This window comes from Microtus oregoni, unplaced genomic scaffold, assembly GCF_018167655.1.
Source record: "Microtus oregoni isolate MIOR12 unplaced genomic scaffold, Mior012 000004F_ref0000308, whole genome shotgun sequence".
NCBI lineage: Eukaryota > Metazoa > Chordata > Mammalia > Rodentia > Cricetidae > Microtus > Microtus oregoni.
This window is the reverse complement of record NW_024543063.1, coordinates 36,937,602-37,081,237: the sequence shown is the minus strand read 5'-3', so window position 1 is coordinate 37,081,237 and position 143,636 is coordinate 36,937,602. Positions and strand designations below refer to the sequence as shown.

The window sequence follows — 143,636 nt, the reverse complement described above, 5'->3', positions numbered from 1 at the left end:
GGCAATTTATAGATCCAATGCAATCCCCATCAAGATCCCATCAAAATTCTTCACAGATCTGGAGAAGACAATAATCAACTTTATATGGAAAAACAAAAAACCCAGGATAGCCAAAACAATCCTATACAATAAAGGATCTTCTGGAGGCATTACCATCCCTGACTTCAAACTCTATTACAGAGCTACAGTAATGAAAACAGTGTGGTACTGGCATAAAAACAGAGAAGTCGACCAATGGAATCATATAGAAGACCCGGATTTTATCCCACAAACCTATGAACACCTCATTTTCGATAAAGGAGCTAAAAGTATGCAATGGAAGAAAGAAAGCATCTTCAACAAATGGTGCTGGCACAACTGGATGTCAACCTGTAGAAGAATGAAAATAGACCCATATCTCTCACCGTGCACAAAACTCAAGTCCAAATGGATTAAAGACCTCAATATCAGTCCGAACACACTGAACCTGATAGAAGAGAAAGTGGGAAATACCCTACAACAGATGGGCACAGGAGATCGCTTCCTATGTATAACCCCAGAAGCACAGACATTAAGGGCAACATTGAATAAATGGGACCTACTTAAACTGAGAAGCTTCTGTAAAGCAAAGGACACTGTCACTAAGACACAAAGGCAACCTACTGACTGGGAGAAGATCTTCACCAACCCCGTAACAGACAAAGGTCTGATCTCCAAAATATATAGAGAACTCAAGAAACTAGACTTTAAAATGCTAATTAACCCAATTAAAAAATGGGGCACTGAACTGAACAGAGAATTCTCAACAGAAGAAGTTCAAATGGCCAAAAGACACTTAAGGTCGTGCTCAACTTCCTTAGCAATCAGGGAAATGCAAATCAAAACAACTTTGAGATATCATCTTACACCTGTCAGAATGGCTAAACTCAAAAACACCAAGGATAACCTTTGCTGGAGAGGCTGTGGAAGAACGGGTACCCTCATCCATTGCTGGTGGGAATGCAATCTTGTGCAACCACTGTGGAAGTCAGTGTTTCGGTTTCTCAGGAAATTCGGGATCAACTTACCCCTGGACCCAGCAATACCACTCTTGGGAATATACCCAAGAGATGCTCTATCAAATGACAAAAGCATTTGTTCAACTATGTTCATAGCAGTATTATTTGTAATAGCCAGAACCTGGAAACAACCTAGATGCCCTTCAATGGAAGAATGGATGAAGAAAGTATGGAATATATACACGCTAGAGTACTACGCTGCGGTAAAAAACAATGACTTCTCGAATTTTGCATGCAAATGGATGGAAATAGAAAACACTATCCTGAGTGAGGTGTCCCAGACCCAAAAAGATGAATATGGGATGTACTCACTCATAATTGGTTTCTAGCCATAAATAAGGACCACGGAGTCTACAATAGGTGAACCTAAAGAAGCTAAGGAAGAAGGTGAACCGAAGGAAAAACATATAGTTGTCCTCTTGGCTAAGGGAAGTAGACCAAATTTCCGGGGAGAAAATGGGTTCTTGGGGGGGGGATGGGGGTAAGGGGAGATGGGGAGAGAAAAGGTAGAAGGGAAGGAGGGGGGACCTGGGAAACGGGAGAATTGGGATAAAGGAAAGGTGGATAGGGGAGCACGGAACCACAATTCTTAGTTAAGGGAGCCACTTTAGGGTGGGCAAGCGACTTGACCCTAGAGGGGCTCCCTAGTGCCCAAGATGAGGTTCCCAGTTAGTTCCTTGGGCAGCTGAGGATTGGGAACCTGAAATGACCCTATCCTAGAGCAATACTGACGAATATCTTGCATATCATCATAGAATCTTCATCTGGTGATGGATAGAGATCGAGACAGAGACCCACACAGGAGCACTGGACTGAGCTCCCAAGGTCCCAAGGAGGAGCAGAAGGAGGGAGAACATGAGCAAAGAATTCGGGACCACGAGGTGTGCATCCACCCACTGAGACAGAGGAGCTGATCTACGGGGAGCTCACCAAGGCCAGCTGGACTGTGACCGAAAAAGCATGGGATAAAACCGGACTCTCTGAACATGGCGAACAATGAGGGCTGATGAGACACCAAGGACAATGGCAGGGGGTTTTGATCCTACTTAATGTGCTGGCTTTGTGGGAGCCTAGCCAGTTTGGATGTTCACCTTCCTAGATATGGACGGAGGGGGGAGGATCTAGGACTTACCACAGGGCAGGGAACCCGGACTGCTCTGTGAACTGGAGAGGGAGGGGGAGAGGAGTGGGGGGAGGGGGAGAAGGGTGGGAGGAGGGGGAGAAGGGTGGGAGGAGGGGGAGAAGGGTGGGAGGAGGGGAAGGGAAATGGGAGGCTGGGAGGAGGTGGAAACTTGTTTTTTGTTTATGTTTTTTTTTTCTTCTTTTCGCAATAAAAAAAAAAATAATCAAGACAATCACCCTTCCCCACACATACCCACAGCCAATCTAATCTAGGCCATTCCTCAACCAAGGGTTTCCTCTCAGACGGCATCTAGGCTGGGCCACGTTGACAAACGGGCACTAACCAGAACACGTATGTGTGCACGCTTCCTAGAGTCAGGGGCTGAACGTTTATCAGCACTTCACTGCCGAAAACATTTCTTGGGGTTACGGAAATAAGCATGATTTGCAAATGAGGTCACAGCTGAAGAAACCAAGCAGCTCCTGGGAAGGGGTCACTAGAGCGAAAACGCGAAGGTAGACAGAAAAAGTCCCTCTTTCTAACACAGCCAAGAGGAAGTAGGCATGTCTGTGTCTGGGCCAGGTGTGGAGGGAGCCTGTGTGGGGCTCCTTCCTCATCTGTCAGGTTTCACCACACAGAGAAGAAGAAAGCCGGGGATCTGAGGGGAGAGAGTTCAAAAGACCATCTCTGTAATTAGCTTAATGGGAGATTTAAATTGCCTGGACTCCCAGAGGCCGCACAGAAAGCGATGAGGTCCTTCGATGCCCACCTGTCTGAACCTCCTGCGGGTCACCTGAGGCATCATGCTTCCTCCCCTAATTACGTTATGATTAAAAGTGGTGAGCCCGATTGCCTGCGAATGGAAACACCGCTTCATCATTTTCAAATACAATTATATTGATCGCCTCACTCGATCCTCAACAACAGTTTTAGAAAGAAGTAGCTATGTCTTAAAGCGGGGGAATGTCTGGGGAAAATGAGGAATTTTGAGTGCTTCATTTAGTCCTGATTTTAAAACCAAGCTTAAGAAAAATATAAGTGGTGTGTGTGTGTGTGTGTGTGTGTGTGTGTGTGTGTGTGTGTACACACATCCCTATGAAGGATGGAGAGGGTAGCCTCGGTTCAGGCATCATCTACCTTGGCTCAGGGGGTCAGGTCAGGAACATCTCCACCTCTTCGGGGCAGGGTCTCTCACTGGCCTGGAGCTCACGGATTAGGCCAGGCTGGCTGGCCAGCATGCCCTGGAAATCCTATCTTTGACTCCCCAGAGCTGGAATTACTAACTCATGCCAACATGCATGACACTTAGACTGAGTCATCCCCCTCCATTCCCCAAATACTTTTTATAAGCTGCTTGTGTTTATTTTGAGTGCACTTGGGTCTGGTTCCTTCAACACATTGCCACGGCCTTACTTCTACACTGTGAGTCCTTTATCATTCTTCCTGGGGAAGAGGACAGCATCGCCTGGTTATTCATGGAAAGGCAGCCTGGTTTTCTGGTTGACCCTGATCTCCGCCTTTATTCTGAAAACCTCAGAGAGGTAGATGGTCTTTTGACCTTCATTTCCTTCCTTACTATAGAAACTTACACTTGGTACCTCACCAAATACACTACCTAGAAACGGTTTCCTTGGGCTCCAAACGCAAGTTGTCAGGAATATTTTCCTGTTGCTGAGAAAAGATTTTTTTTTTCTGGCTCACGGTTTAAGGGGACACATGTTGTGGAATATTAGTTTAAGATGTGTGACATTTGTTTATGCTGTGAAATATTTGTTTAATGGTGCAAAGTTGTGTTGCATTCTTTGATGTTGCATTTGTTTAACTCTGTGAAGCTGTGTTACTTTGCCTGCCTAAAGCATCTGGTTGGTCTAAAAAAGAGCTGAGCAGCCAATAGCTAGGCAGGAGAGAGAGAAATAGGCAGGGCTAGTAGGCCGAGAGAATAAATAAAAGGAGAAATCTAGAGAAGAGAGAGGAGTGAGAAAAGGAGAAGGAGAGGAAGATGCTAGGGACAGCCATCCAGCCACACAGTCAGTCATGGAGTGAGAATAAATAAAGATATATAAAGAATATATATATACATACATATATATACATATATATGTATGTGTGTGTGTGTGTATATATATATATATATATATATATATATATATATGAAGAAAAAATCCCAGAGGAAAAACATAGTTAAAGAGAAACAGGATAATTTAAGTTAGAAAAGCTGGCTAGAAACAAGCCAAGCTAAGGTCAGGCCCTCATAAATAAGAATAAGTCTCTATATATTTATTTGGAAGCTGGGTGGTGGGCCCTAAAAAGAGGGGAAAAACAACTACAGACACAGGCCCTCATAATGAAAAAGGAGGAGAGTGAGTATCTCCGTGGTGGCAGCAGTGTGCAGGACTGGGCAGGGCAGGAGGCAGAGAGCCAAGCCAAGCTACTGCATCCGAGGTGGGCTTTCCCTACTCAGTTAATCTTCTCTGGAAACGCCTTTATAGATATATATTAATGACCTAGGCATATCATAATCTAATTAAGTTAACACTCAAAATTAACCATCTTAGGACTGAAAGAGATGGCTCAGCAGTTATAAAGCACCGACTAATCTTGCAGAAAACCAAGGTTTGATTCCCAGCACTCACATGGTGGTTCATAACCATTCATAACTCCAATTTTAGGGGACTTGACACCCTCTTCTGGCCTCTTGGGCAATAGACACAAATCTAATGCACACACACGAGGGCAAAACACTTATACACATCAGGTAAAAATAAATGGGTTTTTAATCAACCACAACAGAAGGAGGATATCAAGTTTGCACACTGCCATAAAATGCCCCAGCCTCACAAGGAAAGCAGTTCTCTGTCAATGCAAAGACAGTGTCTACAGTTCTTCTCGGAGAGATGGGGTGTGGAGGGAACAGGAATGCTCCAGAACGTTCAGAGACTGTATCTATTGCTCTTCCAATAATTAGACCAGATTGACGTTAAGTCTGAGTTTACAGGTGACTTTTCAAAATTGTGCTTCATAAAGGTTAACTTCTGGACTGACAGCAATCCCATGATGGTGGCTTAAATGAGTAATATCTCCCACAGGCTTGTGTATTTAAACAGTTGGTCCTTTGTTGGTGAGGCTGTCTGTGGAGGTTGTAGAACCCTTTGAAGATGGAGCCTTGCTGGAGAAAGTAGGTCAGTGGGGCAGGGTGTGAGAGTTTATAGCCTCACCCAGCTTCCTGGTCCCTCTCTCTGCTTCATGTCTGAGGTTGCAATCTCTCAACTTCCTGCTCCAGAAAATCAGTAAGCAGCACCCCTGTGTGGCCTCTGCATCAGCTCCTGCCTCTAGAGTCCTGCCCTGTTTGAGTTCCTGTCCTAACTTCCTTCGAGGATGAAGAGTGATGTGGAAGAGTAAGTCGAATAAAACCTTTCCTTCCTGAGTTGTTTTTGGTTGTGGTGCTTATCACAGCAATAGAAATCCAGTAACACGTTTACTAAAGATGTACCTATTACCTCAAACACCATGAAATATGGTACCGTGTAGCCAAGATCCTGGTCTCCAGCTCATTATGGAGTCAAAGAAATAACCCTGAACCCCTGATCATCCTGCTTCTAGTTCCCAAGTGCTGGGATTACAGTCGGGAGCCGCCATTCCCCATTTCTGAAGTGTGTGTGCATACATGTGAGTGCAAGTGCCCTTAAAGGCCAGAAGAGGGTGTTGGATGCTCTAGAGCTGGAGGTTGTGAGCTGCCCACTGCCCTCTTCTGGATGCCATTGGCACTGCACTTATATACACAAGCGCACACAAAGACATGTACATCTACACATATTTTTTTAAATATTAAAAATAAATATTTAAGAATGACATGTGTAAGTGAGACACTCCAAATTCCCGCTTCCGTAAAAAATAATGCCACTTTTTGGAGTTAAAAGTGCTTTGGAAAATAATATCAGTGCTTCAGTGAGTACCAGCTAGATTGAAACACCAGGAGACAAACTGCATGACCTAAAATAACTGCTGTATGCAAGAACACCATTACCATTGGCCTCTTCTCCTTCCCCTATGGGCTGCATGGTGGAGGAAAAGTGTCTTATTCCCTCTAACAAATTATTCCTGTCACAAATTTGACTGTGTGAACTATACCCCTAAGCACAGTATATATAATAAATAATTCCTTTAAGCCCCTTCAAGAATAGCTTGTTTTCCTAATTCTACACACCCCATCTTCAAGTACAAGAAACTCCTCAGATATTATGGTCAATTTCAGAGGAAATTTTAAATATGCATTTTATCTTTATTAACGTGCATGTACGTCTATTTGTGTATATATGTGCAAAGTACGTGCAGTGCCCTCAGAAGCCAGAAGGGGGTATCATATCCCCTTGTGTTAGAATCACTCGTGCCCATACTGAAAGTGCTAAGAAGACTCTGTAAGTTTACAAGAAAATATATTAGAAAGCATATGAAATTTGGAGGTAATAGTAGTGATGAAGATAGGGAGGAGTTGGGGAGAGAGAAAATAAAGGGTAGAGTTGATCGAAACATATATATATATATATATATATATATATATATATAATGTATGAAATTCTTAGTCAAAAATAATTTTTAAAAAGCTAAAATGATTCCTCTTTTACAGTCATTCTAAAGATAACTTGGCTCTGGAAATACACCATTCCAACTCTCCACAATCAGGAGGTTCCCATCAGTCAGCCTTGGAGAAGTCACACCTTGAATATACACGTGGCTTTTTTGCTGAGAACCTCAGTTTATAGAAGACAGAGCCAGACAGCCCAACAATTAGATTCCACCCATCATCAGGCCACCAGGATGCTGCGCACTTCTCTCTCCTGAGAACTAACCACAGTTCATTGCAATCATGTCTACTTATAATTCAACAGCATCTCGACCCTCTGTGGATTCTCCCAGAACACAATCAGATATTTCATTCCCAGGTCTTCCTTATATAGTGCCTGGATTTCTTAAATGACTTCATGCCATCGATTAAGCTATGAGTAGGACCTCCTCAGAAGGTGCACTAGAACATAGCATATAACTGTAACTGTGCATGTCCCCACAAGGCATGACTCTACCCAAATGTTGCCTTGTGGCTCAGTCTCACTTGCCCTGCAGGAATCACAAAGAAAAAAGGCCATGTGCTTGCAATGATTAATAATGATTGTCCACGTGACTGCATCTGGAATTAACCAAAGGGCAAGCCTAGGCACTCCTGTGGGGAATTTCCTCAGTCAGATTATTAGAAAGGAACACCCGCCCTAATATGGGTGGCACCTTCCTGTGGTTAGAAACTTTGCTTTTTGCCTATTTACCTTTATTATCATTATTATTATCATCATCATCACCATCATTTTATATGCATGGGTGTTTTGCCTGTCTGTGTATCTGTGTAACACATGTGTGTCTGGTGCCCTTGTGTCCTTGGAGTCCAGAAGAACATCCTGGATCCCCTTGGAACTGGAGTAATAGACCATTATGAGCCTCCATACAGGTGATAAGAATTGAACCTGGGTCCCTTGCAAGGGCAGTAAGTGCTCTTAACCACTGAGCCATCTCTCCAGCCCCTTATGTTCACTGTAGTGATGAGTTCATTTATCCTATTGCAACTGCATCCCTTCACTGATATCAGAAGCAGTTTCTTCTGGCTTCTCACACAGCCTGAATCCCAACCCCTCTGCAGGAATCCCCCGGGCCATCAGTGCCAGATGGGGACTGAGGAGACATCCAGACTCAGAGACTGAGCCAGAAGCATATTCTTGGCCTCTGCAGCGTGAGACAGCACTGTTAACCTACCCACCCTGCACTGTGTCAGCCAATCTAATAAACTTCCACTTAATATATATCATTCTATCAATTCTGTTCCTCCAGAGATCTCGTGACTGATACTGCACCCCAACACAGACTGGGGGTGCTATGTAAACCACTGCAGAGGCTGGGGATACAAATCAATGGTAGAGTGTTTGCAGAGCAATACGCATGAGGTCCAGGGGACCAGCCCACAGAACCCTAAAAACAATCAAACCAATCAATAAAAGTAAATAAATAAAGCCAATATAGGACACTCCCTAGAATGTTGAGAGAGACACCATCTTGCCCTGGTACATGCCGTCTCTGGAAAGTACCCCAGCAAAGGGAAGCAGATGGTGAAAATCAAGACTCCTAAAGCAACTCCCCCAAGCCAATGGATGAATTTCCTAGTGAGACTTTCTTAACTTCCCTGAAGGATCCCTTCCCTCAGCGCCTTCTCCCACATGCCCTCTGCAAAGACACAGTCCATACTGAAGGACCCAGAGACAGAAGTCGTTCCTATCCTTCGAGAATCAAAGCCACAGGGTCACCTCACAGCTGGCACACCTCCTTATCCCCAGCCGTGACAGGACAGCAATGCTGCTTCCAAAGCAACTAGGACATTGTGTTTTACTGAGACTTCCAAGAACCCAGGTGCATGTGCATGCATTGCTAAGGCTGCAGAGAACCCAGGGTGTGCACACAGGCAAATGCACAGGTATATGCCACTGAGGCACACGCAGATAGGGACACGAACTCAAGACACCAGCCCCTGCATTGGGAGACTATGGCATTAGAAAGGAAAGTCGATGTATTTCTTATTATGGTCTAATGAGGCAGTTTCCAAAGCTGCACCAAGCAGGTCTATGTCATGCCATTTCCTGTCTCTTACAGGAGCTTGAGAACACCACCCAGCATTTTGTGCATGAGCATCAAGTCCGCTGGCTCCACCCATCTGATATTGCCATGCTGGCTGCAAGAACAAGAGAGGCATGAATTCCATCTGGCATGGGGTGTGTGCCCTCCTTTCCCTTAGCTTTGGTTAGAGACTTGGAATGTACTCTCCCTAGCCAGGCTGCTTCCTCCCATCTCCCCTTTCCTTTCCCTCCTGTCTCCCTGGTCCCTGGTATTCCCTGGACCTGTTTTCCAGAAAACTCCGAATCTTCAAAATCATTCCTGAAAGGACTGGCTGGGCAGCCTTTCCCCAGATAAGGCTGCTGTGGAGTCCCAGTGCCCACGGCCCTCCCTCCCTAGTCTCTTGTGTTCTGAGTCCTCAGCCCTGTCCTCCTCTCTCCCTGAGGAATCAAGCCAGGGCTTCAGAGTAGCTCAGGTTCATGTATCAGAAGACACTGACCACCAAGGGCTTCAGGAGGACTGAGACAAGGTTAGGAGCCCAGGGTCAAGGAGAGGCATCATTGGCCTTGCCCCTCTCATTCATCTTCAGACACTAGATGAGTTCTTTAATCTAATATTTCCTATGCTGACGTGAGGCTTATGAGGTCATACAGTAAGTGCTTAGCATCTGCCATGCAACAGGAAGACATTGCCTACATAATTCACCTGGAATAACACAAGTGTAATTAAGTTTTCCAAGTCTCTGGCTGCTCTGTTTGCGTGGACATAAAACAGGAGGTGATGTTTTCCCGGTCTGCCTGCCCTTGGCACATGATTTTAAGATTTTTTTTAAGGTGTTTATTTGTGAGTGTGTTTGTTCATGCCATGTGAATCAAGATGCCCAAGGAGGTCAGAAGAGGGCATCAGATCACCTGAAGATAGAGTTACAGGTGGTCATTAGCTGTCCAGCGTGGGTACCAGGAACTGAACTAGGGTCTAGAGCAGCGAACACTCTCTTTTGTTTTGTTTTGTTTCTTTTTTGGTTTTGGTTTATTGAAACAGGATTTCTCTGTAGCTTTGGAGCCTGTCCTGGAACTAGCTCTTGTAGACCATGCTGGCCTTGAACTCACAGAGATCTGCTTGCCTCTGAGTCCAGAATGCTGGGATTAAAGGCGTGTGCAGCCACCCATCCGGCAAGCAGCGAACAGTCTTAACCACAGAGCCAACTCTCTGGCCATTGATGCAGGCATTTGACCTGCAAGAAGTTAATTTTAGTGCCTGGAAATTGCAGTTTATCAACAAGGCTGACCTCGGAGGGTTACATTTGGAGCTTTGCCTTGGGAGTAATAAGCCTGTCCACCAGGACACTGAATATGTCTTGACTCTACAGAATCAAAAGCCTAGCTTCTACAAAACATGGACTCTTCCACAGGACATAGCAACATGTATGTAACTAACTGGAGTGCATCCATCCCCCACTAGAGTCTCATGTATTCCAGGCTAGCATCAAACTCCCCGCATAGTTAAGATTCTTGAGCATAGCTGAAATTCTAATCCCCTGCCTCCTCCTCACAAATTCTGAGGCTACCAGGCATTATTCCCTTTGCTGCTTTTATGGGGTGCTAGGGATCGAACCCGGGGCTTTATGCATGCTAGACAAATGCTTTACCAACTGAGCTACAGCCCATGCCTGGAATACCATTCTGAGAGTCTGCTGATAAAGAGTTAAATACCAAAAGGAAGGAAAGGCGAGTAGGTCAATGTCTTTCTTTCTTTCCTTGGATCTGGTGTCATCTACACAATGGGTCAAGATTAGGTCAGGGTTCTGACCTATGCCTAGATGACAGACACACAGAGTGGCCCAAGGTGACTATCAGTGCCAGCATCCCCTGGCCCTCCTTGCCTGTGTCCGCATTTTGCAGCCTCAGGGTAGAAGCATGTCTTCTGAAATTTCCCCGAGACTACACGGGGAGAACTTGTCTATTGTGTTGTTTCTCTATCAGAGTACAAAGAACATTATTCACTTCTGACCCTGGGAGACCCCAAGGATAACAGGGCCAGATGCATTATTCCCTTAACATCCATTGGGGTCCCTAGCACATAGCAGGTCTGCATACTTTTGTAACAAATGAAAGACAGCATTGAAGAGGATGAACCAAAATTTTAAGAGGCTTTCAGAAGCATGTGGTCACTGCAGTGTGTACCTAAGAGAAAGCTCTTGGCCCAACTCACACCCCAGTCTGGGCAATCAAACAAGCAGTCATTTTCATTCAAACAAGAAAAGGAGGGGCGGGGGCTCTGGGGTTTCTTAAACAGGGTACACAGGATGATAGATCAGACAAACCTATGTGCAAAAGGAAACCTGAATTGTGGTCTTCACTCAACATTCCCACCGTCCATGTCTACGGGGCTGAGTATTGAGCACGCAAATCCCAGCTGTCTGTGCACAACACTGACCACAAAATCCTTACACACTCGCCTTGGCCAGAGCAGAGAGAGAAGTCGGAACAGCAAAGCCAGGTTAGGCCCGCTGCAGGTGGCGGGAGGGAGCCCAGTGTGGATTTAAGCCCCATGCCAACATTCATAGCTACGATTGGCTGGCCTCCAGCTCAGGCCTGTATCGGATAGGCTGAGGTTCTGCCCAGAGCCCTGCAGGAGCCTGGTGCAGGAAGGGCTACTGGGAAGAAGCAGGCTCTCAGCACTGATGGGAGGAAGTGGGAGGCCAGTAAACAGGAGGAAGTTTAGACAGCCTCCTTCCCTGGGGCACTGGCCACTTCTAGGTCACGAGGAGTAAGCTGCTAGCAGATCAGAAACTTGGCTGGGCGAAGAATAAAAATGCTTTGGTAGTTGCAGAGTCAACCTTATGATTTTAAGTGCATCCAGTTCCTGTATGAGGGTCTCCAAGAGGCACGGGGGGGGGGGGGGGGGTCCTGCACTACCTTCAAAGCCCCAGACTCAAGGCCAGGCTACTCGACCCAAGTGGAAACTGAGTCATTTGGGATCTTCCTGAAAGGTTTGGAGACCATCAGTCGACCGAGAAACATTTGTGAGCACCCCAGTATGCTTCTGGGGTGCAGCTACTGGGTAAGGGGCTTCACAGCCACTTGGCAGCTAAGGAACATCCCCAGGAAATCCATTTGCACACTGAGACACCTCGTGAGGTTCTGTCACTTGGTGGGGGTGTTCACATACTCAAAATACACAGTTCCCTTCCCTTCCTTGATTTCTCTTTTAAAAGTCAATACCACGAGCTGGAGAAAGCCCTAAGTTTGATCCCCAAAACCCACATAAGAAAGCCTGGCTTGATGGCATGCCTGGTAATCTGGCGTACTCAAGACTGTAATCCCAGGCTTTAAGAAGGTCCCAAGGAGCTAAACGGTCTTTTAGATTTCCTGCCTCATGGAAAGGTCTGCCAGATATTATGGGCCTATAGCTCGAAGATGGATGCTCCAATGTTACAGAAGAACTTTGGGTGACTGTCCAGGTAGTAATATATCTTTGTCAATTCTAGAGTTTTGGAAGTTGCTTACAATGCACTTGCTGTTTACTTAGCTAATATACCCTTCTGTAGTCTTTGATGGATTTGAAGACTAGATAATTATAGTTTCCCTTAGTTATGATAAAAGATAAATTAGATATGAAACCTTAATCTCATAAAGATCTCCAGAATTAGGGCTGTATTGGCTTGCTGGGGCTTCCATAACAAAGTACCATAGACAGAGGCTTCAACAACAGAAGATTATAGCCTCAGAGTTCTAGAGTCAAATGTTAAGGTCAAGGTATTGCTGTATTTGGTTTCCTCCGAGGCCTGTCTCTTGCAGATGACAATTTTTCCTGTATCTAACTCACCACACACACCCCCATCCATGTTATGTGTTCCATGTATTTGAGTCTGCTCTTATCGATACAACAGTCCTTAATTTAGTCCCTTTTAACTTTAACCCCATCTCCAAATACAGTCACATCCTGAGGTCCTGAAAATAAAGACTTCCACTCAGGAATTTGGGAGACATAACTCAGCCTATAGCAAGGTCCTCTGGTCAGAAGCAAGGTGTCCGCTTCAGGGACAGCCTAGTAATAAATTTCTGAGTGAGGAAGTCTGGGCTCTTAGATGCCGCCTCTAGCCTTAGGCCAACCACAGTCTGAGGCCCTTCTCTGTGGTACTTTTATTTCCTTATTGACTGACCTCTGAGATGGGGTTGGTTAAGGGCCTTGACGCACCATCAATCAATTTGGTCACTCCAACCTGAACTCTATTCACATGGGAAGAATGAAAATGCTCCAAGGTCGCTTCAAAAGCAGGAGTCCTGATTGCTTTTACAACTGTAGTGTATTATCTGATGGGGCAAGTTTGTTTTTCTGTCACAAAACACATTTGGACAAATATATTCCTGCATACGAAATGGGAAAGAAGAAGGCAACTTCTTGAAGACCTTAACCAAGCCCGGGAGGCACACAACAAATGAAGAGTTGCCATTCTTTGCTTCATTTTGGTGGCACCAAGTGATGGCTTTCTCAGAAAGGGTCTGTCTTTCATCCCTTCGTACTGGTCATGGGCAGCAGTGAGCCCAGAGCACATCTGTGATGGTGTCTGTATACAGCACAGATCTCCATGGCAACCAAATGCCAGCATCCTTCTCAGTCCCATCAGCATCAACATCGGCACAAATTGTGCTGTCATCCCATCATCATTGGGCCAATGCTATTAGCCTGTTTCTCAGCGTTTGGACCCTTTGTTCCCCTTCTGACTCCTTTGGATGGTCCTCATCCATCTATAATCCATCGCTATACATTCTTGGCACATCAAATAACTTACTACAGCTGTAAAAGCAACCTGGACTCCTGATTTTTAAAATCCTGGTACCCCAATACATGCCTCTGCTTGACTCCATCTCAGCCAGGCCTATTCTCAGGGTCTCTGGCAGGGAGCACATCTGCCAGTTTTCTCTCCTGGTATCTGGCATGTTCTATGTCATAAGTCCTGAGACTGGTGGATGAGAATTCCCTCTTTCTTAGGCCAGCAAGATGGCTCATCAGGTAGAGGTGCTTGTTACCAAGCCTGAGAACCTGAGTTTGACCCCTGCAACCCAAATAAAGATGGAAGGAGAGAACTGCCACTTTCAAGTTTCCCTCTGACCTCCACATGTGAGCCTCTCAATTTAATAAATAAATCTAATATTGTATGGGCAAAGGAAATCATTTTGGCTTATAGTTCCTGAAGGAATACAGTGCACGATGGTAGAAAGGCATGGTGAGAATGCAGGGCGGCAGGAGCATGAGGCCAGCATGGCAGGCTGGAATTAGACTCAAGAAGTGTGATATTTTTCATTTACAAAAAAAAGAATTTCTTTCTTCCAGAACATTCTCTATCCATCGATAGCTTATCTCTGTTTTTCATTGGAGAAGACCCCTAGTTCCAATCCTAGACACCTGTGACACTGACACAACATTGAGATGACGTCATGCTGCACACTGAGTCACTGACTACAGATCTAGAACATCAGGAAAGTCTGCCCCATGTGACCAGAGAACAGGAAGACTGCTGGTGTCACTCCCAATGTCAGACCAGGATCTCATGTCCCCTCTGCTCTCTGCCTCCAATGCCATCCACCTTGAAGACACAAATGGAAGGACACAGATACAGAGATGAGACCTACAAGTATGCCTCGGGGTGGCCCCAGTTATAGGCTCCTCCTGTTTTGTTTTTCTGAATAAAGGGTGTCATTGTCCCTGCGTTAGTCAAGATTCCCGCTAACAAATGACACACATCCAGTGAAAACCAGCTTTGGAATAAGAGGATTTTGTTGCCCATTATTGAGAACTGTGGAGGAAGCAAGCTTTATGGTAGGCTACTTAAACACTTTACCCAGAAAATTCACAGCTACTTGTAATGTGTGAATGTGACCTTATTCAGAAATAAGTTATTTGAATATATAGCTAAATTAACATGGGGGTGGTATTAGATTTCTATGCGCTTTGGGAAGAGGGACATGTGTTTAAAATCATGTACAGGTCTAGAGAGATGGCTCGGTGCTTAAGAGAACTTGCTTCTTTTGCAAAGGACGAGAGTCCAGTTCCCAGCATCATATCAGGCAGCTCACAACTGCATAGAACTCCAGCTGCAAAGAATCTAATGGCCTCTTCTGCCTCTGCAGGCACCTGCACACAGATACACACACACACACACACACACACACACACAGTCATTTTGAAAACATGTCTAGGAAAGAAAGCCATCTGGCATGTGCAATAGAGATTGAAAGGTGACTTGGATGATGACTAGCCATAAAGGAGCTAGCAGAGATTTCTGGAACAGATTCTTCCATCCAACCTCTGCTGATGCCTTGATTCAGGAAGTCTAGTCTTTAGAACTGTGGGAGAACTAAGGCCTGTTATTTTTTTTTAGTCATCTAATTATAGTTATTTGTCATAACCTCAGGCTCCAACGCCAAAGATGAGAAAACTTAGACACCAATGCATGCAGTTGTTTGCATGAGGTCATACTGCTATAAAAGGGGAGCTAGAACTGCTTGAAAGGGATTGTTGAGGGGTAGTTCACATACACGTAATACACCCCGTAAGTAATTACTCAGTGACTTGGGTACAATCATAGCATTGTGTCTCTGTGCACGTTACAGTTAGGACTTGAACCATGCAGTTTGACTCCCAGGCTATACTGTCAGCTCATGTGTTATGCTGCTAGAAGTAAAGACATGCTAGGCAGGTAGTAAATCATAACTGGAGGCCAGCAAGATAGATCAATGGTTAAAGACACTTGCTGCCACATCTGATGATCTGAGTTCAATCCCTGGAAGTCACATGGTGGAAAGAGAAATCCAACTTGTGCAGGTTGTCCTCTGACAACCATGTGCACACCATAGCATGAGTGTTGTCTTGGTCATGGTTTCTACTGCTGTAATAAAACATCATGACCAAAAGCAACCTGGGGAGGAAATGTTTTATAACTCAAACAGGGCAGGAGCTGGAGGCAGGAGATGATGCAGAGAGGCCCTGGAGGAATGCTGCCTACTGGCTTGCTCTCTGTGATCACCTGATGCCTTCAATACCACCTTTGAAAAGAATTGCCAAGTTTGACTGCCAGCATGAGGTATAGCTTTAGCCTCCTCTGAACCACAGTTTCTATGTGTCAACCAGAAGAAACATTTACTAAAAGATTTTGTTGCAATTATTTTGATCTCTTTTTTATCATTTCCCCTAGGGGAAAGAGCCTTATTTTAATAGTTTGTAATTCAAATTATCACTTGAACTAAACTGATAGAATTTTTGCTTCCCTTTGAAACTTCACAAGGCAGATCTCCATTGTCTGTATGTCTCTCAGAATTCTTATCTTCCAGTCTCCCACAGAACAGCCCACTGAGCTCTGAGAACTCAACAACTTTTCCAGACAAAAGTTCAAACACTACAATTCTCCCAAAAACATATGGTCAGAATCTGTCACCTCACTCCTGGTACAAATTTCTGTGTTAGAGTTCCTATTGTTGTGATAAAATGTCATGGATATAAACAGCTTTGGGGAGGAAAAAGTTTATCTTGCTTATACTTCCACATTATAGTCTATTGCCAAAGGAAGTCAAGGCAGTAACTCAAACATGGCAGGAACCTGAAGGCAGAACTGATGCAGAGTACAGAGCTGGGTGCTGCTCACTGGCTTACTCCCTAATAGTTTGCTTTTACATTGCACCCCAAGACCTGATATCAGCCCAGGGGTAACAACACTCACAGTGAGCTGAGCCCTTCCATATCAATCATCAATCAAGAAAATTCAACAAAAATTTGCCCACAGGACAATCTGGTGGGGGTATTTTCTCAAGAAATGTTCACACTTCTCAAAAGAAATTAGTTTGTAAAACTAATCCACACATGTGTGTATATTTGCACATACATAGGTAAATAAAAATCTAATTTTTAAAGACAAATTATAATAAATGTCTCAGTGGATTGTCTTAGTGGTGTCTTGTGATGAACCCAGGACTCAGTTCTTTACTGCAGGAATTCTAGATTCCTTGGTCGGGGGGCAAGCATAGATTGAGACTAGATGCTTTTCTTTGTCTCCACTTCCTCAGCAGTATCGGGGCACCTTCTCTGTGTGTTTAGCACATGAGAAAAGGTACCTGGAACTATAGGAAGAACCCAAGTGACAAGATAAAGAGAAATCTCAAGAGGTGCGGGACAAGAGATACTGCTGCTCTGACAGGGAACTTGAGTCTGTTCCTAGCACCTAAGTTAGACAGCTCACAAACATCCAGGTGATCTGGTGCCCTCTTATGGACTCCTAGGATACTGTGAGCTTATACACACACCACACCACACACACACCACACCACACACACACACACACACACACACACACACACACACACATTTTAAGATAAAAATGAATCTTTAAAAAACAGAATGGTTCACAAATAAGAAGTGACTGGGGCCTATGGAGACTTTTGGTAAGACCTGTCCTAAAAACTGTGGCATCCAAACCAAGATTGAATTTCAGCCACAGGAGCTGGAGAGACAGCTCAGCCAATGAGAGTGCTAGCTGCTCTTGCTGGACCTAAGTTTAGTTCCCAGTACCTACATCAAGTGGTTCACAACCACGAGTAACTCCCAATTCAGAGGATCGACACCCTCTTCTGGTCTCTGCTGGTACCTGAGTACATATGCACATGCTAACATATAGACCCAAACACATACACATAGGTAAAAATAAAGTAATACTTTTAAAAAAAGAAAATAATGCAGCCATAATCCCTTTTACAACTCTGGCATCCAGCAGAATTCAAGGTCTCCATGAAACTGTGCCTTTTGATGCCTGCAAACTGCAGTGAGAACATTCACAGAGCCCCAGTTTTCCTTGGAGTCTTTCACACTGAGTTTCTGGGAAATGTGTCCCAGAGGATCGTCCCCAGCACGGAGCAGACCTGGTGCCTAGGAGCTAACATCTGGACGTGCGGAGGAAAACAGGCAGAAGATGGGCGCAGGGAGTGACTATGCAAAGCAGCCAGCAACACTTGGAAGTCACAGCTCTGACCTGCCTCCAGGAGCACAGAAAGCATCCAGGCTATGGTACCGCATTACCCTGCCAGTCACAGGGAAGCAATTCTTCAGGTTATCAGTCACAAGCCTCCTTGGAGATGAGAAACGAGCCTGAACACCAGGCTGTTTAAGAAGAATTTATTGTGAAACGTGGGTCCAGACACTCGGCATAAATCACATCAGATAGGGTTGGAGAGGTAGCAGCCAACACACCTGTGTATAAATGAGATGTGACCTCCAACACAGCCCATGAGGAAAGAGCCTCCAGGAGAGGGTGAGGACCATGCGGAGGAGGCGTGTGATCCCGCAGCCCAGAACACATACGGCATTGAAAAGAGTGGGTGAGGAAAAAAATGAAGTTGCATGGCCATGTCAACCGAGGGTGACAGATGACAAGATTTGGTGCCTGGATGTTTTTCAGAATATTCCAGTAACAGAAACATCGAGGGTGAGTGCACATGCTGAGACTGCCAAGATTCTAATCACCGTGAAGCTGAGAGGCGGATAGTTCAGGCTGCATCGTGGTGTCTTTTCCACTTCTGTGTATTCTCGAAAATCCACAGTTCAAACACTTTGAAAGAAAACAGGTCTTTGTCCGCTTTTGTGGATCGTATCTCTGCACATATGTACGGTGGCACATAGCCAGCCACATTTTGAGGGTTGAATGATAATTTGAAAACTGCAAAATTCGTAGCCATAAAGATGGTTCAACAGGCAAAGGAGATTACCTCAAAGACTAACTACCTGAGTTCAATGCCCAGTGACCCACACTGTGAAGGGAGAAAGCAGATTCCCACAATTTCCTCTTAAAGCCACATTATGGTACTGGTGAACATGCGCGTGCGCATACACACACACAAATAAATAAATAAATACATTTGCGGGGAGGTCAGGAAATGGTGATGTTCACATGGCATATAGAGATGACACCACCATGGTGATCCCTGGTGTGCCAACCTCTCTCTCTCTCTCTCTCTCTCTATCTCTCCCTCTCCCTCTCCCTCTCCCTCTCCCTCTCCCTCTCCTTACCAATAGCATATCACACCAGTTCTTCACTTTGGCTTTCCAAGTTAACCAAATATGGCCCTTGGAATGGTGATATGGTTCAATGAGTAAAATCACTTGCGTGAGCTTGGTGACCTGTTCCCCCCGGTGGAAAGAGCAAAACCACACTCAAAAGCGGTCTTCCGACCTCTACAAATACACTATAGCAATCTACACACATACACTTAACAACGAAAAAAGAAAATGTTTTCAAAAATGTTAGTTCCCGACTGTCGGATGCTATGCATGACTCCCACTCTACTGTAAATACACAGCTGTGTTATTTATGTCAATATGTCCTTAATAACAACAGTTCTGTAGACTGTGGCCTTCATGGTCACCACTGCATGACCACAGCTGGCACACAGCCTGCTACTGGAGAAACACCAATACATTTTTATGGGGATGGATGAATTAGTGCTTAGCAAATGTCTCAGCATCTGAATCTTTGACTACAATGTTTTCCTTACGGAGGATTTTCTAGACATAGAATTATCAGGTCATTTGGCCAAGAATTTAAACACTCTCTTTAGAGAAGCATCAAATATGCTTGCCTTTTTTATTGTTTTATTTCACTTGTTTGTTTATTTTTTTTTGGACGCAGAGCATACAAACCTGCCAGGGGACATATGTAGAGGTCAGAGGACAACTTGTGGAGGCCAGTTCTCTCCTTCTGCGATGTAGGTTCTGGCGATTCAACCCTGGTCATCAGGTTTGGTGGCAGGTGCCTTTACCCACTCAGCCATGTCATTGGCTCTATTTTTTTGTTTTCATTGTTTGGTCAATTGGCATCTTGTTGTGGTGATGGTGGTTGAGTTGGGGTCTTACTACACAACCCAGGCTAGCCTTAAACTGAGATTCTCCCTAACTCAGTTTCTCAAGAACTGAGAATTCCAAAGTAGGCCAACATCAAAATATTTTTTAAACCCTTAAAGTCCCTGAAAATGAGCTCCCTATTTTGTGTTGTTACCAAAAAAAAAAAGTTATTTGTAACTGATTATAGTATTGTATAAGGGTTGAGAAGAACAACGCATTCCCCTTATTGTGAAGGCCCATGGAGGAAATTACCCTGCTTACAGCCACAGCACAGAAAGAACAAAAGACTTTCAAAACCTTTGACATAAAGCTAAGCAATTAATAGCATTCCATTTGGTTTGCCCAGAAGAAAAGTCAATATCAAATATGAAGTTGAGGGGCTGGAGCGATGGCTCAGCAGCTAAAGCATTTGCTACTCTTCCGGAGGACCTAGTTCCTTTCCCAGCACCCACATCGAATGGCTCACGGTCACCTGTAACTCCAAGAGATCTGCTGACTTCTGATGGCCTCGGAGGGCACCGGAATTGCCTCTGTAGACACTAACACACATAATCACAAGTAAAATAAGCCCTTTTTGAACACTGAAGTTGACTGCCCATTCTATATATATAAAAAAATCCCTCTGAGTCTGGTTTTCTTTAATTCATATGCATATTTTCCCATGTTCTCATATGTGAGTTTTAGTTTAGATGCTTTATTTTTGTTTGTTTGTTTTATAAGACAATTAAAAGTGTTTTATAGAGCAAGACAGATTGTAAATTAAATTGAACTAATAATTTCCCATTCTGCTAGTCAAGAGAATTCCCACTGGGTTTTACAGTGTCCAGCAGAGCCTGGCTGTGTTCCCCACCAATATGCCTTGGTCTCTCAGCTCTTGAGAGAGGATACACAGATTAATAAAAATATTACTGCAACAGACTTTTCAACAGGCTAGGCCCTTTCTCAACCCTGTGACAAGCCATTGCTTAACCTGACCTCAAGGCCCCTGCTTCCTTCAGTAGACAGCACAGCCTCCCCGTGGGACTTCACAGAGACTCTCCAGTTACATAGGCATCTTCTTAGGTTGCCTTCACAGAGCCATGGCCAATAGGCCTCTCCTACAGCCCAAATAACTCCTGAGCAAGCTACGAGTATCCAACCAACAACCCACAAACACTCCTCTCCAGTCCAACAGTGTGGTGAGCCCACTACCATAATGGCCAATGCCAGGCTTACCAAAGAGTGACCTGCTCAGCTCTAAGTCACTCCACGGTGACTCAGCACAGTGACAGTCATCCTAAAGAGATAAAATAGATTCCAGTAGCACACAGTGAGGCTTGGCTTTAATCTCAGCACTCAGGAGGCAGAGGCAGGCAGTGTGAATCTCTGTGAGTCCGAGGCTAGCCTGGACTACATAGAAAACAGAGAGAGAGAGAGAGAGAGAGAGAGAGAGAGAGAGAGAGAGAGAGAGAATATCCCAGCCTCGTCTCCAGGCCCTTTCAGGACAGCTGCACCAGTGTAGCCCCTAGCCACAAACACCCCAGGCAATCTTATAACCAAACAAAGCTAAGGAACATAACCCAGCAGAACTGTGGGCTGTAAGCATGGAGACAGCTAAGCCCCCAACAGCTGCATACAATATTCAGTTCCTATCTGGTCTAGATCAATACATCTGCCAGTTTAATCGCACAGTTCACCCGGCTGCCATTCCTCTCAACTCAGGCAGGGTTTCTCACTCTCTGACAGTTTTGGGGGCTGGAGCTGCCCTGAACACTAGAGGCTACTGCTGGGGTTTGGATGTGAACTGTCCAACAGGCACGTGTCTTTGAATACTTGGTGCTCAGCTAGCAGCGATGTTTTGGAGGGTTGTGGATCCCCGGGGAGACTCATTGGAAGGAGGGGGTCAAGAGTTGACAGTTGGCAGTTGGTTTTAGAGACCAGCCCTACTTCCTGCTTCTTAACTTTAGACACTGGTCCAATCATCTAGTATTCCACCCACTGTGTCCTCCTTATCACAGTGGGATATAAGCCATTGAACTGTAAGTTAAAAATAAATCCTTCCTCGGGCCAACGAGAGAACTCCACAGTTAAGAGCATATGCTGTTCTTGTACAGGTTCAGGTTCAGTTCCCAGCACTCAAACTGGGTGGCTCGCAACTGCCTATTGCTCCAGCTCCAGAGAATCCAACACCTGCCCTCTTCTGGATTCCTTCAGTACCTGCACACATGTGCTTATACATGCACACAGACATGCACATAAATAGATACTTTAATTTGAGGGTTTTGGTTTTTTTTGTTTTGTTTTGTTTTGTTTTTTGTGGCAGGGTTTCTCTGCATAGCCCTGGCTGACCTGGAACTCAGTTACTCACTTTGTAGACCAAGCTGGCCTCAGACTCGGATATCTGCCTACTCTGCCTCCCAAGGGCTGGGATTCAGGGCGTGCACCACCACTGACTGACTGATAATTTAATTTTTTAAATAAACCCTTCCTCCTTAGATTGCTTCTTGCCAGCTATCTGGCCACAGCAATGAGAAAAGTAATTAATTATGGATGGGGACGTATGGAACTCAGTGGGTAGATGCTCACTTGGCATGCAAGAGGCCTTGGGTTCAACACCCAGGACTGCTAAAAAGGGCATGCTAGCACATGCCTGTGATCCCAGCATTCAGGAGGTGGAGGTGAAGGCAGGATGATCAGAACTTCAAGGTCATCTTCAGCTACATAGCGTTTGGGTATGTGAAGTCTGGGGTATGTGAAGCTCTACCTCAGAAGAGAAGAGGAAAGGGCAGAGAGGAGAGACAATATCTAGCAGCATTCTTGGCCTCCGCACCAGGGGTCAGAAGCAGCCCTTCCACTCCTCTTGTGTCAATCAAACACATCTACAGACATGGTCATTGTTCCCTGGGGAGTGGACATGTGCAAAAACAGCCCCCTGTTGCGAACCACTGAACTGTGGAGACCAACCATTCTAACTGGTTCTTGAACTCAAAGCTTCCAACTTCAGAGGCCCCTCAGTCCCTGACCCTGGAAATACATGCTCACCAAAATCACTCCTTCCCTATGGAGGAGTCCGAGTAGTTCATACACCACTGCAAAGTCCCAAATCCCCTTGGGTTCTCAGGTCTACATGGAGGCTAAGAAGAGGACCCCGAAGGGAAACTATAGCTAAGTTATTGAGACATCCCACCCAGGAAGGTATGAACACCCACCCTAGCACAGCCTGAGCACCCTAAGGGCAGACTGCTAATGCCCAAGTACCCAGCCTACAGCCTATGGCATGTGACCAGTAAACAATTGCCAGGTGTGTGGTGGAGGTGGCCAGATAGGTGAACAGATGGACAAATGAACAAGCAGAGGCAATACCCAAGGGACCACATTTGGGTCACCCAACCTTGCAAAGCTCCAGCAAAGCCACGCTCGTAGATGGTAGAGAATAAGTCCTTCTGCACAGGGTTGCTGAGAAGATTAAATGGGAACATTTTCCAGCACGAAAATGCTTAATGAAAAGCCTGGCACATGGTAAGCACCGGCTCCCTTCTGCCTTTCCCAGGGTCCAGAGAACAAATTAAATTTAATTAAATGGCTCTAAGATATGGAGGAAGATAAGAGAGGTTCTCGCAATGCTACCAACGCAGACAAGCAGGAGCAAGGAAGTGTAAACACTCACGTGTTTCTGTCGGTCTCACAACCATAACTTCACATCGTCCCTATCTCAGATAACGGATGCAATAAATTGAGATGCCAGAGAGCCTTGCCAAGCACTTTCTGTCTGTGTTCCCTGGCACCTGTGAACGTTTAGTCAACAGCCCTCTATATGTTAGGCTCTTCTGCCTCTGAGCCATTCAGACTGCTGACAAGTGGCTCTCAGGAACTACAGCGGGAGACATCACCTCAGGTTTTCCTTAGCTCTTTAAACCTGGAGAGGCTTCACTTGACTCACCCTGGATGTCCCTGACCTTGGACAACATTAGTAGATATGAGTGCTGGGAACTGAACTCGGGTCCTCTGCAAGAGCAGCAAATGCTCTTAACCACAGAGCCATCTCTCTAGCCTGGCATATGGCATTAACTCAAATGGTCTACTCTTCCCAAGTCTGGCAGCCCACACCTGTAGTCTCAGTCCCTAAAAGGAGGCAGGACTAAGGCAGAAAGATCATGAATTAGAAGCCAGCCTGGACTACAGAGCACTTCTTTAAAACAAAAGGTCTATTTTCTACTTCAAGTGCACAATAAAGTATTATTAATCCTTAATTCATGACAAGAATTTGCCATGATGTCATTAGAGCTCCCAAGCTGACCCTTTCCTCGTGTCTGAAACTTCATAGCCTTTGACCAGCACCCCAGCCCAGAGTCCCCTTCCTCAGAGCAGAGAGGGAGGAGGAGGCAACCTTGGAAAGATTTGTATGAAGTTGTCAAACATGAATTTAGAAAGAACTGTAATGAGCCTCAAATCTTAGGACGTAAGGAGATAGAACAAGGCCATGTCCAGATGAATTATATCATCCATGAGAGGTTGGGAAAAGATGAATACAAGCTTCTCTTTCTATGCGTGCAATATCATAACCAGTACTTGCTGGATCAATGAGTGGATGAGTGAATGAATGAATGAATGAATGAGCGAACGAACGCTCATCATACATTGATCCAACTCTCACACTCCTGGTTATTGCATATTCTGCCCACCTTCTACATCAAGGGGAACTACAGAAATGTCTTGCGTACTCCTATTTGGGGGATCAGGTAGCCTTTGACAATTTGCACCACTTTAATGAAAGAAAAAAGAAAACACAAGCCCTATGGCCTGCTCAAAAGCCATCTGGTGAGGTTTCCAAATTTAGACAGAGAAAGACACCTTGCCTTGGGTACCTGTCGCTGAAGCGGGTACTCCGTATGTCTGCTCCATACGAATGCCTCCTAAAATGGGCGGATTCTCTCAGAATTCTTACCCTCTCCCACTGCTTATTTCTTAAGCGTGGGGGCACACGTGGCTGGGGACGGCTGGCAGCTGCATACATGGGCTCGTCCTTGCGGAGACCAGGCTAAATCTGACGTTCTTCGGGAGCCACCTACCTTGTTTCTGAAGCTGGTCTTCTGCGGCCTAGCAGCTCCCTGAGTAGGCCGCCTGGTGAAAAAGGAATCTTCCTGTCTCTGCGTCATCCGCACTGAGGTAAGTTTTTGTACGGGTCCTACTTGTAAGCACTTTGTGAGTTAAACCATCTCTATAACCCCAGCACCCGTTCTTTCCGCACTTTATAAAAACACGTTTCCTTATGCAGGCTGGGGGAAGGACCATTCAAGGACTGAGAATTCGGGGCCACAGCCTGGCTCTGCTCAGTTCGGTGTGAAAACAATATTTGGAGGTCAGTGAGCCCGCGCCCACTCCTCTCTGGCGCCTCCCCCTAGTGGTTGAGCACAGGCATTGCAGAGAGCCAGCAGCCCCTTCCCAGAGGCCTCCGCTCCTGAGTGACTGGTTTGGTATGCTGACTCCTCGCACAGCAACGGTGCACCCTGAGGTTTTGCATTGCACCAACTCTCCGTTTCCCATTCTCCTTCGACAGGCATCAGACTGTCTCTAAGGAGGAGTCCTGTTCCTTCTCTTTCTTCTTTGTCCACTCCCTCCGCCCCTCAACCGGTGCCTGGTTTCCGAGGTCAAGTCTCCTAACATATTATTTGCATATCTGGTCCTATCTGGGTGCCTGTTTCCTGGAGTCCTGACACACAGCCCCGCTGTTTAATAAACCAGAAAGGCTGTTGAGGCTGAGTCTCCTCTGTGTGCTGCGAGTGTGTATGTTGTGATTTTTACTTTTGTTGTTGTTGAAAAAGAGAGTGGTGGGATTTAGAGTTTGGAGAGCAGAGACAACAGGCAGATGGAGGGTTGCCATGGTAACTGTCTCCTTGTCCAGCAGTAGGAGACAGTGTGCAAAGTTATAGGGGGAGATGGAATAAGGACCAAAAGTTGAAAGAGCCGAATTCAAGAGAGTTAGTGCGGGAAGTGTGAGAAGTTCTACACGACCGGATGTGACAGGAAAGAAGGGAGGCAGCCTCATCATCGGCCACAGAAGCAGCTCTACCCTGTGGGCATCATTTTTATTGAGAATTGTGTCAGTTAGCTACTGCTGTGTAACAAATCACCTCAAACTCCCTTGCTTAGAACATTATCATCCGTTATTGTTACATGTCTACACATCAGCCTGGGTTTGGCTGATCCAGACTGAGCTCTTCTGAGACAACTTTGCTCCATACATCTCCCATCCTTCCCTGTGGACCACCTGACTCTCCTAGAAATGTTCCTGCCCTGGTGTCAGCAGAACAGAGACAACGTAGAAATGCGTGAGAACCAACATATATCACTGCCCAAAAGAAATCATGCTCTCAGGGTTAGATTAAAAGTCCTCCACCCGGAATCAGGCCTTGCAAAGATCATGGGGATGGGAGAAGATGAAGGTTTTCTTACTGGGGTCCTAGCACTGAAAACAAGTATCTATGAATTAAAATCAACAAAAAGAAAGAGCAAGAGCAATTCAATCCTCCACTGATGGGAAACTGTGCCTCTCTCTGCCCCTGAAGACCTGAGTCAGGACATTAACGTGAACATAACCTCGTAAAGTGGTAAGACTTCCTCTTCTTTGGCTTCACCACAGTGCTCACTGTGACACAGTCTTATGAACATCAACTCTGCCCTCTTGCTATCTTCATGTGGATAGATGGCGGCAGGCAGGTCAGAAGACACCCCATCAACCATCCAATAAAGGCTTAGCATCGCCTTCTGGAAAGACCAACAGAGGGGCTGGAAAGACAGCCCCGCAAGTAAGAGCATTGGCTGCTCTTCTGGAGGAACCAGGTTCAATTCTCAGCACCCACGTGGAAACTCACAACCTTCTATAACTCTGGTTTCAGGATATCTGCCACCCACTTCTGGCCTTCAAGGTCACTGCACTCACGGTACACAGACATACATGCAGGCAAACAGTCATACACAAAAAATAAAAATTTTAAAAATTAAATCTAAAAATAAAAAAGACCAACCAAGAACAGCCAGTTAAACAGCACTACAACTGCTGTGTGATTATTTTATTCTTTTAGTTTTAGTTGGGCCACCACCCAACTCCCAAATAAATCATTCATGGAGGTTTAGTCTTACTTATTAAACCCATTTAACTTGGATTGTTTCTAGCCTGCTTTTCTTATCTTAAATCATCCTATCTACCTTTTGCCTCTGGACTTTTTGCTTTCTTACTTTTGGGTATCTTACTTTCACTCTTAGTGGCTGGCTGGGTTGCTGGGTGACGGGCCCCTGATGTCCTCTCTCCTTATTCTCTTGCTCCTTTTCTTCCTCAGTTCACCTATTTAAGCTCTCTGCCTGCCAGCCCCACCTATCCTTGCTCCTGCCTTACTATTGGCCATTCAGCTCACTATTAGGTCCATCGGGTGTTTTAGACAGGCAAAGAACCACAGCTTCGCAGAGTTAAACAAAGGCAACATAAACAAAAACAGCACAGCTTAAAATAATATTCCCCAATGCACGACCACACTACACTGTATTCCACAGCATGCCAGCCGCTATAGCAAGGACAAGATGAGAATGCAGTACCTCTGTGACCACCTGTTGGCTACCCAACAGGGTAGAATTGACCTCACAAAGGAAAGCCTGGCTGCTCTTAGGAAGGAAGTGGCGGCGGGGGGGGGGGGGGGGGAGTGGAAAGAATGGTAATCAGGTAACCAGCATCCACTAGAAGCAGCCAATACATGCATCTTCACTCTCACGGAGGAGGGAGAGGCAGGTCCAAGACTGCAGAAGCATATCACTGTAAGCTACTATGTCCCACACGGGGAAGGAATAACAGCGGCACTGACACAGATCACTGGGGAGCTCCTGGCACCTACAGAACCATGATTTGAAAACGTAGGTATGGCCAATTAGGTGGAAAGGGGGTGGAGGTTGGGGACAGATGACAGGTATGGCTAACACATCCCAGGCAGGGGAATGGGCTCTGGAACCAAGGGGATAGCAACAGAGGAAGTGTTGAAAAGGGACCGAGGCAGTCAGAAATCCAAGTTCTTGACTACCTGAGGAGAGAGCAGAGAAGCGAGCTATGCACGACACCCAAAGCTTTGCAAGGTATTTGCTCTTTATTCCTAAAGAGGATGGGATGAAGTTTCTAAGTGAGAATGGGAGTGTGGCTCAATGGTAGAACATTTGCCCAACAGAAACAGACCCTAGGTTTGATACATATTATAGCATTGCCAAAAAGGAAGAGGGAGGTGGGAGACAGAAATAAGGAAGGAGAAAGAGCAGACAGGAAAAGGAGGAAGCAGGGTGTTAGATAAAGGACAGGATCCAGTTTGTGTTCACTTTGCTCCCCCACACGGTGAAGAATGTGTTGAAGGAACTGAGGGTGTGGACCAGTAGCTAGAGCGCCTCCCTGATGTGCACAAATCCCGGGTTCTAGCCTCGGCATTCCAGGAACCTTCGGTAGCTTACAGCTATAACCCCCAGCACTCACAGTAGGAGGCAGAAGGATCAGATTTTCATCCTTGGCTCCTCAGCAAGTTCAAGGTCACCATGAGCCACAAGACCGGTTCCCATCTCCCTGAATAAATAATGAAAGACTGGATTGCAGTTGTCAAGAGGGACAGCAGAGAGACCTGAGCGGAGATGCCGTTTATGGTCCATGAAAACAAGAATGGGGCTAGGAGAAGAACCACCAGCATGTGCAGACCTGGAGGGAAAGATGAAGAATTAACAAGGGTCGATGAGCCATGAGGGAGAGAAAGTGGTAGCCTCTAACAGTTGGCACCACCCTGCTTGAGGAGGACTCTGATTGGACTATGGATCTTATTCAGGGGCCCACGGATGTCACAGGGAGAACCTTGGTAGTGTATAGATTGGACTCTGAGTCAGAGTCCACCTAACGTTACTACAAACATCCTCACTCTGCCAGCATGGAGTCACCACGCTTCGGGGGTTTTCAGTCACAGAAACCCACCAGCTAGGACATGATCCATCTCCGTTACATAGCCGTCTCCAGCCCCATATAACAAGAGTGACACACACCTCCGTGGCGGACCTTACCTGGGCTAATTCAATCAGATGATCTGTAGGAAAAGCTAATGTCTCTTCTCCAAGCTTGGGACCTGTTTGGCTAGAGCCCCATCTCTCTCCCTCCACTCCCAGGCCTTGAGATCCAAACCAGAGACATCATTATGTCTTTTAGGCTAAATGATCACTTGGAAAATAAATATGTAGGGCTGGGGTGATAGCTCAGTTGGGGTGATGTGCTTGCTTGAGTTTGATTCCTAGAATCCACATAGAAAAAAAAAAAACCAATAACCAGTTATGTCCATTTCATTTCTGTTTCTGTGAAAAAAGATTACCCTGGCACAAGCAGCTTGAGAGAGTGTCTTTTGGCTCCCAGTTGGGGAGAGATTCAGTCTGTCCTGGTTTAAAGGGGGGGTGGGGGTCCATAATGCCAGCTAGTCTCATTGTACCAGCAATCAGGAAAAGAAACAGAGAGAACAGGAGGTGGGGCTAGACTATAAAGCCTCAAACCCCACCCATTTTGCAAAGGGTAAGGGATTCTGAAATGCTGATTAGTTTAGTATAATCCTAAATGAACTCACTATCTCACAAGCATGCTTATCCAGCACGTGGAATTCTGGAAATGGCTGGTTTATAATTGCTCATTTCACCGTCCTTCCCCCCCCCCCCCCCAGCAAGAAAAAGAAATGGAAACTTGTTTCAAGGGCCTTTGTTTCAATGCCATGCCCTTACAAAAAATCAGGGGCCAAAGCCTCTCACTGCGGCTTGACAATGAAGGATTTCAAATGGAAAAACACAAATGCAGCTATTTGGGGCCCAGCTCAGCAAACCTGTTGTCAGTGTTCTGTCACCTGTGTCTAAAGTCCTCTTTGATGAATTACACAGGTGTTAAAGCCACAGGCAAGCAAATGTTCAAGGCACCACGGTGTCAAAGAGATCAAGCAAGGGGTTGGGTTGGTCTTCAGCAAAGACCTTACTTAAATCGTTCTTGCGAAAAGGAAAAGGAACTCTTTAATATGAAACAGTGAAGCTTCAGGTCTGCAGCAGACTGAGAGACAATGAATTCTGGGACTTAGCAAAGCCATCAGCTGCTCTCCACCTCCCAGTCCCCTCCTGTCCCCTAGCCTTTTATTTTCCCCTTCAAAATGCCCCCAGATTCAAGTCAAACACCAAAAGAGAAACTTCCTTTTTGGTAGCTCTTGAGTAAGTCCTGGGTTTCATTCTTGGGGAGGGGAAGGTGTGCAGCTGGATATATGGGTGTGAGAGCCTATGTGTGCACACGTGTGTACATGGAAGCCAAGGTACCATTCCTCAAGTACCATCCACCTTACCTTGTTCCTTGGGACAAAGTCTGTCCCTGGCCTGGAACTTACCAGGGAGGCTAGGCTGGCTGGCCAGCAAAGTTCCAGGGATCCACCTGCCTCTACATCACCATCGCTGAAACTGTTTGCCTCCTTGTACTCCACATTGGGGGTTGAATGTAAAATGTGTCCCCACAGACTCACGTCTGAGCAGTTGGTCCCCAGATAGTGGTGACATTTGGGGAGATTATGGAACCTTTAGGAGGTGGAGGCCTGCTGGAGGAAGTCTGTCACTAAAGTGGCTTTTGAGGTTTTGTAGCCTGCAGGAGCTAATGTGATGTGGCCAAGCTGGCTTCATGCTCCTGCCGCCAAGCCTTTCCCACCACCACAGTGGGCTCTTTCCCTGGCACTGTGTCAAAGTAAACTCTTTATCCCTCGAGTACTTTGGTCGGTATATTTTATCACTATGACAGAGATAATATTAACACACCTGCATGTCTGTAACACGGGTTCTGGGGTATCAGACTCAAGCCAGCATATAGCCCTGGCCCCACAGTCACTTGGCCAGAAGGAGAGAAAAATGCTGATGGGTTTGGCTCTCAGGGCCTGAGGGGAGGGCATGAGAGATGAGGCTCCAGCCGAAACCTGAGCATAAGAGACAAGGATGCGGCTGTAACCAAAACCAGAGACTACTACAAAGGGGTGACGTGGAGACTCCCATCTGAGACGGGCATGGGGCCCCTCACACAGCCTCACCTCAGTGGAGACTCCCATCTTAGAGAGGCGTAGGGCCCCTCACACGGCCTCACCTCGGTGGAGACTCCCATCTTAGAGAGGTGTGGGGCCCCTCACACAGCCTCACCTCGGTGGAGACTCCCATCTGTGACAGACATGGCGCCCCTCACACAGTCTCACCTTGGCTCTCCTTTCAACTTCACTCAAGCTCTGGCTGGCCCCGTGTCCTTGGACCATGCCAAAATCAACTCTGTCCTGTAGATCATTTCACACAGCAGTAGGTCCCCGCCCACAGTCCCTTTGCTCTTAGGGAATGTGGCTTTCTGGAGAAATCTTCCCCTGGCCTCCATGTGTTGATGACTGCTCTCATTCAAGGTGCTTCTCCATACTATCCTCCACCCCTCAGTCTGGCCACCACCTTCCCCTGAAGCTGCCCAGCACCCCAGAACTCTCTAGCTGAACCAGTGTCTGGATGCACTTCCTTTGTGGCCACAACCCCTTTCTGGGTTCTAACGGCCCCCCCTCCTTCCTCTCATCCTTTCAAATCCATGGCTGGCAAGAGCTTCCGGCTGATGCTTCTCTCTAGGATCCTCAAGGGCCCTTGTTGGTCTTTTTAACCCTAGCCTTACCTCTGAGATTGTTTCTCTAGTGAAAATGCTTCAACCCACCCGAAGCAGCCGTTCCCTGCAGGACTCTTAACTGAAACCTAACCTTGAGAACACTGTTCCTCCAAAACCATCTCTCCTCCTCCACATCCATCCTGTGTCTTCCTCCCCTCTGACTAGAACCTGGCTCAACTTCCCCCAAACCCAGAGCAACCTTTCATCCCTGAGATCCCTTGTACTTCCTCTCCCTGCCCCCCCCCCTTTCTTCATTAAATAAGTGATCATCAGGCTGCAGGTGGAACAAGCCCAGCCTCCTAGCTGCTTGCCTTTTTCTGATTGCTTTCTTCTCCAAGACGGTTTTGGCAGCTCAGCCTCTGAAGGTCACTTAGGACATCCTGTTCCATGCTCCCCAGGTCTCTGTCTCTCCATGACTTCTCCTCTACTTCCTGAGGTCTGAAATATAGAATTTCACCTGCATGTGGCCTGTGCCTCTGTCTGCTCCTTATACACTCAAGGCCCCCCAAAAATGATCCTGTTCTGCCTTTCACCTCATTACACCTCACCATCTGCCAGTTCCAGGCCCCTTGAGTCTCTAGACTCCTCTCTCCACCTGACAGGACCCAGAAGGGTCACCTTCAACCTGTATAACCCACACCTCCCGCCTGGAACCTGTGTTAGTCAGAACCCCCACCTAAACAGAATTAATAATCTCAGGATTATTATAGAGGCCAAGAAGTCCCACAGTTTGCTTTCCACAAGCTGGAGAGCCAGATTTAATTTTATTAAATCTGAGCCCAAAGGCCTGAGACTCAAACACAAGTTGAGTCGTAAAGTCAAAGACCTGAGAGCCAGGGCTTTCATGTCCAAGGTGGGAAAAGATGGATGGCCCAGCGAAGACAGACCCTGTCTCTCCCCTGCCTTTCTGTTTCATTCAGCCCTTCTGCAGAGTGGCCAATGCCTGTCAACATTGATGAGTGCTGATCATCAATTGGAAATTGAGTGTTTTATTCTTACATTTCCTGGAGAGACCTTCACAAACACCCCAGAAACTTTGCTATTGTAAAGCTCTCCGATACCTTTGGCCCAGTTACACAACAGAATTTCTGGCCACCTCCACCACCCCATTCCTCTCTCCGTGTTGCCAGCTTCCATCTGTGACACTCATGACATTTCACAGGTATGGGTCCATGAGGCCAATGTCCAGGATGCCATGGCTTCCCTCTTGCCTTCTCTGCCTGCCCTACAGGTGTGCATTTTCTCGGGATGGCTCTTCTGTCCTCCCTGGCACAAGCCAAGAAAGGTTCGTGAGTTTTAGAATTCCAGAATTGAATGGAGCATCCCCAGCAAGGGCCAGAGGCAAGGTCGGGGCTCCTAATGCTCAGCCTCATACTGGGTGTGTTGTCTCAGTCAAGGTTCTCCAGGGAAACAGATGATGGATAACGTTCGTCGTCACAGTGAGCCTATCAGGAGCTCTGTTTAGGACAATGTTCCTATAAAACCAGCCCTAGAACTAGAGTTAAAGATTGTTGTGAGCTGCCAGGATGCTGGGAACTGAACTTGGGTCCTCTGCAAGAGCAGCCAGTGCTCTTAACTCCTAAGCTATCTGTCTCTCCAGCCCCTGAGTTAAAATTCTGATCTTCACAGCCTGATCCCTCACCCCAAAGTCCAGACTCACAGAGGAGGTTAAGGCAAGGAGGTTAAGGGTACTATTGAGTACCAACTGTGTGCCGGGAACTTCATAAACACCACCTCATTTAATTTTAACTTAATTGTAATCATGCCCCATAGCAGCTAATATTTGTCCATGCATTACAGGTAAGGAAACTGAGCCTTGCAGAAATGAACTACTTTTGCTTTTTAATTTGCATGCCAGTTCAGACATAACTGGATTTCACATAACCGCCACAAACTGAGCTGAGCAAGAGACCCGGGGGGCCACCAGGCCCCTGTTTTAGCACTGATTCATAACAGCTGCTCTCAAACCTCAGAAATACCTGGAGGCCTTGGTAAACACAGGCAGGGGCTGGGGAGATGACTCCAAAGTTAAGGTGCTCAGCACCTGTCCTAGCTAGTGTTTTTATTGCTGTGATAAACACCACGAGCAAAAGCAGCTTGGGGAAGAAAGGGTTTTTTTCATCTCAGGACTCCCAGGCCACACTCCGTCACTGGGAGAAGTCAGGACAAGCATCTAGAGGCAGGAACTGAAGCAGAACCACCGAGGAACACCGGAGGAACACCGCTCACTGGCTTTCCCCTCATAGCTCCCAGGACCACCTGCTGAGGGGCAGTACCTGCTCATCCTCATCACTTAACAAGCCAATCTAGTGAGGGCATTTCCTCGATTGACGCTTTCTCTTCTCAAACGACTCGAGCAGTGTCAAGCCAGCAAAAAGCTAAACAGGTCTTTACAAAAGCATGAGGGTCAGGGTTTGGATCCCCTGAACCCATGTAAGTGCTGGGCAGCATAGCTGTCCACCCATGTCCAGTCTCTGAAGGTGGAGCTGAAGAACCTCTGAGCAAGGTGGCCAGTGAGGCGAGGCCAATCAGTGAGCTCAAGGTTTGATTGAGAGATTCTGTCTCGGTGACGTAGGTAGGAAAGTGATTGAGGCTGATTCGCGACTTCACCCTCAGGCCTCTAGTGCATGCTCACACTGTCAGACAACTAGCCAAAGATAACGATTATTATTACACTAGTCAAAGAGAGCTAGGGTTCTGGAAGAGTCCAGGCTGCACTTTTAAATAAAGGGGTCAGACCAGGACTCTCAGGGATGAGCAAGGACTAGAAGGTGACGATGTGAACTATGAAGACTCAGAGCAAATGGCCTTGGGGCAGCAGCAACAGTGCGTGCAAAGGTCCTGTGGTGAGGGCCTTTGAAGATCGGCAAGGCCATTGCAGAACCAAGTGAAGGAAAGACAGTTGTTCACAGAGTATGATTAAGTGGTTTTTATTCCTGGAATTTAGAAGCCAAAGACAGGTCACAGACGCTATATTAATTATTTTTCTGTTCTTGGGGTAAAGCACCATCTCCAGAAGGAGCTTATAGAAGGAAGAGTTTATGGGGGAGGGGGGTTCCAGAGGGCTAAGAGTCCATCATGATAAGGAAGTGTGGCAGCAACGGCAGGCTCAGGCTGGAACCAGAATCTGAGAGCTCTCAGTCTCAACCATAAGCCCAAAGGGGAGGAAGAGAACTGGAAGTGGGGTGGAGCTACGACCCCCTCTCAAGCCCATCTCTAATGATGTACTTCCTCCAGCAAGGTCAAAGGGCGCCACCAACTGATGATTCACTGTTCAAGTACCTGAGCCAGTGAGGGACATTTCTCATTTAAACCAACAGTTGTAAGTCAATTTGCCTAGGAACAGTGACCGAGTCACAAACTTAATATTTGCAATGTTTTACACGATGCCGCAATCTTGGCAAACATAGCTGAGTAAAGTCTGCTCCTCTGGCTAATTAAAAAGAAAAAAAGAGCAACTTTCGCTGATACCAGTCAAGCCCAGACTCTCAGAAAGAGAAATAGAGCAACCTTCATTGATTCCAGTCAAGCCCAGACTCTAGAAGGAGAAATAGAGCAACCTTTGCTGATACCAGTCAAGCCCAGACTCTAGAAGGAGAAAAAGAAAGCAAATCTCCATGACTCTACCCAGACAGAGTGGCAGGCAGACCTCTGAACTCAGTCTCTGCATGTGTTTCATCCTGGAATCCATCACAGCCACCAGCACTGACCACAAGAGGATATTACTTCACCCTTAGTGCCTTCTGGGCCGTGGGGAGGAGCCTCCTCTCTCCATCCTACACTCCCCTGAGCACAGTTGGGAGGAGACTGGAGGGCAGGAGAAGATGTCAAGACAGGGAGAGAGCAGATGAGAACGGAGTTCAGGGACATATGGCTGCCTGGGCTCTGTTCTCAGTCAGCTTCTCTGAGGTAGCACTGGGGACTCTTATTTGTTCATCTACTGCACCCCCTCCAGGGTGGATGTCACATGCTAGGCAACAAGGAGACAGCTCTTTCTGCCAGTCAGTCTCCTAAGAGAAATGACTTACTAAAGGAAGGGTTTCTTTTGGCTTACGGTTTCAGAGGCTTCTGCCCATGATTAGTGAGTGTCGCTGCTCTTGGTTCACGGCAGGGCAAAACATCACGGAGAACACATGGCAGAGCAAAGCTGCCCACTGGGTGGTGTCCGGGAAGCTGAGGAAGATGGGGCTGGAGAACAGAGACAGGATGTATGCTTTAACGCATGTCTATTATCCTCCTTCCTCCCATCAGATTCCATTTCCCAACAGTCCCTCCAACTATGAATCCATCTGTGGGTTAATTCACGCATCACTTCAGAGTCCCCATGGTTCAGTCATATCTCCCACTTGTGAATCCTGCCTGTACCAGAGACAAAACCTTCAGCACCGAGTCTTTCGTATCATTCACAACGAAATTGGCAGATAAACCCAAAGTGGGATAAAGCAATAACGGGAATGATCATCTAAGTCACGTAGGAGGATGAAGGAAAGCCTCTGAATGGCAACCCTATGACATAAGATTTGAGCAGAAGGATCCAGCCTCGCCAAGAGGAAAGGGACCTGTGTTGAGGGCCTGGATGGAGCAGGACCTAGATGGTTATAGGCCCAGGGAGGAAGCCAAGAGGCTGCTCAGAGATGACAGTGAAGAGAGCCAGGCCACAGGGCATGGTGTGGGGATTTACTCCTGGTGTGCAATAGAATGCCATGGGAATCTTGAAGCAGGGGAGTTCCTGATTGACATGAAATCTTGAAACACATGTGCATGCCCCCTTGAGAGAGACGGTCTAAACTCCACCCCTTGGGTCAGCTGTTGTCTGCAGCTGCTCTTCCCTGGTGGCGGCAGTGCTGTCTGACCCCATGGAGGCCAGTAACTAATGGTAGCAGTGGGAACTGATCAAAATGATGAAACGATTATACACCGAGATGGGTTCTCAGATACAAGGAAATTCTTCCATGGAGAAGTAGAGACATGACCTTGAAGAGGGGCTGGGGGAAGATTTGCTGAAGAAATGTTTGACTGAAGAAAGCTAAAAAAAAAAAAACTTTAGAGCCAGTCTTCCAACCAGAACCATCTGCCACAGAGGGAGGCCAAGGTTCTACAATTGGACAAATCGAGCGAGAAAGTTTCCGGTCTTGATGGCAAATGATGAGGCATTACGGACTTCTTCCTCTGGGGACAGACTCGTCCCTCTGAAGAAGTTCCCAGATGGAGTAGCTACCATCTCATTGCTGCGATCAAATACAGATACTAAGGGAGGATGGGCTTGTTAGGGTGTGTTTTGAGGACATAGTAGATTATTGTAGGAAAGGCACGGTAGCAAGGAATATACAAGAGCAGGAAAGACTGGCCAGTGGGAGTGGCTCTCGGCTATGTTGGGAGAAGCATTAAGCTACTTGTTCACATCTGGGGGGTCAGGAGCAAAAGGAGAAGGCTGGAAGCATGGCCCGGCTGTACATTCAAGGCTGGCCCTCAGGGACTCTCTTCCTCCAACCGGGCCCCAGCTCCCAAAGATTCTACAACCTCACTGTCTTAGGGTTTCTATTGCTGTGAAGAGACACCATGACCATGACAACTCTTATAAAGGAAGTATTTCATTGAAGTGGCAGCTTACAGTTTCAGAGGTTTAGTTCATTATTCATGGCAGGGAGCATGGTGACATGCAGGCAGATGTGGTGTTGGAGTAGCTGAGAGTCTTACTTCTTGCAGGCAATAGGAAGTTGACTGAGACACTGGACTAATCCTGAGCATAGGAAACCTCAAAGTCTGCCCCCACGGTGTCACATTTCTGATGTAGGAGGTCCTTCTGTCTATGTGTTGCTTTTATTGGTTAATGAATAAAGAAACTGCCTTGGTCTGTTGGTAGGGCAGAGTAGAAATAGGTAGGGAAAACTATACTGAATGCTGGGAAAAAGAAGGATGAGTGAGGAGAAGCCATGTAGCCCCACCGGAGACAGATGCTAGAACGTTACCCAGTAAACCACAGCCATGTGGTGATACACAGATTAATGGAGATGGGTTAATTGAAAATATGAATTAGCCAAAAATATGCTTAAGCTATTGGCCAAACAGTATTGCAAATAGTATTGTTTTTGTGTGGTTATTTTGGAGCTGAGCAGCTGGGAACAAACAGGCAGCAGCCTCCTACAACACACTTCCTCCAACAAGGCCATATCCACTCCAAAACAAAGCCACACCTCCTAATAGTGCCACTCCCTGTGAGATTATGGGAGCCAATTAGATTCAAACTATCATACTCACTAAATAGCACCTCCAGCTGGGAATAAAGTATGCAAACCCCAGAGCTTGTGGGAGACATTTCACATCCAAACCATGCACCAGGTGAGGTTGGCCAACACTGCCTTTCCCTGGTGAGTGAATCTGTGCAAGATCAAGAGAACCCAGAGCATCTGCTCCCAGCAAGATCCTAAATTTTATCAAGATTAGCCATCTAAGGATGATGGATCTGATAAGCCTCCTGCTATTAAAAGGAAACTTCCTGACAGAGTCGCAATGGACTCGAGGGAAGAAAGCCTGAGGTTTGTATTTTCTAGTTTCAAAGCAGAGAACCACGAGGGCCCTGCGTTTATGCACAGGCTTCAGGGTTGTTTGGACATGTCTCTGATCTCACCTGTCCCCTTTTCCTAACTAAAAACAAGATTCTGACCTACGTTCATCTCAGGCCAGAGATTCATGGCGTCTGCCACACTTCTCCTTTTCCCAGCATTCTGTTCTGTCTACTCTGCCCACCTAAGGGCTACCCTATCAAAAGGCCAAGGCAGTTTCTTTATTCAACCAATGAAAGCAATGCAAATACAGAAGGACCTCCTACACCAGGAAGAAATTTGGGGGAAGAAGGAACAAGTAACGTGGGGTAGATGAAACTGTTCTTGGCTGTATTGTCGTGACATGACTGTGTGCATCTGACAAAGACCTTTAAGTCTGAGCTTTCATCATAGAGTTAGGGCTACTGTCCTCTGGATATAATCGGGATTACCACCCTAATCAGACCAACAGTGGTCATCTGCAAGACACCCTCAACAAGGTCTGGCATGTTAGAAAAGAAGGTGGTGGTGAGGCCATTAGACTCTGGCCTGAGACCACAGCCCTGCCTTCCAGAATCCCGTTCTGAACTGTATGTAATCCTGTCTCAGTTGCATGTGGTCCTGGGGTGTACTACAGAGGAGGAATGTGAACTAAAGCAAAGACTCCATCTGAGCAGCTATGGGGGTGTCACCACTCGGGTGGGAGTTTCATCAGCACAGCTGTGTTGGTGGTCTGTCATATTCTGGAAGCAACCCCAATCAACTCATTGGTTCACCAAGCTAGTCCCAGATGGAATTGCCACTTTGATGTGTCATGGGTGCCCTCTCTGGGGTGAGTAGACACTTGTTCACACTACCAAGATAGAGGGATGTTTTTAGAAGAGATATGTCAAATTTTGAGTAATTCAGAATTATATAAGCCCTTTAAGACCCAATGCATAGCTAGGGAAAGGGTATAAAAAATGTGTATGGGACAGTATGAATAGTTGAGAAAGGTATAGGAAGAAATCTACACTGTTGAATTTTAAATTTTTATTGCATGCGTTTATTTATGTCTTTGAGCACACGCACATCATGGTGTGTTTGTGGAGGTCAGAGGACAACTCTCAGGACCAGTTCACTCCTTCTGTCAGAACCCATGGATGTGGATCCGGTCCACCATGACCAAAGGTCAGAGAATTCAGCCTATTCTTGCTCCTTCAAGGTTCTGACAGGAGATTTGGCCTAGGGTGTGGCTGCCTACAGGATGCTTGGCCTAAGATGTGGTCACTGCATGTCCTGCCTAAACAACAGAATATTTAACTCAGGATATAGTTACTTGATGTTGAGATGGTAATTGCTTTGTTTGTTCTTTGTATCGTGTTAAAGCAGTCTTTTGCCTCCCCCCCCCCCAACTTTTGGATTGGGGTATATAAGAATATGGAAAATAAATGTGGGCGAATTCAGTATTCAACCGGTTGCCCTCCTGACTCTATTCTGTGTCTTTTTCTTTTGTACCTCTGTTTTTTCTAACATTTCTAATTCACATGCCCCTACCCTGGAACATGCAAACCCATCAGGCTGGACCCCGACAGATGTTGCCCAGATGTGGGACCATGACATCCTTCCACCTCGTGGATTCTGGGGATCGAACCCAGGTTGTCAGGCTTGGCAGCAAGCACACTTACCCTCTGTCTTAGTAAGTTTTCTATGGTTGTGACTAAATGTTCTGCCAAGGCACTTATAAAACAGTTAGTTAGGGGTTAGAGTTAGAGGGTTAGAGGCCGTGATGGTAGAACTAAGACATGTTAGCAGGAACAGCTGAGAGTGCACAGCTTGGTCCATAATCACGAGGCTGAGAGAATTCACTGAGTGTATTGTCTTTTGAAACCTCAGAGCCCGCCCCAAGTGACACACCTTCAACAAGGCCACGCCTCCTTAATCCTTCCCAAACAGTTCCACTGACTGGGCACCAAGTATTCGGACATATGAGCCTGTGGAGGCTCTTTTCATTCCAGCTACCATGCTGTGCTGGTTGGGAAACTATGGAACATTTAGAACACAGACTCACTGGAGAAAGCGTGTCCTAGGAAGTGGGGTTTAAGAGCTCATAGGCTCACCTCATTCCAAGTGTACTCTTTTGATTTCCTGGTGACAAAATGTCTTCAACTGGCTTCCAGCTCCAGCTTCCTGCTGCCATGCCTTCCCCACCATTATATATTCTAGCCATCTGGAATTATAAGCCAGAAGAAACTCTTGCTTCCTTAAGTTGTGTCCTGTATTGGTATTTTATCAGAGCAACAAAAAATAAATAAATAACTAATTTATAGTCTGAGTAATCACCTGCTCCCTATTAAATTTCAATGTGATGCCAAAGGAACCTGATATGTCGTTGGCAAGCTTCTGGGTTTGGTGAACTTTCATAAAATAAGCAATACGTATAGTGGGCCAGGTGGTAATGGAAAGAGAGAGGGCCTCCATTCATTATGGGTATCAGTACAAATAAAGACGGCCTCTGGGAAGCTGCTGTAAACATTTCCCATAATTTCAGCATTGGAAATGCATTCTAAAAAAAAAATAATTCGGCAAAATCAAAATGTCATGTGTCACAAAAATGCTTATTACATTGTCTGCTAATACAGAAAAATAACAATGGCTAGAAACTGAATATCTAACGCTAGGAAAATAGGATGATAAATTATAACATATCCAGTAGAAATGACATCTGAAAAGCTGAAGAGACTATAAAAATGCTAATGAGTATTTCTGGGTTTTAGAAAAATGATACAAATTTTCATGTGCAATAGCTTTTCACTACAAAGGAGAACTAAATTTTATTGTCTGTAAACAAGAACAGCCTATATATTTCAAGATAACAGAAGCCGATAACATTTGGAAAACAAGAATAGGGATTGTATCCAATTCCGCTTCCCTTGGACTTCCTCTCCTTACCAGCTATATAGGAGAATCACATCCCTTAAGTGTCTGCTCCTGGATTGTAAACTAAGGTAAATAACAAATTTCGGAGAGGGAAAAAGTAAAGAAAACTCTCTGTCAGGGGTGAGGGCACAGTGACACAGTTCCATGTTGTCATCTTTAGCAGCCTCAAGAGTTCCCCCCACCTCCCAATCTTTTAAGGACCTCAAACCCAGATTTGTGACTTTGACACAGAAAATAATTGCAGACGAGGCTGTGTAAGACAAGAGGAGTTTCTGGAGAAAGCCCTAGAAGATGGCAGGTCTGCACCTAACTTGGGAAGGGCAAAAGAATTAATCAGTTACTGGTGCTGAATTATTGTTTCTCAGTGGGTGAGAGGCTTCAGTCAGACTCTGAGGTGAGGGATTCCTTTTAATTTCCGAGTCTCCAAGTTGCCTATTTCTAACCTATAATGTACTATAGAAGAAGAGAGTTTAAATCTCCAGGGAAATAAACCTCTAAAGTTCAACGTGAAGTTGTAAGATGAACCACAGAACTGATGACTTAAGTTCTAAAAACCTCAAGAGAGTCCTGGTGTGGGCTTGTGTGTGTGCACACACACGCGTGCATATGTGTGGGGGGTTGCCAAGAGAGTCCTGGTGTGCGCTTGTGTGTGTGCACGCACACGTGTGCATATGTGTGTGGGGTTGCTCACAAGTGCACATGTGCTCCCAGGATGACATAAGTTCTTAAAACCTCAAGAGAGTCCTGGTGTGCGCTTGTGTGTGTGCACACACACGCGTGCATATGTGTGGGGTTGCTCACAAGTGCACATGTGCTCCCAGGAAACTTTGGAGGCCAGAAGGCATTGGATCAGGGTCCTCAAGCTGCAGACACAGGTTAATGTGTTATGGGCGATGTGAGTCCAACTCCGGTTCTCTGCAAAAGCAGCAAGCAGTCTTAAGTGCCAAGTGGTCTCTCCAACACTTCAAACCCTTTGCAGGAGCTGAAAATGTTCCTTAAAATTTCATCTCTTCTTAGCATTCTAACCCATGAGACCACTCACGACTGGATTCAACAGTTAAAACCAGTAAAGCACTTTTCCCAGTGTGAAGAATCACGCTCAGTGCCTAAGACAGGTGAAACAAGAGCCAAGACTGCAGCCCAAGGGTTTGTCTTCAGTGCAGTCGGATGCAGACAGGAGAGTATAAAACCAGGAGTCCTTCCCCACCCAGTCCCACCTACTCCAGTCCCAACCCCACCTACCCACCCTGATGCCCCTACCCCACCCCTGCTGGAGGGAAGAAAGGAGAAAGGGAAGCAAAAGAGGGGAAGGAAAGGAGGGAGGGGGAATAAATAGGGGAGGAAAAGAGGGAAGGGGAAATGAGGGGGAAAAGGAGGGAGGGGGAAATGAGAGGGGGAAAAGAGGGAAGATGTTCATACTACAGAATAACAAATATGGGTATGAATCTCAATTTTAAAAATTCCAAATAAGAATTTAAGCCAGGCGGTGGTGGCGCACGCCTTTAATCCCAGCACTTGGGAGGCAGAGGCAGGAGGATCTCTGTGAGTTCGAGACCAGCCTGGTCTACAAGAGCTAGTTCCAGGACAGGCTCCAAAACCACAGAAAAACCCTGTCTCGAAAAACAAAAACAAAAAAACAAAAAAAAAAAAACAATTTAACAAAGCAGTAAGCATCTACTGTGTTTGAATGATTCTTTTAGACAGGCAATTCAACAAACAGAAGATATACCAAAAAACGTATAGATTCTTTTTTTTATGTGAAGACACACACACACACAAAGTACTAGGATAATGGTCACAATGGTATAAATGTGTAAGGTGGTATCTTGAAAATATTATACCTATCCAATATTCCTTCCTAAAGAAAAACCAGATTTGCAAATCATTATTGAACAATTTCAAAATATAATCCATATATCATATTATATTATATCCAGAGATGGCAACGGAAAAGTGCAAACAAGGGGAAGCTGGGACCCTGTCACACATCTGGAATCCCTGGGACCTTACCGCACATCTGGAATCCCAGCACTCAAGAGGTGGAAGTCCGAGGATTAGAAGCTCCAGGCCTTCCTCGGCTACATAGTAAGTCTGAGGCCAGCCTGGGCTACACAAGAACCTATTTCACCATGACAACAACACCCACCACATAAAACAAAAGCTCAGAGTTAGTGATGAGGATTGGATCCAAACATGGATCGTGGCACCAGTGAGATGGGTGGGTGGGTAAAAGGTCTTGCCAGCAGGTCTTACAACTTGAGCTTAGTCACAGTGGGAGGAGAAAAGCTACTTGTCATCTGCCCCCCCCCCCAAAGCGACCTGGAGTGGGGTGCGGGGGTGGAGAGAACAATGGTCTGTAACGCTAGCTCTAGGGTACTCAGTGCCCTCTTCTGGCCTCCATGGGCACCAGGCAAACACATGGTGCACAGACATATACCCAGGCAAGACATCTACACACATCGATAAAAATGATATTTTACAAAATTTTAAGTGGAGGCAAAAAGACAGACGTTCAACACAAGCCTGTCCTTTAAAAAATACAGATAAATAAATAACCAACAGTGAAGATGCATGGGGAAATATATTTATGTCACTCAACAGTGATGTTCTAAGTGTGAAAAATTAAAAATAATTATAGTATAACTTACAAATCAAGAAGCTAAAAGAAGGGGTTGGAGGAAGGATTTGTGCTAAATGCTTTCAGTTCCCCTAGCAGGAATTAATTAACTAGCTAAAATTGAAACACATCGCTTTTTAAATCTCCAACCACTTAATTCTCCCCCTTCCCTCCCCTCTCCTTTCTTCACGTTATTTCTGAATCTTTCTTAAAGGAATACGGAATATTTTATTGTTCATCCTGTAGTAAACTACATTTACTTAAAAATTCAGCAATTCTTTTCCATTTCACTGTAGTTTCTTGGATCCAAATAAAATCACTGAAGTGAATTTTTTTTTTCATTCAAAAGTAACTATTTTAAGTCTCATTTTAATAAGATCTCTTCCTCTGACTGCATATTCCCGTAAAATACAATACACTTGAGGGATGTCATTCTGGTAACTATAGCTGTTCCTCGGTAGTGGGAATTTTGGTTTGCTCCAGTGTGAAATTTATTGCATCTTTTGATTTACTTAAAACTAGTCCGCTGCCTCTTAGAAGGAGGTGCCTGTCTCATAGAGATGATGGAGGAGAGGAAGAGGGAGCAGCTAGTGGAGGAGACTTGGGAAGGGAGGGAGCCAGGGCTCAGGAGAAGGGCTCAGGAGAGGCAGGAAACTCTCCAGGAGGCTGCTGGCCGCAGGCTGACCTAGTTTCTCAGTCGGGTTTGCAGCCAGCGCTACCGCGAAGCCTTGAGCTCAGCCCTAGCCTAGGAGGAAGCCAGGCCAGCTGCGCGCCAGGACTTTCTGCGGGCGCCAAGGGCCGTGAGTTCCTTCCAATCCGCTTCCTGGCGGGACATCCCCTGACGATGAAGGTCAGGCTTCTAGAAAGAGGTCCAATCGGCTTCCTCCCGGCTACTGCCCTAGCTCCATGAACCTCTCTTTTCACCCTGGCAAAGACTAGACCCTCAGGCAGGACGCGGGAGGGGACGGTATCTCTGGGATCCTGGCCCTTTCAGACCAAGTCCCCTCTGGTTCCCCTGGTCTAGGAACATCCCCGCGGTCACAAGCACAGGTCTATGTCCTTCCTGGTCCAGGTGGCTCCGAGCACCTGATGCAAGACCTGAAAGAAGCTGGATTTAGCTCCACGGTGCTTGCTGGCTCTCTCCCGCCTTTGTCTTTGGACAGCCTGATGCACCCGGGATCCTCCGTTGTCCTCGTTTTTAAGATGAAGAAGATGTGGTCTTCCCCTCAGTCCCAGGGTGGAGATTTTAAAGAAAGTAACACGTGTGAGAATGCCTGGCAGAGCAGATGGCATTTGGCATGTGCCCGGTGAAAATGTAGGTTAGGAAGAAACTGCTTGGTGGGACATCGCTGGTCCCTGCAGGGCAGGGTTTACACAGTGGACAGCTGGTCTCCAGTAATTTGTGCCATCCCAGTCACGAGCCCTGAGGAAACGCCTCCTTCCAGGGGCATTCCTCATGAGACACTTTGTTCTCGTGTCCATGACTAAAGATCGATGTTGTGGGTTATTGATTTTTTTAAAGGAGGAGGAGGAGGAGGAGGAGGAGGAGGAAAGGAAGGAGGGAAGGAAGGAGGGAAGGAAAAAAGCTGGGTGGTGGTGGCGCATGCCTTTAATCCCAGCGCTTGGGAGGCAGAGACAGGTGGATCTCTGTGAGTTCAAAGCCTGCCTGGTCTACAGAGCTAGTTCTAGGACAAATCCTTTCTCGAAAAACCAAAAGAGAAAGAAAGAAAGAAAGAAAGAAAGAAAGAAAGAAAGAAGAGGGGGAGAGAGAGAGAAGAGAGAGAGAAAAGGAAAGGAAAGGAAAGAAAAGAAAAGAAAAGAAAAGCCAGCTGGCAGGTGATTCAGATGCTGGCCACCAACCCTGACACCTGAGTTCAGTCACCGGGACCCGCATGGTAGAAGGAGAGAACCGACTACAGCAAGTTGTCTTCTGACCTCCAAGTGCCCGCTGTGATACACACATGTACACACACACAACAAATAAACTTTAAACTTAAAAGGTTAAGTCATCAACACTCTAACAAAGCAGTGACTACAGGGAAAGGAGGAAGCTCCCAGCAGAATCCTAGATCTTTAGGCAGTGGACATGAGGCCGAAGAGGAATTCCCCGGAAGGAGGCCTGTCCTCAGGACCCATGACTGGGATGGCATAGATCACTGGAGATCAGCTGTCCACTGTGGAAAGCCTGCTCTGCAGGTCTGAGCAGGTACCCGAGCCGTGAAGTAAACAGACCCTGAAATAAGCCAGAGTAACAAGAGGATTTGGAAGGTGGGCGTGGTCCCCTGTTGCGAAAATTCTCTCCCTGGGGAAAACGTAAACAGCACCCATCCCTCCTTCTAAGGGTCCAGTGACAAACTGAGGTACCATTGCACCAAAGTGCACTCTGGAGAACCAACTAGAGAGTATGGGTGAGCGGTATTACAGGAATACACACACTCACACACACACACACACACACACACACACATTTGCATCCTGATTCTGGCAAGAACCCTGCCTCCACTTCTTCCTGGAATTCTCCTCTGGACAGAGTGATTAAGAATAGAAGTCCATTCCAAGTCAGACTCACCCAAGGTCTTTACTGTTCATTGTACCTGACAACAGCCTCAGAGGACTCTGCCTCTTCATCCAGGGAGAAGGCTCTGGTAGTAAGCAGGGAACAGAGTCACAAAAGCCAGAAGAGGTGAGAGATGAGCAGCAGAACGTCCAGGTCCATGCGGGAGCTCTTCTTTCCATCCTGTGGCCATCCCTCATGATATTCTGGGCAGATAAACTCCATCAGTGTGACCAGGTGTGGCAAGCATCACCTCTGCCTTGAGCTATATTTATGCCCTACGTTAGAACTCAGAAGAAAGGACCAGTGAGCGAAGGCACTTAGCTCCAAGCCTATTGACCTGAGTTCCATCCCAGAGGCTCAAATCGTGGAAGGAGAAAAACAGCTCCCACAAGCTGTCTTCACACACACACACACACACACACACACACACACACACGGAAGGGGGGACACACAAAATTAATACATATAACTTTAATTTTTGATTATTTTTATTTTATGCATGTGGTGTTTTATTTTGTTAAACATGTGCAGCACCCGGGTGCAGTATCCACAGTGGCCAGAAGAGGGTGTCAGACGCCCTGGAACCGAAGACAGTGTGTGGAATTCCAATCTGGATCCTCCACAAGAACAGCAAGTGCTCTCAACAAATGGGCCACCTCTCCAGTGCCTAGGGGTTTTTATTATTATTATTATTATTATTATTATTATTATTATTATTATTATTTTTAAGCTTATTTCTTGCACTCAAGTTAGCTGCTCGGCTCCCTCCGGGACTCAGGTAGAAGGAACAGCCACACTGTGGTGCTTACAGTTCTTATGGCAGGAGATGGGAAAACGAGAAATAGAGAACCCAGCTCTGCGATCTTGCAGATGCTTCTGTCCAGACTCAGAATAAATCACGGCTGCTGGCATTCCAGTGGCCGAGCCTACAGATGTACTCCACCTACTGGAACCACTCCTGAGAGAAATCCTTTCTGCCTACTGCAGTGTTTTGCTGACTGGAACGGCTTCTGGAAGCCACACAGCAAAACAGGAGAGAAAAAAGCGTGAGAAGAGAGTAGCCATCAACAGCCGTTCCTGTTATACCAAGTCACAGACAGCACAATGGGACTTGGGAGAAAACTACCTATCGTCAGGAAGTCTCGCCAGCATGCCTGGTGGAAAGGGAACAGAGGAAACTCCCAGACCCTGGTTTTGGACAGGGTAGGTTCTGCAAGCCAAACAAGGTCTCGAACACTGGAGATTTCAATATCTGGGGTCCAGTTGGGGACCTAACAAAACATCAGGCCCACAAAACGATGATCCGAGCAGATAGATCATGACTGTCAGAATAGCCATTGTCTCGGCACTGTTAGTGAGTAATTTCCCCCGGGCTCTATTGTGCTACTTCCATAATTATATTTTAAAAAACAAAACAAAACTGTGGGGTTTGTGGTGGTTGTTCTTAAGCCACATGCCCTTCCTGAAGCCCCAAACAGCATGAACCAGACAGGAGAGGCGGCTGTTTTTACTCCAGCCCTCAGGGCTGGGAAGGCTTCCCCTCCAGATGCTGTAGTGAGGTGCCCATATCAATGCCAAATGGTCCTGCCCGTCATACCTGGCAAATGGAAAGGCAATGATAGGGTGACCTTCTCCTTGGCTAATTTTGTTTGCTTGTTTCATTTGGTTTGGTTTTCGGGTGGTGTTTTTGTTTTTTGTTTGGTTTGGTTTGGTATTTATTTATTTATTTATTTATTTTGGGGAAGCAAATTAGGCTTCACTTTCTAATTCAAGACATTCCTGGAAATTTCCACTTGCAGATTCTATCCGAGGTGGAAGGAAGAGAAAGGCCATTATGAGTTCACTATCCAGGACATCCTGAATCTCTTTCCGACCCAAGAGAGATTAGGTAACAGACTTATAGGTGTCCTGGCTGGCAGGAAACCTGTGACGAGCCAGCCCTGTGGTTATGTAACAGTCAAACATCAGCTGGAGTCGAGTTACGTGATCCAGATGAACAGAGGCCTGAGCTTTTGGCTACTCAGGCCTTTGACACTTGGCCTTGTGTTTCATAGCTCAGCTTTGGGCAAATGATTTAACTTTTTGAGCCTCCGTTGTCTCCTTTGAAAATGGGATGCTGGAGCCGGGCGATGGTGGCGCACGCCTTTAATCCCAGCACTCGGGAGGCAGAGGCAGGTGGATCTCTGTGAGTTCGAGACCAGCCTGGTCTACAGAGCTAGTTCCAGGACAGGCTCCAAAGCCACAGAGAAACCCTGTCTCGAAAAACCAAAAAAAAAAAAAAAAAAAAAAAGAAAAGAAAATGGGATGCTGGGCTGAGCATAGAGCCCAGTGGTAGAATCCCTGCCTAGATGGCACAAAGCCCCAGGTTCAATGCTGGACAGCAGCAGGAGAAAGGGGAGTGGACGGGAGAGAAAGGAGAGAGGGAAGGCAAGAGAGAAACTCTAGGGGCTCCCACAGTGAGATATGTTTTTAGAATAAAATACAGACATACATTGAATAAATAGAAAATTTTGATTCTAAGTCTCTACCCTCAAGGGTAACAGGAGGTCAAGCCAAGTCAAGGAGAGTACAATGCGTGGTGCTTCGCCTTAGCGAGCAGCAGCAGCAGCACTCGAACTTTGAACAGGAGCCTCGGACGGACAGCCAGTCACTAGGCCTGCGGTCACCTCAGAACAGAACAGACACTTCGCCTTTTACCCAAGGACACAAGCAGACTGAGAACATCATGTTCTTAAGAGACACAAATGACATAATTTTATTCTATCTCAAAGTCACTTTGTTTCCTGGTTGAACAAAAGTGTTATGACTCACACGTTCCATTATAACTGTGTTTCTATATCCCTCTGGTGATAAATATTTCACTTTTAAGCCTCTTTTGCCAAAATGAAGGTCTTCCAGACTTTACATGCAGAATTTACAGATTCCCGCATGCCACACCACTGCCCTGCCCCTCCCGCTGGCCTCTTGTAGGCATTTTGCTTTACCGAGGAGCGGGTTTGTGTCTTATTCCAATGACTAGTATCCACTCTAATGGGGATGATGGCATCTGTTTCCTGTTGAAATGGGAACGCTTTGGAGCAGTATTTACAAATCCCACTTCCCAACCACTGCTCTTAGACTTGTTGAAGCGACAGAAAGCCTGACATTCACGCTGGAGCTTCTGACTGTTCTCGGGCTGTGTTGGGCAGACCCTTTAGATTTGCAAATGTCCAGCTAAGGGAGCAAAGGCACTCCTGTCTGATTCCAATGCAGTGTTGTTCGGCTTCTCCTCCCGCAAGCCCAGGCCCATTTCACACAGGTTGGAGGTTGGGGGTGAGTCAACTGTCAGTTTGGTGTGCACTGAAGCAATCTCAAGAGTTGACCTTTTCGTATGAATGATCTGACATTAAACAAATCAAGATAATTAACAGTAGGACCAGGGCAGGGAGCAGCACATATCCCCTCTCTGATTAAATTCAGGTAGCCATCAGAAGGCTGAGAAAATTCCTTCCCTGGCAGGCAGGCAAGCAGCAAGCTTCACACAAGCTGTCCCTACTAGCCCATTTCTGAGAAGTACTATTACTAAATGTGGCTGGAGGGGCAGGAGCCGTCAGAGATCGAACGTCTAGAACCTGTCTGTATGTGTTGCTTTCAATGGAAAAAGGATCTCTGAAGGTGTAAGGCCATGCAGAAGCCATGGCCATGGGTTGTCAACAAGAGCCTAAATGCCATCACGAAGGAGGGGCTTCCTATGAAAGAAGCAGAGGAAGAAAGGTCAAACTTGGGTAAGGAAAATGTCACAGGGCATAGTGGTTCATGGATGGACCAGGTGACGCGTATTCTATTTATTTATTTATTATGTATACAATATTCTGTCTGTGTTTACGCCTGCAGGCCAGAAGAGGACACCAGACCCCATTACAGATGATTGTGAGCCACCATGTGGTTGCTGGGAATTGAACTCAGGACCTTTGGAAGAGCAGGCAATGTTCTTAACCTCTGAGCCATCTCTCCAGCCCATAGGTGACAAGTATTCTAATTAGTCTTAACAATAAAAAAAAAAAAAAAAACAGAGTCAGATATTAGGGTGAAAACTGAAAGATCAGAGAAGCAGAGCAGACGGGCACCAGAGACTTCTTACCTCTCTGAATGTTCAAACCAAATTGGGGGTGGGGGAATCCTATCTCTATGAATCCTCAGACTGAATGGGCCTGAGATCCTGTCTCCACCCGCCTTACACTCCTATCTCCACCTCCCTAGTGCTGGTATCAAAGGCATAAGAACCCAAGTTCTGGGATCAAAGGTGTAAGCCACCACCAACTATCTCTGATTCTTTTTTCAGACTGGTTCAAGGCCCAGAGTGGCCTTGAACTCCTGATCTTCACTCTTCCTCCTCCCAAGTGTGTGCCATCACTATCTGGCCTCTACGGTTAACTAGTGGCTAGCTCCGCCCTCTGATCTCCAGGCAGGCTTTATTTGTCAGAACACAAACAAATATCACAGAACAACCAGGAGCTAGACAGAGCCCCCAATAGGCAGATGGACAGGAAAAGGGACAAATAGGTAAAGAAAATGGCAAACTTCCAGCTTCTTCCTCACCCTCCTGACCTGAGACAAAGGCCTGGAGGGCTTTTTCTCCAGTCAGCATGGCCCCTCCTTCCAGAGACTAGCCCACGTGTAGTCGGATGTGTTCTAGGCTAGACCAGTGCATGCTTACCTGAAATTCCTCTTTCTTTGTTTAGGCAACCAATCCAAAATCAGAGGGGGAGGACCTGTCCTGTGTCACCAAAAACATTACAAATATCTGAGGCGGCCGGAACACCGGGCGGGCGGAGGCGGCCAGAGGACGCCCAGCGCAGCCGGCGGGGGCGGGGACCAACTGGGACAGGCTGGAACCGGCGGGGACCGGAGCGGCAGCAGAGGACACAGGCTGCTGGTGGCGGGAACCATCCCAGCAGCAGAAGCAGGCTGCAGGGACCGCGCGAAACACCGAGAACAGATCGCCCCACTACAATTAAACCAAAGAGGTAGGCATTCGGTTGGGGAGGTCCCTGGCAGAGGAGGAGCCCGGTCCTATTCTTGAAGACCCGTCTGAGAGGTGAGAGGGATCTTGGCCCCCCCCCCCCCCCCCCCCCCCCCCCCCCCCCCCCGGCCAGGAAACAGAGCAAGGGCATTTTGTAAGAGGAGCCCCTGGCCAGCAGGGAAACCTGAACCAGTTTTAACAGACCCCTTAGATAGCATCGATAGGAGGAGATGGGCAGGCGTCAAGGAAAGAATTCACCCAATAATCTGAAAATCAGCATGAAAACACCAGAACCCAATGATCTTACAACAGAAGGTCTCCAACACCCTAACACAGAAGAAGTGGAAAAAACTGACTTTTTGAAAGCAGTAAACAACATGTTAAACAACATGTGAAAAATGCCCTTATAGAAATGGATGAGAAGTATAACCAAAAATTTGAAGAAATGAGTAAATACGTACATAATACCCTGGGAAACCAAGAAAGAACGATCAAACAGGTAATGGAAACAGTTCAAGAATTGAAAACTGAAATGGAAGCAAGGAAGAAAACACAAACTGAGGACCAGCTGGATATGGAAAATCTAGGTCAACGAGCACAGTCTACAGAAACAAGCATAATCAATAGAATACAAGAAATAGAAGAAAGAATCTCAGATTCTGAGGACACCATAGAGAAAATAAACGCTCTGATCAAAGAGAACTGCAAAGCCAACAAATTCTCATCACAAAACATTCAGGAATTATGGGACACAATAAAAAGACCAAATATAAGAATAATAGGAATAGAAGAAGGAGAAGAGTCACAGATCAAAGGCCCAGAAAATATTTTGAACAAAATTATGGAAGAAAACTTTCCCAACTTAAAGAAAGATATTCCTTTGAATATTCAAGAAGCATACAGAACACCAAACAGACTGGATCAAAGGAAAACATCCCCTCGCCATATAATAATCAAAACACAAAATATACAGGTTAAAGAAAGAATACTAAGAGCTGCAAAGGAAAAAGGCCAAGTAACTTATAAAGGTAAACCGATCAGACTTACACCTGATTTCTCTATGGAAACAATGAAAGCCAGAAGGTCCTGGATAGAAGTACTGCAGAAGCTAAGAGACCACGGATGCAAGCCCAGACTACTATACCCAGCCAAGCTTTCGTTCACTATAAATGGAGAAACCAAGACATTCCAGGATAAGAACAAATTTAAGCAATACGTAGCCACGAATCCAGCCCTACAGAAAGTAATAGAAGGAAAACCGCAACCCAAGGAATCCAACATTGCCAACACTGCCTACAATAACTCAGGCATCTAGCGACCCTTCACTAGCACAACTCAAAGAAGGGAGACACACAAATTCTACTTCCAAAAACAACAAGAATATCCGGCATGAACAACCACTGGTCATTAATATCACTTAATATTAATGGTCTCAACTCACCTATAAAAAGGCACAGGCTAAGAGATTGGATACAAAAACAGGATCCAACATTCTGCTGTTTGCAAGAAACACATCTCAACCACAAAGACAGGCATCTACTCAGAGTAAAGGGTTGGGAAAAGGTCTTTCAAGCAAATGGTCCTAAGAAAAAAGCAGGGGTGGCCATATTAATTTCTAACAAAACTGACTTCAAACTAAAATCAATCAGAAGAGATCGAGATGGACACTTTATACTCATAACAGGAACAATTTGTCAGGATGATGTCTCAATCCTGAATATTTATGCCCCTAATATAAAAGCACCCATGTATGTAAAAGAAATATTACTAAAACTCAAGGCAGATATCAAACCACACACACTAGTAGTAGGAGACTTCAATACACCTCTCTCAGCAATGGACAGGCCAATCAGACAGAAACCTAATAGAGAAGTAAGAGAACTACTGGAGGTAATGAAGCAAATGGACTTAACAGACATCTATAGAACATTCCACCCAAATAGGAAAGAATATACCTTCTTCTCTGCAGCCCATGGAACCTTCTCGAAAATTGACCACATACTCGGAAACAAAGGAAACCTCCACAGATACAAAAAAATATCAGTGTCCACCTGCGTCTTATCAGATCACCACGGATTAAAGTTAGAATTCAACAACAATCCTACCTCCAGAAAGCCGACAAACTCATGGAAACTGAACAGTCAACTACTGAACCACACCTGGGTTAAGGAAGAAATCAAGAAGGAAATTAAAGTCTTCCTGGAATTCAATGAAAATAGAGAAACAACATACTCAAACCTATGGGACACTATGAAAGCAGTGCTAAGAGGAAAGTTCATAGCACTAAGTGCCCACTTAAAGAAAACAGAGAAAGCATACATCGGAGACTTAACAGCACACCTGAAAGCTTTAGAAAAAAAAGAAGCAGACACGCCCAGGAGGAGCAGAAGACTGGAAATAATCAAACTGAGGGCAGAAATCAACAAAATAGAAACGCATAAAACAGTCCAAAGAATCAATGAAACAAAAAGTTGGTTCTTGGAGAAAATCAACAAGATCGACAAACCCCTATCCAAACTAATTAAACGACAGAGAGAGAACACGCAAATAAATAAGATCAGAAATGAAAAGGGGGACATAACCACAGACACAGAGGAAATTCAGAGTCTCATTAGATCTTACTACAAAAGCCTGTATGCCGCAAAACTAGAAAATGCAAAAGAAATGGACATGTTTTTAGATAAGTGTCACATACCAAAGCTAAACCAAAACCAGGTGAACGATCTAAATAGACCTGTTAGTCGCGAAGAACTAGAAACCGTTATCAAAAATCTACCTTCCAAAAAAAGCCCAGGACCAGATGGTTTCAATGCAGAATTCTACCAGAACTTCCAAGAAGAGCTAATACCTATACTCCTTAATGTATTTCACAATATAGAAACAGAAGAGTCATTGCCAAATTCCTTTTATGAAGCTACAGTTACCCTGATACCAAAACCACACAAAGACCCAACCAAGAAAGAAAATTACAGGCCTATCTCACTCATGAATATCGACGCAAAAATTCTCAATAAAATACTGGCAAACCGAATCCAAGAACACATTAGAAAAATTATCCATTATGATCAAGTAGGCTTCATCCCAGAGATGCAGGGCTGGTTCAACATACGCAAATCTATCAATGTAATCCAGCATATAAATCAACTGAAAGAAAAAAACCATATGATCATTTCATTAGATGCTGAAAAAGCATTTGACAAAATTCAACACCCCTTTATGATAAAAGTCTTGGAGAGATTAGGGATACAAGGGTCATACCTAAATATAATAAAAGCTATTTACAGCAAGCCGTCAGCTAACATTAAGTTAAATGGAGAAAAACTCAAAGCCATCCCACTAAAATCAGGAACACGACAAGGATGTCCACTCTCTCCATACCTCTTCAATATAGTGCTTGAAGTTCTAGCAATAGCAATAAGACAACATAAAGGGATCAAGGGGATTCGTATTGGAAAAGAAGAAGTTAAGCTCTCGTTATTTGCAGATGATATGATAGTATACATAAGCGACCCCAAAAACTCTACCAAAGAACTCCTACAGCTGATAAACACCTTTAGTAATGTGGCAGGATACAAGATCAACTCCAAAAAATCAGTGACCTTCCTATACACTAAGGATAAGGAAACAGAGAGGGAAATTAGAGAAGCATCACCTTTCACGATAGCCACAAATAGCATAAAATATCTTGGGGTAACTCTGACCAAGGATGTGAAAGATCTATTTGACAAGAACTTTAAGTCTTTGAAGAAAGAAATTGAAGAGGACACCAGAAAATGGAAAGATCTTCCTTGCTCCTGGATTGGGAGGATCAACATAGTAAAAATGGCAATTCTACCAAAAGCAATCTATAGATTCAATGCAATCCCCATCAAAATCCCATCAAAATTCTTCACAGATCTGGAGAAGACAATAATCAACTTTATATGGAAAAACAAAAAACCCAGGATAGCCAAAACAATCTTATACAACAAAGGAGCGTCTGGAGGCATTACCATCCCTGACTTCAAACTCTACTACAGAGCTACAGTATTGAAAACAGCTTGGTATTGGCATAAAAACAGAGAAGTCGACCAATGGAATCGAATAGAAGACCCTGACATTAACCCACAAACCTATGAACACCTGATTTTTGATAAAGGAGCTAAAAGTATACAATGGAAAAAAGAGAGCATCTTCAACAAATTGTGCTGGCAAAACTGGATGTCAACCTGTAGAAGAATGAAAATAGATCCATATCTATCACCATGCACAAAACTCAAGTCCAAATGGATTAAAGACCTCAATATCAGTCTGAACACACTAAACCTGATAGAAGAGAAAGTGGGAAGTACTCTACAACACATGGGCACAGGAGACCACTTCTTACATACAACCCCAGCAGCACAGACTTTAAGGACCTCATTGAATAAATGGGACCTCCTGAGACTGAGAAGCTTCTGTAAAGCAAAGGACACTGTCGCTAAGACACAAAAGCAACCCACTAACTGGGAGAAGATCTTCACCAACCACGCAACTGACAAAGGTCTGATCTCCAAAATATATAAACAACTCAAGAAACTAGACTGTAAAAGGCTAACCAACCCAATTATAAAATGGGGCATTGAGCTGAACAGAGAATTCTCAACAGAAGAACTTCAAATGGCCAAAAGACACTTAAGGTCATGCTCAACTTCCTTAGCGATCAGGGAAATGCAAATCAAGACAACTTTAAGATACCATCTTACACCTGTCAGAATGGCGAAAATCAAAAACACCAATGATAGCCTTTGTTGGAGAGGTTGTGGAGAAAGGGGTACACTCATCCATTGCTGGTGGGAATGCAAACTTGTGCAACCACTTTGGAAAGCAGTGTGGCGGTTTCTCAGGAAATTCGGGATCAACTTACCCCTGGACCCCGCAATACCACTCTTGGGAATATACCCAAGAGAGGCCTTATCATACAACAAAAGTATATGCTCTACTATGTTCATAGCAGCATTGTTTGTCATAGCCAGAACCTGGAAACAACCTAGATGCCCTTCAATGGAAGAATGGATGAAGAAAGTATGGAATATATACATATTAGAGTATTACTCAGCAGTAAGAAACAAGGACTTCTTGAATTTTGCATACAAATGGATGGAAATAGAAAACACTATCCTGAGTGAGGTAAGCCAGACACAAAAAGAGGAACATGGGATGTACTCACTCATATTTGGTTTCTAGCCATAAACCAAGGACATTGAGCCTATAATTAGTGATCCTAGAGAAGCTAAATAAGGAGAACCCAAAGAAAAACATATAGGCATCCTCCTGAATATTAACCTTCAGCAAGCGATGAAAGGAGACAGAGACCCACATTGGAGCACAGGACTGAATTCTCAAGGTCCAAATCAGGAGCAGAAGGAGAGAGAGCACGAGCAAGGAACTCAGGACCATGAGGGGTGCACCCACACACTGAGACAATGGGGATGTTCTACTGGGAACTCACCAAGACCAGCTGGCCTGGGTCTGGAAAAGCCTGGGATAAAACCGGACTCTCTGAACATAACGGACAGTGAGGACTACTGAGAACTCAAGAACAATGGCACTGGGTTTCTGATCCTACTGCACGTACTGGCTTTGTGGGAGCCTAGGCAGTTTGGATGCTCAACTTACTAGACCTGGATAGAGGTGGGGGGTTCCTTGGACTTCCCACAGGACAGGGAACCCTGATTGCTTTTCGGGCTGAGGGGGGGGGGACTTAATTAGGGGAGGGGGAGGGAAATGGGAGGCGGTGGCTGGGAAGAGACAGAAATCTTTAATAAATAAATAAATTTAAAAAAAAAATAAAAAAAAAAGATCTGGGCCCTCCCAAGAGATTAGGATTTTGGTTCCCTCTCTGTCCTGTGAGCATCTTTCTCTGTGTGTGCTTTGTTCTGAATGTATGTATGTGCACAAAAGTTTCTTTACCTGGAATAAAGTTTCTTACCCATTGCTCCCTGCTGTGTCTGAGATGTTTTTCCCAGAGATGTAATTGGTGGAGAAAAAGAACCTGATCGAGAGCCTACATGGCAACAGGTGGTGTGCCATAAGCCAAGGACCAGCCACCACCAGAAAAGGAAGGAGACCACGGTGGATTTTCCCCCAGAGGCTCCAGAGCACACAGGCTCCTGAGACATTTCACCCACTAACACCCATTGCAGAGCCAAAAAAGAAACTGTTTTTCCAAGGCCCAACCCTAACTGTGATGATGTTAGCACAGTCGCTGGAAACTAGCTCACCATACAGATGCACTGCCTCACGCCAGAGGCTTCCTTCTTTACCGTGCCGACATCCCAGTCTCGAGCACGCAGCTGGCAGCGCTTGCTGTGACCAATGGAAAGGTCCCTGTGGCAGACTGGTTTTCTCTTCCCTCTCGTCCCTGGGGGAGGCTAAGAAAACCAATCAAGTCTGAAAAGAGAGGATACAAATACTTGGAGCTACACGTCCAAGCAGTCAGCTGCAGAGATGGAGGCAGTTTGCAAATTCACTTCTGAGGAGCGGTTCCTCCTCACACTGAGACGGTCATGCATCTCAGCTGGGGTGGACTTAAAGGAAGAAAGAAGGAGTGTGCCAGAGTATAGTCATCTCTCTCTCACACACACACACAGGGCGGGAGAGGGGGGCAGGATTTTAGGCTTCCGGGAAAAACTATGCTAAGCAATTTAAACCTCACCACATATGAACTGTGTTTTAATTAGTTCCCCTCGCAAGCCTATGAAGCAGATGCTGTAATTAATTCCTTCCATTTCAGTTGAAGAAATGGAGGTTCTCAGAGCTTAAGTGAGTTTGCCCTTCATCACCCTAGCTCATAGGTGAAAGCTACGATCTGATTATAGATCTGATTCCAAATTTCTAACACAGGCGGTAGCCCCACCCCCTTAAGAAAATCTGAGGGCTAATGAGACGGCCCAGTCTATAAAGGTGATTGCTGCCAGACCTGACCACCTGAGTTCAAGTCCCAGGAACCACACAGAGAATGAGAGAACTGACGTTTGCAGTTTGTCTTCCAACCTCCAGATATGCAGCACAGCACACACACACACACACACACACACACACACACACACACACAATCATACACACACATGAAAGCACATACACAATCACTCAGAGATAAATAAATGCAATTTAAGATTTTGAAAAAAAGAACATCTGGAGGGCAAAAAGAAATTTAGATGCATTTTTAAAAAATGGAACCCTGGGTTGGAAAAAAAATGTCTTCTAAACATTTTGAGTGAGTTTTCTGTGTGGAAACACACATTCATATTTGACCATATTCTTGTTCTGTGCCTGGCATTGTATTTGTTTTGGTTTTGGTTTTCTTTGGGGGAGGGAACTGTTTTTGAAAGGCTGTCCTTGATTTTAGCAAAATAACCCAGAACTCTTCAGAGATAAAAAGACCAAAATAAACCCTAAGTGTTTAAGAAAGAAAAAAAAGTTAGTTTAAATCCTTCTTTCTCAGAAAAGTACTCATTCTGACAAGTTATATTTCTAGACCTCTGAATCTTCAATGTGAGAGATTTTAGTTTTATATCTACGAGTGTTTGCCCGCATGTATATATGTGCATCGTGTGCACATTTGTGGCCTGTATTGCCACCAAAGGCCACAAGTATGCGCACTGGCACCAAGTTGGAAAAGAAGAAGTCAAACTCTTACTGTTTGCTGATGATATGATGGTTTACATAAGTGATCCCAAAAATTCTACCAAGGAACTTCTACAACCCATAAACACTTTCAGCAATGTAGCAGGATACAAGACTAACTCAAAAAATTCAGTAGCCCTCCTGTACACAGATGATAAAAGGGCTGGGGAAAAAATCAGAGAATCAACACCCTTCACAATAGCCGCAAATAGCATAAAATATCTCGGAGTAACTGTAACCAAACAAGTGGAAGACTTTTATGACAAGAACTTTAAATCTTTGAAGAAAAATTGAAGAAGACACCAGAAAGTAGAAAGATCTCCCATGCTCCTAAGTAGGCAGAATTAACATAGTAAAAATGGCAATCTTACCAAAAGCAATCTACAGATTCAACACAATGCCAATCAAAATCCCAGTAAAATTCTTCAAAGACCTCCAAAGAACAGTACTCAACTTCATATGGAAAAACAAAAAAAATCCAGGGTAGCCAAAATAATCCTGTACAATGAAAGAACTTCTGGAGGCATCACAATCCTTGACTTCAAACTCTACTACAGAGCTACAGTACTGAAAACAGTCTGGTATTGGCATAAAAACAGACAGGAGGACCAATAGAACCAAACAGAAGAGCCGGATATCAATCCACACATCCTCGAACACCTGATCTTTGATAAAAGAGCAAAAAATATCAAATGGAAAAAAGAAAGCATATTTAACAAGTGATGCTGGCATAACTTGATATCAACATGTAGAAGAATAAAAATAGACCCATATCTATCACCATGTGCAAAACTCAAGTCCAAATGGATCAAAGACCTCAACATAAAGCCAGCCACACGAAACCTTATAGAAGAGAAAGTGAGACGTACACTTGAACACATTGGCACAGGGAACCACTTCACAAATATAACCCCAGCAGCACAGACACTGAGAGAAACAATTAATAAATGGGATCTCCTGAAACTGAAAAGCTTTGTGAACAAGACAAAACGACAGCCTACAGAATGGGGAAAGATCTTCACTAACCCCACATCAGACAGAGGGCTGATCTCCAAAATATACAAAGAACTCAAGAAATTGGACACCAAAAGATCACATAATACAATTTAAAAAAAAAATGGAGTACAGACCTAAACAGAGAACTCTCAACAGAGGAATCTAAAATGGCTGAAAGACACTTAAGGAAATGTTCAACATCCTTAGTCATCAGAGAAATGCAAATCAAAACAACTCTGAGATTCCATCTTATGCCTGTAAAAATGGCCAAGATCAAAAACACTAATGACAACTTATGCTGGAGAGGTTGTGGGGGAAAGGGAACACTTCTGCATTGCTGGTAGGAATGCAAACTGGTACAGCCCCCTGAATGTCAGTGTGGTGATTTCTCAGAAAATTAGGAAACAACCTTCCCCAAGACCCAGTAATACCACTTTTGGGTATATATCCAAAGGATGCTCAATTGTGCCACAAGGACATGTGCTCAACTATGTTCATAACAGCATTGTTTGTCATAGCCAGAACCTGGAAACAACCTAAATTCCCCTCGACCAAAGAATGGATAAGGTAAATGTGGTACATTTACACAATGGAGTACCACACAGCAGGAAAAAAAAAATGACATCTTGAAATTTGCAGGCAAATGGATGGAACTAGAAAACATCATTTTGAGTGAGGTAACCCAGACACAAAAAGACAATTATCATATGTACTCGCTCATAAGCGTTTTTTAAACATAAAGCAAAGAAAGCCAGCCTAAAAACCACAATCCCAGAGAACTTAGACAACAATGCAGACACTAAGAGAGACTTACATAGATCTAATTTACATGGGAAGTAGACAGTATAAAAAGACAAGATCTCCTGAGTAAATTGGGAGCATGGGGACCTGGGGGGGAGGGGTTGAAGGGGGTAGAGGAGAGGAAGGGAGGGGAGCAGAGAAAAATGTAGAGCTCAATAAAAATCAATAAAGATGTAAAAAATGGGAAAAAAGAGAGACTCTTTGTCTAAAAATAAAATAAATACATTTATTATTAGTGTGTGTCAGTTTGGGTACCCACCAAGGGAGTTAGGGGTGGGGGAAACTTTCAGGAATCAGTTCTCTCCTTCCACCATGGGTCCCACAGAACAAACTGAGGTTGTCAGACCCGCACAACAGGTCCCTTCACCAGGTGAGGTGAGCCATCCCACCGGCCATCCCATGGGCCATCCCACGGGCCATCCAACTGGCCACCCCTTGAGCCATCCCACTGGTCATCCGATAAGCCATCCCATAGGCCATCCCACTGACCATCCCATGAGCCCTCCCACTGACTATCCTATGGGCCATCCCACTGGCCATCTCATGAGCCATCCTATGGACTATCCCAGGAGCCATTCCACAGGCCATCCCACGAGCCATCCCACTGGCCATCCCACTGGTTATCCCACTGTAGTAGGAGCTGCGGGCCTGCATTCTGCCACCCAGCTCCCGCCACCGGCTTGCTTTACCCGAAATAACAACACACAAACTGTATTCATTTAAACACTGCTTGGCCCATTAGCTCTAGCCCTTACTGGCTAATTCTGATATCCCGATCAACCCATCTCTAATAAACTGTGTAACACCAGTCTTACCAGGAAAGATTCAGCATGTCTGACCTGGTGGCTTGCTTCATCGCGTGTCTACCCGGGAGAGGGGAGCATGGCCTCTCTGCTCCAGAGAGCAGAGCTGTCGAGTCTGAGCTCACTTCCTCTTCCTCCCAGCATTCTGTTCTGTCCCACGAGCCATCCCACTGATTATCCCAAGAGCCATCCCACTGGCCCAATATGCGTTGTTTCCCTCATCCCTTAATCCAAAACAAGCCTCGCCTTCTGTTCTGTGCCATTTACTCTCTGGAGCCACTGGCTCATTTCCCCTTAGCGCATGCTACATGGAGACTCCAGTGACAGCTGTGGAGCTTGTTCCTCCGGCTCCCGGATTCCTGAGTGGGAAGCTGAAACTAGAGGCTGGATTAGATTCTGGAAACTATGGCCTGCAATTCATTCTTTCAAAGGAGGCACCCCAAGTGCATGACTCGTCTCACCTGTGGCGGCGTGCAGGATGCAGGACTGATCTCCGTGTTTAGGGCTCATTGGTCTGATGCGTTCGTTTCCCACTTTCCCATCAGCATTGCTCTTTGACCTAGCAACATCAATCAGACCTACTTTCAACACCGCTGATCTGTTATTGCATTAGGGTGCTGCTAAGTGGTCCTTTCCCACCAGTCCGTCTATGTTTGTTAACTAAGATCCTTCAAGAAAGAACTTTGCGGGGGCTGGAAAGATGGCTCAGAGGGTAAGAGCACTGGCTGCTCTTCCAGAGGTCCTGAGTTCAGTTCCCAGCAACCACATGGTGGCTCACAGCCATCTGTAATGAGACCTGGTGTGTTCCTTGCCAGTAGTACATTGTATGCTTAATAAATAAATAAATCGGGCGACATGGCTAAATGCACCAAGAAGGTCGGGATCTTCGGAAAATACGGGACCCGCTATGGTGCCTCCCTCCGGAAAATGGTGAAGAAAATTGAAATCAGCCAGCACGCCAAGTACACGTGCTCCTTCTGTGGCAAGACCAAGATGAAGAGACGAGCCGTTGGCATGTGGCACTGTGGCTCCTGCATGAAGACAGTGGCTGGTGGGGCCTGGACCTACAACACGACTTCTGCCGTCACAGTGAAGTCTGCCATCAGAAGACTGAAGGAACTGAAAGACCAGTGAAAGTGCTACCTACCATTTGATACCCAAGCCTACTGCAATAGTGCACAGCCAACTAAATAAATGGGTTAATTTACGTAACAATAAATAAATAAATAAATAAATAAATCTAAAAAAAAAAAAGAAAAAGAACTTTGTAATCAGGGTTCCCTGCCCTGTGGGGAAGTCCATGGACGAGGTGAGGGAAATGGGAGGCGGTGGCCGGGAGGAGGCAGAAATCTTTAATAAATAAATTTTTTAAAAAATGGGAAAAACAGGAAAAAAAATAAAGTTTAAAGCAGTGGAAAAAAATAAAAAAAATAAAAACACTACTACCTACAACAATTAGCTAAAAATTGTTTTCTACCCTTCCCAGTAAAAGGAAATAAAACACAATGAGCCAAAAAAGAAAAAAAAAGAAAAAAAAAGAAAGAACTTTGTCATTACTCAGCAATTAAAAAAAAAAGAATGACGAGCTGAGAGCACATGGATGAACCTTGAAAAAACTGTGCTAGGTAAAAGGAACTCACAAAGAACACATGCTATTCGCTTTCACTTATGTAGAAGGTCTGGGGAAGGAAAATCCAGAGGCAGAACAGAGATTAGTGGTTGCCCAGGCTAGAGAGATGGAGAACGGTGAATGACCGCTAACACGTACAGAGCTTCTTCTAAGGGTGAAAATATTATGGATTCGGGATATGGTAAATGCTTGCACAACTTTACAAATATAGCAAAACCATTAAATTAAGTGGGTGAGTTTTGTGGCATATGCAGAATTATAGGCCAAGAGAGATATAAACAAACAACTTTCCTTTGAGGTCTGGTGCTCGGTGGAATGCATGAGGTCTTGGGTTCAATTCCCAGGACCAAGGAATTTTTTTTTCTTTTGAATATGGCTTATCTAGTAAAGTTAATATAATTCTGTCTTTCCCTTCCAAGTAATGAGCTGGGTGTTCTAGCAGACCTCTGTGGTGACAACGCCTTTTAAAGTAGTTCCATAGCTCAGGGATATTTACTCAATGTATTCAAGTCTCATGTCCATTACTGTTTGGGGCTCACAAATTCTGTCCATGGCCAGGGGGGTACTTCTATGCCTGGTGTGACCCCCCAATTAATCTTTAACAATGTTCTCATTTTCTGGGACAAGCTAGCCTGATGTTGCTATGCAACAGCTGGACTCAGTCTTCTCTCGTGTCTTTTAGGGGCAGATCTTTGAAAAGCATCACCTGAGTACCGAGGGTGGTAATCACTGTTCTCACAGCTCTGCACACCTCTTTAGGGGGCCAAACTAGGAAAGTGTGATTTAGAAAGAGAAAAATCATGACTTCAAAGTCCTACTTCCAAGTCAAATGGGTGGCTACAATGTTCTGACTTGGGTTTTATTCTTACATTTTGCTTTGTCTTTGACTGAAAATCTTTGTTTCTATTGATACTAACATGGGCATTATTTTGTGATATGTTTTATGTTTCATAGTAATGATATAAAATAACAGTATCCAAAAATCCAGGATCTTCATATTTTTAGATTTTATTAATTATGTGTATATGTAAATGTGTTACACTATGTGTATGTGTCATGTATACACAGGTGCATGCAGTGACCTGAGGCTTTGGAGTTATGGGCTGGAGAGATGGCTCTGCTGTTAAGAGCACTGCATGCTCTTCCAGAGGTCCTGAGTTCAATTCCCAGCAACCACATGAAGATGGCTCACCACCAACTGTAATGAGATCTGGTGCCTTCTTCTGGTGTGCAGGAATACATGGAGGCAGAACACTGTATACATAATAAATGAATAAAACAAAAAAGAAAGAAATGGTGGGAGTCTTTAAAACTCTCAAAGCCCATACCTTCTAATCCTCTCAAATAGCACAACCAGCTAGGGACCAAGAATTCAAATGCCCAAGACTATGGGAAGTACCTCAAAGCACTTTCCTTTCTTTCCATAGGTAGTTAGTGCCTTCAGTGAACTCTCTCAGACAGGCAGACAGCCTACAGATTGAGGGAGGATTCAGACAAATCTAAGAATCTAAGACATTGGAGATTTGACTCAGTGACAGGACACTTACCTAGCAAGAACAAGGCCTTGGGTTTGTTCTGTCCCCGGCATCAGAAAGGGAAAAAGGGGGAGGGGGAAAGAAAAAGATAAAAACAAAAAACAGAAAACAAAGGAAGTAAATGCGGACCTCTGGATACAAGTATTCAGCAGGTTCCAACTTCAGTTTCAGGCTGTGGTGAAGGCGGTGCCTCTGTGCCCATGAGACAATGTTTGTTCATCATTGCTAAGTACAACATGATCTCTCTGTCCACCAGGCAAGTCAGGGGCACCATTTATTTGGTTCAGCCCAAGATTTTTCAGGAAAACCCTGTGCATTCAGCTAAAACCTCTGGAGATTAACTCGACTTTAAGCTCCATTTACAAAAGGTCAGAAGCAGTTCAGCTTTCTATCCTCACTCTTAAATAAATTCTGCTTCTCGCAATAAGCACTAGTAAATATGTTGTGAGCAGAGCATCAGGAATCCGTGTTCAAAAAATTAGATTCCTCAGGAAAACCTTGGCCTGAGTCCCTTAACTTCCAAGAGACTTTACCTTAAGAGCCGAAGGCGGGAGGAATTGAAATATGTATCTATTCCCCTGCTCAGCATCCTGCAGACAAAATCCCTCCCCAGTTCCCACAGAAGGAAAGCTGAGCCTCGGAAGCTAACTTAGGCTGCACTTGCAGTCATGAGACCCTACTCACACCACCTCCCTGTCTGTCACTTACCTGCAGCACCTGTTATGCCCAGATCTGCAAAGTCCCCCAAAAACCAACAAGGAGACCGAGTCCCATATGTAAAAGCAAAGAGCCTTTATTTTATACAAACTTGGTCTCTTCATATGTCCAATGTATTGGAATAATAATTGGTGTCAGGAGCCAATTTTCTCCTAGGATTATTATAGGAACCATCACCCAGGGGAGTCTGCAGAGAATTCCACACCCCTAATTGTGTTAGGAATCGTTCTATTGACAGAGCCTACCCCACACCCAAATTGGCTGTTAATGGAGAGCTATCTGTTAGCGGAACCCATCCCACATTCCAAACTATCTAAAGAACTAGGTGTGTCAACTCGTGACTTCCTGGCCTAGGTGACCTAACCGAAGGTAACCTCCTGGACCATGTGACCAACGTGAACCACCTGGCAAGAGCCCAGGCCCCTGTACCCACCCCCCAACTCCTTACCCTATATAAGCTGTACCCCATCTCTAATAAACGGAGGCTCTGACAAACCTAGCATGGCCTCCTTCCTCTCTCTCAGCTCATATCTTCCAGATAGTGCCCCTCCGGGACCCTGGAATAACTGAACTGCCAGGTGGGTTACAAACCCCTAGACTAAGTAACCCGCCAAGGCAATCAACAAATTGGAGAGCCCCGTTTTTTATTTCTTTTCTTTTTTTTTTTAGAGAGAGAGTTGGGTTTTTATAGTAGTAAAGGTGGGGGAGGGGGAGTAAAATTACCTGGCGTGAGAAGGAAACACGGAACACGCAACAAACTCGCTTAGTTTATTAGAATGGGCGTGTACAGGCCTGGGGAAGCCAGTGTGCAGAGAAAAAGAGAAAGAAAAAGAGGGGGGGGGCTGAAGACAGTTCCTCCAACTTTTAGGGACTGCCTACCGCATACGCACAGGGGGATGGCATGGTTACATCATAGGCAGATGAGTGAGCTCACATATGCGTGCAAGGGCTCACACAGCTGCATCATACGGAGATGATGCAACCATGCTGCACATAGGTCACTCGGGGTCCTTTAAGATTCCCGGGGCCATTAGGCACGTCTGCCTGAGGGCTCGTCCGCACATGCGTGACCCTGGACCCCGAAGTGTCAGCCATGTTGTGTGGCTGAATGATTACAGTGAGGGATTTCTAAGGTTCAGGACCCCTGATTGGCTGACATTTGTCTAGGGGTGTCCTGGTGAGTGTAGTTGGAACTTTAGGCATTTCCTTTGGATGGTCTGTTCTTGGGTGGTGCTCAGGTAATCTCAGGAAGTTTATGGTCCTTCCTGCAACCAGGGATTGCTTCAGGGTTAAGTACTGAGACTCGGGCTTCCATTAAACTTATGAATGGCCCAGTCCTACACTGGCTGGTGATAGTGGTTGGAAGTAAAGAACTTCCTTTGGGTGGTCTGTTTCTATTTAGCTTATCATGGCTAGCTCCTACACATCCAGCAAAGACAAAGACACAACTCTACAAATATGAGAAAGAAGAGGTTTCTGCTCCTTTGCACCAAGAGAAAAAAAAAGTCAAAACTTTTGTATGCTCTGGAAAGAGTAGCAGGGAGATCCCTCCACCATCTACAGAGAGTTGAAGAAAATCAGATTAAAGACATGGTGTAAATCAGAGGTGTTATGATTGTGGAGGGGACAGTCAGCCTTTCCATCCCTGGGGCCAAGGAGCCAGCAGAGCGGGCCAGACTGGAGTATTTGCTGGTTTTTTCACTTGACACAAGCTTGAGTAATTAGATATGTTAATATGACTTTGCCACTGGTGTGACAGAACACCATGATCAACTTAGTAATATATCCGTGTTGCATGCTGTGGTTCCCGAGGCCCAGGAGCACGGACCTGCCCCCCTCCCCTTTGTCTCACTCTGCTTTGTTCATGCTGCTCAGCTCGTGTGTTCTCATCAAGCTGTAAGATGGACACAGCTCACGCTGCCAAAGCCCTGAGTGTATATTTTACAGGGACTGAGAATGACTAGAATCTCCTAAGACTAAGACTTTACCCATGGCTTGCTACCCTAGGAAAGGAGTTCCCAAACAGGACTGCAGGTGGGCCAGACTAGAGCAGGGGAATCGTCCTGTACAGGACTGCACGCCTCCACAGAACCTCAATACTACTTACTACTCAGTATGGTAAATTCCACTAGTGAAGTGGCTCCTGCAGGGGTGAGAAATGTCAGCACAATAAGCCGAGGCCTAGCTCCCATGGGAAACAAGACAAAACAAACAGAAACCTGACTAAAGTGCTCATGAGCACAAAATCCATTAAATCAAAAGAATGTTACCTCAGCTGGAGATGGAACTCAGTGCAAAGGGCTTGCCTATCCTGTGCAAGGCCCTGGGCGCAAGGCACACACAAGCTGCCTCCTACTTCTTTTTTTTACGGGGGGGGGGGGGGGGGTTCAAGACAGGGTTTCTCTGTAGCTCTGACTGTCCTGGAACTAGCTCTTGTAGACCAGACTGGCCTTGAACTCACAGAGATCAGCCTGCCGCTGCCTCCCAAGTGCTCGGATTAAAGGTGGGTGTCACTACCGCCCAGCCCTCCTGCTTCTGTCTAATTTAGCACCCAGGCTTGAGGCACTTTGGACTGTCAACCTCTAGTGTCTACATGCATACACACAGCTACACATAAGTGAACATGCATAAACACAAGCATGTGCACCATAAAAAAAACCACCAATATTAGAGATGAACTAGAGGCTGAAGTGGCATAATTAGTGAACTTAAGAGACAGCCCATCATACCACAAGAACACGTGCTCAACTATGTTCATAGCAGCATTGTTTGTCATAGCCAGAACCTGGAAACACCATAAATGCCCCTCGACCAAAGAATGGATGAAAATGTGGTATATTTACATAATGGAGTACTATACAGTGGAAAAAAGGGACGACAACTTAAAATTTGCAGGCAAATGGATGGAGCTAGAAAACATCATATTGAGTGAGGTAACCCAGACCCAGAAAGATAAATATCATATGTACTCACTCATAAGTGGCTTTTAGAAATAAAGCAAAGAAAAACCAGCCTACAACTCACAATCCCAGAGAACCTAGACAACAAAGAGGACCCTAAGAGAGACATACATGGATCTAATCTACATGGAAAATAGACAAGATCTCCTGAGTGTAGGGATCATGGGAAAGGGTAGAAGGGGAGTGGGGAGAAAGGAAGGGGAGCGGAGAAAATACATAACTCAAAAAATAAATAAAAATAGAAAAATAACTTGGGTGATGGTGGGGCACACCTTTAATCCCAGCACTCGGGAGGCAGAGGCAGGCAGATCTCTGTGAGTTCAAGACCAGCCTGGTCTACAAGAGCTAGTTCCAGGACAGGCTCCAAAGCTACAGAGAAACCCTGTCTCAGAAAACAAAAATAAAAAAATAAAATAAGAGACAACCCAGGATTCAACTGGAGCTGGGGTGTGATCATAAAGAGTTGGCTAGGACAAGACCCTGAACTCTGCTCCTGGGCCACAAACCCACACAGGTCTCATTTCCTTCCTCAACCCATGAAGCAGATGGTTATTCAATCTTCAACAAAATGACAGGCCCAAGGAGCCTTTTAGGATGGAACACAGGGCAACCCAGCCATCCCGGGGGCTCTGAGCAGGGTTCCAGTCAGTGCTAGCAGCAAGTTCTGTTAGTTCTATCACTGGCACTCCTCTGAGGTCTATTGCCCAGTAAATCAGCAAAGACACTGGGAGCAGGGCAAGCTGATTTGGTGAGTACAACTGGACTCTCCTTTGCTTTTCTGGCTTCCCTGAACAAAAGGATTGATTTTGTTCGCCCAAACTATAATCAGAAAAATCTCATTAAAATACAAACCAAAACAGCTCATTTTGGCAACTCTCCCCACTACCACACTAAAATCAGTACTGCAGACTTCAGAGCATTCCAGGCGGCTCTTCTTCCATCATCAGCCCCACCATCCGTCATACCGATGCCCTGCTGGTACAGTGACAGTACCCCAAGTTAGCTTGCCAAAGGTCACCTATGCCCTGCTGGTACAGTGACAGTACCCCAAGTTAGCTTGCCAAAGGTCACCTATGCCCTGCTGGTACAGTGACAGTACCCCAAGTTAGCTTGCCAAAGGTCACCTATGCCCTGCTGGTACAGTGACAGTACCCCAAGTTAGCTTGCCAAAGGTCACCCTCATCAAAAAGCTTTCCTGGAATGACTCCACGAACACTGGACACAAGCGCCCTTGGCATGGCTTCTTTAACACCTCAATAATCATGGGGTTTTTGTCATTGTAACTATGATTAACAGTTTATTGGTTTGCTATAAGGTTCTACCAGCAAAATGTCTAAATATCCATATCAGCTTTCATAGGGGGACTTCAAGAATTCTGGTTCCGTCCCACTTCTGTTTTATCCTGATTGGCCACCCTGCAAATTGAATGTCCAGCTTCTCCTGCAATAGGAAAATCATTTATTAAACACCAAGGTCTCATACAAGCATTACACACCAAGCACAAGCAGAAGCTTATAGCCTGTGTTGTCTTGTGGATCCTGAGTAGCCCTGAGAAGCCCTGCTGGAGCTGTGGCTAAAGCTGCCGGGTTCCAAACTGCTGAAGGTCTCAGAAACCAGTGGTAGGAGCCAGGAGTGAACACACAGAGAGCCCTTAGGTTCTAAAGCTAAAGCCCAGGAGTCAACTGGTACCCATGGTGGGAACATTTAACCAAATGAGAAAGTGGAGTCTGACGGGACCTGAACTGGATGCAGTGTTATCCGTGTCAATCATCACTTCAAAGGTTTGGGCAGTACTGTTTCTAGGATCCTCCACTGCTCAAATCTGCAGATGCTCAAACCCCTTAAGGGCAAAGCATTTGCATAAAACCTACACACTTCCATGAGTGGCCACTCCAGCTCTAGCTTACCTAGCGCCTGACATGGCGTTAATGATAAACAGTTCTTGTGCTGTATCATTTAGAAAGTGGGAAGGAACATGGACATGCTCACTATAGGTCAAGCTTTTTCAAATATTTTCCAGCCATAATTGGTCAGCTAACTAGAAATATATGGTCTTTCAGAAAGTGTCTCTTTAAAAAGATAAAATTGGGAACTTCATATAATTAACTCTGTTGGAATTTCCCCAGAATTCCCATGCTAGCTTTTGTCTTCAGCGCCTAATCTCCAACCACTACGTTCTCAAATAGAGGAGCCTACCGGCGTCACTTTCTCTCTTGCCCTGAGAAGGTTAAAGAAAAGGGAGGACAACGCTGTCCGAATACTTTATTGTGGGAGGTGAGGCGACACTAGGTGGATGGAGACTCAGAGCAGCAGCGGAGGAAACTGCTAAGCAGGTACAGCCCATGGACTAAAGGCTTTTGCTCAACAAGTACTAAGAATCCATATTCTCGTGTTTCTCCATGGCTCAGTTCTTCATGGGTCACCTTTCATTCAAAGGGCCATAGAGACCAAAAGAAAGGATTTTTCCCAGCTCCCAGCCACCTTCAGGTCTCGCAGTCGAGGCATCCGGCGAACCTATTTTCCAGCTTCCTCTGGAGGGCTGGAAAGCCTCGCCCGCATGGCAGCACCGTGCTCCCGGCTCCTGGTCCTCTTCTCTGAATACTGGAAAGGGGAGAGAAGAGGCACCGGTCACACCACCCTCAGTTACACAAAATAATGAACGTTTTTATCGACAAGACTCGGGTCGTTCATTCACTGACCAGAGATGAGAGGCAGTGATCCCTGGACCAACACAGACTTGCCAACAGCAGCACGGACAGCCACGGCATCAAGCTCCTCCCAAAGAAGTCAAGGGTATTTTGGACAGATGCATTCTGCCCCTGGCCCCAGAAGCTCCTCTAAGTACTGGGGTCACTACCTTGAGAGCAGCCTGTTCTGATGCTGGGCGGTTCTACTGATCCAGAGTTGTCATGGTGAACCTGTATTTTCCTGTAAACTCCCCCCGCCTGCCATTATCCTGCCTTCTTTAATCTTCAAGTGACTGGCGGCCAATAATGACCTCCTTTCCCTCTTCTTTAGCCCACATGTTACTGTTTTCTCCAAGTGTTTACAGGGTGTGGCCTTTTTCTTCTGATGCCTACAAAACAGCACTGTAACCGCAGCGCTCTTTATTAAAAATTCAGAACTAGACTTGAACAACACGGTTCTCCAGCCAATGACTGGCAGACAGCAGGGAGGGAGCCTATTTCTGACACGTTTCTCTAAACATCAGGAAGAGCAAGCAGCTCCTGACAGTCACAGCCTCCCAGTGATTCCCAGGTCATTTACAGCAGGATAACATTCCAGGATTTCTCCATCATCAACTGTCACCACACTGGATCCTCCAGTGGGCTAAAGAAGAGTAACAACTGGCCTGCTCTAAATGCATCATTCACCTCGGAGGTCCGCAACTGCTGTGCCTGTCTGGACATGTGGCCAGCAGCCATAGTAGGTTATGGGGAACAGAGTATACAGCTACTCACTGAAAGAGCACTTTGATTTTCTCAAATGCTTATTAACCTACATTCAGAACAGAATGCTTTAATACACGTGTTTATATGCTATTGATAGATATTGACAGATTTTAAAAAAATAAATTAATTATTCTTCCCTGAGGAAGGGTAAAGAAAGAAAATGAATTAAAACATGAGCACATCTCAACAATGGAACATCTTTTAAGAGCCAGAGACATGGAAAGAAAGGACACAAAAATAGAGGACTTAGTAACATCTAAGCAAGGACTTGATTGAATTCCTCCCCCAGTCCCGAGAAGAAAAATATGAAGATTTTCAACTTTTAAACTCCTCTACTTGTCTGGGGCAAACAACAACCATTAAGAAGTTTCAATCAAATTACTAAAGATTTTGATTAAAGAATTGTATAAATTCTTTTGAATGGCAGTTTTTAAAAATTACATTTATTGCCAGACATAATGGTACATGCCTTTAATCCCAGCACTTGGGAGGCAGAAGCAGGTGAATCTCTGTGAATATGAGGCCAGCCTGAACTAAATTCTAAAACAGCCAGAACTACATAATGGAATACTATCTCAGAAAAAAAAAGGCATTTATTTTGCATCTGTTTCTGTGTGTGAGTGCACAGATGTCATAGTTCAAGGGTGGAAGCCAGAGGACAGCTTTTAGTTCATTCTCTCCTTCCACCATGCATGTCCCAGGGATGGAACTTAGGTGGTCCACTTGACCACAAACACCCTCACCCAATAAGCCATGTTCTCAGCCCTTGAATAACAAATTTCCAAACTGTTTCCTTCATCAAAAGGCTTCTCTGTAAGTTCGAGGCCAGCCTGGTCTATAGAGCAAGTTCCAGGACAGGCTCCAAAGCTACAAAGAGAAACCCTGTCTCAAAAAAACAAAGCAAAGCAAAGCAAACCAATCCAAACCAAACCAAATCAAACCAGGGAAGAAGAGATGGAGGACAGATACATAGGCTCTTCAAGCAATCTTGTAGGTGCAGGAGGCCAAGGCAGCGTGGGCTCTATGAGACCCTGCCTCAAAAACAAAACAGAACAAAAGGACTATTTAGGAGAAAACAATATGAAACACTATTCTAGAACATAGACAGACATGTGCTCTAGGAAAAACGATCTGACCCTGGACTGTCTGCAGCGACTAGGAGAGAAGTCTAAGGGTAAGAGTTCAGAAGGTGATGACACAGCAGGCCACTAAAAGGAGCACACTGAAGTAAAAGTCATACTAATGTAGTTAATAAGTCTATCCTAATGTAGAAAGTCAAGATGGCCCTTGAACAAAAAGGGGGGAAGGGTAAATGCAAAGTCACTCCCAAGACATCATCAAAAAAAACAGAATAAAGAGGATGTTAACCACACAACGCAGGCACAGGAACAGAGGATATGCAGATGCAGTAACAACAAAGGAAAAGGCAGCAAAGAGGCAGAAACAGGCAGATGCTTTGAAAGGGGCATGAGATACCCAACACACTGGGGTTGAAGATGGCTCCCTGGTGTGGAGCCTGTGCAGCTCTTACAGAGGACCCAATTGCAGTTCGCAGCACCCATGTCAAGTAGCTCACAACCACTTTAACCTACAGCTCCAGGGATCCAACATCTCTAACCTCTGAGGGCACCTGCATGCATGTGCAAATATCCAAACACATAAACATACTTCTTTAAAAAAAGTTCCAAATATGGAGGGATAGCAGGACAGTCACTTTTTTATTGTTGTTGCTGTTTATTTTTGAAGACAAGGTTTCTCTGTGTAACAGCCCTGCCAGATACTATGAGCCTGTAGGCTGAAGATGGATGCCCTCAACGTTACGTAAGAACTTTGGGTAACTGTCCAAGCAGCAAAATGTCTCTGTCAATTCTAGAGTTTTGGAGTTGCTTACAATGCACTTCCTGTTTACTTAGGTAATATTATATCCTTCTGGAGTCTTTGATGGAGTTGAAAAATAGTTATGGTTTTCCTTAGTTATGATAAAAGATAAAGTAGATATAAATATTGTAACTGTAATTCTTGCTCAATACCTGTTTTATTATATGTAATTTTACTATGTTAAAGTTAAAACCTTCCTTTTAATTTAGACAGAAAAGGGGAAATGCTGTGAGAAATCCTCCTGTATATGTGTTGTTTTTATTGGTTAATAAATAAGCTTCTTTGGCCTGTGATAGGGCAGAGTACAGCCAGGCAGGAAAACTAAACTGAATGCTGAAAGAAAGAAGGTGGAGTCAATGAGAAGCCATGTAGCTGCATGCAGGAGCCCACTGGAACCTTGTCAGTAAGCCACAGCTATGTGGCAATACACAGAATAATAGAAATGGGTTAAGATACAAGTTAGCCAGAAATATGCTTAAGCTATTGTCCAAACTGTACTGCAAATATAGTTTCTGTGTGATTATTGCGGGACTCAGCAGGACAAAACCTCCACCAACACACACACACACACACACACACACACACTGTCCAGTCTCAAAGGCTTATATTAATTATACACTCTTTGGTCTAGCTCAGGTTTATTATTAACTAGCTCTTACAACTTAAAATAACCCATAATTCTGGACTATCTTTAGCCACATGGCTTGGTACCTTTTCTTGGTGAGGCATTCTCATCTTGCTTGCTCTGCATCTGGCTGATGATTTCCTCTTCCCAGAATTCACTTAGACTGGTTTTTCCACCTATACTTCCTGCCTGGCTACTGGCCAATCAGCATTTTTTTTTTTTTTTTGGTTTTTCGAGACAGGGTTTCTCTGTAGTTTTGGAACCTGTCCTGGAACTAGCTCTTGTAGACCAGGCTGGCCTCGAACTCCCAGAGATCCGCCTGCCTCTGCCTCCCGAGTGCTGGGATTAAAGGCATGCGCCACCACCGCCTGGCAATTAGCATTTTTTTAAACAAATATGAATGACAAATCTTTACAATGTACAAAAGCATTCCACAGCAGTGTCTCTTCATAGCAACAGAAACCAAACTAAGCAGGGCAGTGGTGGCACACGCCTTAAATCCCAGACCTCAGGAGGCAGAAGCAGGCAGATCTCTGTGAGTTCCAAGGCCAGCCTGGTCTACAAGAGCTAGTTTCAGGACAGACACCAAAGAAAAACCCTGTCTTGAAAAACAAAACAAACAAAAAAACCAAACTAAGACAAGGAGTGATGTTCTAAAGCTGTCCCCAAAGCAGAATTCAGGCCTCTAGGTTTTAAAGAGAATGTCATACAAATAAAGTTGATTTTCTGAGAGACTAAAATTATGGAAAATTTAATAATGGAAACAACATAACATTCAAAAATGTTATGCTATTTAACTCTGGGCACAGTTCTTACCTCATTCTTCAAGCACTTTCTCATTTCCCGATCAAGATCGTTGCAATGACCAAAAAATTTCAGAATGTTGTGCTAAAGGGGAGAAAGGGGTAAGATATTTCATCTCATAATATACTAATGTCTCTGAAACACAGAACATAAACAGATGCTGCTATAGTAATGAGGTCTGCCACACGTGGCTCTGGTATTAAGCAATTAGGAGGCCTACCCTGCCCTCCCTCCATGGCAGGAACAAATGCTTGCCGGACAGAAGCAAAGACAAACGTGAACGATGAGATGACTTGGTGGGTGGAATGCTTGTAAGCATAGAGACGTGAGTTACACCCACAGCACGGACAGAGAAGTCAGCAGCCCAGGAAGGAGGGGACAAGGAGATCCTGGGGACTCCCTGGTCAGCCACCTAGCTGAGTCCATGAGCTCCAGGTTAGTGAGAGATCTTGTCTCAAAACAGGGCAAAGTGATAAAGACATCAGACACTCATGTACGTGCACACACACACACATACACACACACACACACTTTTCTTAGTTTAAAAAACAAGGAAGCCTCCTACCCCATTAAAATCTTACATAGCATAAAAGAATGGAAAAGTTTTAATCACAGTGCAGGAGAGACGGTTCAGCGGTTAAGGGCACTTGGTACTCTCCCAGGACCCAAGTTCAGCTCCTATCACCAACAACAAGCAGCTCACAGCAACCTGCAACTTCATCTCCAGAGAAATCTAATGCCTCTGGCCTCCAAAGATAGCCATATGCATGTTCTCTTATAGAAAAACACACAAAACATCATTAAAAACTTAAAATGATGGGCTGGAGAGATGGCTCAGAGGTTAAGTGCACTGACTACTCTTCCAGAGGTCCTGAGTTCAATTCCCAACAACCACAAGGTAGCTCAGGACCATCTACAATGGGATCTGGTGCCCTCTTCTGGCGTGCAGGCATACATGCAGGCAAAACACCATATACATAATAAATCTTTTTTTAATAAGTAAAGGGTTTAATGATCTAAACCATCTCCTTAATTAGCACGCACCACCCCGTCCCTATTAGAGGGATATGGCTTCAGCGACATAGGCAAAGACTTACTTCACTAGCAAACATTGATCCACAAAAGTGACTTAAGGGGCTGAAGAGATAAGTCTGGTTAAGAGTGCTTGCTGCTCTTGTAGAGGATTCAAATCCAATTCCCAAAACTCACAATGAGTATAATTCCAGTTTCAGGGGATCCCAAGCTCTCTTCCGGTCTCTATGGGCACCAGCACTCATGCACGTATGCAGTATGTGTGTGTGTGTGTGTGTGTGTGTGTGTGTGTATGAGAGAGAGAGAGAGAGAGAGACTTTAAAACTTTTAAAATGTTATTAAAATGTTTGCTGCTGAAGCCACTTTCTTATGTGCCTCTATCCCAAAAGTAATCATCAAAATACATCAGACACATACTGCATCATTAGATGACCTGTACAGACCACATAAATAAGCCACTAGCTTATAAGAAAAACCTGTGTTGGGGCTGGAGCGATGGCTCAGTCCCTACTCTTACCCTGGTCTGTTCTAAGGCGTACAAGGGGTCATAACTCCAACTCCAGTGGATCTGACGCCCTCTTCTGGCCTCCGTGGATAATACATGCATATGGTGCACAAATGCACATATAGGCAAAACACCCATACACATAAAATAAGAATAAATAAACCTCAAAAAAATGTTTTTAAATCTGTCTAAAGTTCAAAGTCTGCTTTGTTGGAAGCGCAAAACTAAAAATCTCATCTAGGTTTCAAACCCTGTTGCCAGAACTGTGAATGCTGCATGGCAGATGCCAAGCTGGCGCCAAGACCCTGGGCTCTAGTGAAGTCAGGGTTGTTTGCATGCGACAATGTTTAAGGCGGGGCAGCAGCACAGTGATCTGCAATAATGATCTGCTATAAACGGTGAACTTGTGCCTGTAATGAGCAAGGTTTTCCTTCTCCCCCTAATTATGACTTGCGTGGGAACCAGACAACACATAATTAGGAAGCGATGCCTGGTGCTGTTGCCTTGTGCTATTTCTTGTTCCTCCTTCACCATCACAGAATCACTTCTCAGGTTGACGCTGCATAAACTGTCAGAGCTGTTCCAATAAGCCCTTAAGTCAGTCCAGGATTTCCTCTCTGTCACCTAACGGCCTTTTTAGAACAAACACTTCCTGTGTTTTCCCTAAATGAGTTCTGTGACAAACAATAAACAGGGACATTTTCACCTTTCTAATAAGAACTACAGCTGACACTCCTAGAAATCACAGCAGAGTGCTTAGTGTCTACAGCACCCCACAGGAGTGTGTACACACAATACACCTCCCCACCCCAATGCATGTACATATGTGACCTCGATTCCATCGTGTGTGGAGGCCAGCGGTTAATGCTGGTGTTTTCTTCAATCTCTTCCCACCCCATTTTTAGAGTCAGGTCTCTCCTGAACCTGGAGTTGTCCAATTGGCCTACGCTGGCTGGCTAGCAAGCCCCGGGGAGCCCACACGGCTGCGACCAGCTTTTCCACGCGTGCTTGCCTCAGAGCCACGCCCTCACGCTTGCAGTTAGCATTCACCAGCTGGGCATCTCTCCAGCTGCCCCACAGACACACATCTTATTTTAAAACCTAAGATAAAAGCTAACTTTTGTCCTTTCACCTCCACGCTAGCTAAGCCCAGATGAGAATCACACTTTGTGAAGTGGAAAATGTCAGCCGAACACCGAGGGGGAACTGGTAAAAAACACCTGTGCACGGAAGCCGCCTTGAACCTGCTAGTACTGGATGTGCATTCTAGAAACCAACCCACCGGAGTAACTGGTGAGTGGGATCTGTGCACCTTGCATACACAGAGAGCAGTGGACCGGGCGCTGGGGAATCAGCAGGGCAGGGGGAAGACAGAGCGAGCCGTTTCCATACAGCACTGCTGTAGTAGAGGGGCACCTGGGGGGGCCAAGAATCTGTCATCAGGAGATGCACATGGGTGGTTCTGGTTAAAAGCAGTGGTGATAAAACAAAACAAAAAAAACTGTGAATGTGGGGGAGCGGAGGAGAGAGGGCAGAGGTGGAGGAGATGAGAGGAGGAGGGAGGGGATAAATAGAAAACACTGTATACATGTATGAAACTGTCAACGAACTCAACAAAACAGACATACAATTTTGATATGAATTTAAACACTTGAAGCTGCACAGTGGTGGCACACGCCTTTAGTCCCAGCACTCAGAAGGCAACGGCAGACTGATCTCTGAGTCTGAGGCCAGCCAGGTCTAGAAAGTGAGTTCCAGGACAGCCAGGGCTGTACACAGAGAAACCCTGTCTCAAAACAAACAAACAAAAAAACAATAGTAATGACAATAACTTTAAATACTTGAAAACTTCCCCAATAACCCAAGTACTTATCTGTTCTGCTCACTCTCTCCCTTCACAAGAGTGACAGCAGACATCTCCAGAGGCTGGGGAGAAGTGGGGCAGATGGAATCAGAGATGACACTGGTCTCTGGCTTTGACAAGTAGAAGCACAAGACAGAAAAGGGGGGACAGTTTAAAAAGAGCTGAGTCTGTCTGGACAAGCTGAGTTTGTTTGTGGAACAGCTAATTCATGGAGTTAACATAGAGGTAAACAGAATTCAGAAAAAGAAAAAAAAAAGTTTGAGCTAGAGATTTCAGTTGCCAAAATCACAGAAGAATTTCTCCGGACACATAGCTGAGAAACAGTCTTAAGGTAGAGGCAAGACTGCCAAGGAGATGAAGCGTAGTCAAGACTAAGTAAAACCAGGGAAGAGACAGGTTGCAGAAGAGATCAAATGCTAGCCTGAAGCAGTGAGGTGGCGGAAGATGTCTACGGAGTTTAACCATGCTCTAGCCAATGGCTTCAGTTGGCTCAGCATCCTCCCAAGGAGCAGACAACCAGCTGAAAGAGGAGAAAGCAAACAGTCCTTCCAGTCTGCTCTGAAGCCTGGGATTACTGAAAGGTTTATGTGCTTGTGTTCTCAGCAAGGGAAAAACGGGAGTCTTTAAAAATGTTAATAGGAAGACTCCGTGCAAAAGGGGGGAAATACAGAGATAAGAAAATGCCCCCTCCCCCCCCCCCCCCCCGCGGTAAAGCCTATTCGTAGTGACTTTATTTCTGGGTGGCAAAGGAATGGTAGCTTCTGTTTCCTTGATGCTTTCTTGGGCTTTTCATACTGTCTACAAAGACATGTATTACTTAAATATTGCCTTTATAAATCAGAAAAAAATAACATTAAGGGCTTGCAGGTGGCTTTGAGAAAGCAGCTGCTCTGCATTCTGTATTCTAAATGTAGATGATTTGAGTCTTGGTGACAAACACAGGCAAAACAGCCCAGTAGATCAGAGGCAGCTTGTAGATACTGACAGCCACGGAAATGACATGCGGCAGCAAAGACCACAGAAAAACCACAAAACACGGGGAAATGATGAAAGCACAGCAAGGCATGCTCTGCGGAGATGAAGGAGCCCTGGACTTCAAGAGGACTACAGAACACTGCAGCATCCCTGCATGGAAAGGGACATCCAGAGTGATGGCCTCGTAACACAGAAAGATTAAAACAGCCACACATATTGGGGCCAGCAGCTAAACAACTTGGTCTACCATCCTATCAATTAGATTACAGAGGCAATGTGTGGTACATAACCCAGCATCCTCAAAGAGTGCAGGAAAAGGCAGAAACTTGCAGCTTTAGCACAAATCCTATCAAAGCACACATACGGCCCGTCCCGCTCACATCAGATGCAAAGCCGGTGGCTTAGTTCTACTGTGAGCACGAGGGATCGCTAGGCTCCAGTGACGCTGCCGGAGTGTGGTGCCACTCTGAGAGCAGTCTCTTACTGCTCAGCTCTGGGGTACACAGAACAGGCGGAAGGCACTTCTTGAACTGTTGGCCACGGCCATCACACTCTAACCAACAGCACCTCCATCCTCAGCCTATGTTCAAATTATTTGACGTCAGTCATCCTTTCCTTTGGTGTGACTCATCTGGAATAAAGTTATAATTATCTGGTTCTACTCATGGCACATCTCTGAGTACAGGGATTAAAGGTATGCGTCACCGAGCACAGCTAAAGGTGTAACTGGGGCTGGCCTTGAACTCCTGATCTCCGACTCTTGAGCACATCATATTCTACCTGAGTAAGGGCCCAGGCTACCACTAGCCTCTCTTTATTTTAACCACTGTGCACAGCACACTGAAACAAAGACTCCTGGTGCCCAAACGAAGAAAACAGCCTGGGCAACAAAACTGTACTATGTTACCCTCGTATGCGTGAGTCCACAATCATAGCGGTAAATAAGCAGGACAAGTCTATAACACAGATTTTAAAGAATAAATAACTACACACATACTGCACCATTAGGGAGGGAGAAATTAATCCACTAGTCTTTAAATGTGCACCATGACTTCCTTTCAAAGAACCATGGAAAGGAAAAAAAGAGCAATTTTATTTGTTTGTTTGTTTTTGGTTTGCCTCTACCTGAGTTCTGGGATAAAGGTATGTGCCAACACATCCAGCTAGAAACAACTTGATAGAGAGGCTCTAGACTAATGGCTGGCAAGGCAGTCTTTCCCCACACACGGTTACACACCAGTGTTGTCTTAGAGTCTGTGGGATTATTTTTGACATTTAAATCCCTGACCCACTAGAACAGATTCATAGGGCTAGTATGAAAATCTAGTTTTAACTTTTTCACTCGACTATGTAATTGTTCCAGTGTCATCTATTAAAAAATCCATTTGAGGGGCTGGAGAGACAGCTCAGAGGTTGAGAGCATTGGCAGCTCTTCCAGAGGTCCTGAGTTCAGTTCCCAGCAATGACATGTTGGCTCATAGCTACTTATAATGGGGTCTGATGCCCTTTTCTGGAATGCAGGTGTATCTGCAAATAGAGCACCATATACATAAAATCTTTAAAAAAGATTTTTTTTTTTAAAAAATCCATTTGAAATCCTCCAATTCTGTGAGTAAATGGGGGAAACTGGTTTTCTAACATAACCAGCCTGGGCAGAACACAGGAGAAAATCATTTTAAGATGGCGCAGGTCTATGGCATCAAGATGAGCCCTGCGTTTGCCTGGCTTCCAGTCACACAGCTGGATAGAGAACACTGCCCTGGGGGAGCTGAGGAGCAGCTCTGGGTAGTTGGCTTTGTCAGCGAGGGAGGGGACCACAGGGAGCTGCCACACCTATCAGCTGGCACATCACAAGGCTGCAGTAAGTACAAAGAACTACACAGAACCAAAGGCTGAAAGCAGCTAAGAATCCATGGAGTTCTTACAAGACGAACACCCAGGCAGTAGAGAATCTATTAGTATAGTAGAATACTAGGATCACACTTAATTTAGCTACTCCAGACATGTCCTAAAAACTCTCAACACACCTACCCAGCAGATTTCAATCCTGCCAAAAAAGAAAAAAGCTAAAAACCCGCAAACCCAAGTGTTCAGCAGCAAATGAAAAACACTTACTAAAACAGTGTTAACGTGATAGGCTAATTCTAAAACTTCTAAGGAAGGGAAAAGGTTCTAAGCAGGAAGGTGGTGGTGGTGCAGGCCTTTAATCCTAGCATTCCAGAGGCAGAGGCAGAGGCAGGTGGATCTCTGTGAGTTCAAGGGTCAGCCTGGTCTCCAAAGTGAGTTCCAAGACACGTAGGACTGTTACACAGAGAAACCCTGTCTTGAAAAACCAAAAGAAGGAAAGAAAAAGGTTCTAGAATTGCCAAAAACAACTTTTTAAAAAGACGTGGTTGAGCTTCAGTCTAGGCAGGCCTACACAGTGAGACTCTCTCCCTAAAAGGAAAGGACAATCCCAGCTGGATTATGGGTTAGAGATAATATAAGGCAAACAGCATTCAAGGCTGTGTGAAATATACCCAAAGAGCTCAGCAGAAAAAAGGGCATGCCTCATAAAACTGACAATATAAGTTTAGTGCCAAAAAACCATATAAAAAGCTGAGTCTGTAATCCCAGTACCACTAGGGTAACGTGGGAGACAGAGACACCATAGCCAGAGCTCACTCACAAAACACAATGGCAGAAATGAGAGAGATCCTACCTCAGACCAAAATGAAAGAAAAGGACCAACTCCTTCAAGTTGTCGGCTGCTTCTACACATGTGCACACACACACATGCATGCACACATGCACACATACACACACACACACACACAAAACAATATTTTCAAAAATTGAGAAAATTATTGATGGTTTGAAATATTATTGGGAGGTGTGGCCGTGTTGGACAAAGTGTGTCACTTTGGGGGTCTCTTTGAGTTCTCTTTTGCTCAAGCTGTTGCCTGCAAGATGTAGGACTCTCAGCTCCAGAATCACGTCTACCTGCCGCCATACTCTGCACCATAATGATAATGGACTGAACCTCTGAAACCGCAAGCCAGCCCCTGCAATTAAACATGAGAGTTGCCAGGGTCATAGGGTCTCTTCACAGCAACAGCAAACCCTAAGACAGTTATTTTGTTTATTTATTGTATGAGGATCTCTCATGTAGTTCAGGCTGGTCCTGAACTTATTATGTTGGGAGAATGACTGAACTTCTGATCTTCCTGCCTCCACTGCTTTTGAATTAGTGATTCTCAGCCTGTGAGTTGCAACCCCACAAGGGCTGAACATCTGATATTTACATTACAATTCGTAACAGCAGCAATATCACAGTTATGAAGCAGCACTGAAATACTTTATGGCTGGGGTCAGCACAGCATGAGGGACCGTACTGAAGGCAGCACTGGGGAGGCCGAGAGCACTGCTCTGGAGGCCATGATCACAGATGGGCGCCAGTGCTGCCACTTCCACAGTGCTGAGGACTGAACTCCCAGCACGTGGAGCTACAGCCTCAGCCCTTTAAAAAAGATGGCAAAGAGAAACAATTTTAAAAAAGAGAGAGACAGACACCAGATGTAAGAATGAGTGGGCAGACAAAAAGCCAGAGACACACTTATTCCAGCATAGTCAGGTGATTTTTGAAGACAAATGGGGGGGGTGGGGGTGACAGTGTCTCTAGTGGTATTAAGGCAACTAGGTATCTATCAGCAAAACAACAAACTTCAAAAATCACACCTTATACCAAACTTGAAACTAAACTTCATCTACCAGAGACCTACATATAAAAGCAGAACCACATGACTCTAGTAAAAACAGGAAAATCTTTGTGACCGCAGGGAACACAAAAAGATCCTTAGGACAGCCTTTTAAAAAAAAAAGAAAGAAAAAAAAAAGGCAAACTATAAAAAAGTAAATATGACCTTACCAATTTTTTTTTAAGTTTCTCTTTGAAATGCCCCTTTAAGAAAATGAAAACAGGGCAGACAGTGGTCGTACATGCCTCAGTACTCGGGAGGCAGAGACAGGCAGATCTCTGTGAGTCGAGGCCAGCCTGGTCTACAGAGAGAGTTAGGGCAGGTTCCAAAGCTACAGAGAAACCCTGTCTTGAAAAAAAGAAAAACAGTTAGAAAACGAAGACGGGGTGATGGTGCACACTTTTAATCCCAGCACTCGGGAGGCAGAGGCAGGTGAATCCCTATGAATCCAAGGTCAGCCTGGTCTACATGGTAAGACCCCACCCTAAAAGAAAAGACTGGAAATACCAGAATGGAAGGAAATAACATTAAGACTTAGATGCCAAATCATTAAAAAAAAATTTAGACAACTCAAATTTTTAAATATAAGGGAAAGATAGTATAAGTGGTCAAAATGAACAGGAAAAATAATCTTAAAATCATTAGCCATTGGAGAAATACACTCTTTTTTTTTTTTTTTTTTTGATTTTTCGAGACAGGGTTTCTCCGTAGCTTTTGGTTCCTGTCCTGGAACTAGCTCTTATAGACCAGGCTGGCCTCGAACTCACAGAGATCCGCCTGCCTCTGCCTCCCGAGTGCTGGGATTAAAGGCGTGCGCCACCACCGCCCGGCTGGAGAAATACACTCTTAAAACAAAAAGGAGACATGACTACATCCTCATGAGTTGGCTGAGATTAAAACACTTATCGCAGTGCTGGTGGGAACGTTAAACAGCACACAGCAGAGGAGTCTGCGGTTTCTTATAGATACCACACAATCTGGTCATTCCATTTCTACACATTCATCCAAGACAAATTAAAAGATCGCCACACGACTGCTCGTAAACAACTGCTCGTAAACAACTGCTCACAGCAGCTTTATTTAAAACAGACAGCTCCAAAGAAGGCCAGTGTCTACCAGCATGGAGATACGCTGCAGACTGTCAGACAGCAGTGCACCAATCCCTGAAACAGGAGCCTGCGAGGCAGCGGCACAGCAAACAGGACAGAGGCACAAGGCGAGGGTACATAAGGGTACATTTAGTAAACGCCACAGCAGCAAAGCCCTCTACAGTAACAGAAAAGGCAGTGCTGAGCCCCAGGGGCTGGTGTGAACCACACTGCAAACTGCGGGGCACTGGCAGGAGTATTAGATTGCAGTTGTACTGACTGCAACATGGTGGCAAAGGCTGGCCAAACTCATTAAACTGTACACTTACGATTATAAATGTTACTATTTATATGTGTCCCGACAATGATAAGTTTTAATTATCTTTGGTTCTAGAATTGGATTTTTTACCTTTTCTGTATGAAATGTTTTAGAAAGAAAAAGCAGAACCAAATGCTTAAAACTATTCAAATTTATAGCAGTCTGGGACCAAATGTTAATAAACAAATAACAAACATGTAACGCAGAATAACTTTTTTAAATGACATTTGCATGTGTCATGTGTCATGTGCACGTGCACGCATGGTTGTCGAAGCTCAGCTTTCGGGAGTTCTGTGGTCAAATGCAGGTCTTCAGGCTTGGCAGCAAATGCTGTTACTGAGCTATCTTGTCAGCCCAACGAACAGTATTTAAAAGCAAGGACTGAAACCCCTGACGCTTAACTCACTAGGGCAGAGAGCACAGAAGAAAAGATGGCATCCCATGTCCAGTATTACAGCACAAGGACCCTCAATGACAAGAGAACTGTTACCCTATGAAGTCTCGCGGGCTCCTTGTCAGTCCCACTCCTTTTCTGTCCTTGCCTACACGTTACCATACACGGCAGTGAAATGATCTGCACTGCATCAGCACAATCAGCTCCTTTTTAAATAACATTTTACAGTTTGATTTTAAAACCCTTAAGTTGTGTTTCACTTACATTAACTGGTTCATTTTCCAGTTAGGTAGAGTGCCTAATTCTTTCTTTGCTGTTTGTTTGTTTTCAGACAGGGTTTCTCTGTGTATATCTAGTTGTCCTGGAACTCACTCTGTAGACCAGGATGGCCTCTAACTCAGATATCCGCCCTTCTCTGCCTCCTGAGTGCTGGGATTAAAGGTGTGCGCCACCACCTCCCAGCATAAGAGCGCCTAATTCTTGATCCACATATATGTTGTGTGAACTCTTTACCCAAGTATGTTGTCATCAACAACATTCTTTGACCCAATAAAACATCTGTCTGCAAAGACTGTAGGCATTACTTATTATCATTCTTTGGGTCCTAATCTTATTCATCTGAGTCTACAGTTTACATCATCATGAGATAAATAAAAGCACATCGTTAAAGAAAAACACTAATAATTCATAAAACCATTAAAATGAACCTAATATTCAACCCAGCATCCTTCGGTCAGGAATTGGAGGTGCACTAACTGTCCCAGCATCCTTCAGTAGGGACGTGACACTTCTCCCTGTAAGAACATGCATTCCAACTACTGCACAGGACTGCATAGGACTGCACGGGCTCTACCTTGCTAGTAATAAAGAGCATGGAACCACACACACAAGCTTCAAGCAGCTCACTCCTGTTACTAATAATACACTGCCCCTGTCCCTTTGTGCCATGGGAAAACACTTCACTTGTGCGTTAAAATCACTCTTCTGAATCCTTACATTTTTGTGACATTCCTTAAGCAAGTTAATCAAGATGTTGCATTCCTCGGTGTGCAAATGTGGCGATAAGTCAGGATGCATCTTTAGGAGGACGAATAAATGCAGGGCGACCTGTGAACACAAGAATTCCTTGAGTATGCATGAATATACTTGCATTTTCAATGAGAGCTGGCAATGACCTTTATGATAATCAAGTGTCAACCATGAACCAAGTGTGTAGCTGGAGCCAAGCGTTCAACGCGAGCCTCAGCTCCTTTACAGTGACGAAACAGCCAGCATGTTCCCCAGGTTTAGAGCCTGCAGTGACGGAACAGCCAGCATGTTCCCCAGGTTTAGAGCCCGCAGTGACGGAACAGCCAGCATGTTCCCCAGGTTTAGAGCCTGCAGTGACGGAACAGCCAGCATGTTCCTCAGGTTTAGAGCCTGCAGTGACGGAACAGCCAGCATGTTCCCCAGGTTTAGAGCCTGCAGGTCCCGAGGAGGAAGAGCAGTCCCTCCCTTGGGAACACTTGCCTACATCAACAGCTGGACTTTAAAAACTTTGCTCACACGCCAGGAACCGGTTATGACGCATCTTATTCAGGTGAAAGTTTAGCAACTAGGAGAATTGGTTATTACTTCTTTTAAACCTTATGCTCCTCTGAGAGTTATAAAGGGCCGTAAGTCAGTCTCACATTAGTGTGAATTAACTCGGACTGCTTTTTAACATCTGGCTGAGAAAACCTAGCTAAATGATGAAGTGAGACAATAAGTTGATGGAGGAAGGTCATTGGCTAATAAAGAAACTGCCTTGGCCCATTTTATAGGTTAGAACATGGGTGGAGTAAACAGAACAGAATGCTGGGAGGAAGAGGAAGTGAACTCAGACTCGATAGCTCTCCTTTCTGGGGCAGATGCGATGAAGCTCTGACCCAGGATGGACGTAGGCTAAAATCTTCCTGGTAAGCGCACCTTGGGGTGCTACACACATTAATAGAAATGGGCCAAGCAGTGCTTAAAAGAATACAGTTTGTGTGTTGTTATTTCGGGGCATAAGCTAGCCAGACGGCTAGAAGCCGGGCTGTGGGAAGAGGCCCGCAGCTCCTTCAACAATAAGTGGTTTTCAAATTTCAGAGCTGTGCACAAAAGTAATCACTGCACCGAAAACAAAAATTGAAGATCCCAGGGATTAGTTTAATGGGTCAACCACAAAAGAGAAAATTAGCAACCAAGATTAAGAAAATATATGGTTTTAAAATGTCTGCTATAGTTATATAGTGTTACCCTATTTTTTAACTATACTTTCTAACTCAGAACATGACCAAAGAACCATTTAATTGTTTTAATCTTAAAAGCTCTCTCTCAAAAAAAAAAATCAGAACTACCCCAGATCTATTAAGAAAGCCACTGTCAGCCGGGTGTGGTGGCACACAACCTTTAGGCCAGCACACAGAAGGCCGAGGCAGGCAGATCCCTGTGAGTTGGAGGCCAGCCTGGTCTACAGGGTGAGTTCCAAGACAGCCAGGGCTACACAAAAAAATCTTGTCTTGAAAAATTAAAAAGGAAGGGAGGGAGGGAGGGAGGGAAGGAAGGAAGGAAGGAAGGAAGGAAGGAAAGCAGGCAGGCAGGCAAGCTGTTGTTATCAGGTATGGTGGCGCACGCCTTTAATCCCAGCACTTAAGAAGCAGAGGCAGGTGGCTCTCTGAGTTCCAAACCAGTCTGGTCTATGAAGAGAATTCCAGGACAACCATGGCTACACAGAGAAACTGTCTCTCTCAAACCAACCAACCAAACATACAAAAAGAAAGCTGAGGGGAAAAAAACAAACAGGAAGGGGTGCTGAGAGACGGCTCAATAGGTAAGAGATATGAACTTTGTTGTCGTACAGAACTCAAGTCCCATTCCCAGCCCACAACAGGCAGCTCACAAACCCCTGTAACCAGAGCTCCGAGGAATCCAACACCCTCTCTTCTGTCCTCCAAGGGCACATGCATGTACATGGTGTGTGTAACACACACACACACACACATAATAATAATAAATGGGTTTTTTTTTTAAGTAAAGGAAAATAACAAGGGCTGGGGAGGCTGTAAAGAGACTGGTGAGACTGTGACCCTTGTACACTGCTGGTGTGACATAAAATGGTGTGGCCACCGTAAGAGTCATCTAAACACTCAAAACATTTCATAGGGACCCACACCTGCAATCTCAGCTCTCAGAGGCAGAGGCAGGAGAAACAAGCTTGAGGTCAATCTGACACAGTTGCAAAGTAAATCTCAGGACAGCCTAGGCTACACAGCAAATCTCAGGACAGCCTAGGCTACACAGCAAATCTCAGGACAGCCTAGGCTACACGGCAAATCTCAGGACAGCCTAGGCTACACAGCAAATCTCAGGACAGCCTAGGCTACACAGCAAATCTCAGGACAGCCTAGGCTACACAACAAATCTCAGGACAGCCTAGGCTACAGGGCAAATCTCAGGACAGCCTAGGCTACACAGCAAATCTCAGGACAGCCTAGGCTACACAGCAAATCTCAGGACAGCCTAGGCTACACAGCAAATCTCAGGGCAGCCAAGGCTACACAGCAAATCTCAGGACAGCCTAGGCTACACAGCAAATCTCAGGACAGCCTAGGCTACACAGCAAATCTCAGGACAGCCTAGGCTACACAGCAAATCTCAGGACAGCCTAGGCTACACAGCAAATCTCAGGACAGCCTAGGCTACACGGCAAATCTCAGGACAGCCTAGGCTACACAGCAAATCTCAGGACAGCCTAGGCTACACAGCAAATCTCAGGACAGCCTAGCCTACATAGCAAGACTGTCTCAAAAAGGGAATGAAATGGACCAGCTTCATCAGTGATGGGCAGCACAAGGCAGCTCACCAGTGTCTAACTCTAGTTCTGGGGTTCCAACGCCCTCTTCTGACCTCTACCAGCCCTGCACATATATTGTGTGGGGAAATCCCTCATACATAGAAAATAGATTTTGTTTTCAAAAAGGGGAAAATGAAAACAGAATTACTACACAAGGTAGCAATTCCGCTCCTAGAAATACCCCCAAAGAACTGCAGGCAGCATCTAAAAGAGACAGCAAGACACCCACATGCACAGCAGGTCATTCCCAACACCAAAACAAGCAAACAAACAGCAAAGTGCTACCTTGGCCACACACAGTGGAATACCAGTAAGCCTTAAAAGGAAATGAACTACATACTGCAACATGGATGAAGTTGGGGATAGGCAGAAGAAAATATTCCTGTCTCAAAAAAAAAAAATGAAGGAAAGAAAGAAAAGAGAAAACACAGCACAATGGCACTGCCTGAAATACTTAGTCCGCACGTTAAGACATGTCTCTAGTGCTCGCTTCGGCAGCACATATACTAAAATTGGAACGACACAGAGAAGATTAGCATGGCCCCTGCGCAAGGATGACATGCAAATTCGTGAAGCGTTCCATATTTAAAAAAAAAAAAAAGACATGTCTCTATTTTTGACAATATTTACAAAAGGTTACATTCATGTTCACAGAAACAAAAATCAAGCCACTGGTTGTACGGGACTAAAGATGAAAATGAGGGTTAATTTGTAAATGGACATAAACAAATCTCTTAGAGCAGCGGTTCTCAACCTGTGGGTCGCAACCCCTTTGGAGCCACCTATCAGATATCCTGCACATCAGATATTTATATTTTGATTCATAACAGTAGCGAAATTACAGCTATGATGTAGCATGAGATAATTTTATAGTTGGGGGTCACCACAACATGAGGGACTGTACTAAAGGGTCACAGAATTAGGAAAGTCGAGAACCACTGCCTTAGAGCAATGAAAATGTTCTAAAATGGAGTCCTGGTAATGGCTGCACAATTTTACAAACTTACTAATATCACTAAATTCGCTTACAAAGGGCAAATTTTATGGTATGCACATTTTACACAAAAATTTTTATATAAAAAAATCTGAGAAATGTTTGTGTGTGCGTATCTGAAATTCTCAAACTGCCCACCTCATTCCCAACAAATACAAAAGAAAACCTAAATAAATAATTCCCAAGTACTAAAGCATAGCCACTATCTTAAGTTGCAATTTTATCTGCTCACTGTTCAATTCAGTAGCTACTAAACACACATACACAGCACAGCTAAAGACCACAAATCAAGCAGTCCCACCCAGCTAAGGATTTGAAATGGAAAACAGAAACACAGCCAAGTTCAGATTTTCTTTGCTCTGCACTGACTGCATGTCGTCTTAATGACACAAATGATATGCCTCAGAAGTGTGAAGTTAGACATAGTTCATCAATATAAGTCATCAGCTTATGTTATGGTGTTAATCACCAGAAGCTATCATGTATAGTAATGTAACAGAATGTAGAAGGAGTTAATCTTCTTTTCATCTCACTTATTTTTTTCTGCAAGTACACGGATTTGCCACCTAGAAAATGATTTGAATGTTTTGTTTCAAAAATGTACTTGTCAAAATATTTTTGCACATTCTGATCAAGCAGTCCTCAAATTTGTTCCTTCACGGTTCAAATGCAAATTTAAGATGTTCAGAAACAGCTTTTCTAATTAGCAAAGCAGACACATGGTCTCCAACTTTTGATGGCCCACCTTATAATTCCTCGACTTCAATTCGTGGAAAGATGACACACATTGGGAACCTGCTGTTCTGACCTGAAGCTTTTCATAAACTAGCAATATACAGACCAATGTCGTCTTGTCTCATGGTGCTGCGCAGTGTGAACCAGTCCCAGCCCCAGAGTTGCACAGTGTAGAGAAAATACCAATGCACTAAAGTATACTGGGGTGGCTACTACTTTTTTGAAGGATTATGTTTTCTGTTTTCACATTCTTTTCATGTTTGCAAAATGCATATGCGTGTATGCATGAGTGGTGAGCCCACAAGTATTATAAATGCACAGCAGACATCTACTGGACTAATCCACGGGAAGTGTATATGTCCACATCCCCTTGGACTAGCCGTTTTTGCAGAGCTACGGGAAAACCTGTCTTTTGGATAAGTCACTCTCAATTCTGTAGAAATCCTTTGAAACCATGGCATTTCTACCTTCTATAGTATCCTAGCAGGGTATAAAACTGAACTCCCCCCCCACCCCCCCGCAAGGGTAACTGGATACTTTCCCCACAGAGGGAAGCCCTGATATGAAAGTATTCACTCAGCCAAACCTTTGTTCTTAGAGCCAAAACCTGCTCCCCACAGACTGTCATAACAGTCACATTGCCTACTACCTTGAATCCCATCAAACTGCTTCTCAAGAAATAGGCTGCCTCTGCATCCTTCCGGAACAATGTTACCAGCACCAGGGTGGCAGGTAAGCATTCTGCCAAGTCAAGGGAACTTGAGAGAAATAATGATGATGATGATGATGATGATGATGATGATGATAATCAGTCCTCACACTCATAATTGAACAGAAGCTTGTGAGGGAGAAGTCTAGTAAGTGTATATAGTGAAATGTCCAATAAATGTTTGCTGAATGTTGATATTACTACTGAAAAGGATGAAAAGAAGCTCATTTTGACTTTGCTCAACCAAACCAATACAAAGGGTTAAATGTAAAAGACAGAACGGAAGTTACAAGCGAATCCCTTTTGCCGATGCAAAGTTGTAGACATTTAAAGTGGGTTTAGTTACTGACACAGTCTCACGTAGTCCAGCCTGGCTCTAACTCCCTATGTACCTGAGGATGGCGCTGAACTCCTGACCCTGACCCCTGCCTCCACCTCCCCAGTACTGGGATTAAGGCACGAGCCACCATACCAAGCTTGTTGTGTGTGTGTGTGTGTGTGTGTGTGTGTGTGTGTGTGTGTGTGTAATTTCGCAAAGTTTTAGCAGAGGTTTCTAATATTTCGACTCTACGTACATCTATTGTGAAAACACAATCACAATGGTCCTCGAAGCCTATAAAACGGACACAAAACGTAACTTTCCTTGCCCAGTGTACGGTGGAGATCCTTGTGGATACCCTCATCACCAGCCAGTTAACTAACTGACTTTTCTGTACAAGAACTTTCAGGGCAGCTAAAACGCACACTACCAGATGCCCGTTTCTGCAGGCAGATCCCTAGACGAGTGTCACGTATCTCCAAAAGTGCTGAGACAGGGGAAGCGCACTCTATAAGACGTGTGCTCCAGATCGCAAAGCCAAGAGCGGCCGCGAGCTGTCACACTCCGTAGAGGGTCACGGCCGCTGCTCACTAACCGAGTGTCCCCAGCAAAGGTCCAAGGACAAGAACGTGGGTGCACCCCAGCCGCCTCAGCATCCCGCCTAACGCGGCGTGGGAACCCGAAGAGCCGTGTCTTCGCGCCGCAGGCTCCCAGAGGCCCCGAAGCTGAGGCCCGCCCGACACTCACCGCAGCTCGGCCCCCAAGGGAAATACTGAGAAAAGTCACGGACTCAGAGCACGCAGCTCCGCCGAGTAGACGGCCCTGTCCCGCCTCTCCGCGCTTGCGCCGCCCGGCGTGCACCGCCTCGCCTGGATCGAGCCACTGTCCGAGGCTAAGGGGGGATGAAGGGCTGGCTCACCACGCTCTGTGTGGGCATCAGACAACGAGGACTGCAAGGAGGAATTCTAGACAGAGGTGACCTTTATTGAGCTGATCCTGATCCTGAGTAGAGCGACTCTGGGGACCTGACGCGTTTCCCATCGGGGCGCCCACTACCGCGTCCCCCACCATACACAGGGAGCAGTGCGGAGGCCTGGCCCGGTGGGTGGGGCCCGAGCAGCCATTGGCGGCTTCGAAAGCGCCGCGGCGGGAAGGGCTGCAGACGCGGCGGACGATGTGGACAGGCCAGGTAAGCTTCAGCGTCTCGCGTTGGGACCCGGAGGGTGGAGAGAGGACTAAGAGAGCCAGTCCCCAGTCCTCTACCGGGGCCCTGTCACGGCGCAGTACCGCCACGAGACCTTGGCCTGAGACTAGTGGAGCCCGAGTTTGGAGTAAGAGGGCGGTGATGCGCGCCCGTGGCGTCACGTCCGCCCGGAGTGGGGCGGGACTTTACGTGCCGCTTGGGGTCTGCGCTGCGATCTACAGCTCTGTCTGCAGGAAGGTGGCTCTGCTTTGAGACGCGGGGCTCAATCAGGGCATTGGCTCTCTAGCCCTTGCGTTGCGTGTTTTTCGTCCTGTTGGTTTACTCCTTATGCCCCCTGCGCGTCTAATGGATTGCTTCCCGAGGCATCTTTTCTGTCACTTGTTTGTTCAACAACTGTCATAGCACCTACTGTGGTAAAGCGCCAGAAGATAGGAGTTGACACAGTTACCGGGGAAACGTTCACTCAAGGGCTTGCTAACTTTGCCGATATTTTACGCCCCTTTCTGTCATTTCTTCTAGGAATGACATTCTGCAAGCCACTCAGAATTAAGAATCTTCAGAAGTGCTAAGGAATGTTATATCTCATCTTTTGGGCACCCCACCCTGAATGCCCTGACCTCACCTGATTTAGCAGGGTCAAGCCTGGTTAGTACGGGGATGGGAGAGATGCCTGCTTCGTATATACCCTCCTCGTTTACCTTATCAGTGCCCACGAAAGCCCTCCCAGATGTTCTTCGTGGATGAAGTGTTGACTTGATAGTTGACAGACTATGAACCCCAAATCCTTGCCATACCCATTGTGCTTAGGGGGAGTATCTCCATCCTTCGTCCTTCAGGCATTTGTCAAGTGCATATGAGATGGCCCTTGACTGGACTCCCTGGATGACTTGATTGACAGGCACTGAAATTGTTAGGGTCGGGCTGGTGAGACTGCTCAGAGGTTAAGAGCACTGGCTGCGCTTTCAGAGGTCCTGAGTTCAATTCCCAGAACCACATGTTGGTGCACAGCCATCTGTTGTGGGATCTGGTGCCCCCTTCTGGCCTGCAGGCATGCATGCAGGTGGAACACTGTATAGATAATAAATTTAAAAAAAGAAAAGAAATTGTTAAGATCAGAGCCTGGGTCCGGGCAGCCCTAACAAGCTAGGCTCAGTGGCCATCTTCACTTGTCCAATTAAAAGGACAAGTCACAATGAAAAGCAAAGAAAAGAGATTTATCCAGTGTGACCACACTGGAAAGAACAAAGAGGCCTGGTGATCCACCCCCACCAAGTTCACCTCTGGTGTCCAGACTTGAGACAGACGTTTAAACAGAGAGCATCAGGTATACAAAACTCAGCAGTCCTGGTCACAGTGTGGTCCTGCCCATCTCTGAGCCAGTGTGTCCTGGTGTCAGTCTCTCCTGCAGGAGTGACTGACAAGTTGCCAGAAAAGCACCTCTGCCGGCCCCAGGTGTCAGCCTTTCCTTCTGCCATTGTGTTCCCGGATGAGTTACATTTTCTTGTTATCTGTTGTCTCCAAAGAGACTCTCCTTACTCCTGCCAGGACAGTAACAGTGCTGTAGATGTTACTGACAAAGTAATGAATAAGGCAAACATAGTCCCTGTCTTGAGCACACACAAAAAATTATTGTAGCTGTGATAAAATAATAAAGCTGATGGCAGGTGGCTCTGTAAAGACAGTAAGCACTGGAAGGTCGTAAAATAACTTTTTATTGGATGGTTGCAATAAGTTTCCGGGGAGAGACTAGGCTGAGGGCTGAATTACAGCAAGAACCTTCTAGCTAAGGGTTGCTGCAAATACAATGCCCCATCCCCAGAAGGATCCTTTAGTCTTACAGGAACTGAGACACGGTGTAGCTGAAGAGGTGGGCCTGCAGAAGTGGCTCAGTCATAGAGTATGTGCCTCAGGGAAGGCCCAGAATTCCGTCCTCAAATCCACGTGCAGAAACGAAGAAGATGAGGGAGAGGTAGGCAGAAGGAAGGAATCAAGGGCCAGGTCATACGTGGTCTTGTAGACCATGCTGAAGGTTTTGGTTTTGACCTTTAAGGAAAAACAGTCTCATAACTAAACAATACAGCAAATGATACTTCATTTTCACAACCTTAATTCAGCTTTTTTTTTTTTCATTCTAAACCATGCTTTGGTTTTCAGTGCCTTTTTAAAATACAGTCAACTGGGACTAGGGATGTGGATTTTGGGATGTGGGTATAGCACAGTTGGTAGGGTATGGCCTGGCATGCAGGAAGCCTTAGGTTTGACCTGTCACTGACTAGAACCCAGCAGTGACTCACTGCATAATCCCATACTTGGGAAGTAGAGACAGAAGGATCAAAAGTTGAAGGTCAGGCAGCAGAGGTGGCTTAGCAGTTAAGACGACCCATGGTAGGTGGCTCATAACCAACTATCACTCCAGTTCCAGGGAATCTGGCACCTCTGGCGTCCTCAGACAAACACATCTATGTACGGAGATACATACGGGCACACGAATGTATTAAATAGTTTTTTAATGGTTCAAGGTCATCCTCAGCCACAAGCTGAGTTTAAGCCCAGCGTAGGCTACATGAGACCATATGTCAATGCAGCTTAAAGAGTAATTAAATTCTGCATTCTCAAATAATACAGACCACTGAGAAAAGGTAAACCTAACAAACCCTGGGTTAAGTAGGATACTAAGCAATTCACACTGAGGTTTCTGAACTTGATTAATACATGACTGTGCCCTTCTTGTATCAGGGCCAGAAAGATGGATGAGAATGTTGCCGAGTTTCTCCGGAGGAGCATCTTGAAAATCCCCTTGCACGTGATAAAGACCGTCCTAAAAACCTGGGACTTTCTGTCCGAAAACCAGCTGGAGACCATAAACTTGAGGCAGAGGAAGGAATCTCTGGCCCAAGAAATAATTCTGCTGTGTGAGGTAACAGTGTTGAAAAATATCAGCCAAAGAAATTAATCAATAGAATAAAGTTAGACCAATATGTACATATGGTTAATGGATCTTTTTAAGCAATGGTACAAAAAACAATTCTGGGAAGAAAGAACATTCTTTCCAACTGTTGTTTTGTTTTGTTTATTTCAAGACATGTTTTCTCTGTGTAACAGCTCTGACTGTCCTGGAACTCTGTCTGGAAACCAGGCTGGCCTCAAACTAACAGAAGTCCACCTGCCTCTGCCTCTGCCTCTGCCTCCGCCTCCTGAGTGCTGGAATTAAAGGCATGTGCCTGACTGGAACAATCTTTCCAACAGCCTGGCTAAAACAATTGGATGCTCATATGCAAAAACACTTCTGCTGGTCAAGGTGCTGCATCTGTTCAGTCCCAGAACTATGAAAGCCAAGGTAGGGATGTCTAGTGTTCAGGTGAAGCCTGGGCTGTATCGTGAATGCAAGGGCAACTGCATAGGAAGAAAAAAGACAAGTTCAGTCCATCCCTCTACTGTAAAAGGAAAAGAAGACTCAAATAGATCCAAGATCCAAATGTAATACTTAAAACCATAAAATATGTCAGAGAGACAGACAGACAGAAATCTTTGTGTCATTGGGTTAGGCAAAGGTTTCTTAGACCGTCTAAAAGGTGGTTCATAAAAGAAAAAACAGTTGATAACCTAGAAGAATTGATCAATTTTTTTCTTTGAAAAGGGGTATTTAAAAAAGCTGCAGACTGATGGAAACTATTCCCAAACCCTGGCCTGTAAAAGACCTGCAGCTAAAATATGTTAAAAAGTCTCAAGAGTCAGTAATAAGAAAAAAAACTTAGCTCAGTGGATAAGAACCCCAGCTGCTTTACCAGAATGCCTGATTCCATTCCCAGCACCAACGCAGCAGCTCACAGCCATCTGTAACTCCAGTTCCAGGAGATCTTATACCCTTTTCTAGCCTCTAGGGTACCACGCACACACATGGTGCACAGACATACATGCAGGCAAAACAGCCATACACATTAAAAATATTTTTTCAACACAGAAAAGATTTGGTTAGACACTTCCCCAGAGAAAACATACAGATGGAATAAGCATACGAAGAAGTGTTTAGAATCCCTAGTCATCAGATAAATGCAAATAAAAGTTACAAAATATGGTCATTAAGATGGCTAGGGTTGGCAACACTGATCATACCTATTTGGAATAGATGGGATTTTTTTTCTCTTTCTGATGCTATACATTGGACCCAGGGCCTGGTGCCTGCTAAGCAAAGGCTGTCTGCTAAGCTGTTTGTACCTCAAGCCCAGCATTTATTTTGTGTTTTAGTGCTTGGGATTGAAGGCAGGGTCCCAGCCCTTGACAGTTTGTCTAAAAGTCTAAACATTTGCCACCATAGATTGAGCCATTCCACTGCCAGGCATTTTCTCAAGAGAAATGAAAACACATGCATATCCACAAAAAGACACGTATATTAGCACAGTGTTTATCAAAGCTAAAACCTAGAAACAACCCAAGTCCATCTATGGGTAAGGAACAAATTGTATCATATTCCCATAACAGAAAAACCACTAGCAATAAAAAAGAATTGAACTATAGATGCAAAAATATGGCTAAGTGTCAAAATAAGTATGCTGAGTAAAGGAAGCCAGATCAGAAAAGAATCCAGCCTTATGTTCACATTCATATAAAACTAGGAAATACAAATGTTGTGACAGGAGGAGGATCTGTAGCTGCTCAGCAAAGGTTGGGAGGAAGAGAAGTGGGGACAGAAGAGGATAGGAGTGAGAGGCAGGGGGAGATTGGGCGTGGAAGTTGCTGGGCGTGTCCAACACATTGACCCAACAGTGGCTTCATAAGTATGTTTATGGCCACATCTGAAATATTTAAGTTTATTGTCTCACTTGTGGAGGTGATAAAATGCCCTGACGAAAGCAATGTCAGCAAGAAAGTGTTTGTTTAGGGTCACATTCCTGGGGGTTCAGTCCACGAGCTCATGGGCTGGTCAGGTTGCGGGGACACCCAGTGTGCAGGAAGTATGGCCAGAACCTCATGGCGCCACTCTCAGTGACCTGCTTCCTCCACTGGGTTCCGCCCTCCCCCAAACAGCACCACCTACTGGAGACCAGATGCTCACCGTGTGCACCTGTGGGGACATTTCACATGCAAGCCACAGCTTGTATGCAGTTTAGTGTATGCTCAAGAGTGGTTGTTTTGTTTTGAGACAGAGCCTCACTCTGTAGTCCTGATTGGCCTCAAATTCATTGCAGTCCTTCTGCTTTTGCATCCCAAGTACTGGGATCACAGCTGTGAGCCCCCACATCTGGATTTTGAATGTTTCAAAAATCTAAAAGTTAAGTGATAAATGTGGGGTGAGTTTCAGGAGAATGTGCACTGATGCAAAAGTTGATAGGAGAGTGTAGATCGGAGATAGATCATCAAAACAGTACTTCAGGCATGCGAATAGAATGTTCTCACCAGCCCTTAAAATAGGCTTAAGGGGATTAGCAGCAGACCAGGTGCCTCATTTCCTGACCAGTTCACCCTTTCTTTCAGGGGAAGAATGCAACTCTTGATGACATGGCCCTCTTAGACATCGTGTGTAAGTTTGGGGGTTTTGTCTTTACATATTGGAGTTTTGTTTTATCAGAGGAATTTCTTATATTACTGCAGATTCTAGGGTCAGCAACTAAAAGCACTGGTTGCTCTTGGAGAGGACCTGAATACACGCAGTGACTCAACCACCTAGCACTCTAGTTGCATGGATGGGATGCCCTCTTCTGGCCTCTGCAGGACACTGCATGCACATAGTACATAGACACATGCAGGCAAACACCCATACACATAAAAATAAGCGAATCTAAAGTTGAGACGCCTGGTAGCAGATCCCTGCTGTCTCACTGGCGGATCTAGTGTTCCTGCTGAATTGTGTCTTCTCTCTGACCCTCAGACTCCACCTAAGTCAGTGGACATGGAGTGGGCAGTCCCTGCTTTTCAGGACCTTTAGAAACAGGAACTGGCTCACCGTGAGCATGAAGTGTCCTTTGTTGGACTTTGCTTTGTTGCACATTTGAGCGTGTGCCCCAGAGAAGCCGTCATGCACTACAGCTTCTCATTTCTTGATATTTCTTAGATTTTTTTTTTTCATCTTCAATGTTCACTTTTTAAAATTTAAGGACACAGACTGCTTGGGTTGGTTTTATGGCTCCATCATTGCTTCCCTGTAAGAGCTAGAGGATGGTGGCTCACATTGCCTGCCTTGGTATTTCCTTTTGGCAAATCTGTATAATAATGGTAATAATCGAATAAGGTCCTGGTCAGGGTCAAATGAAAGTGCAAGCCAAGCACTTGGAACAGGAGTGGTCTCCCGGGTTAGGGGTTGTTTCTTACATGTCATTTATTGCGAGGGACACACAAGTGCTGTAGCACACAGTGGACATCAAGGACAAGTAGCTGGAGTCAGTTCTCTCCTACCTGGAGGAACCCCAGGGGTCAAACTCAGTTGCCTGGCTTGTCCGCCTTACCAACCGAGCTGTCTCTCTGGCCCCAGAGCCAGGTTCTTATTAATCTGTTGTCATTATATATTGTCCTCATTTTCTTTCTATTTCTGGGATAAAAACCATGATGAAAAGCAACTTGGGGAGGAAAAGGTCACTTTATTTCAGCTTATGGTATTTAGTCCATCATGAAGTTGAAATTCAGAGCAGGAACTCAAACAGGCAGGAACCTGAAAGGAAGAAGTGAAGCAAAGACCATGGAAGAATGCTACTTGCTGGCTTACTCCTCATGGTTTACTCAGTTCGCTTTCTTATAGAGGACACCTGCCAGAAGTGGCACCACCCACAGTGGGCTAGAGCATCTCATGTCAATCATCAGTCCAAAAAAATGCCCCATAGGCTTGTTGACAGGCCAGTCTAGGGCTGCATTTTCTCAATTGAGTTTCCCTCTTCTCAGATGTCCCTAGCATGTGTCAGGTTGACAGAAAAATAAACAACACACATTAACTGACTGTATGACTGGAAGTATATCAAAAAGTCATCTCTGTCAGCTTTCTTCCAGCTGTGCTGTGGCTGAATCTGCCTCCGATTTAGTTTTCCTCATTTCCTGTCATTAGCTGCTAACTGAGCTAGAAGGTGGACCCAGGGCTGGAGGGGCAGATCGGTAATTGGAGTGCTTGTTACCTGAGTTCTGTTCCAGAGATCCACATAGCAGCTCACAACTGTCTCCAACCCCAGTTACAGAAGTTCCAACATCTTCTTGCCTCTATAGGAACCAGGCACACACATTGTATACTTACATGACTCTAGACATACACTCATACACATAAAAGTAAAAAAGTAAAAAAAAAAAAAAAAAAAAAAAAAAGTGGATCCATTGAGGCCTGGTGAGCAGAGCCAGTGATTCAATCTTTTTTTCCTTTTTTCGAGACAGGGTTTCTCTGTAGCTTTGGAAGCCGTCCTAGAACTCGCTCTGTAGACCAGGCTGGCCTCGAACTCACAGAGATCCACCTGCCTCTGCCTCCCAGGTGCTGGGATTAAAGGCGTGCACTACCACTGTCCAGTTAATTCACAAACTATGGATACCGAGGTCTAGCTGAGGAGAGGTTAACCAGCCCATCTCACAGTACTGATCTCAATGGTAACGAGTGTGTGAAGGAGAATTAAGAAATTATGAGAGCACAGAGCACTTTTTCAGTGATCATGGAAGGAAACTTCCTTGAGAAGATGGTTTTCAAGTTGAGAGCCATAGGATGAGCTAGCACTAGCCAGAGAGAGGGAAGTTGAGGAGGAGGAAACTGATGGGCATGGGATGGGAGAAGAGTGCCAGCCATGCAAGAGAAGGCACGAGCTGGGCTCCAGTGGAAGTGAACATTGAGATAGTTCAGAGATTTGGAAGCCACTAGAAGATTCTCAACCTCTATCCAAAGAATTATGTCAGCCCTTGATAGGTTATGAGCCAAAAAAAATTAGGTGATTGTTTTTGAGAGATCATGCTGGTTATGGCACGAGAGAGACCAGAGGGGAAGAGAATCGAGACACCTGTGAGATCGTCTGGAGAAGGGGAGGGTGGTAGCCCACGGGAGGTGGCAGTCAGGGTGCAGAGGAGGGTAGAGGCCAAGGGATGGAAGGGGCTTAATGCCTGCGTGGGGACAAAGACAAGTGGGTTGAACTTGCAGGACTCTCACCCCTACACATGAGCTAGGAGCCCTCCCCGCTGTGAAGTGGAGGCTCCAGGTGCCGGGATATCACACCCTTCACAGGTGGGGCGAGGCTAGCATGTGCCTGTCGCAGGGAAAGCTTTGTATCTGAGTCCTAGATGTTCACCTTCTATGTGACAGGCAATGGAGCGAAGTTCTACCTTTCTGCTGCACCAGTCTTATTCTGAGACAAATTAGCAACACAGAACCAGATAAATAGTGCCAGAAGAAAACACTTTGGGGACAGACATCATGCTTGCCTTTTGACACCTGCTGCAGATAAAACCAATCAATCAGTGATCTGTTGCCAGGCCCGTTGCCATGAAGAGAAATAGGGGCCAGTAATGCAGGCCCAGGAAAGGAAACGATGTTCTACCTAGGGAGAGACATAGAGAACATTGATGCTGAAGTTGATGGTACCCTGAGTGCTGGGCCCATATCCCCTTCAAGTTCAGAAAGCCTGATCTGAGGGGAGGACACAGAAGGACACAGAAGGAGGTCAGCACGGGGCATCCCTTCAATCCAGGATGAAGGGAAAGAGTTGAGCTTGCTGAGCCCCTAGGTCTCATTTCTCCTTCAGGTGCTCTTCGCATCTCCTGAAGGGTATCTTCTGTGTCACAGACGCAGCCTTGCCATATTCCACATGCATGCACTGAGTGCTTTACGCAGGTAGGCTTAGCCTGGGCCACAGCACTGACCAAGGCCCTCATCTTCACAATGCCATGGAGAGAACCAGGGGCAGCTTGGGTGTAATCAGAGTAAGCCATTGAGTAGTTGCTGCTGAGGAAAGAGTGGGCTGGGCTGGGGAATGAGGTGGTTAAGGAACAGAGATCTTAGGCCTCACGACCAGCCAACCTGCCGTAACCCTGTTTTCAGAGTCATTCGGTCCTGTGGGTGTATGCTGTGTTGTGTGACAAAGGTAGCTAAAAATGACAAATGTGGGGTGAAGAGATTTAATGGCTCAGCTAGTAAAACACCTGGTATTCTTCCAGAAGACCCAGGCTTGATTCCCAGCACCCACATGGCACCTTCCAACCGTCTGTAACTCCAGTCCAAGGGCTCTGCCCTCTTCTAGCCTCCGTGGGCAGTCACTCATATAATGCATAGATATAAATTCAGGGAAAACCTCCATATACAGAGCATACCTCTGCCCATTTAAAATCTAAATTAAAACAACCAAAGACTTGCCAAAAAATAATGATAAACACCAAAACTGAACTGGATTATCTATGTTGAATTGAGTAATTAGCGTTTGTTTGTCTGCAGTAAATTTCCTCCATTTAAATTTTATGGTTTGGGTTTTATAAGTTTGCACTTTGCGTCACCCTGTTCATGGGTTGCTGTTACATGTTAACGATATGTATTTGTGGGAGGGTGGGAAGGAGACCCACAAAGCACACTGTGTTCATAACTGTCGGTGCCATCTAATGCATCAGTACTGGTTAAAAACACGAATGTGTTTATCAGCACACACCTAAGGTCCTAACACACGGCACTGAGCTGTGAGCCCTTCTCTCTTAGATACTCAAGTTCATCGGCACAAGAAGCTCTGGGATGTCTTTGAGATGAGTAAAGAACCAGGTAATGTTTTTCACCTTAAACTGAATGTTTGAATTCGATATTTTGGCAATTTAAAAATGAGGAGCAAATGTGGTCTTTTTGTTGGAGGGTTTGGTTTTGTTGTTTCTGAATCATTGTATCCCTGTGTAGCATAGGCTAGTCTAGAACTCTCTATATAGACAAAGCTGGTCTTGAACTCACTATGTAGCTTAGCCTGGCCTTAAATTTACTGCATAGATAAAGCTAGTCTGGAACTTGTGGTGGTTTTCCTGCCTTTCCCTCCAGAGTAGTGGTTCTCAACCTGTGGATTAAGACGCCTTTGTGGGGTCAAATGACCCTTTTCCAGGGGTTGCCTGGACCATTGAAAACATTATGATTCATAACAGTAGCAAAATTACAGTTATGAGCCGGGCGGTGGTGGCGCACGCCTTTAATCCCAGCACTCGAGAGGCAGAGGCAGGCGGATCTCTGTGAGTTCGAGACCAGCCTGGTCTACAAGAGCTAGTTCCAGGACAGGCTCCAAAACCACAGAGAAACCCTGTCTCGAAAAACCAAAAAAAAAAAAAAATTACAGTTATGAGTAGAAATGAACATAATTTTACAGTTGGGGTCACCACAAGAGGAACTGTATTAAAGGGTTGCAGCGTCGGGGAGGCTAAGAACCACTGTTCCAGAGTGGTGTGGTGACGGCGATATGCTTCCACACCCAGCCTCACAGTCTGCGATTTGTCTATTGCTCATTCATATCCCCTGGCGCTCGGGCATGTGTGGTGTGGCCATTACTGTTCTAGGATGCACAGGATGAAGATAGTGTGGCTCCCTTAACCTCTTTGTCTTTCTCTCTGCACTGACAGGTGAAGATGTCGACCTTTTTGACATGAAACAGTTCCAAGGTTCCTTTAAGAAAATTCTTCAGAGAGCATTAAAAAATGTAAGAAAATAATCCTCTTGGATTTCTACAAAATTCAGTTTAGTGCTATCGAGGGAGGGAGGGAGGGAGGGAGGGAGGGGAATAATATGTCATTACCTCAACAAACGGAAATATTACAAAACCTTCCCTCTCTTACCTGCCCATTCCACTGCTCTATAGGAGCAGTACTGCCCACGGGAACTCTGCCATGGTAGAGGCTTCCTCTACTGACAATCCGGCACATAGCTGGTTGCCACATGAGGACCTGATACGTGGCTGTTGTGACTGAGTGAATGAATCTTTAAACTTACTGAATGAACTCCCATTACATGCTCCACATGTGGCTAGTGGCTCAGCTGTTGGCCACCAGTCACTTTGGCTTTTGCAATGGGAAGTGAAGGCACCCAGAGCAAGACCCTCTGCTGTTCCAGCCAGTAGGGGCCACTGAGTTCTCTACTGCTCACCAGGGGATGAGACACCATTCTGCAAACCCACGGCCCAGACTGGGAGAGGCAGCTGAGTGCTGAGTGGCAGAGTTTGTTCTGAGCCAGCAGACAGCATAAGCACCTGCTTTTCCTGGAGTAAGATCCCAGAGTGAAGAAACAGCAAGCCAGCTGGTCCTCTCTTCAGGTTCTCCTTTCCGGGGTCAGGGCCCAGAGGGAAAGTGGACTGGAGCTTGCTGATGGTCTAGCAGTGGCTATTAAAGTCCGAGCAAATACAGTCATAGCTGCAAGTTTAGAAAGACCGATGGCTGGCTGTGACGTGGATACCACGCAGAACCTCAGTGGCTGTAGCTGCTGAGACGTGTGTGGAAGAGCGATCAGGATCAGTGTACTCTGGGCTCATTGCCACACACAGATCCTGCTGTGAACTGCAGGGACACGAAGTGTGCTAGCCAGCGACACTAAAAAGGCTTCATAGAAAAACACCCTTTCCCTTTAATTGTTTTTTTTAAAATATTTATTTATTTATTATGTATACAATATTCTGTCTGTGTGCATGTCTGCAGGCCAGAAGAGGGCACCAGACCTCTTTACAGATGGTTGTGAGCTACCATGTGGTTGCCGGGAATTGAACTCAGGACCTTTGGAAGAGCAGGCAATGCTCTTAACCGCTGAGCCATCTCTCCAGCCCCTAATTGTTTTGTTTTTGAGATAGAATCTCACTATGTAGCCCTAGCTGGATAGAACTCACTCAGATCTGCCTTTCTCTGCCTCCCAAGGCTGGCATTATAAAGGTTTGCCCAGCCAGATAGATCATTTTTTAATTTTTTTAAAACTATGTTTCAAGCCCGGCAGTGGTGGCGCACATCTTTATCCCAGCACTCAGGGAGGCAGAGGCAGGAGAATCTCTGTGAGTTCGAGGCCAACCTGATTTATAAAGTGAATTGGTGCCACGGTGAGATCTAATCAGAAAGCTTAAATCTTTTCTTTATAAGGTTTCAGTCAACTTCAGAGTCGACCAGAAGAATGCTGTGTGGATTCGGGTTGCCTGGGGAACACAACATTCACAACCAAACCAGTACAAACCCACTTTTGTGGTGTACTATCCCCAGACTCCATATGTCTTCATTTCTACCTGCCCTCTGAAGAGCACTGTACCCCTTCTCCATCAGGTAGGGAACAGATTCCAGCAGCTGGAGCACTCGGTGCTCTTATCTCAAAGGCCCACATAAGTATAAATGCTGATAAGATTTAGTGTACAGTAACTTAGTTCCCGTTCTTCTAAGTAAGACTCTTACCTACAGTGGAAATGTGATGGAAGATAATAGCTTGGTCTAGTTTTTTTTTTTAATGTAAAAGTAATGCACGCTTAATATGAAAACAAATGTAAGCAGTTCAGAAGTCTCTAAAGGGGAGTCATCAAAACTCCGCCCCTCCTTCCTGCTCTATTCACCCCAAGTAGTAGCTGTCTCCTTCCAAAGCTGTTTCGTCAGTGTCCCCAGTAGTGCTGTTTGTCCTTCTATTATCTGCCTACCAACAGCAATTAGCTGCTGTGACCACTTTCCACACTCGTGTACCCAAAAATATTACCTGTGTCAGAGGTGACCCCTCTCTTTTTCAGGGGGTCTACCTTTGTGTCTTAGTGTTCTGCTGTTGTGGAGAGGCATCATGACCAAGGCAGTTCTTTTCAATGAAAAGAAAGTAGTTCATTGGGGACTGGCTTCTAGTTCCAGAGATACAGCATTATCACCATGCTGGAAGTGGAGAGAGCTACATCCTGATCCAAAGGCAAAGGGGGGAAGGGGGGAGACTGGAACATGGGCTTTTAAAACCTCAAGCCCACCCTAGGGACACACTTCCTACATCTACTGTACTGAGGCCACACCTTCTAATCCTTTCACACATTTTACTGGCTGGTCTAAGCATTCAGATATATGAGCCTGTGGGAGCCTTTCTTATTCAAACCACACTTTGGTATTACAGGTATCCTAGCTTCTTTCCCAAAGTTGGCCTGTTCATTGCTATGCCCCCTATTAGCACAGAGCTAATAGAGTTCTCCCAGAGCTTGAGCTTGAGCGGGGTGCAGGCGAGCAGCAGTGTAGTTGGCTTCCTGCTTCCCACACACCTATCTGACAAAGTAACAGGTGATAGGATTAAATTTCTTAAATTCCTTTTCACTTGTGACGGGTGGGGGAGTCATTGTTTTTAGCCGGGCTCACCCTTGCTGCAGCCTCCCGAGGGCTGGGATCCCAGGTGTGCACTGAGCTTCCGCACAATGCGCTTTCCATTCTTAGCTGGAACACACGCGTGCGTGCATGCGTGCAGACCCACGTGCAGCCCTAACAGTCTTGTTCCTTTCCCTCCAAGGCCATGAAGGTTGCGAGCAAACACCATCAGATGGTGCACCTGAATCTGAAAAGCCGGCACCTGGACTCGCTCAAGGCTATCGTTTTTAGAGAGTATAACCAGGTGAGCCAGTCAGCACCTCTTTAAAGTCAAGTGTTCCTTGACTATCTGCACACTGAGCAGGTGGAGCCAGCCACTCCCAGCCCGGCCTGGAGATGAGTAGATGAAGCTTTCCCTCGCTTCACTTTGCTCATGTTTGTTTTATTTTTTTTTATTTTTTTTAATAAATATTTATTTATTATGTATACAATATTCTTTCTGTGTGTATGCCTGAAGGCCAGAAGAAGGCACCAGACCCCATTACAGATGGTTGTGAGCCACCATGTGGTTGCTGGGAATTGAACTCAGGACCTTTGGAAGAGCAGGCAATTCTCTTAACCGCTGAGCCATCTCTCCAGCCCCCGCTCATGTTTGTTTTAATCTTTCACAATTTCTTACATACATAATGTACTGTGATCATATTGTCCCCCATCATCCTCTTATCCCCTTCCCCATCCCCCCTGAACCTCTTCTTCCCAACAAGTCCCCTTCCTACTGTCATGGGGCTAGTAGGGGTTCTTTTGAGGCCACTGCATTTAATTAGGGCTGCTTGCATGAGTAGGGATGTGGTGTTATTTCCTAGAGCAAGAGCACCCACATTGGCTACACCACTGACAACTCAACTTCTTTCCCCCAACAACCATAAGCTGCCTAGAGCTCCTCAGAAAGAGGTGGGGCCTCCTGAGCCCTCCCCTGTCCAGGATAAAATGATGAAATGTTTGCACGTGGTGTTTCCATTTCTTGACAAGGACAGGTCTACCCTTGTGGTCTTAAGTTTTCTTCTGTACATGGCAAGTGTTTGTGCATGTTCATATTCTCTAGGTGAATGGGCTTCCTTAAGAAGGTTATGCTGTGTGTTATGTTCTAGGGAGAGAGAAAGAACAGCTGTCTGCAAGTCACTCTTTAAGGGGAATGTTGTAAAACTGGGAAATGGACCTTGGCGGCCTTGGCGGGCGAGAGCCAGAGGCCTCACAGCGGGCAGGAGACAAATACACCATGCAGACAGAGCTTGAGCACGAAGTTTATTGAGAGAAGGGTAAAGCAGGGGAGAGAGAAGGAATGTGCAGAACTTGTCTCTTAAAGGGATCTTTTGCACCTGCATACAGACTACGAAGTGACTATGTAGCAGCCGTAGAACCTGGGCTGGCCAGGGTATTGCCTGGGTGCATCCTGCCAGGTGATGGGACAAGCCAGCATGATGCCTGAATCCCAAGAGGGGAAGGGTAGAAACTTGAAGGTGTTTTTGCCTCAGGGTATTGCTAGCCACTTTAGACAGGAACCTCTAACTGTGAGCCAAAATAAATGCTTCTTCCCTTTAAAAAAGAAAGTAATTTTTATTTGTTGTTGGGGGTTTTAAGATACCCCAGGCTGACCATAAACTCTTTACATAGCTGAGGCCTCTACCTCCCAAGTGCTGGGATTGTAAGCCTGAGCTACCATGTTGACTTCCTAAGAAGATAGATGATGGCCTTCTCCCTCCCTGCTCCTTCCTTGTCAGCCCTCTACCCTACTTCCAAATAGACATCAACTGCTATCCAACCACAGCTTTATTGAGAGAGTTCACATTGTTAGCCACCAGCTGGAGAAGCGGTCACTCCCTCAAAGGAGATGCAATAGAAAGGATCGAGAAATGTGGGCTCATGGTGGCAAAGTATCTTTCCTAAAGGGCCCTGAGAGGTTTTTCAGGGTCTGACGACACAGTGCTGACACCAAGATGTCAGGGTTGTCTTCCATTCCTCTGGCTCTGTGCCACCCCAGCACCTTGAAGTGATTTTGTTTCATACGGTGCTGGGGATGAACCTAAGACCTCACATCTGCTAGGCAGATTTCTCTACCACTGAACTGCATCCTTGGCACAAGGCCCACTGTTCCGTCAGTTCCTAAAGCAACCTTTCAGCACAGCTTACCGTCCTAAGAACTATGCTCAGTTTAGCTAGCCTGTGGCAGAACCATTGTTTCTTTCTACTAAGTAAGAATATACAATATAAGACCTCTTTTTTAAAAAAATAAATAAGATTTTTCCAGGCAGTGGTGGTAATACCTTTAATTCCAGCACTTGGGAAGCAGAGGCAGACAGATCTCTTGAGTTCAAGGCTAGCCTGGTCTACAAAGCAAGTTCCAGGACAGGCTCCAAAGCTAGAGAAACCCGGTCTCGAAAAACGAAAACAAACAAACCAAAAACCCACACAAAAAAAAATTATTTACTACTTTACATCTTAGAACCAGTTGATATCTATGTATCCCAACATGTTCACTTTTTCTCTTTCCTAGAACTTTGACAGCCACAACACCACAGTGCCTCTGCAGAAAGAAAGCTTTGGACTAGACATGAATTGTATGTGAGCTTTGAAACAGCTGGGGTCGGGAAGGGTACCTTTGCCTTTCAGGTGACTGCTCCACAATAGAGCAGTTGTGCTAGGACCACATCATACTGCAGAAAAACCAAGACTTAAGTATTTGGGGGCAGAAAGCCGTGCTAGCTCAGGTGTTCTTCAGAGTTCACAGATGGCTGGCAGCCACTGAGCGTGCCCTTCGTGCCCAGCAGCGTACACGGTCCTTCCATGCGATTGTCACGGCAGTGTTGACAGCTGGCCTGTGGAGAGACACTCTCTACTGGGAAACTGGGTCTCAAGAAGGGTCACAGAGCTAGGTCTGTCCGAGGTGGAGCCCACGGTTTCATGCTCTCAGTGAGCTGGATGTGCTGGTTCTAGAATAACATGGTGGTGGCACAGCTACTCACTCAGAGAACCTGAATCTCCCCCTGGAATACCGAAGCTCAAGTTAACAAGAGAAGAAAACAGACCCCATGTTTGGAAGAGAGCACAGATTCCAGAGGCATAAGACCTGCTGTGAGTCCCGTGTTAAGAAACTTGATAGAAAAGCATTCATGGTAACTACACAGAAAGTGTATTAGAACCTAGATAGTGTCGTGGCACTGTAGGTATTTCTTACTCCCTTTTGTCAGCCTGTGCTCTCCAGCTGTTCTGTGGAATGACTTTATTTCAATAAAAAGAAGGGACAGGAAGCATATCTGAGCTACACAAATCGTCTGCAAGTTTAGGATGGGAAAAAGTATAGGGTGAGGTGTATTTCTAATGGTATCTCAATCCCAACTCTCATCCACAGTGGATTCAAACATCATTCTTGAAAACATAGAAGAAAAAGAAAGAATCAAAAGAGTCACTCAGGAGACGTTTGGAACCTATTCCCAGCCACAGCTGGAATTTGCACAGTATAAGGTAGGATGGCGCAGTGAACAGCACCTGCAAGTTAGTGCCTTTTTTTTTCTTGAGGTACAGAAGTCTTAACTGGAAAACGTGTCCAAAACCTATTCCTTTTTCATTTATCAGCTTTATGTGACAAATATTTAAGTTACATAGATCTTTTTATCATATTTGTAAGTTCTCCTGTTAGCAAAGGACACATCCTGAAATTTTGAATTTGCTTTTGCCTTCAGTAACTCAGCTTGTATATTGCTACCTGCGGGGAGGGCCTGTGCACACCTAGAACAGTATTTGGCATATAGTAAATGCTTGTAAATACTTGAATGGATGAGCTGGTATGGTGGCACACACCTGTAGTCCCAGCACTCAGGAGGCTGAGGCAGGAAGATCTTAAATTCAAGGCGAGCCTGGGCTACTTATACTTAGCAAGTTGGTAGCAAACTTGCCTGAATGACTCAGAAGCACAAAAACAAGAGAGAAAACACATTGACTACGTAGCCCCACTGACATCAGATGGAGAAAATCAGCGGTGCAAATATACTGTAAATTAAACTTGTTTCTAAGGGGTGCTGCTGCCCACCATGTGACCAAATAGGAATACAGGCGTCAAGCCCATGGCCACTGTTAGAAGAACTTCAGTATATGTCATAGACACCCTAGCATGAGCCCATGCTCCTACTCTTAATACCTTCCTCCCCCGGCCCCAGTAAAATAGTTTCCTATGAATCTTCTTACAGCTACAGGACACACTAAAGATCTGCCATTGATCTGCTCATTTAGGCCCAAAGGCGTTTTGCTTTGACTTGTTTTAAAGGAAGACGGCTGTGTGTGCTTTGCTCACTTGTTAAGGAGGCCAAAGGTCAGTGTAGCCATCTTCTGGTCTTATTCTTTGAGATAGGGTCTGTCACTGAGCCTCGAGCTTCTTTTCAGCTGGACTGACTGCAAGGAGCCCCACCTTCCTCCCGTCTCTTCCTTCCTCCCAAGTGTTGGGGTTACACATACATGGCTGGGTGCCAGGGACCCAGACTCAGGTCTGAATCCTCAAGCAATAAGCACTTTACCCACTCAGCCATCTCTCCAGTCTGCTTTATTGTAGCCTAGGACAGCCTCAAATTCCCATGTAGCCAAGGCTGGCTTTGAACTTATGGCCCTCCTGCTTCCTCCCTGTCACAGGAGTGGCCACCACACTTAGCTGTGTTGTATTAACTGAGGTCTTTTAAAGAGCTCCTAAGGGTGTGGTCTCTGAACTGGTAGAACCAGTCGCAGGAATGGGGAGGGAGCACAGATCTTAGCTCCACCCTTTTCATCCTGAGTCAGGGCGAGGTTGTGTCCACCATCTGTTTCTGCATACTGGCTGCTCTGGGCTATACACTAAAGCTGGGGAGCCACTGACTCAGGAGATAATTTGCTTGTTCAACCTCTAGGATGGTTGTGTTCTGATAGTCTAGGTGTGCCCTCACACCTGATTTTCTCCAACCTCAGGAAATGGCCAGAATATTATACTGAATGCCACCAGTCCACTTTAACTAGCCAATGGCCACATTTTGCCACGTCCTTTTTCTTTCTCTTTATTCTAAGTATAGATTAAAGAGAAATTGAATTCATTGCAGACAGTAAGTATCCCATAAATATTTCAGCATAGTGCCTCAAAGTTTTAAGAATCACTCACACCAGGTGGTGGCTCGCATCTTTAATCCCAGCACTCAGGAGGCAGATACAGGCGGATCTGTGAGTTCGAAGCCAGACTGAGTCTATAGAGAGAGTTCAAGGACAGGCTCCAAAGATAGAGCTACCCTGTCTAATATTTTTGTTTTTAAATGTGAGCGTATAGGAGGCACAGGCAGAAGGATCATTCGAAGTTCAAAGCAGCTGGTCTACCCCGAGTTCCAGGCCAGTCAGGCCACAGTGAGGCACTGTTTCCAAAAAGAGAGGAAAAAGCTAGGGTCACATACTATGATACTTAGTTATTTGATGACGTGGAAGAGTTGTTTGTATTTAGGGCTGTGGCTACAGCTCAGAAGTCAAGCACTGGTGTCATCACTGTTCTATTGCTGTGAAGAGATATCATGACCAGGGAAACTCTTACGAAAGAAAGCATTTAATTGGAGGCTTGCTTATAGTTTCAGAAGTTTAATCCATCATCCTCATAGCCAGGAACATAGTGGCACGTAAGCAGGTGCTGAAGCCGTAGCTGAGAGCTACAACCTGATCTGTAAGAAAATAGAAAGACCCTGGGGCTTGGCATGAACTTTTGAAACCCCAGAGCCTACCCCCATTGACACACTTATTTCCACAGGGCCATTCCACTTAACCCTTCTAATCCTTTCAAATGGTGCCACTCCCTCGTGACTGCTTTCAAATATATGAGCCTATGGGGGCCATTCTTACTCAAAACATCACGAGTGTTTACACACATTAGGCCCAGCACCTGAAAAGTTAACAGTGAGCATTCCAAACATTCACTGCAATCTGCATTCTTGGGAGGCTGAGGTTAAAACGTGGTCTACACAGCACAATCCTGTCTCGCAAAAATAAATAAATAAAATGATGTACAGCAATGGACCTCTTAGATACATACTGAAGTATTTCCGGTCAAATACTATGTTGTTTGAGATTTGCTCCAGTCTGGGGGAAGAGAGCACTAACAGATGAACCCAGAGCTGCTGATAACTTCCTCAGCTGGATAATGTGCACGTGGAGCTCACAGTGTGCTCCTTCTGCGTAATGTGGTTAGGTGGGAAGGGCTCTTAGGGGCACTTGGCTGTTGAGATGGTATCTGGCTTCCAACTTGGAATCCATGACTCAGCTTCCTGGAGGTAGGGTTCTAAGCTTATGTGCTACTACATCCAGTGTTTAGATATGCCCTCAGTCTTCCATAGTAAAAATCCAAGACTTTACCTATGCGTATAAGGTTTTGCCTGGAAGTGTGTAATGCACTAGATGTGTGCCCACGGCCTGTGGAGGCCAGCGGCTGTGTAGAATCCACTGGAACTGGAGCTGTGGACCATATGGGTATTAGGAACCTAACCCAGGTCCTCTACAATAGCAACAAGGACCCTTAACCACTGAGCCATCTCTCCAGCCCTGAGATTTATTGTTTTTATGTTGGATGCAAAATGTAATAGGCACATGAGGGCAGCACAGACTCTTGTCTTCTCCTGCAGATCAGTTGCTATCCTGAGGGTGGTGCTGGCACTCAGCCTCACCTGTGGGTCCATACCGTGCTGAGGGCAGTGCCAACACTCTGTTGAATGTATTTCTTATACCAGATGCTTTCACTCTTTGCAGTTAGCAAGTTAAACGGGATCTACCTGTATTAATTATTCCGTGTGGTTTTTGAAAGCAGGAATTAATGGAATACATAAATTGTTCATTATCTCTCACCATCCTAGCTGCTCCTGGTATTGACAATCATTTATAAACTTTCTTTGACAGCTGGAGACCAGATTCAAGAGTGACATAAGTGGCGGCATCTTGGCTGACAGGAAAGAACCCCTCCGGTGCCTTATAAAGTTCTCAAGCCCACACCTTTTGGAAGCATTGAAATCCTTAGCACCTGCCGGTGAGTGGTCAGCGTGTCCTACCAGCCAGACAGCTGCTTTTGATTCTCAGTAGAAGACTAGCTAGTTACCTCTTAGTGTTCTGTCTCTCCAGTCTGCTGCCCACCAAGCCGTGTTTTGCTTCTGTGCTTAGTAGGTGGTAGGAGAAGGTGTCCCTAATTTGCTTCTGGTTTTGGCCATTTTTAAACTGATTGTCCCCAGGATCATCTGGTTTTTTTTTTTTTTCTTTTTTTCAGGTATAGCAGATGCACCGCTTTCTCCACTGCTCACCTGTATACCAAGCAAGAAAATGAATTATTTTAAAATTAGAGATAAATGAGATATATGTGGCTTTGCTCGTATTGCACATGGAATCCCAGTTGTAGCCGGCTGGCTTCTGTATAGACTCTTGTGTTTTAGAAATCAATCCTTGGCATTGGAAAGTCCGTGCTTTTAATGTAACTGTTGGGACTCTATATGTCCTCCCTATGTGCTCTTGTACCCTTGCTGCTATGGCCTGCTAATTAAATTACAGCAGCAGTGATACCTCTGGCTGCTCAGCAGGTCTTGGGCCAGCTGCATAAAGGTATAAAAGGCTTTAGCTCAGGGCAAAATAAAGGTTGCTGTACTTCCACCTGAAAAGAAACCTCCATGTCTCAATCCCAGCACCACCACCACCCACCACCCCTGCCAGATCCATCTATGGAGAAAAATTTGAGGATGAGAACTTCATCCTGAAGCATACAGGTCCTGGCATCTTTTTTTTTTTTTATTGAGAAAAGAAGAAAAAAAAAAAAAACAAGTTTCCACCTCCTCCCAGCCTCCCATTTCCCTCCCCCTCCTCCCCCTCTACGCCCCCTCCTCCCACCCTTCTCCCCCTCCCCCCACTCCTTTCCCCCTCCCTCTCCAGTCCAAAGAGCAGTCAGGGTTTTCTGCCCTGTGGTAAGACCTAGGACCTCCCACCTCCGTCCATATCTAGGAAGGTGAACATCCAAACTGGCTGGGCTCCCACAAAGCCATCACATTACGTAGGATCAAACCCCCGTGCCATTGTCCTTTGCGTCTCATCAGCCCTCATAGTTCGCCATGTTCAGAGAGTCCAGTTTTATCCCATGCTTTTTCAGTCACAGTCCAGCTGGTCTTGGTGAGCTCTCAATAGATCAGCTCCACTGTCTCAGTGGGTGGGTGCATCCCTCGTGGTCCCGACTTCTTTGCTCATGTTCTCCCTCCTTCTGCTCCTCATTGGGACTTTGGGAGCTCAGTCCAGTGCTCCAGTGTGGGTCTCTGTCTCTATCTCCATCCATCACCAGATGAAGGTTCTATGATGATATGCAAGATATTCATCAGTATTGCTCAAGGATAGGGTCATTTCAGGTTCCCTATTCTCAACTGCCCAAGGAACTAACTGGAGACCTCAGCTTGGGCACCTGGGAGCCCCTCTAGGGTCAGGTCTCTTGCCAACCCTAAAGTGGTTCCCTTAACTAAGAATTGTGGTTCCGTGCTCCCCTGTCCAACCTTCCTTTATCCCAATCCTCCTGCTTTCCCAAGGCCCGACCTCCTTCCCTTCTAACTTTTCTCTCCCCATCTCCCCTTACCCCCAACCCACCCCACCCAAGATCCCAATTTTCTCCCCGGCAATTTTGTCTACTTCCCTTAGCCAAGAGGATAACTATATGTTTTTCCTTGGGTTCCCCTTCTTACTTAGCTTCTTTAGATTCACCTATTGTAGACTCCGTGACCCTTATTTATGGCTAGAAACCAATTATGAGTGAGTACAACCCATGTTCATCTTTTTGGGTCTGGGATACCTCACTCAGGATAGTGTTTTCTATTTCCATCCATTTGCATGCAAAATTCGAGAAGTCATTGTTTTTTACCGCTGAGTAGTACTCTAATGTGTAGATATTCCATACTTTCTTCATCCATTCTTCCATTGAAGGGCATCTAGGTTGTTTCCAGGTTCTGGCTATTACAAATAATACTGCTATGAACATAGTTGAACAAATGCTTTTGTCATATGATAGGGCATTTCTTGGGTATATTCCCAAGAGTGGTATTGCTGGGTCCAGGGGTAGGTTGATCCCGAATTTCCTAAGAAACCGAAACACTGACTTCCATAGTGGTTGCACAAGATTGCATTCCCACCAGCAATGGATGAGGGTACCCCTTCCTCCACAACCTCTCCAGCAAAGGTTATCGTTGGTGTTTTTGACTTTAGCCATTCTCACAGGTGTAAGATGATATCTCAAAGTTGTTTTGATTTGCATTTCCCTGATTGCTAAGGAAGTTGAGCATGACCTTAAGTGTCTTTTGGCCATTTGAACTTCTTCTGTTGAGAATTCTCTGTTCAGATCAGTGCCCCATTTTTTAATTGGGTTAATTAGCATTTTAAAGTCTAGTTTCTTGAGTTCTCTATATATTTTGGAGATCAGACCTTTGTCTGTTGCGGGGTTGGTGAAGATCTTCTCCCAGTCAGTAGGTTGCCTTTGTGTCTTAGTGGCAGTGTCCTTTGCTTTGCAGAAGCTTCTCAGTTTTAGTAGGTCCCATTTATTCAATGTTGCTCTTAATGTCTGTGCTTCTGGGATTATACATAGGAAGCGATCTCCTGTGCCCATCTGTTGTAGGGTATTTCCCACTTTCTCTTCTATCCTTTTCAGTGTGTTCGGGCTGATATTGAGGTCTTTAATCCATTTGGACTTGAGTTTTGTGCACGGTGAAAGATGTGGGTCTATTTTCATTCTTCTACAGGTTGACATCCAGTTGTGCCAGCACCATTTGTTGAAGATGCTTTCTTTCTTCCATTGTATACTTTTAGCTCCTTTATCAAAAATGAGGTGTTCATAGGTTTGTGGGTTAAAATCCGGGTCTTCTATATGATTCCATTGGTCGACTTCTCTGTTTTTATGCCAGTACCACACTGTTTTCATTACTGTAGCTCTGTAATAGAGTTTGAAGTCAGGGATGGTAATGCCTCCAGAAGATCCTTTATTGTATAGGATTGTTTTGGCTATCCTGGGTTTTTTGTTTTTCCATATAAAGTTGATTATTGTCCTCTCCAGATCTGTGAAGAATTTTGATGGGATCTTGATGGGGATTGCATTGAATCTATAAATTGCCTTAGATAGAATTGCCATTTTTACTATGTTGATCCTCCCAATCCAAGAGCAAGGTAGATCCATCCATTTTTTGGTATCCTCTACAATTTCTTTCTTCAATGCCTTAAAGTTCTTGTCAAATAGATCTTTCACTTCCTTGGTTAGATTTACCCCAAGATATTTAATGCTGTTTGTGGCTATCGTGAATGGTGAAGCTTCTCTGATTTCCCTCTCTGCTTCCCTATTCTTTGTGTATAAGAGGGCGACTGATTTTTTGGAGTTGATCTTGTATCCTGCCACATTACTAAAGCTGTTTATCAGCTGTAAAAGTTCTTTGGTGGAGTTTTGGGGGTCGCTTAAGTACACTATCATATCATCTGCGAATAACGAAAGTTTCACTTCTTCCTTTCCAATTCGAATCCCCTTGATCCCATTATGTTGTCTTATTGCTATTGCTAGAACTTCAAGTACTATATTGAAGAGGTATGGAGAGAGTGGACATCCTTGTCGTGTTCCTGAGTTAAGCGGGATGGCTTTGAGTTTCTCTCCGTTTAATTTGATGTTAGCTGTCGGCTTGCTGTATATAGCTTTTATTATATTTAGGTATGACCCTTGTATCCCTAATCTCTCCAAGACTTTTAACATAAATGGATGTTGAATTTTGTCGAATGCTTTTTCAGCATCTAATGAGATGATCATATGGTTATTTTCCTTCAGTTTATTTATATGCTGGATTACATTGATAGATTTTCGTATGTTGAACCAGCCCTGCATCTCAGGAATGAAGCCTACTTGATCATAATGGATAATTTTCCTAATGTGTTCTTGGATTCGGTTTGCCAGTATTTTGTTGAGGATTTTTGCGTCGATGTTCATGAGTGAGATTGGCCTGTAATTCTCTTTCCTGGTTGAGTCTTTGTGTGGTTTTGGTATCAGAGTAACTGTAGCTTCATAAAAGGAATTAGGTAATGACCCTTCTGTTTCTATATTGTGGAATACATTAAGGAGTATGGGTATTAGCTCTTCTTGGAAGTTCTGGTAGAATTCCGCATTGAAACCATCTGGTCCTGGGCTTTTTTTGGTAGGGAGGTTTTTGATAACAGCTTCTAATTCTTCGCGACCAACAGGTCTGTTTAGATTGTTCACCTGGTCCTGGTGTAACTTTGGTATATGGTATTTATCTAAAAAAGTGTCCATTTCTTTTACATTTTCCAGTTTTGTGTTATACAGGCTTTTGTAATATGATCTGATGATTCTCTGAATTTCCTCTGTGTCTGTGGTTATGTCCCCCTTTTCATTTCTGATCTTATTAATTTGCGTATTCTCTCTCTGCCGTTTGATTAGTTTGGCTAGGGATTTATCAATCTTGTTGATTTTCTCCAGGAACCAGCTTTTTGTTTCATTGATTCTTTGGATTGTTTTCTGTGTTTCTATTTTGTTGATTTCAGCCCTCAGTTTGATTATTTCCAATCTTCTACTCCTCCTAGGTGAGTCTGCTTCTTTTTTTTCTAGAGCTTTCAGGTGGGCTGTTAAGTCTTCAATATGTGCTTTCTCTGTTTTCTTTAAGTGGGCACTTAGTGCGATGAACTTTCCTCTTAGCACTGCTTTCATAGTGTCCCATAAGTTCGAGTATGTTGTTTCTTTATTTTCATTGAATTCAAGGAAGACTTTAATTTCTTTCTTTATTTCTTCCTTAATCCAGGTATGGTTCAGAAGTTGACTGTTCAGTTTCCATGAGTTTGTAGGCTTTCTGGGGGTAGCATTGTTGTTGAATTCTAACTTTAATCCATGGTGATCTGATAAGACACAGGTGGTTGCTAATATTTTTTTGTAACTGTGTAAGTTAGCTTTGTTACCGAGTATGTGGTCAATTTTCGAGAAGGTTCCATGAGCTGCAGAGAAGAAGGTATATTCTTTCCTCTTTGGGTGGAATAATCTATAGATGTCTGTTAAGTCCATTTGCTTCATTACCTCCATTAATTCTCTAATTTCTCTGTTAGGTTTCTGTTTGATTGACCTGTCCATTGGTGAGAGAGGAGTGTTGAAGTCTCCTACTATTAGTGTGTGTGGTTTGATGGCTGCCTTGAGTTTTAGTAATGTTTCTTTTACATACGTGGGCGCTTTTATATTCGGGGCATAGATATTCAGGATTGAGACTTCATCTTGATGAATGTTCCTGTTATGAGTATAAAATGTCCCTCTCCATCTCTTCTGATTGATTTAAGTCTGAAGTCAACTTTGTTAGAAATTAGTATGGCCACACCTGCTTGTTTCTTAGGACCATTTGCTTGATAAGCCTTTTCCCAGCCCTTTACTCTGAGTAGGTGCCTGTCTTTGTGGTTGAGGTGTGTTTCTTGTAGACAGCAGAACGTTGGATCCTGTTTTCGTATCCAATCCCTTAGCCTGTGCCTTTTTATAGGTGAGTTGAGCCCATTGACATTAAGTGATATTAATGACCAGTGGTTGTTAACTCCGGTCACTTTTTTAGTAGTAGGGTTTGTGTGTTTCCCTTCTTTGAGTTGCGCTGGTGAAAGGTCTCTAGATGACTGAGTTATTGTGGGCATTGTTGGACTCCTTGGTTAGTGATTTTCCTTCTATAATTTTCTGTAAGGCTGAATTTGTGGCTACGTATTGTTTGAATTTGTTTTTATCCTGGAAAATTTTGTTTTCTCCATTTATAGTGAACGAAAGCTTGGCTGGATATAGTAGTCTGGGCTTGCATCCATGATCTCTTAGTTTTTGCAGTACATCTATCCAGGACCTTCTGGCTTTCATGGTTTCCATCGAGAAGTCAGGTGTAAGTCTGATAGGTTTACCTTTATAAGTAACTTGGCCTTTTTCCTTTGCGGCTCTTAATATTCTTTCTTTATTCTGTGTATTTTGTGTTTTGATTATTATATGGCGAGGGGATTTTTTTTTTTGATCCAGCCTATTTGGTGTTCTGTATGCTTCTTGAACCTTCATAGGTACCTCTTTCTTCAGGTTGGGAAAGTTTTCTTCTATAATTTTATTAAGTATATTTTCTGTACCGTTGAGCTGCACTTCTTCTCCTTCTTCTACTCCAATTATTCTTAGGCTTGGTCTTTTTATTGTGTCCCAAATTTCCTGAATGTTTTGTGATGAGAATTTGTTGGTTTTGCTGTTTTCTTTGATCAGTGTGTTTATTTTTTCTATGGTATCTTCAGTGTCTGATATTCTCTCTTCTATCTCTTGTAATCTGTTGTTAGTACTTGTTTCTGTCATTCCTGTTCGTTTACCCAGATTTTCCATCTCCATTCTTCCCTCGGTTTGTGCTTTCTTCATTGCTTCCATTTCATTCTTCATGTCTTGAACCGCTTCCCTAACCTGTTTGATTGCTTTTTCTTGTTTCTCTTGGTTTTCTTGCGTGTCTTTGAGCGATTTATTCATTTCCTCTACCTTTTTGTTTGTAATCTCTAATTGTTTATGGCAGTTTTTCACCTCCTGTTTAAGGTCCTCTATTATTTTCATATAGTTCACTTTTGAGTCGATTTCTTCTATTTCTTCAGGAGTAGGGTGTACAATTCTTCTTATTTCGGGATCCCTGGTTTCTGGTGGTGTCATGTTGCCTTTCAGATTGTTGGAGGAATTCTTGTATTGGCGCCTTCCCATCTCTTCCTTCAAATGGAGCCAGGAGAGGCCTGGTCTCTTGGTCCAGACTTTGCTGTGATTGACTCTCAGGGTATATCTCTTCAGTGTAGAAGCAGGAACCGTTCCCGTCCAGATGGGATTCCTCAGCAACTAAACAGGGCCGCTGGTAGCCCAATGATCCAGGGCCAACAGGATGAATGGAGCAAGTGGGGGGGGGGGGGGGGGGGGGGGTAGCGCGCAGGAAGCCTGGCGCCAGAGCTGGAGGTGCCCGGCTCCCTTACAGGGGACCCTGAGGCCTGCCCAGCTGGCAGGCACTCACCGCTCTGGGTGGGTCGCCTTAGTTTAGGAGCTTAAGACTGTAGTTGAGCACTGGTCCTAGCATACAGCGGGGCAGGGTTGGGGAGGGGTGCTGGGGGTGCTGGGTCGTGCGAAAGAAAGACAGCCCTGCAGAAGGAGCTGGGGGAGGGGGTTTGTGCTCGCTTCCGGGACAGTCCGCCCGCCCCTGGGTAGCACACACTCACCCGTCCTGATGGGATTCCTCAGCAACTAAACAGGGCCGCTGGTAGCCCAATGATCCAGGGCCAACAGCATGAATGGAGCAAGGGGAGGGGGGTGGTATCCAGGAGCGCGCAGGAAGCCTGGCGCCAGAGCTGGAGGTGCCCGGCTCCCTTACAGGGGACCCTGAGGCCTGCCCGGCTGGCAGGCACTCACCGCTCTGGGTGGGTCGCCTTAGTTTAGGAGCTTAAGACTGTAGTTGAGCACTGGTCCTAGCATACAGCGGGGCAGGGTTGGGCGGTCCTGGCATCTTGTCCATGGCAAATGCTGGACCAAACACAAATAGTTCCCAGTTTTTTATCTGCACTGCCAAGACTGAGTGGCTGGATGGCAAACGTGGTCTTTGAGAAGGTGAAAGAAGGCATGAACATTGTGGAAGCCATGGAGCATTTTTGGGTCCAGGAATGGCAAGACCAGCAAGAAGATCACCATTTCTGACTGTGGACAACTATAATTCTTTTGACTTGCGGGCTTCTTTCCCACCAGACCATTTCTTCTAGATGTAGCTCAGGAGAGCACCCCAATCCCATCTGCTCGCAGCACCCTTCATCTCTGCTCTCACTGAAGTTCTTTGGGTTCCATATTTTCCTCATTCCCCTTCAAGTCTAGCTGGATTGCAGAGTTAAGTTTATGATTATAAATAAAAACTAAGTAAGAAAAAAAAAGAAGGGCCTAAGTAATGCTGTATAATGTGATGTGTGCCGACTGGGCCATCCAGTAGAAAACGTATGTTTTTGCATGTTATGTGATCAGATGTGTCCGGCATTTCCCTTGTCCCTCAGTGATATGAGGATATTGGGCTTTGTGCTGGCTAGTTCTCTGTCAACATGTAAGCTAGAGTTACCTGAAGAGGGAACCTCAGCTGAGAAAATAGCTCCATAAGATCCAGCTGTAGGGCATCTTTTAAATTAGTGATTGGTGGGGGAGGACCCCGCCCATTATGAGTGGTGCCATCCCTGGGCTGGTGGTCCTGGGTTCTGTAAGAAAGCAGGCTGAGCAAGCCAGTAAGCAGCACCCTTCCATGGCCTCTGCATTAGCTCTTGCCTCCAGTTTTTTGCCCCTGTTTGAATTCCTGTCCTGACTTCCTTCAATGATGAACTACGGTGTGGAAGTATAAGCCAAATAAACCTTGTCCTCCCCAGCTTGCCTTTTGGTCATGGTGTTCCATCACAGGAATAGGAACCCTAACTTAGACAGGCTCAGATGCTAGCTACACCCTCTATACATACCTTTTTTTTTTTCCTTTATAAAGATTTTAGGAACTGGCCATTCAGTGGTGGGTGTACACCTTTAATCCCAGCAACTGGGAGGCAGAAAACTGTGAGTTCCAGGACAACCAGGACTGTTACACAGAGAAACCTTAGGGCGGGGGGGGGGGGGGGCGCTAGGATTTTATTTTATGTTTATGTATTTTGCTTGCATCTATTTATGTTACCACATTCATGCCTGGTGCCCTCAGAGATAAGGAGAGAGCACTGGATTCCCTGGAACTGGAGGCATGGATGGTTGTAAGCCACCATGTTGGCACTGGGAATCAAACCTGTCCTTAAGGGCTCTTTATCAGTGAACCATCCCTCCAACACCACTTCCTTTGACCATCGTGACCAGCCACATACTAAGAAGGCATTCTGCCCACAAGGTGCCTGAATGACCAAATGGGAACTGCAGAAATCCTTGAGCTTTCTGGGGTCTCATAGAGACCTTTGAACTCCCTGGGGTATTTCACGACTTCCTAGCTCTCCCTGGTATGGCAGGAATGAAGACTGGAATCTGAACAAGACCCAGCATAGTCATTTTCTAGTAGTGGCCTTTAGTAGTACAATAGGCTGCGTCCTGTGGACCTCCCAGAGTGAAGCTCCTTAAAATTTTACATTTGGAGCTTCTCACACCTACTAGATGCTTGACGGCCATCTACAAATGCTTGGGGACAGATACTGCAGTCAATGCAAAGGCAAAGACCTTCAGAGTCAGAAGAACCGACTCAGTATAATCCGTCTTTGTTACTTTCCTATTGCAACAAAACACCATGTGACCAAAGCGACTTGTAAAAGAAAGCGTTGGCCAGGTGTGGTAGCACACACCTTGAATCCCAGCACTCCAGAGGTAAAGAGAGGTAGATCTCTGAATTCAAGGCCAGCCTGACCTACAAAGCAAGTTCCAGGACAGCTAGGGCTGTTACACAGAGAAACCCTGTCTTGAAAACAACAACAACAAACATTTAATTGGGGGCTCACAGTTCCAGAGGATTACAGTCCATACCCATCATTGGAGGAAACATGGCCACAGGCAGGCATGATGTTGGAGCAATAGCTGAGAGCTTACATCTTCACAAACATGAGGCAGAGAGAGGAAAGTGGAAACGACATGCCCTTTTGAAACCACAGGGCCCACCCTCAGTGACACACCTCCTCCGAGGCTATACCACCTAGTCCTTCCTAAACACTTCCACTAACTGAGAACCAAGCTTTCAAACATGAGCCTGTGGCAGCCATTCTCATTCAAACCACCAGTCCCCAAAAATAATAGCTGTTTCTCGAACACTTGGCATGTGGCAAGCACGGTGGTAGTAGCCCCATGTACATCAGCTCTTATCCACGTTCTTATAAACAGGCAGCATTCTTTGTGAGTGCGAGCAATGTTCAGGACAGTTTTACCTTGTAACCTAGCTGCCTTGAGCCTGGGGCAATTCTGCCTCTGCTTCCCAAGTTCTGTGGTGGCAGGTGAGCCACCATCTCCAGTAGCATTACTAACCTTATTTCACTGACACGAATATCTATCTATCCAGCAGTCAGCCTTCATAGCCTAACGTCATACTGAATAATTCTCAAACATGTCTTCACCATGATCTCTGGAATCTGAGTATGATCCCAGGGCAAAGGGATTCTGCGGTTGAGCGCCAGGTTCTGTGATAGCCGGACAGGCCCAGTGTGATAGGAAATGTGTTGAGTGAAGACACCAGTTATGGAACATGACAGATTCAACTCCCCATTAGTGATGCTGGTGTAGAGGAAGGGGGCCATTGGCAAAGAAAGCTGGAAAAAGCAAGGTCCGTGGAGCCTCAAGTAAGAACCAGCCCGGCAGACACCTTGACTTCAGTTGAATAGATCCATTTCAGACTTCTCTGCCCTCCTCGGAGATAGAAGATAATCAGTCTTTGTGGGCTGGGGATGTAGCTCAGTTCTAACTTGCCTATCATGTTCAAGGTCCTCAGTTTAATCTTCAACACGACAAACAAGGCCTAGTATAATTCCAGCACTAGGGAAGGTGGAGGTAAGAGAATCAGGAATTCGTGGACTTCTTGACTCTCTGGGGAGGTTGATGCCAGCCTGGGCTACATGAGACTCTGTCTCAAAAATAAAATAAATTGGCATTTTGCCACCCCCCCTTTTTAAGTGCAGCAGATCAAACCCAAGGCTTTTAGCCTGCTAGGCAAATGGTCTGCGATATGAAACTAATTCATAATAATAATAAAGCAACAACTAAAAACTAAAAGCATCCCTTTTTCTTCTATCCAGCTATTGCCTGAGCTCGGGAAGAAAAATGGGTGGGTCCATGGAACCCATCCAGTTCACCTGTTCTCCCAGCAGTTGGCTCCCCTAATGGACGAGCCTCTGATCCGCTCTCGCCGTGGCCGGCTGGGGGCGCTGCAGCGGTCGCCCGGCCGGATGCTAATGAGCCCGGCGGCCCCGCCCCCTGCCGGAAGTGGCTGCGGCGGGGGCGGGCACTGAGAGAGGGGCCTGGCGGCCGTGCGGGAGTCATGGCGGCCACGGAGGCGGCGGCGGCTGCGTCCGCGGCTCCGGCCCCGGGCGTCCCGGCCATGCCGGCAAGCATGCGGGGAGCCGCCGCCGCCGCCTCGGGCCCGTGGAGGCCGTCGGAGTCGCGGCTTCAGGGTAGCCGACAGCGACCGACCAGGGCTCGGGCCGCGGTCCCGGTGCCACCGGCCCGGGAACTGATCCAGCCGTCTGTGAGCGAGCTGTCGCGGGCTGTACGCACCAATATTCTGTGCACTGTGCGTGGCTGCGGCAAGATTCTGCCTAACAGTCCGGCGCTCAACATGCACCTAGTCAAGAGCCACCGACTGCAGGTGAGCTGGCTGCGGTGGGAGGCGCGGGGTCTGCCGGGTTTGCGGGGTACCCGGCCACCTGCGCCCGACCACGCACGGAGGGAGCGCGGGGCACGCACACGCACCGGGCCAGCCGCTTCTCGGTGGCGTGCCCACAACACCACAGCGAGCTGCCTGTTACCCGGGTTCTCGGATGAGCGACAGGTGATGCCACTAAGGCACCTAGGTGCAACCCCCGCGCTTTCCGCCCCTTCCGCGAAGCCGCCGGTGGGTCCTACCCGGGTGGTCATTCAAACGCAGCTGTGGGCCGGGCTCTTGGCACTTGAGCTACAAGTTTCACAGGGTTGCTAAGATCAACTCTGCGCCGAAATGAGAGGGGAGAGTGGCTTCTCTGGATCGTTAGGAGGAGGTCCACCAGTAGACAGCACGACAGTTTGAGCAAGACCTCCCCGTGTTATGTAAAAGGAGACAGTGACTTTCAAACCTGTGGTATATTCTGGAAGCTTGGTAAAAATCAGATGTTGGGACCCCACAGCAGATCTGTTAAAGTCACAGCATAACCGCTTTTAGAAAAGGAAGCTTCCTTCCACCATATGATCTCTGTATGCCAGCAATGCTGTATCTGGAAGACACCAGTCACTGAAAGCAGCCTTGTGCAGGTTACCCTGGTCGGATCTGAGGGTCGGCCCAGAGGGTTGTAGGCTCTGTCTGACCTTCCGGTAAATCCACCTTGGGCCCTTCCCATGGGAACTAATCAGCAGCAACTCTGAGTTTTAGTCTGTAGTCGGGCAGATAAGTGTGTACCTGAGGGATGGCCCGCCTTTACTTAGCAGCTGCTCACAAGAGGTGACAGTGATCTCACAGAAAGGTCAGTCAGGAAATGCCAGCAGGGCTATGCTGAGAAAGTTCTGTGCAAAAGTATGGGCCTCCTTAAATACAGCTCACTGTGGGCTTTGGCCTGCAGTTTTCTCTTTCATCCTAAATGTTAATGAAACTCTCCCTTTTTCTCACCACAATTTAGGTGAAAAGTGAGTGTGTTTGTAAGAATTCTACAACCTAATCCCTCAGTTGTAACTTGCATTCAAAACCATAACCTGCCTTCTTCAGTATCGTCCCCTTGCTGATAGGTTCCTTCATGTCTCATGTAGCCAAGCTAACCTCAGACTTACTATGTAGCTGAGGATAATGATAAACTCTTAATCCTCCTGCCTCCACCTCTCAGATGCTGAGATTGCAGGCATGCACGCTCAGGCCCTGCTTTATCGGATGCTGGGAATCAAACCCAGGAAGGAAAAATGCTAGTAGGCAAGCACTCTCCTGAGCTACATCCCCGGCCCCACGTTGTATGTTTCTGATTGCAAACCAAAGCCGCCAGTCTGACCAAAGGCTTCCTGGGTCTTGGCCGCTGTGACTCTAGCCAGCATTTCTTAGCAAGTCTCTTGCTCTTTTCTCTGGAGCTGCTGTTAGGAGCGTTGTGCCCCTCAAAACTTTGCTATGCCTTGGAAGCCCAAAGCCCAGGAATACACAAGAGGCCAGATGGACCGTGGCAGGAGGAACACGTCAGAGTCAATACAGATCTGGATTCATTCGGTTCTCTTCTGAGGCAGGGTCTTACTACGTAGCCCTGGTTGGGTGGAACTCATTGTGTAGACCAGGGTAACCTTAAACTTGCTGGGAATAATGTTCCTGCCTCTACTTCCCAAGGACTATAGCATGTACCACCATGCCCTGCTCTAGCAAATATGGATGTCAAGAGTCAGATTTTTACTCAGATTTGAACATGTCAGTGCACTGGGGTCCTCTCTTACCTAGAGCCTGTGTGAGGTCATCTTTCCAGACGTGTCATTCATTTCTCAGATTCTCTTACCTGGAGATAGCAGTAAATAGACTGGTCCCTCCCAGAACCCAGATGTTGAGCAACAGAAAGATGGCCTGTTTGGCAGTATTTAAACCGCCTCAGAACTGTGGCTGCTCTTTCCCTGTCTGGCAGCTCGCTTCCCTGTAACCTTGGCTTGGTAACCTCGGAGCCCACAGCTGCTAGGCATCTGTTGTCTGGTGGAAAAGGAGTCCATTTTTTTCTAATGAAGGGATCTGTGTGAGGAAGCCATACCTATGCGGAAAGGCCTCAGGTAGGAACTGTGGTCCCCTCGGGCCGCCACTACCCAGAGGCTCTTCGTTCAGTTCAGTTCTTGACTCTCAGAGTATTAGGGAAGGGAAGAGTGTGGCATGGGAGCAAATGTCTTTTTGTCCCCAAAAGGCTCTATGTGTTTTGGGGATCATGATGGATCAGTTAGGTATGTGTACCCCCTTCCTGTTCCAAAGCTGCTCTGAAGACTACCTGATTGACTTTTTTTTTAGCTAGATATTTTAAAAATTATGCGTGTCTGTGTGTCGATATATGTTCACAAGTATAGATGCCCTTGGAGTCCAGAGAGGGCGTTGACTCCCGCGGAGTTAGAGATACAGGTGGTTGTGAGCCACCTTAGCTGGCATGGGTGCTAGGAACTGAATTTGGGTCTCCCATAAGAACAGTTCAGTCTCAGCCACTCTTAGCCATTTCCTAGCCCCATATTGACTGACTTCAACTCAGTGGAAAATTTCATTGTCTGGGCTACAGCTACTTGTGTGATTCTAATTTCTTTTCTTGTTGTTCTGTTTTCCTGGCCATGATAATCTTTTATTCCCTCACCCATTTAGTTATATGGTTATTTTATTCTAATCCACCCCCAGCGGAATCCCTAAGCTTCTGAAGGAAGGCGAGTGAGACTGAGGAGCTATGAGCCACCTTTGCTTTTCCATGGGTTATCAAAATAAATGCCTGTCTATATTCCACGCCCTGAAAGAAAATCTGACCGCTTCATCAGCCAGCTGCGCCAGCAGTGGGCTCAGTGGAGAAGGGGAGCCGTAAGCTTTTGGAGTGAGAGCTGAAATGACCAGAGGAAGAGTGGGAGGAAGCAGGCTCTGCCCCACTGCTGGACATGCGTTTGAAAGCATGGAGGGCAGGCGGGCACTGACGGAGCCTGTTGTCAGGCAGCATTCATGCCTTAAAGCCTAGCTCAGTGGGTTCTGCATCCTGTTCCGTCCAGCAGTGTGCTTTCCATGATTTCCTGTGAAACTGTTTTAGAGGGGAAAGAAAGGCTGACAGGTTGCTCTGTAAACAATAGTATACAGAGGTTACTGACTTCCAGTTTAGAATAGGTAAAAAAGCAGACTGGGCTCCTTGGGTGCTTTCTGTAAGGGTGGGGAGGCTCTCGGCATTCTGCCGCCATCTTTATGGTCTTCTCCTTGCCTTTCTTCAGCCTCCTTTCTCTCCTTTCTCTGCTCTATAAAACGTTTTGTTTTTTGTGTATATGTGTATGCGGCCAAAGTGTGAGTGCTTAGAGATGCCAGAACATGGCACTGGATCCCCTGAAGCTGGACGGGGACCCAGTGGTTGTTACAGGTGGAGTGTGTGAGCTGCCAGCTGCCACATGGGTGCTGGGAACAGAACTCTGCAAAAAAGCAGCAAGTGCTCTTAACCACTGAGCCACCTCTCCAGCTCCTCTGCCTTTCTTTTGTTTATTTTTTTCCAACCCTGTTTTTTGGGGGTTTGTTTTATGGTGCTGAAGATGGAACCTGGGTTTCACTCCTGCTGGCAAGTGCTTTTCACTGAGCTACACTCTTGCCCCCCAACATCTTGTTTAGGACTGCCTTTATCTTTTGTAAATTCTTAGAATACTTAAATGTTATTTAAATTTGATTACTTATTAGTTTATTTCATATGAGTATTACTTAAATAAAGTATTCCCACATTTCCAGCCGAGAAAGACGCATTTGGTTGGAAGTAGAGCACCTTCTGAGAACAAAGTAAACCAAGGGAGGCAGCGGGGGGGGGGGGGGGGGGGGTAAAAGTGTAATGGCTGACTGTGCGGACACAAGATGTAGTCCCCAAATGGCAAGTGTTTGCGACTGTGTAAAGGACTGCAGGTGACTGCTTTCCTCCTGTGATCCTGTTGTAGTATACCATTGTGTCTCCACTCCCTTGAACTCACTGTCTCAGAATGCAGGAAGACTTAGGCACCCCAAAGCCATATGGGGATCTATGATGAAGGAGTTGGCCCCCAGACAGTGGGGAAATGTGTAATGGTGGGCGGTTGCTGTGGCACAGGGGCTTTAGCATCCACCTGCACGAGTTTTGAGGTCTCATCTCCACATAAAGTGCCGCTCTGCCCTGGGCAGGCCAGGTGAACAACCAGTAGAATTGACAAGCTGGTAGTGAACATTACTGGGTGCAGACTACTCCCGAAGCCACCAGGTAACACAAATGAAGAGGCTGGGAAATTTAAATTACAGGCTGAGCATCTGAAGTGCTCCAAATCCAGAACTCTTGGAGCACCGACATGAAGCTCAAAACCTCAGGTTTGGGAGCATTTCGCGGTTTCCAGCTAGGGACTCGGCCAGGAAAGACTATGCAGATATCTGAATCTCAGAGTCAGTTCCGGTCCCAAGCACTCTGTGACGGATATTTCAGTCTGAGTCCCACTAGGTGTAACAGTAGTGCAGGGAAGGGTGGGAACTGCGAGTGTCCCTGGCTGGTGAAGTCTGCACGTGGGTGGTGTTGGGAAGCTGTTGAAAATGATCCGAACAAGGTAATCCATGATTGAAGGTAAGTTTTTAAAATACTAATATGAGCCAGGCAGTGGTGGTGCACGCCTTTAATCCCAGGTAGAGGCTGATGGTCCATGAGTTCAAGGTCAGCATGGTCTACAGTGTAAATTCTAGGACAGCCAGGGTTACATAGAGAAACACTATCTCAGAAAACAAACAAACAAACATAAAATTAATCTGAGGGCTAAGAATTTTATGTTTTTAATTTTAAAATAGTAATTAAAGAGATAGCTCAACCGTTCAGAGTGACTGCTGCTTTTACAGTGTGGTCGACCAAGTTCGGTTCCCAGCTCCCACACGGATGCCACAACCACATGGAACATTAGTTCCAGATGACCTGATATTCTCTTCTGCCTTCCACAGGCCATGTTTGTAGTATGCAAAAACGCATGTATGTACACATAATAATTCACAATAAAATTTTTAGTACAAAAAATATATATCTGGCAAGTATGCAGGATGCCCTTTTTTGGCAGTTTAACAGCTTGGGACCTGATGGTGGAGACAACTCTGCGTACGGACTGGCTGGAAGAAACTCCATCGTGGACATGTGCGCTAAGGAGTCAGGAAGCTCTTTCAGTTGAACACACTCGTATCCCTTTTCTCTAATAATATAGATGGGGAAAGTATGAGTCAGCTCAAATGCTTTCTTTTCTTTTCCTTTTTGGTTTTTCAAGACAGGATTTCTCTGTGTAACAGCACTGGCTGTCCTGGAACTCACGCTGAGGAAGGCAGATCACTCACAAAGATCCACCTACCTCAGGTGCCTGAGGGTTGGGATTAAAGGTGTGCACCCCCATGCTCCACCCAAAAGTTTTTTATAAAAATGAAAGCAAAAAAGTCCTGGGGAGCATGGCTAGAAGCCACCCGAGCACCCTCCGTGGGGCCACTATGAAGAGCAGATATGTGCTGGAGAGATGGAGTAGGAGGTGGAGCTGGGATGGCGAGGGAGAAGGATAGGGAGAGGAGGGCCAGTGGTGACCCAGGCTGACCAGATCTATGGGGCCGGGGGAGGGGAGGCAGTGGAAACCCAGGCTGACCAGATCAGCTATTGAGCTGGGAAACAGCAGAGACCCAGACTGACCAACTCAGCTACCACCCAGGCCCAGATCCAGGGCCCCGAGTTGACCGTCTGTGAGCTGACAGAGCATGTGAAGGCGTCAGTCCTGTGAACCATAGCCACAGGATGTCCGTGATTCTGGGCAACAGCAGGATATCTAAGAGGAGTCTCAGCGAGGGTCCAGTATTGATGGTGTAGCAGAAGCCAGAGGCCCTGAGCCAGACCAGTGACTCATTGCGATGAAAGCTGTTTGGGCAGAGTCTACCGTGTGACACAGTGCAGCACCCGATGCTGCTATGACAAACCAGAGCGTCACAGAGAGACAGGGTAGATGGGCGAAGTGACACAAGGACAGAGGCAGCTGCAACCCATAGAGGAGCAAACTGCTGCCTGGGGGTTGGCAAGATGTAGTTTTTAATCTTAATTTTTATTTTCTTTACAAGGGTGGAGGGCAGAAGGACTGGAGAAATGAGTGGGATTAGGGTGCATGATGTGAAATTTCTAAAGAATCAATTAAAAAATTATGTAAAAAGAAAAAACTGTAGGGCTGGAGATTTGGCTCAGTGGTTAAGGCTGCTCTTTCAGAGGATCCAGGCTCAATTTCCAGAATCTACATGGCAGCTCACAACTGTCTGTACCTGTAGTTTCAGATTATCCAACATCCTCACACAGATATACATGCAGGCAAAGCACCAATACACATAAAATAAATAATTTTTTTAAATTATATTTCTTTTTTTAAAGGCTGATAAACGAAATGAGGCTGCTGGTGCGGGACATTGTCAGTTGTCATTAGCAGGCACCAGTGGTCAGCGAAAGCACTAGTTTATTGATGGTAAATCTTGGCAAAAAACAGAAGAAAAAGGTTGGGGAGGTGGCTCAGTTAGCCCACAGAACAGCAACAAAAACAGCAAGCTAAAGACTGAAGCTAGAGAAATGACTGTGTTTAAGCGTGCTTTCCAGTGGTCCAGGGAACCCGAGTTCAGTTCCTAGCGCCCATGCATCGGTTCATTAACAGCCACCTGTCACTCCAACTCCAGGGACTCTGACGCCCTCCCCTGGCCTCAGTAGGCACTGTGCACATGTACAGACATGACACACACATACATAAATAATGTTCTTTAAAAGAGGATTTAAGGGTGCAAGCTGAGTAAAGTAAATCCTTAAAGAGTGGTGGGCGACAGCTGTGCATGCAGGAACAGAAAAGGACGATTGTAGTCACCACTTAGAGGGGTCCAGGGGAGCTGGAATTACATGCTCTGGTTAAACAGTGATAGATGAATACTTTCACTGGAAACTGGAGAGAAAGGAGACTTCAGTGGAGACGTGTAGATGTCCATGAGTATGAGTTTAGTCCAGTGGTTCTCAACCTGTGAGTCTCAACCGTGCGTATCAAATCACAATTCATAACAGCTAGGAAGTAGCAAGGAAATAATCGTATGGCTGGGGATCACCACCACTTGAACTGTATTAAAGGGTCACAGCATTAGAAGATTGAGAATCACTGCTTTAGACAGTGCCATGGCATAGTCCTGACGGAGTAGGCCGGCACTAAAACCTTGGAGAGATGACTGCATCTGAAATGAACAAAGGCAAGGGATGGAGTTTGGGCAAAACCGGGCTTCCTTCCCTTTTAATGGATGGGCAGGCAGGAAAGCCACATGTTCCTCTTAAGAACCAGGGGAACATCTGATCTACTGGAGCAAATGAAGGAACCGGTCCTGCAGACCCAAAGCTGCAGGACCTCCACATCACCCACCAACAGGATATCCAAGAGGAGTTCCAGTGAGGGTCCAAGATTGAAAGTGTAATAGAAACCAGAGGCCTCACACCAGACCAGTGACTTTGCAATGAACATTTGCACATAAAGATATATGGATAGAAGGGTTCACTGTGTGACTCCCTGTATCACACTACAGCTTCTATGATGAGATTTTCCTTCTTTCTTTTTCTCTGAAAATTTATCCTGGGGAAGTTGCAAGGGCAGAGGGTGGACATGAAGGGATGGGAAATGAATGGGCTCAAGATGCACAACGTGAACGACACAAAGAATAAAGTTAAAAAAAAAAAAAAACGGGAAGACTTAGGCCTGGCAGTTAGTAAGTCTCACACCCTGAGTGCACAACAGATAGAGAGGAGGGTGTGTCCCAGGGCCTTGTACCTCTTAGCAGGATGCCAGAGGAATGGGATTTCTAGGTGTTCCGCAGCAGCTGGCACCTGAACTGCCACCTACTTCTTTCTCTAATGGCCCGTAGACAGGCAGGGCACCACCCACCCACTTCCTTAGAGTCAGCCGAGAGTGATCAGACATGAATTATGTCTGAAGCCACCAAGAATCTCAGGCTAAGAGTGAAAAGCCACACAAAGGACTTGAATTTGATCCCCCCATAGAACCCATATAAAAATGCCTGAATGTGCTTGTAATCCCAGGGCTAGCAAGTCCCAGGCTAGTGAGAGACTCTTTCTCAAAAGGACTGGTCACCATTCCTGAGGCTGTTACCTAAGGTTTTCTCCAGCTTCCACACATAGGACATATACATGCATTTAAATTTTTTTAAACTCCTGGTTGACATCACTTAGACCTGACATGGTGGTGTAAATATAGGCCTGTCTGCTCCAGAGACTGAAGGAGGAGGCTTGCTTGAGCCTCGGAACCTTCCTGAGCAACATAGTAAAAACCATGGCTCTTAAGATATACTTTATTTATTTCAATTTATTTGTTATTGTTATTATGATTAGTGAGGGGCTGACTCATGTATGGATGTCAGGACAATGTCAGGATTTCAGGATATGGTATGCTCCTCTCACTGGTTTCAGGTCACTGGACTCATGTAATATCTTTACCCATTGGAGCCATCTCACTGGCCCAGAATAAAAAAATAAACTTTTCAAAAGCTAGGCATGGTGACACAGACATTCCAGGCTACTTCCGAGCCTGAGGTAGATGGGCAAGTGCAAGGCCAGCCTAGACTACTTAGTGAGGACTTACAAAGGGAAGTTTGGGAGGAGGAGCTGGAGATGGTAGAATATTGGGTTAGGAAAAAGTGGATTGCGCTTAGCAGAAACTTACCAGAAATGGGGTAGCTCATTGGTTAAGAGTACTGGCTACCTTTCCAAAGGACCTGAGTTCAATTCCCAACACCCACAATAGCAGCTTATAACAATATGTAACTCCAGTCCCGGAGGATTTGGTGCCTTCTGGCCTCAGTGGGTCCTGGCACACAAAACTCCCATGTACATGAAATAAAATGGGGTGGGGGTAGGGCTCTTCATGTAGGCTAAGAGGTGACTCAGTTTATTAAGTGCATGTGATGCAAGCATGGGGACCCAAGTTTGGAGGCCAGGCCTGTATTAACACTGGGAAGGGGGGACAGGACGATCCCTGGGACCTAGTAGGTAGACGAGCTCCAGGATCTGTGAGTATGGTAGGTGAGTGGGTGAGTGGATGGATGGATGGATCGATGGGTAGATGGCTAGATAGGGGGTTATTGGAATGACTTAACAGGCTGCAGTCCTGCTAACCCAACAATAGGTGACTGTGAACAGAAAGTCAGGAATTCAGTAGTTGTTGAGTCCACAGGGCTGGATGTCTCAGCTGATCTTCTGTATATGTTAGAGTCCCAAAGAAGTAGGCTCAAATGCTTCCTTCTCCTGTGACCTTATGTAGACTTCAGCAGAAGGTTTGGCCCAGATTAAAGGTCATCCCACCTCAAAATTATGAACTAGAAGTGGATTCACACACTTCAAACCAAGCAAAAGATCTCTCACGGGTGTGCCCTCCATTTCTGGATTATAGTTCAGTCAAGTTGACAACTAAGAATAGCCATCATAGTGAGGGATCATATCTCAAAAAAATAGAATGGAGAGCCAGTGAAACAGCCCACCAGGTCAAGGTGCTGGCTGTCAAGCTTAATGACCTAAGGATAGTCCCTGGACCCACATAACAACGATAGACTTTTACAAGTTGTCTCTGACCTCTACATGTGTGCTGTGGCACATGCATGCACATACTAAGTAAATAAACATAATTTTAAAAGTAAAAACAAAATGGAGAATGAGCTAGGAAAATGCCTGCTGTTGACCTCTGACCTTATACTTGCATAGCACGTATGAGCACCTCCGTGTGTGAGGACTCAGACACACACACTGGAAAGCGGAAAGCCACAGTGCTCCCAGTGAAAACAGGAGGTTTTCTCAGGGGCTCACACTAAAAATGTGGTGAGGATGAGAAACGGGGAGAGATGGCTCAGTGGTTAAGAGCATTGCCTGCTCTTCCAAAGGTCCTGAGTTCAATTCCCGGCAACCACATGGCTCACAACCATCTGTAAAGAGGTCTGGTGCCCTCTTCCGGCCTGCAGGCATACACACAGACAGAATATTGTATACATAATAAATAAATAAAATAAAATAAAAAAGAAGCCTGGGGGGCGACTCTACTTGCAGACAAACTGGCTGGGAGGGTAGACGGATGCCTATTTCCTTATCTCTACTAACTTGTGGGTTTTGTAAGACAATTGCTAAGCAAGGTGTGATGGGGCACCCCTTAATTCCAGCACTCCAGAGGCAGAGACAGGCACATCTCTGATGCGTTTACTTAATCATTTTTTATCAATAAAAAAATCGGGAGTCAGCCGGGCGGTGGTGGCACACACCTTTAATCCCAGCACTCGGGAGGCAGATGCAGGCGGATCTTTGTGAGTTCGAGACCAGCCTGGTCTACAAGAGCTAGTTCCAGGACAGGCTCCAAAACCACAGAGAAACCCTGTGTCAAAAAAACCAAAAATAAATAAATAAATAAATAAATAAATAAATAAAAAAATAAAAAAAAAGGTAAAAATCGGGAGTCAGATATCAGGGTAAGAACCTGAATGATCAGAAAAGTGGTGGAGAAACCACCAGTGACATCCTAGCTCTTCCGATCCTCCATCCAAAAGGACTGAGATCCACTCTAAGCCCTGCCTTACTCCTACTTTCTGTCTGTCTGTCCTCAGTCTTCTGAAATCTCTATGGTTAATTTTGGTCAGCTAGTGGCTAGCTCCACCCTCTGATTCAAAGCAAGCTTTATTGTCATAATGCGATCAGAATATCACACAACAGATCTCTGATTTTGAGGCTAGCCTGGTCTACATAGTGAGTGCCAGGCTAGACAAGACTATAGAGAGAGATCCTGTCTTGGATGGATGGATATGGATGGATGGATGGATGGATGGATGGTTGGTTGAATGAACAAGTGATAATTGCTGGATTTTACTTTTATAGGATGGCATAGTAAATCCAACGATAAGAAAAGATTTGAAAACTGTCCCAAAATTCTACTGCTGTCCAATCAAAGGATGTCCTCGAGGCCCTGACCGACCATTCTCCCAGTTCTCTCTGGTTAAACAGGTATGTCACTATGCCTTTTTCAGGATGGTTCAGTTTCCAGCAACCACCTGGCAATTTACAAATGTCTATAGCTGCAGTTCCAGAAAATCCAGCACTCTCTTCTTGCTCTGGAGGAACTGCACACTTGTGGTACATAGACATACATGTATGTAAAGTACCCATACACGTACAATTTTTTAAAAAAATAAATAAAAATGGCATGACTAAGGCACCTTATAGGAAGAAGTGTCTGTTTGGCTTACAGTTCCAGAGGAATGAGATCCATCATGGCAGGGAAGTGGGGCAGCAGGCAGGTGGCCAGAGCAAAGGCCAAGTGTTCGTCGCACCTTTCACTTCAGGCAGGATGCTGAGGGAGCAGACTAGGGAGGCAGGTGGCTTTGAAACCACAAAGCCTGTCCCCAGTGTCATACTTCCTCCAGCAGGAGTTCACCTCCTGAACCTCCCCATACAGCACCACCAGTCACCTGAGGAGCCTGTTCTCATTCAGACCAGCACATGGTGTATAGGCATAGACTTGGCTGTGCTCTACCTGCTGAGCAGGCATAACCAGGCTGTCTTGTGAGGAGGGAGGGAACCCGCTGCTGGGGAAAGAGAGGTTGGAGACTGAAGAGATTGATCCTTAGGGCTGGAGAGAGGATCCAGTGGCTGTAAGCACATACGACTCTCGAAGAGAACCTACGTTCTGTTCCCAGCACACATGTCAACAGTGGCTCAAAGCCATCTGGCCCCACAGACACGGTACTCATGTTCACATGCACACATAGACACGCATAAAAATAAAATTTGATAAAAGTGAAATGATTGCTGAAGTTCTGCTGGAGAGCCTTGAGAAAGACATTGCAGAGACTGTATGTCTTAGTAAGGGTTTCTGTTGCTGTAATGAAACACTGTGACCCAGAACACAAGCCGGGGAGGAACTGCTTTATTTGACTTACACTTCCATATCATAGTCCATCACTGAAGGAAGCCAGAACAGAAACTCAAAACAGGGCAGGAACCTGGAGACAGGAGCTGATGCAGAGACCATGGAAGGGAGCTGCTTACTGCTCTTGCTCAACATGATCTACTCAGCCCGGTCCTGGGTTCTATAAGACCCAGGACCACCAGTCCAGGGATGACACCACCCACCATGAGCTGGGCTTTCCTGTATCAGTCACTAAGAAAATGTCTAAAACCAGAGCTTATAGAGGCATTTTCTCAATTGAGGCTCCGTCCTTTCAGATAACTCTAGCTTGTGTTAAGTTGATATAAACCTAGCCAGCACACTGTATATTCTTGGCCCACAGCACTTAATGTGTAGTTGAGAATCTGAATACACGGGTTGGTTCCAAGGCAGCCTGCCCACTCTGCAGAAGGAGAAGCATATGTTAAACTGAAGCTTGTCTGCTTGCAAATGCTATACCTGGTGATCACTGGGAAGCTGGGGGTGTGGGTGGATCTTATGTGATGCTGTCTCTCGTCTTAATTCCAACTGTGTTTTTTGCAGCACTTTATGAAAATGCACGCAGAAAAGAAGCACAAATGCAGTAAATGCAGTAATTCCTACGGCACCGAGTGGGACCTGAAACGACACGAGGAAGATTGTGGCAAGACCTTCCAGTGTACCTGTGGCTGCCCCTACGCCAGCAGAACCGCACTGCAATCTCACATCTACCGAACTGGCCACGAGATCCCTGCAGAACACAGGTAAAGCACAAAGAGATGGTGCTGAGTAGCCGTGAGGTGTTGGAAAGGGAGCTTCCTGGGGAGCCAGCCACGTAGGGAAATGAAAGGAACAGGACAGAACCTGTGACTTTGAAAAGGGTTTTTTTTTTTTCAATTCTTTTATTGTGATTTTATTTTCACTGGTGTTTTGCCTGCATGCATGTCTGTATGAGAGTGTGTCAGATCTTGGAGTTACAGACAGGTGTGAGCTGCATGTGGGTGCTGGGAATTGAACCTGGGTCCTCTGGAAGAGTAGTCAGTACTCTTAACCACAGAACCATCTCTCCAGCCGGAAAAGAATTCTTTTGGAGTAGCAGCAGTAATAACAGAAGAGCACTCCTGGGCCAGGATCTTTTACTTTGTGTTTGAGCCTGGGCCTGTGGTCCCCCTGCTGCAGCCTCCCCGAGGCCGAACTTGCAGATGTATGCACCAGTGCCCAGCTGAGCCTGAGATGCTGACCCACTTGCTTTGTATGTTTTCTCCTAAGGATTTTTATTTTCACTTACGTGCATGTGTACATATCACTGTGTGTGAATGACACATGTATGTAGGTTCCTGAAGAGGCTAAAAGAGGGCATTGGACCCTCTGGAGTTGGAGTTACAAGTGGTTGTGACCTGCCCAATCCAAGTGCTGGAAAACAAATTCAGATCCTCTGGACAAACAGCAAGTGTCCTTACCTGCTGAGCCAGCTCTCAAGTACATAGTTCCTGAGGCTTCTTTCCTATTCCCATTTGAGAATCTCAGCCTTCAGCACCTTCTCTAGAGAAATGGATTGCTGGGCACTGAAAGCTGCATCGTAACACAGGGTTCCATTTGTCTGTTTACTTTCATTCTATGGTGCCGAGGGTTGAATTCGAGGCCTCATGAATCCTGGGCATCTGCTCAGCCTTGAGTCACATTCCTTTGACACTGGCCCTGAACTCACTCTGTAGCTAAGGCTGGTCGTAAATGTTCTGCCTCAGCCTCTGTGTAGCGAGGATTATAATTCCAAGCCCCACTTTAAACTTCATTTTTTTTTTTTTTTTTTTTTTGTTTTGTTTTTCGAGACAGGGTTTCTCTGTGGCTTTGGAGCCTGTCCTGGAACTAGCTCTGTAGACCAGGCTGGTCTCGAACTCACAGAGATCCGCCTGCCTCTGCCTCCCGAGTGCTGGGATTAAAGGCGTGCGCCACCATCGCCCGGCTTAAACTTCATTTTTAAAGATCAAATTTATGTTTGGTGCAATGGCTTTTGCTGTAGGTATGGTACTTATAAGTTTCTCGATCTGATTTTTAAGGTCCAGGGAGCCAGCAGAATGGCTCAGTGGATAAAGGCTCTTGCTTTTAAGCCTGATGGCCTAAGTTTTGATCCTCAGGACCCACATGGTAGAAAGAGAAAACCGATTCCTGAGAGTTGTTCTGACCTCCATACAATACATGTGCCATGGTACATGTGTTCACACACAATAAATAAATGTAATAAAAATGTAGAAGAATTTTGAAAACTCCAGTTTGAGGATGGAGTTCATGTGAATAAGCCTGTAATCCTTTAGGAGGCAGAAGCAGTAGAGGTCCCAAAAGTTAAGGCCAGGCATAGATATAAGTCCCTGGAAAAAGGGAGTGGGAATGTTTCTGAGTGCAAGCTGAACTCTCAGAGATGCCAGAAGGGATGTCTCGCCACTGTCCGGATCCCACCTTTCCTGTGTGGTTAATGAGAAATGAAGATAGAGCGATGTAGTCAATGAAAACTACATTTTTTTAAAAAAAGATTTGTTTTATATATATATATATATATATATATATATATATATATATATATATAGTGTTCTGCCTGCATGTCTGCCTATATTCCAGAGAGGGTACCAGGTCTCATGATAGATGGCTGTGAGCCACCATGTGGTTGCTGGGAATTGAAAACAGGACCTCTGGAAGAGCAGTCAGTGCTCTTAACCCCTGAGCCATCTCTCCAGCCCAAAAGCTACATTTTAGGAGCCGAAGAGATGGCTCAGGGGTTAGGAGAGCTTTTTCCACTCTCACAGAATACCTGATTCTGGTTCCCAGGACACACGCCAGGCAGCTCACAACCAGTTCCAAGGGATTCCTACATCCATTTCCAACCTCTGTGGCCGTGTGCACATACTAACAGACACACGTGCACATAATTTTTTTTAAATCTTTTTTGTTTCATTTTAAAATTGGTTTTATTTTTGCTTTTCGCTTTTTCCAGAGACCCACCTAGTAAAAAAAGGAAAATGGAAAGCTACCTGCAAAGCCAGAAGTTGTCCAGTAAAAACACTGAACCACCGAGCGACCAGCCAGCCCCTCCCCAAGGCGTTGATGAGCTGGAAGCGGCAGAAGTGAAGCTGGTGGCATCGCTTGAAGACTCTTACAGCACTCACGCCAAAAAGCAGAGCATCACAGCACCTTCCAGGTGCCCCCAGAAGTTGCTTTTACCAAAGCCCAAGGTGGCTCTGCTTAAACTTCCGGTCATGCAGTTTTCCCCTGTGCCTGTCTTTGTGCCTACAGCTGACCCCTCGGCCCAGCCTGTGGTGTTAGGTATGGACCGTGGTTCTGCGGCCGGAGCTGTGCACTTAGTCCCCCTGCCGGTAGGAACCCTGATCCTCAGCCTGGATCCAGAGGCCTGCTCTCTGAAGGAGAGCCTACCCCTCTCAAAAGTTATCAGTCCCATTGTCGAGCCGATCAGTACAGGTGTTCAGGTGAACTTGGGGAAAAGCCCTTGTAGTCCTTTACAAGAACTCGGGAGTACATGTCAGAAGAGCAACCTCTCCTCAATCAATGTGCAGACGGACCTGTCCTATGCCTCACCTGACTTGATACCTTCTGCTCAGTGGCTCGGCCCAGATTCCTCTGTGTCATCGTGTTCTCAAACGGACCTGTCGTTTGATTCTCAAGTGTCCCTTCCCGTTAGTGTCCACACCCAGACGCTGGTACCCAGCTCAAAGGTCACTTCATCCATAGCTGCTCAGACAGATGCACTTATTGATGCCTGTTTCCAGCCAGGTGGGATCTCCAGGGAAACCCAAACCAGCAGAATGCGAGACCCCACCCATGACCCTGTGCAGGTGGACCACGCTGGCCTGTGTGGGGACATCTTTGAAAGTGTCCACTCATCATACAGTGTCCCTGCGGACAACATCATGAGTAGCAGTTTAGTTTCAGAGACGGTCACTCATGGTCTGTTACCTCAGAATGACCCTAAGATATTAAGCCCAGTCATTGAAAAGTCTGCGCCTTTGTTACACTTCAGTGCCCAGAACAGCATGCTTCCCTCACAGAACATGACTGATAATCAGACCCAAACCATAGATCTACTGAGTGACTTAGAAAACATCCTGTCGAGCAACCTGCCTGGCCAAGCACTGGATAACCGGAGTCTTCTGTCCGACACGAACCCCGGGCCTGACACCCAGCTCCCAGCAGGCTCAGCCCAGAATTCTGGGATTGATTTTGATCTTGAAGAGTTCCTCTCGGCCTCAAATATCCAGACTCAGACTGAGGAGAGTGAGCTCACCAGCGTGAGCACTGAGCCCGCCCTGGAGTCCCTGGACATCGAAACTCAGACTGACTTCTTCCTCACAGACCCCTCTGCACAGCCCTACGGCTTCAGGGCAAGTTCAAGCTTTCTGGGCCTGGAGATGTTTGACACACAGACACAGACAGACTTAAACTTCTTCTTGGACAGTAGTCCTCACCTGCCCCTGGGCAGCATCCTGAAACACTCCAGCTTCTCTATGAGCACTGACTCGTCTGACACAGAGACCCAGACCGAAGGCGCCTCCCCAGCTCGACACACACCTGCGCTGGAGAGCAAGGTTCAGCTGAACAGCACAGAAACACAGACCCTGAGTTCTGGCTTCGAGCCTCTGGGGAACTTGTTCTTCACTAGCAACGAAACTCAGACAGCAATGGGTGACTTCCTTCTAGCTGATTTGGCCTGGAACACAATGGAGTCCCAGTTCAGCTCTGTGGAGACGCAGACATGCTCGGAGCTGCACGCCCACGCCGTCTCCAGCTTCTGAAGGGGCAGCCAGGCTCCCCTCCCCTTGTGGTTTAGGGCACGGTGAAAGGACAGCCGTACCAACTGGGAATGGAGTTGGTGGGGCAGCAGCTATTGAGATTCTCCGCAGTTCTTGGCGTTTGTACTCATGAACACAAGATTGGTGTACAAATGTGAGTGTATTATAAAGTGTAAGGTGTTGATCTGAAAAGTTTCAGTGTTGCCTACGTTTGCTCCTGTGTAGCTATTCTTTCCATCTTAAAAAAAAAAAAAAAAGCATTTCACACTGTAAGACTTACAACCATTTAGCTGAAGCCAAGCTTACCAGATAGTAGGGCACAAGCTTTGCAACCGCTTTAACCGAATATAGCGCGCTTAAACAGTACCTCCAATGTCAGACAATGCTTGTGTGGTCCTGGCTCTGATGCTGCCGCCCTTTGCCTTGTCACGTCCGTTCTGACTTGGAAACACTAAGGGAAGCCACAGCTGTCTTTAGCTTTTATGACAGTTTCTACATCGTCACTGCTGTCCCTTCTCTCCCAAGCAGTGACTGCTGCCAGCTTTGTTTGCTGTCCGTTTCTCTCTCTGAAGTTACCGGCCAGCACGAGAGTAGCAAGCACTTAGTATAACTAGTCGTCCTTCTAGTAAGAGTAAGGTCTCCAGACCGTGGAGTCAGCTTTGGAATCCTGCCGTTTCATTCATCTCAGGCTCATCCTGCATCGTGGGAAAGTTTTCCTCTCACTATTGTTGGTCAAGAAGATCCCTGTGACCAAATTTATGGGATTGATTGCCCATGCCAGCAGGCAGCCAGCTGTGAGCACACAGTGGCCAGAGGATAGTCACTCTGTCTGGGGCTCAGGACCCCAGAGCTTCTACCTGTCTGTAAATCGGTGTTCCTGTGACTCCCCACTCTTTGAGCTCAGTTAATTTACTAGAGAGGCTTACAGAACTCAGGGATACAGTTACTGCAAAGGGTAGAGTGGGTACGAAAGGGGCAAGGGGTTTCTACACTTTGTCTAGGCACAACACCCACCAAGAATCCGCCTATTATCCTTGCAGAAACCCTTCAAACCCAGGCTTCTGGGGTTAGTGGCTGCTTTGTTGTATGGGTAGAGCTGCTTAAATCATTGTCATTAGTGATCAGCTTAACCTTGGGCACCACCCTCCCCACTGGATTGGGAGTTAGGGATGAAGTTGAAAAGATCCCAGTCTTCCAGTCATTAATCATGCTTTGGTCTCTCCTGTGACTTGTCCCTGTCCTAATACTACCTGGAGGCTACCAGCTGCCAATGACCTCATAGCAAGCAAAAGCAACCTTTCTTCTAAATATTTTGGGGTTGGGGAGTGTTGTGTGCAGATACATACTTTACATCATCACATCTACAAACATCCTTCCCATTCGACAGTAGACCCTGGGGGCTACCCTACTGCTTCCTGTTATGTACTTACAGGCTCTCTAAAAATTAAAAAGGAAGAAGTAGAGTAAGGCATCCCTGTCGAGCCCCCTTTCAGTACTTGATAAGAGGAACATGGCCTACAAAGTCTTTCCTTCTACCTACCCTACCCTTTTTCTTGAAGGAAGCACTTTGGTCTGGCAAGTATATTATGCATAACTTGAGACTAGCAATTGTAGATTAGAAGCCATCAAAAGTATGCTAGTCTAGATTCTGTTGTGAGACATTCTTTAAAGGGGAAAGGTTGTAGACCATTTGCTTCAATAATCAAGAGCATTTTGAGGGGTGAGCGTGGTCAAACATGCCTTGCGGGCTCTCTGTGCTAAGTATAAGTAGATCATGGATTCTTAGGCAAATCTGAGTACACACAGCCTGGGGAACCATCCAGTCCTCCCTGGGAAGCCCTGTTCTTTCTGTAGCATATGCTTGTGCTGCCAAAAGCGGAACCCTTAAACCCAAGGGGACTGATGATTCCTTAAGTAACTCGGTGGTGTTGCTGCTGTTGTGTTCCGCCCACCTGACAGAAGGCCTCGGGAATGGGCTAGCACACCTGGCAGATGAGTGCACCCCACTAGCTAAACGGTGGTTTGGGTCACAGGTGCCTGTGAATGTGAGTTCAGAACAGACATAAAGCCTTAACTTAGATTTTCTGTTGTGTTTTGGAATCATCACTGCCTTAATGTTCAAGCATCTATTTAAGCCCTACGGCTGAAGGAGAAATGCATGTCTGCTCGTGACTTTTTGTAAATACAAGTGCAGAGAGCTATTGCCTTTAAGTTTCAGTTTTTGTTTCTGTGGCAATGTCTCTTTAATAGTTACAGAAAAAAAAATGGAGCATGTAATTGTCTTTCATGTGCAAGAACTGTCCCGACAAACCCTTCGTCACTTGAATTCTCCCTCAGTTGTTTGTGAACACAGATTCGGTGATTAAAGAGAACCTAGAACTCTCCCTTTGGTGTGAATTTAATACATACTCATGATGTGACTTATCTTCTGAACTTGGAGGACACCCTAACGTATACATACACGCATTGAGAAATAAAAATAAGTGGGGCACACCTTTAACCCAGGAGGCAGAGGCAGGCAGATCTCTGTGAGTTCGAGGCCAGCTTAGTCTACATAGCAAGTTCCAGGAGAGCCAGGGCTGCATAGTGAGACCCTGTCTTAAAATATATGTATGTATATGTGTGTGTGTGTGTGTGTGTGTGTGTATGTATTCTTAAAAGATACTCAGCACTAGTTTGCATTTGGAT

General features: G+C 45.6%; 4 protein-coding genes and 1 non-coding gene across 7 annotated transcripts; 4 read left to right on the top strand and 1 right to left on the bottom strand.

Moving 5' to 3' along the window:
- The first annotated feature begins 62,105 nt into the window (after positions 1-62,105).
- Positions 62,106-62,457, top strand: LOC121447517 (60S ribosomal protein L37a-like). Its single transcript, XM_041650800.1, has one exon. The coding sequence runs from the start codon at positions 62,106-62,108 to the stop codon at positions 62,382-62,384; it is 279 nt and encodes a 92-aa protein (XP_041506734.1). The 3' UTR covers positions 62,385-62,457.
- A 6,923-nt stretch (positions 62,458-69,380) lies between these two features.
- On the bottom strand, positions 69,381-92,245 carry Cmc2 (C-X9-C motif containing 2). 2 transcript variants are annotated; one of them, XM_041650094.1, is made up of 5 exons: positions 92,126-92,245; positions 85,762-85,872; positions 74,864-74,935; positions 70,574-70,693; positions 69,381-69,532 (listed from the first exon to the last, which is right to left on the bottom strand). In XM_041650094.1, exons 2-4 carry the CDS (start codon positions 85,840-85,842, stop codon positions 70,607-70,609), a joined length of 240 nt encoding a protein of 79 aa, XP_041506028.1. In that variant the 5' UTR covers positions 85,843-85,872; positions 92,126-92,245; the 3' UTR covers positions 69,381-69,532; positions 70,574-70,606. The 2 variants fall into 2 exon arrangements, with proteins under 2 accessions (XP_041506028.1, XP_041506027.1); XM_041650093.1 differs by lacking the exon at positions 69,381-69,532 and having other exon boundaries at positions 70,338-70,693.
- On the top strand, positions 89,104-89,210 carry LOC121447694. Its single transcript, XR_005974224.1, has one exon. It is a non-coding gene; the product is annotated as a U6 spliceosomal RNA (small nuclear RNA).
- Positions 92,246-92,329: 84 nt separating the features above from the next.
- Positions 92,330-113,445, top strand: Cenpn (centromere protein N). 2 transcript variants are annotated; one of them, XM_041650091.1, is made up of 12 exons: positions 92,330-92,567; positions 93,102-93,227; positions 95,319-95,499; positions 98,055-98,100; positions 102,217-102,276; positions 103,110-103,186; positions 104,604-104,780; positions 105,976-106,077; positions 108,325-108,388; positions 109,180-109,292; positions 112,713-112,839; positions 113,074-113,445. In XM_041650091.1, exons 3-12 carry the CDS (start codon positions 95,329-95,331, stop codon positions 113,154-113,156), a joined length of 1,020 nt encoding a protein of 339 aa, XP_041506025.1. In that variant the 5' UTR covers positions 92,330-92,567; positions 93,102-93,227; positions 95,319-95,328; the 3' UTR covers positions 113,157-113,445. The 2 variants fall into 2 exon arrangements, with proteins under 2 accessions (XP_041506025.1, XP_041506026.1); XM_041650092.1 differs by lacking the exon at positions 93,102-93,227.
- A 10,352-nt stretch (positions 113,446-123,797) lies between these two features.
- Positions 123,798-143,326, top strand: Atmin (ATM interactor). The gene is made up of 4 exons (XM_041650239.1): positions 123,798-124,159; positions 135,105-135,230; positions 136,717-136,916; positions 139,139-143,326. Exons 1-4 carry the CDS (start codon positions 123,833-123,835, stop codon positions 140,949-140,951), a joined length of 2,466 nt encoding a protein of 821 aa, XP_041506173.1. The 5' UTR covers positions 123,798-123,832; the 3' UTR covers positions 140,952-143,326.
- The last annotated feature ends 310 nt before the right edge of the window (positions 143,327-143,636 follow it).

Excerpts from the sequence above, each read along its gene's own strand:
- LOC121447517 (XM_041650800.1), top strand. The coding sequence starts at position 62,106 with ATGGCTAAATGCACCAAGAAGGTCGGGATCTTCGGAAAATACGGGACC.
- Cmc2 (XM_041650094.1), bottom strand. The coding sequence starts at position 85,842 with ATGCATCCTGACTTATCGCCACATTTGCACACCGAGGAATGCAACATC. Across the intron at positions 74,936-85,761 it reads TTAAGGAATGTCACAAAAAT|CACAACATTCTGAAATTTTT; the intron begins GTAAGGATTCAG and ends TCTCCCCTTTAG. Across the intron at positions 70,694-74,863 it reads GAAAGTGCTTGAAGAATGAG|TATTCAGAGAAGAGGACCAG; the intron begins GTAAGAACTGTG and ends TCCCCTTTCCAG.
- Cenpn (XM_041650092.1), top strand. The coding sequence starts at position 95,329 with ATGGATGAGAATGTTGCCGAGTTTCTCCGGAGGAGCATCTTGAAAATC. Across the intron at positions 98,101-102,216 it reads GGCCCTCTTAGACATCGTGT|ATACTCAAGTTCATCGGCAC; the intron begins GTAAGTTTGGGG and ends CTTCTCTCTTAG. Across the intron at positions 112,840-113,073 it reads GAAATCCTTAGCACCTGCCG|GTATAGCAGATGCACCGCTT; the intron begins GTGAGTGGTCAG and ends TCTTTTTTTCAG.
- Atmin (XM_041650239.1), top strand. The coding sequence starts at position 123,833 with ATGGCGGCCACGGAGGCGGCGGCGGCTGCGTCCGCGGCTCCGGCCCCG. Across the intron at positions 135,231-136,716 it reads AGTTCTCTCTGGTTAAACAG|CACTTTATGAAAATGCACGC; the intron begins GTATGTCACTAT and ends TGTTTTTTGCAG. Across the intron at positions 136,917-139,138 it reads GAGATCCCTGCAGAACACAG|AGACCCACCTAGTAAAAAAA; the intron begins GTAAAGCACAAA and ends CGCTTTTTCCAG.